Below are 118,314 nucleotides of genomic sequence, written 5' to 3'. Positions count from 1 at the left end.
ATCTTTATCAATTTGTCAAAGATTTGAACCAAAATCCGCGCATGCAAGAATTTCCAACTCTTCTCTCTTATTCTTCAAAAAAATTTGCAATGGTGCTTATAAATTCATGAGTTTCTGAAACAATATACACGATATGAATTCACATGCATGCAAAGACTTCAAAACTCATACTCAAAATGATGAAATCAAAGATTAACTACTAAGAATGTACATGCAACTCATCTTCATGCTCAAAAATCCATTTTTTACAACTCTCATCAAAGTAGCTCAATAACTTGATGAAATCATGACGCATAGAGGATTTACTACAGGAATTGTGTTCAAGATTCTTACCTAGAGCTTTGATTTCAGAAAATATGAGATGATCCTCCCTAGTTTCTTTTCTCTCTAAAGCAAGTCTTCAACTCTCACTCTCTTTCTAACTTGAGCTCTCAACACAAGGAGCCAAGGATGAACTCAATAAAACCAAAGGAATAATATAACATTCCCTCAACTCAGCAGAATACACATACACACACTCTCACATCTTGACTCTCCTACACAAGATACGTGCACACACAACTCTTCCAAAACTTCCAGCACAACACACACTAACGGATTTTAATCCTCTACACCAACGTTACAAAATTCCCATCTCATACTACACTTAATCTGATGTTGAATCATAAATAGGATTAAATTAGATACTAATCATGTATTATCTTATATCATCTTAATTAAACACAAGTAGCCTTAATTAATCAAGGTTAGTATACAACTCAATTAATCAAAAATAGTTCCAATTAAGGCTCAATTTAATCACATGCGATTTTACTAAACTAAATCAATTTCTAATAAAACTTCTCAGATGGTTCCAAAAATTCCAATTAGTCTATCCATGTGCTCAGTTTCAGTTTCTGAAAACATTTTGGCTATCAATTTCAGATTTAGAGCAAAAATCATGATAGATAATTTCCAAATCAGACAGATATGTACAAATTAATCACAAGGCACATATCACAATTAATAAATAAAACATAAGTAAATGAATATAATCATGATATGTATGTTGAGGTTATTACATCAGACTTGTAGAGGAAAATATTGGTTGCCTCAATTCACCGCTCAAGCGGTAACTCCACCGTTCAAGCGGTGCTTTATTTCTCTAAAACTATTATAATGTTTTTGGATTCTTCAACACAGATTATATGTCAATTCAACTCAACTCAAGGAAATGTTTGTGGTTTCTTTGACACATATTGAAGAACCCTCTTCAGTAATGGTATCTAATTGAGCTTATTAGTTGTAGAGGCTCACTAGTTGCTATGTATGTCATCATTATAGAACAAAAACAAAGAAAGAAAGAGAGAGCAATAAATGATAGGCATACTCCAAAATTCATCTTAAGCATTTGTCAAAAAGGCAATGCTACTATATGTAAGTTATAATATTTGTGGGGTTGATTACTACAAATGTCATAACTTAATTTGTTGGGAGCCAAAATTTAAAAATATTCATAAGGTATAACTAAAAAACTTTTGAATCATAACCAAATAATGTCCTAATCAACATTATAATGAGTTATGACTAACACTCCAATAAATTACAACTAAAAATTACAAAAATAATAACTAGAGATGCATATGTATATACTGATAGAAAACTTTGCAGAACATAAACTAAAAATCATTAAGGATTCAATTCTATACATGAAAACTATATGAATTTCTACTATACAAAATAAGTGAATACATACATTGATCCATGATAGTATGAAATACTCTTTTAAGAAAGAGAAACTTTGGATGGAAAACCTTGATCTTCAAGTTCTTTACTTGTCTAAGATCTTCAAACCACTTGTCTCTCTCTAGGCGATGAGAGCCTTCTTGTGGTGACAACTTGAGTTTTTTTGTGATGGAGAGTGTGGTTTGGGACCTTACACTATTTATATTCTTCCCAACAAAGAATCCATTCATTCAATGAATTTCACTAAATAGATTAATGTATCTTATATATTCATGATACATAATGCATCTTCTATATTAATGAATTCATTAGCTAGATTAATGTATCTTATATATTCATAATAGATACATAATGCATCTTTAAGATTCATTCATAATGAATCTATTACATTCAATGCATTGACATTATCTCCATTAGTCTTCTATACATTATGTATATATAGGTGCATTCATCAATGATTAGTCACCATCTAATTGATGTACATGTATCTTACTTAATGAGATGAATCTAGTATAATCATGCATAAGCCACATTAAGCCATATTTAGGAAAAATTCTTACAATCTCCCACTTGGCTTGCATGATTATATTACGTAACTAGATTATCATAATATGGCCAACGTTCTCCCACTAGAAGATTGCACCATCACCATTAGATTCTGTTCAATGAAATTATTAGCACCAAATCATTGTAGTCAGTGATTTACACATTGATCAAAACTGTACAATGGTTATAGTGTTAATATTTTCCATCAACATGAATAAGTGAATCTTAAATCACAGAGATGACATTAGCAACATAATGGTGATTAATGCTAATTCATCTATAATGGTCCCGTTATTTATATCTTCTTCTAAATTGTGCACAAGTATGGAGAATGAAAACAACAAACATAATCATTACTAACAGAAGATGATTATAACGTAACATTTATCACGAACATAATACACTCATTTCAAGTCTAAACATGATAAACTTTTTACTAAGCCCATGTGTGCAACATGTTCTTGAAAGAGCTTAAGTGTGAGACCTTTAGTTAAAAGATCTGCTACATGAGTGTAGTACTCTAGACACCCCATTTTTGACCGTCCTCAAGACTTGGACGCCATCGTTTGAACACTCGATGATCATCCATGCTCGTGTTCGTTTTGAGTTCTCAGAGGTCTCGGCTACGCACCTTGCCTCAAGATCTCTCAACTTATCTGTTTTGTGTTTGGTCATGGACCAAACACTTGTGTTTTTGCTTCTAAGGGCAGGGAATGTCTTGTTGGCCATCCCCACACCTCACCGGCCATGGCTTGAAGCCACCGGCCCTGTTTTTTTGCTACCGGCCAAAGGTGTTGGCCGGTCGGCAATGTTTTTGGTCGGCCGACCATTGTTTTGGTCGATTGGCCACTTTTTCTGGCCGAGACCTTTTCTTTGCCTTTTTCAAGCATTATGCATACCAGTTGTGCCAGCTGGTAAGCACAGACCCTGCTCTCCATACACGTGTATGAAGGATTTGAACCTTTGTTTTAGCTTCTTGAGAAAACTTGAACCTTTTGAACCCTTGTTTTAACTTCTTGAGGAAGCTTGAACTTTTGTTTTAGCTTCTTGAGAAAGCTTGAACCTTTTGAACCCTTGTTTTAGCTTCTTAAAGAAGCTTAAACCTTTTGTTCTAGCTTCTCCAAGAAGCTTGAACCTTTGCTCTAGCTTCTCCAAGAAGCTTGGACCTTTTGCTCTAGCTTCTCCAAGAAACTTGAACCCTTTTGTTTCTCTATAAGAGAGGCCCTCCCTCTCCTTTAGAGGGGTTCTAGAATTGCTCTAAGGCAAAAAACACATATATCTCTCTATATCTCTACATTTTAGGCTTAGAAAGTGTTGATTCTTGGCCTATTGCACCATAACTGTCACACCCCAAACCCGCCCCTAGAAGTTTGGGCATGACCACTTCAGAAACGGACACTTAACCTATTATATATATATATATATGGGGCCTGAACGGAAGCACTAAATATTAAAATTTGACACTAGAAACAAACTCCATCGAGCTACTACTATCATGCCAGGACCACAAACTTTTAACAAACAAATAAAATCTAAAACATACACCTGAACATCGATTATATACATACATATATACAGACCCAGCCCTATTATTGGGCGTATACAAAAACATGAGAGCTATATACATCACTCTTAGATAGACATTCAAAAAGCAAACCAACATCTTATCAGCTTAACAAAATCAATGACTGTGTATAGTGCCTGGATACACGAAGGTTGACAAAAGAAAGCAGCGCCATGGCTAGTACTGACCATCTGATTGGTGACCTACAGAAACAGGCATAACAGAGAGTGAGCCGGACTCAGTGAATAGTAATACATAAATAAAACGATGCTTAACTTGAAACATAACACAGAGCAATGCATATAAAGATGTAGAGTTCACATAGTTAGTCTGATTCTGTGCTAAGTACATAATGGCCTTAGGTTCAATCTTGCAACATAAACATGGTGGCTATAAGCCCTTGAAACATGGTGGCTATAAGCCCTTGAAACATGTGGCATAAAGCCCTTGTAACATATGGCACTAAGGCCCTTGAAAAGTTGGCATGAAGCCCTTGAAACAAAGAACTTGTAACATCCTTGAACTTGTAACATATGGAAACATGCCTGAAACATACTTGAACATCATTTATTAATTCGAACGGAACATATCATAACTAGAGCATTTCTTGTTGTATCATGTCATTATCGTACGCTTAACAATAAGAGACTAATTCACATTCTTATGAGGGTCACACAATGATTCTAAACTTTACACTTATAACGTAGATTCTGAATAACTTCCAATTTATAAGCATCATAGCAAAATAACTTCAATTCATATGGATGCACATAGCTACTCTTATATTTACTCAGAATCCATCATCCAAGAATGAACATAAATTCTTTTGGGTAAATGACTTACTTTACGTGCTCTATTAATCAATAGCATACACCTTTGTTTAATCATTCTTATATGTTAACATAGTTGCCTTGCCTTGTAATTAACAGAGTCCTAATGGTAACCGTTACATTATTCCCATGAGTTGACATAATTAACGTAAAGTTAACAGGACATTCCTGATAATTAGTAACGAAAAGTAAGCACATTTTCATTAGATTACAGATGACTTTATCGGTTTCACAATTTCACAGTTTGGCCCTTGGCCTGAGAGGTTCTCATATTCACAATAGCCTTTGGGTTTCATAGATTCACAACTTATCACATCGGCCTTCGGCCCTTTGGATTCACAAGTTCACAAGTTTGGCCCTTGGCCTCATAGCTTCATAAGTCACAAGTCGGCCCTTGGCTACATAGGTTTGATCTTCACAAATGGCCCTTGGTCACATAACTTCATATTTCACAAATGGCCTTTGGCCACATAGATTCATAATTCACAAATGGCCCTTGGTCACATAACTTCATATTTCACAAATGGCCTTTGGCCACATAGATTCATAATTCACAAATGGCCCTTGGCCACATAACTTCATATTTCACAAATATTCATAATTTCACAAATCTTTTGATGTTCCCATAATTTCACAATGTTTCTCACATAGCATACATAACTTCACAACTTCTTTGATGTTTCCATGAGTTCACAATGTTTCTCACATAGCATACATAGCATACATATCAACATAATTCTTACGACGAAGATCATAACATCAATAATAATAATTATTAACGGTTAAAGGTACATCAAAGTACTACTACTCACAGCGTTCAGGTGCTTGGCCCGCCCCTGTAGCTGACCCTACACAATTCACGTAATTCAAACATCATTTATCATAGTACATCACCATTCAAGTCAGCATTATTCAACACAACATAACTTCAACAAAAGTCAACATTTAGTTCATCAACACCATTTGTAACTTAACATAATTCGAAATAAATCTTTGAATCCCATTTCAACATTGCAAAACCAAGTTCATATCATTCATACCATTAATAGATTATTTCTCCAATTTTCCCTTCACATGCTAGCATGAATTCCAATATTCATAACAAAGTTCATTCGCAAATTTTAAACATAATTTTCAAACATTTCCAAATTCTAATTAAACTTGAACACATATAATTCAATACCTCAATTTCACTATTCTACTTTCAATTTGGGCCAAATCATTGGGTATCATCATTAATCAACCTAGGGTTTCAAGAGAAATGAGGATTTTTAACAAAAATTCACACTTCTTAAATCACCACTTTTAATTCCAATTTTCCCAATGATTCTACACCTAGGATTCACAATTAATCATTTTAACCCACCAATTTAACTTCCAACATCTCAAACTCTAAATCCCCAAATCTCATAATATACCCTAGATGATAAAAATGAAGATTTTTGCATTAATATAATGAAGTTACCATAAATCTATCCATAGATGTAAGTATTGAGGAGATCTAGAACCCCTACCTCGAAGAACAAACAAAGGAGCGAGCTTGGATGAGATTCCACCTCAATTTCAAAATTCAATCGGTTAGAAATGTTGACCCTTTCTTGTTCTCCATCCTTGATACAAGATCCATGGAGGATTTGTTGATAAAAGTGGAGGAAATCAAGGTTTTGGAAGCTAGGGTTTCGGACATGGAAGAGGGGAGAAGAAAAGAGGAAAAGAAATTGCAAGAAATGGTCCAAAAATCCCATTTTTAGAGCTGCTGTCCCGCACAGACCGCACGTGCGGCGCTATTCCCCGCACGTGCGGCTCTGCTTCCAGCACAGATGTGAAAACTTCAAACGGGTATAACTCTTTCATCGGGACTCCGTTCTAGGTCGTTCTTGTGTCCAAATCGAAGCCCCGGAAATAAGCTTTCCAATGGTTCTAACCTCACATTTAAATTCAAAGTGTGGAAAAAGAAAAGGACAAATGAATGATGGCTGATCGTAGGTTAACTATTCGAATTAAATTCGTTGGTCCAATCTTACTTTACCATCATACCACCATCTCAAACAATACCCCAAAATAAGGTAAGAACATTCCAAATACACTATTAAGAATGTCAAAAATGAGCCCATGCTCGAGCGGAGGGTAAAAAAAATTTCAAGCCGATACAATAAAGGTCGCCATAACTCAGCAGATAATTCTTTAATTCCGATAGATATAGTTGAATTAAAACACATTAACCCCTAATTAAATAAGGATGACTTTCTATACGCATTTTGGGGTCATTACAATAACTCTTAAGCACACACCTCCACCATTGATCTAAGGTTCTTGGAGGGTCTTGAGAGGTCTCAAAGAGCTGGTTTTTGGTCCAAGAAGCTGCTGGTTTTGCTGAAGCTACAAGGGTAACACACTATTCCCTCTTTTAAGCTTTATTTTGCTCCATCTTTTAGCCATACTTGCAAGCATATTTGAGCTTTGGTGTAAACTGAAAAAAAAAAGGTCTTATTTTGAGGCCCTTAACATGTTTGTTTAAGATCATTTTTCCGTTGGGAGTCATCTACCCCCTTGCATTCTTCATTTTACCTTATTTTGAGCCATGCCTTAGAGCATTTGTATTGACCTTTGTTTGGCCTTTTAGCCACTGAAATCCAGCGGATTTTTAGTGGCTAGCATGTTGTTTTGAGTGCCAAAATCAGAGAGGAGTGACCCTCTCTCTCCTTGTTTTGTTTTCTAGCATTTTTGGCCTTACAAAAGAGCCATTATTTGCATGCTTCCAAGCCATGTTTCAGGCCTTTTTGATGAGTTTTAGGACCTGCATAGGCTCTGTCTATAGCTTGTTTTGCCACATTGGATGTCCATCTTGCATGTGTAGAATAACCCTCTTCATAGCATATCAAAGGAGCATCTCATTCTTGCATGCATTAACCGTGTTTCAGTGGATTTTTGGGCTTTATTTAGCATGTCATACCTCTGAATTTTGCTGGTTTAGTGGCCTCTTGAATGCTTCACATGCTTGTAGTGTAAATCCTCTTCACTAGCTTGTAATGCATGTTGTTTTGGCTTTTGATTCTAGCATATTTTGGCCATATTGTAAACTGATTTTGTGCATGTTTTGGACTGCCTTAGCTCTGTTTTTAGGCCTCATGGTTGAATGATGTTTGCTATGCATGGTTGTAGTGCAATACCCTTGCCTAGCTTTGAGTTTTGAAGTCTATTGCATGCTTATATTGAGGTGTTTGCATGTTTTGGGGTCATTGTGTATGATATTTCAGAGCTTATTCATTCGCCATCTTCCCATGTTTATCACTCTATAAGCACATTTGAGAGTTGTGCTTGTATGCCCCATTTATGAGCCATTGCATGAGTTTCATTTTTTGTGCATTGCAAGCCATCATTTTAGTCCATTTTGGCCACTGATTTGGGCCTATTTAAGAGCTGCCCATATTGGTTTAAGTCCATCATTTGGGTTTAAGTCCATCATTTGCATGTTGTTGCATGCTTGCCTTGCATGTTGTTACATACTCGGCTTATTAACATGTTGTTGTATGTTTAAGTGGTATTGCATATGGCATGCACCTCTTGTTAAGTTGCCTAACATGTTGTTACATGTTTGCCTCACATGTTGTTACATGCTTGAATGGTGTCACATGCCTTGCATGTTTGCATGCTTGTTTAGGTTGCATTGTATTTGGCATGCTTGTTACTATTAGCCTTGCATGGCATTGCCATTAACATGCTCACGTTGCATTAGTTTTGCTTGCATGTTTACATCCCTTGTCTCTTGATCAACCATGATAGAGATTGGGGGCCCCTTTTGTGTTGTGTGCATTTCATTTGATATTAAATGCACATTCGACACCTTTGGCCATCATGCGTCAAAAATGCGTGATTGGTGGCCCGAGAGTTGAGGACCATACTCCTTTGAGTCTTAAACATGATGAGGAGGGTGGTCGTGCATACATTTGGCTTGCAAATTCCATGCCATGCACTGTCTGTCCTCTATTGCAGCAAAACCAGTGTTCTGCAGAAAGAAATGGCCGGTCGGCAACTTTCAGTGCCAGCCGACTACCAATATCCAGCCGATGGCCCCATCTTTGGTCGATGACCTTCCTTCCATGGCCGGTAGTCTTGTCTCTTCACCGGTGACCTCCCACAATGTTCAGGGAGTGGTTCAGAAGCAGCCTTGGGACCTGTGCAGCTTTCAGAGGCATGAAACAGTGCAAACAGAGGAAATAGTTGGCATGGCAACAGGTTTCCGAGCGAGGCTAATCGAGCATACATCATCCAATCATCTCAAGGCAGAGCTGCGGCGACCTCTTTTACTTCATACTTGGATTTTTTTGTAATTAGTTTGTTAATTAATTAAGGGTTTTGTAATATTTAATTATAGCTAGAGTAGTTGATTAATTATTCGGACTGTATTATTTATTCGGACCCTTCGCAAGAGGGCGAGCTTTGTAATAAGTGTGCGTGTGTGTGATGCATGTATTCTAACCCCACGTCTTTCTCCCTTTTATTTACCAGCTTATGATGGTTAGTTTTAGGATATGTTTCAATTAGCATCTATATGTTTGCATGTTTGCATTCATCCGTATTGCACGCACCGGGCTCGACGCATCATACTAATTGCATAGCATTTCAATTCCAACTTGAATACGTGTATCGAGTTGCCGCATTTCACATGCCATTTTTAGAATAGCCGAGCCTATTTTAGTTGCATTTTGCATGTGTTACATTAGTCATCTTAACACGAATTAGGATCATGCATGATTCCTAACTACTTTCTTGTTTTGGCTCGGAGTACTAGGTAAGCTTTTATGCTTTAGCATCTCGCATGAGTGTGAGTGTTGCCATGAGGCTATCTGCTTATGTGATATAACTGCCTGAATGCCTGTGGGTGAAGGTTGGGTTGCTTGAATTGGAATAATTCGTCGAAACCCGTGTTTTAGCCTACTTGGGAGTAGTAAACCTCAAAACCATTTTCCAAAACAAATGGGTATGCAATTGTAATAACCCTCCCCACTGCTTACCGATAAACATTGATTACCACTAAACTGAACTGATTAGGACTGCTAATTGAACTGATTAAACTACTGAACTGACTGACTGAAAATTGGAACTGAATTGACTGCGTACGTATGTTAATTTGTATTCTATCTGTTTGATTATTTATTTGATCTGTTCACGTTTTATGTTTCAACTGCTAATTGAAGGCCTTATCGGCGGCCGAACCGAGAATTGATTGATGTTTTATGATCCTCATAATTAATGTGACTTTATGGTAAATTTATCTGAAAACTGATTAGGTATGATTAAATTAGATTAAATATTGATGGATTGCAAGTTGACTTAATTACCAAACTAACCCTAGTGGTCCACTATCTCACGCACATTTGAGCCTTACACTTGATCATAACATAACTCCTTCAGCCTTTCTTCTTGAGCCTTAGCCGACCAAGAGAGGGAGAGAGTGAGAGAATTGGATTCCATCTTGAGTTTTGCTTGCTAATTGAAGAAATTGAAGGTTGATCGTTAATTTGAGCTCCTAAATCTTGAATACAAGACTAAGGTAGGAAACTCATCTTCTTATTTTTGCCATTGAGCTAGTTCTTGCATGATTCATGCTTCATTGTAGAACTAAGTCATGTTTTGGTTCATTGTTGTTGAATTGAAGCTCAATCCTTGCATGCATGGTTGTATTGTAGATGTTGAGTTATTTTCATGGCAAAATGTTACATGCATGTCCACAATTATGTTTAAGTCCATGATTTCATCATGTTTTGGAAACAATTGGCTCCTTAGAGCATCAAATTGAAGCTTTGAATTGATTTGAATTCATGCATGGTTGCATTTTCTTCATGTTCATGAAAATGGTTTGAAATTGAATTTGAATTAAACACCCTTGGGCTTTAATTTCTCAAAATTGAGCTTTGAACCATGTTATTCTATGCGTTTACAAATATTTTTTGGAAATTCAGCCCAAGAGGTCGAGTTTTGAGTTGTTAAAACTTGGTTTGAGCTTGGAGGTGCAATTTGGGTTTTCCAGATTCTGCACTTCCGCTCGAGCGGGGGCTAGTGGCGCTCGAGCGGGGAATCCGAGCATCCAGTATCTCTGCACTGTTTTACAGTCCGCTCGAGCGGAGGATTGGACGCTCGAGCGGAGTCATGTGTCTCAAGCTCGAGCAGGCGTCGAGCGTCCGTTGAGCGGAGATTTCACCCATCCAGTACTTTTACAGTACGCTCGAGCGGGATATTTGACGCTCGAGCGTGTACCTTTGTTGCATGACCGCTCGAGCGGGGAAACCTGAGCTCGAGCGGGACTCTGTTTTTCTGAAAACTCCTGAAACTATTTTCTGATCACATCTTTGCATCCTCATCTCATCCTAGGCATTCTTAGGCCTAGTTTAAGACATCTTATTGAGGATATAGATGTAGAACACACTGAGGCAAATTAGGGATTAAGTTATTATCTTTCCCAGCTGTGTAGCTTAGTGTGTTCAATCTGTTAACTGTATAGGGTTGGCGACTGGGGAGACACGCTCTAGTATACTGCAGCCCAAACTCTGTGAGTAACGATTGTGTAAAGATATGTTCAAAAATGATTATTTTCTGAACAACTGAACTGTACTGTTTCTGAATTGAATACTGTTAATTGAATGAATGTATGTCCTATATTCTGAACTGTATTGTGGCATCCTTAGCACCTACTGTTTATTGTTTACTGTTTACTATTACTGTTACAGAGATCTCTGTCGGTTCCCTTGTTGGAACCACTACTGTTACTGACTGATGGCCATCATTTACTGCTCGGTCTTTTAAGACCTACTGTTTACTGTACTGTTATGCTAATGGATGTACCACATATGACTGTACTGACTAAACGATTGAAATACTGATTTAATGAACTGTTTTCATTACTGTAAGGACATTCATTCTTAACCTCTTTACGCATTATGTTATTCACTGGGATTTAGCTCACTGCTCATATATATATGTAGGTGTACAGGCACCAGACCACGGCTAGGAGCGTCATGGTCACTCCAGTTTTGTCCAGCCAACTACCGTGCCTCACTGCGAGGTTCCAAGCCTATCATGCTAAGGCTTAGGGGTGTTTTAGGACTCCCCCTTCTGTACTGTCTTGCTGTTTTGTAATAACCGAGTGGATTGTATAGACTGAATGTTTACTGTACTGTTATATAGGGATTAAGTCCCTATTCTGAATGATTGTATATATTGTGCATACTGTTCTGTACTATTTGTGAATATACGTATGAAAAGTCTTTTTACATACAGACTGTCACAGCTCATTGGACATTGTTTCTTTACTGTTTTGGCTTCCGCCAGGCCCTGTACTCTGTTTTACTGTGCTACTGTTAAGCAGGCCTTTGGTAATCTCGGATTACTGGCCGGTTACGGTGCTAAACCCATAGGGCCAGGTTTGGGTCGTGACAGCAATGCTTTGTTCCAAATTAGGCGATCTAGTCTATACTTGTTTGTTGTGTGCATCACATAGTAATTCTAGGCTAATAACCGGAATAAGAGCACATAATGTTTTCAAAACTCGATATCATGGTTAGTAGAGGCCGATCTTTGATTGGGCGAGCGGGGGTGCTCACAAGGTGACCTTCCCCAATCGTATCCAAGTTCCCGAGCCGAGGCAACTTTGGTGATGATGGACGCGTGGCCTTAGGCACGAGTCAGGGTTTCCTAAATTCTCCCAAAATAAAATATTTAGATGGCGACTCTGTATCTGGCAAAGCAGTCCATGTTTGGCACTTCTTTCTAAAAATCAGTTTTTCAAAACGATTTGTCGGATTTGGACTTTTTGATGATTCATCGGTCTTGCATTGCACTCCGTGAGATTAGATACAGGACCGTGACATTGAGTCCAAACTGTAGTAAGCCCTAATGAACAAAACGAGATCTTTCCCGGGACGTTCGGGGACGTCTACAATTACTAAAATGAGAGATGGAAATAGTCTGATTCAGAACCCTTTCTTTAACAACTAGATACTTGATATCAATATGCTTTGATCCTCCTGAAGTTTTGTTATTATTGGAGAACCGCACAGCAGCATCATTATCACAGTAAATCTGTAAGGGCTTCAAAATTGAATCGACAAGTTGTAATCCAGATATGAAATTCTTTAGCCATACTGCATGACATGTGGCTTCATAACATGCTATGAACTCTGCCTCCATAGTGGAAGAGGCTGTCAGAGACTGCTTATGAATCTTCCACGAAATGAGTCCATTAGCAAGCATAAAAATGTATCCTGAAGTGGACTTTCGAGTGTCTTTACATCTAGCATAATCAGCATCTGAATAACCAACCACTTCAAGACTGTCTATTCTTTGATAAGTGAGCATGTAATCCTTAGTGCCTTGTAAATATCGCAACACTTTCTTAACTGCTTTCCAATGATCAAGTCCGGGATTGCTTTGGTATCGACCAAGCATACCAACTACAAATGCTATGTCAGGATGCATACAAACTTGAGCATACATAATGCTCCAAACTACAGAGGCATAAGGAATTTCTTTCATTTGTTCCCTTTCTAAATTATTTTTGGGACACTGAAATTCACTAAATTTATCACCTTTAACTATAGGGGCAACACTACTTGAACAGTTCTGCATGTTGAACATTTTAAGAACCTTTTCAATATAGGCTCTTTGGGACAATCTTAAAATACGACGAGACCTATCTCGGTGAATTTCTATCCCAATGACAAAAGAGGCTTCACCAAGATCTTTCATTTCAAAATTTCTCGTAAGAAATTTCTTTGTCTCATGTATCATTCCCAAATTATTGCTAACAAGCAATATATCATCAACATACAAAACTATAATGCAGATATTGCTCCCACTGATTTTAAGGTAGACACATTGATCAACCACATTATCCTTAAAATCAAATTTGATGAGAACTTCATGAAATTTAAGATACCATTGTCGAGATGCCTGCTTTAGACCATATATGGACTTCTTAAGCCTACAAACCATATTTTCCTTGCTTTTATCCTGAAAACCTTCAGGTTGGTCCATGTAGACCACTTTATGCAAGTCACCATTCAAAAAAACTGTTTTAATGTCCATTTGATGTAACACTAAATCATAATGAGCTACTAAGGCCATGACTATTCTCAAGGAATCTTTATTAGAAACAGGAGAATAAGTTTCCTTATAGTCTATCCCTTCTTTTTGAGTGTATCCTTTAGCAACTAATCTGGCCTTGTATCTTTCGACATTGCCTTTAGGATCACGCTTGGTTTTAAAAACCCATTTGCATCCAACAGTTTTGGCTCCCTTAGGCAATTCTACAAGCTCCCAGACATTGTTGTCTTTCATGGATTTTAACTCATCTTTCATGGCATTTAACCATTGAGTTGCATTTCCATTTTTCATGGCTTGGGCATAAGAAACAAGATCGTTCTCCAAGGCTATATCACACTCATTTAGATAAACCTCATAGTCATCTGATATGGCTGGTTTCTTTTCTCTTTGTGATTTGCGTAAAGGTTGTTCTGCAATTGGGACAACTTCTTTTCCAGTGTGAGAAATCTCTTGTGTACCAATAGGTTCAGGTACTACATTTTCTTAGATAATTGTGAAAGGCGTAAAATCACGATTTTTCTCTTGTGTACCAATAGGTTCAGGTACTACATTTTCTTAGATAATTGTGAAAGGCGTAAAATCACGATTTTTCTCCAAAGAAATATTTTTGAGATTCATACTCCCACTAATGTTTTCATCCTATAAGAACACATCATTTCTAGTTTCAACAATTCTTGTGCTATGAGTGAGACAATAGAATCTAAAACCCTTGGATCTCTCAGGATATCCAATGAAATAACAACTTATAATTCTAGGGTCTAATTTCTTTATTTGTGGGTTGAAAATTTTTGCTTCAGCAGGATAACCCCATACATGTAAATAATTCAAATTAGGTTTCCTACCAACCTACAACTCATAAGGGGTTATAGGAACAACCTTACTAGGAACCCTATTAAGAACATGTACAGCAGTTTTTAAAGCTTAACCTCACAAATAATCTGGCAAAGAAATCATGCTTCTCATAATGTCCAAAAGAGTACGATTTCGTCGCTCAGCTACACCATTTTTCTCAGGTGTACCAGGCATTGTGTAGTTAACAACAATACCATTCTCAGCCAAAAATAAAGCAAAAGTACTTGGATTTTGACCCGACTCAGTGAATCTACCATAATATTCACCACCTCTATCAGATCTTACACTTTTAATTCGTCTGTCAAGTTGATTTTCAACTTCAGCTTTATAGAGTTTGAACATATCCAGTGCTTCTGATTTTTCATGAATAAGATACACATAAGTATACCTAGAAAAGTCATCAATAAAAATAATAAAATATTTATGTCCAGAAATAGTTGGAACAGTAAAGGGACTACATATATCAGTATAAATTGTGTCTAATAATTCAGTAGTCCTAGTAGCACCATTTTTCTTTGTCTTTGTGTATTTTCCTTTAATGCAATTCACACAAGTACTAAAATCAAAAAAATCAAGTGAACTTAAAATTTCGTCTTTAATAAGACGTTCCATCATTTCTCTTGATATGTGGCCCAAGCGCTTATGCCATAACATGGCTGAATTTTCATTTACTCGCTTTCTCTTTTTATTTACCAAGTTGTTTACATTAAAGGATAAAAGAGATTGTGCATAAGTGGAATCTAAATTCAATGAATAAAGATTACCATATAAAGTACCAAAACCAATCATATGAGAATTGTGGAATAAAGAGACTCTATTATTTCCAAACTTAAATTCATAACCACAGGAATCAAGTTGTGAAACAGAAATTAGGTTTCTAGTAAAAACAGGAACATAAACTGTGTTTACAAAATCTAAAATGAAACCAGAGTCTAAAATTAGACGGAGGGTGCCAATAGCCTTAGCGTCCACTTCTATTCCATTCCCAACCGCAATGGTTCGTTCTCCTTTATTTAGTTTCTGACTTGTAAGGTATCCCTGTATGGAATTTGTTATGTAAATACTTGCACCAATGTCAATCCACTAAGAATTTGGTGGAACATCTACCAAAAGGGATTCATAAGACACGAAGCTTTGAGTGGAACTAATTTTAAGAAATGGAAGGAACAAATTGGAATTGTTTTGGGAATTATGGATTTAGACTATGCATTAAGAGAGCCAGCTCCTCTAAAGCCTAATGATACAAGTTCTAAGGAACATATGGCTTTATATGAAAAATGGGAATGCTTTAATCACTCAAGTTTAATAATTATGAAAGGCTCAATTACGCCTGCAATTCAAGGAGCAATCCCTGTTTCTGAAAGTGCAGTGAGCTATATGAAATCTACTGAAGAACAATTCATTGGAACTTCCAAATCCCTTGCTAGTACTTTCATGATTAAAATGATGACAATGAAATATGATGGTTCGAGTGGTGTTCGTGAACATATCTTAAAGATGAATGACATGGCCTCTCAATTAAAGGGAATGGACATGGAAATTTCTGAAGGTTTTCTTGTTCATTTCATTATGACTTCTCTTCTTGCGCAATTTGGTCCTTTTAAGATCAATTATAATACGCAAAAAGATAAGTGGAAGATGAGCGAGTTAATTGCCATGTGTGTTCAAGAAGAAGAGAGGCTTAAAGTTGAAAAGCCTGATATAGCTCACCTTACCACCTTGGGTCCAACCAAAAAGATTTTCAAGAAAGGCAAAAGTAAGAAGAAGAAGAATGCAAATGATGAAACTCACAAGACTAATGAAGAAAATAAGATTCGATGCCATTTCTGTCGAAAGAAAGGTCACATAAGAAAGGACTGTCCAGGTTTTAAAAGTTGGTTGGACAAGAAAGGTAACACTCAATGTTTTGTGTCTTATGAATCCTTTTTTGTAGATGTTCCACCAAATTCTTGGTGGATGGACATTGGTACAAGTATTCACATAACAAATTTCATGCAGGGATACCTTACAAGTCAGAAACTAAATAAAGGAGAATGAACCATTACGGTTGGGAATGGAATAGAAGTGGACGCTGAGGCTATTGGCACCCTCCGTCTAATTTTAGACTCTGGTTTCATTTTAGATTTAGTAAACACAGTTTATGTTCCTGTTTTTACTAGAAACCTAATTTCTGTTTCACAACTTGATTCCTGTGGTTATGAATTTAAGTTTGGAAATAATAGAGTCTCTTTATTCCACAATTCTCATATGATTGGTTTTGGTACTTTATATGGTAATCTTTATTCATTGAATTTAGATTCCACTTATGCACAATCTCTTTTATCCTTTAATGTAAACGACTTGGTAAATAAAAAGAGAAAGCGAGTGAATGAAAATTCATCCATGTTGTGGCATAAGCGCTTGGGCCACATATCAAGAGAAATGATGGAACGTCTTATTAAAGACGGAATTTTAAGTTCACTTGATTTTTCTGATTTTAGTACCTGTGTGAATTACATTAAAGGAAAATACACAAAGACAAAGAAAAAGTATAAATAGTGTAAGGTCCCAAACCACACTCTCCATCACAAAAAAAACTCAAGTTGTCACCACAAGAAGGCTCCCATCGCCTAGAGAGAGAGAAGTGGTTTGAAGATCTTAGACAAGTAAAGAACTTGAAGATCAAGGTTTTCCATTCAATATTTCTCTTTCTTAAAAGAGGATTTCATACTATCATGGATCAATGTATGTATTCACTTATTTTGTATAGTAGAAATTCATATAGTTTTCATGTATAGAATTGAATTCTTAATGGTTTTTAGTTTATGTTCCGCAAAGTTTTCTATCAATTGGTATCAGAGCCATGGTTCTCAATTCTGATGCATGAAACGTATAAGTATGAATTTCATTTTATGATGATGTTTGGTGTAACAAGTGCAAAACCTTGATTTACACTTGTCCAAATTTATTTTTATTTTTGGCCAATCTTTTATTCTATTGATATTAAAATAAAAATTGAAAATGATTGAACAAGTGGTAATTAAGATAGTGTTTTATGCACTTATAATGTTTTGTTACACACCTTATGAGTTGAAACATTGTTGATCAGCCCAACGGAGGTTCAACACTATATACGTTTGAACAACCGAGATGATTAGTATAATAAATGTAGCAATAAGTTTTTATGCCCAACGGTGATAAACTTCTCACGTGCTTTAGTTAATAAAATAAAATAAGAGACATTGAGTGTTTCTGCCCAACGGTGATAAACTCGTTACGGTCTTAATGATTATTTTATTTTGTATTGTTTATTTTTATTAGTCATCTCATTTATTTTTATGAATTGTTAAAATATATTGTTATTCAGCCCAACGGAAGGATAACTTGATTTCGTATCTAACTAATTATGTTTTATAATTAGATATATTTAACTTGTGGTGTTATTTTTATGAGATGTGAAAAGTAGTTTTCTTGATTATATTATGCAATGGATATTATGTGTTTACAACATTGAATCCTACTGCAATTAATAGTTACTTGTCTGGTATTGAAGCTTTTTTGAATGGAAAACCTTGATCTTCAAGTTCTTTACTTGTCTAAGATCTTCAAACCACTTCTCTTTCTTTAGGCGATGAGAGCCTTCTTGTGGTGACAACTTGAGTTTTTTTGTGATGGAGAGTGTAGTTTGGGACCTTACACTATTTATACTAATATTCTTCCCATCAAAGAATCCATTCATTCAATGAATTCATTAACTAGATTAATGTATCTTATACATTCATAATACATAATGCATCTTCTATATTAATAAAATCATTAGATAGATTAATGTATCTTATATATTCATAATAGATACATAATGCATCTTTAAGATTCATTTATAATGAATCTATTACATTCAATGCATTGACATTATCTCCATTAGTCTTCTATACATTATGTATATATAGGTGCATTCATCAATGATTAGTCACCATCTAATTGACGTAAATGTTTTTTACTTAATGAGATGAATCTAGTATAATCATGTATAAGCCACATTAAGTCATATTTAAGAAAAATTCTTATATATACTATAAACTTTCCCTTGTGAAAAATCTTTACCCTCTTTAACGAAGTACATGACCAACAATCAGTAGTAGTTTGGATGCAATTCTTTAGTAATTTTTAAAATTTTCAATTTTATTTTATTTTATTTTTGTTAATTTTAGTTTGGATTTTGATAAAAAGGTCACAAGGCCACTAAAAACTTGTAGAAAGTATTTATTGTTCATTGAAAGTGTGAATATTCGCACTTTAAAAAAAAAATCACATTATTTTTATTTAAAACAAGGGTAAAGCTTATTTATTTATTTTTTATTTGTTGCATTTCAAATATGTGAAATTTCACATTATTAGAAATTTAAATTTAAAAATTTTCAATTTAGAAACTATATGAAATTTTAAAAATGTGAAATTTTGAAAGTTATACATTTTCATTCAAAAAGTGTATTTTTTTTTAAAAAAAATAATTTTATATTCAATTGAGATATTTTTTTTGATAGATCTTATCAAATAGTTTTCAAAAATGTAAATTTTATAAAAAACAAAGGTAACGGCCCAAACACTACTCTAAGTAACAAGGTTTAGGCAATATTTGGTCAATAATCAAGTAAGGAAAAATTGGTCTATAACCAATTATATATATGTTTTGTGCTATTAATTGTAAGATTAAAAAATTCATCAATTTTGTTAGATAGTTATTGGAATCTAAACTGAATAATAAAATTTGTAACAAAATAATAAAATGTGAGTTTCATGAATCAATAATTCAAATATTATATTATAATTCATCTAATCAAATAAGGCAACTATAAGAATTAAATTGATTAAATTAAAATAATAGATATTAAAATAAAATTTAAATCAAATTAGAAGGATAAAAAGTGTAATTAACAATTGTATTTATTTGATATATATATATATATAAACATTATCATCAGCAGTTTTGTCTAAAACCCTTCTAAAGCCCCCCCGCAGCTCATGCTCTTTATTGGTCTAGGGTTTAGGGTTTAAACGATCACTTGTCTCAAAACCCTAGAACGTGTTTGGTTGCTTAGAAAAAATTTCAGGTAAAAATGGCACGACCTTCCAAGAAACTTTCAAACAAGAAATCTGAGCAGAAATTCCAGAAGCCATCTAAGAAATCATTCAAGCCCACAAGTAAAACAGACGAAACACAAGTATTGGCTATGCAACTCCAAGACGATGTCCCTGACTTCCCCAGAGCCACTGCCAGAGGTGGTTCGTGTATATATATATATATATATTGCATGTATGTATGTATGTATGTATGTATGTATGGTTTTAAATTTGTTTGTTGTTTTGTATGTGTTGTTATTATTAGGTGGAAGAAGTTCACTTGGGAAAGAAGTCGATGAAGTTGATTGCGATGATGTTGATATGGAGTTTGAATCAGGAGAGAGGGAGTTGAATAATAATTATTATAAGAATAAGAATAAAAGGCTACAAAAGCGAAATCATTCAGCAGAAGAGGATGATTTGGGTTCTCTTTTTGGTGATGGCATTTCTGGAAAACTACCTAGGTTTGCCAATAAGATCACCTTGAAGGTAAATATTTGTTAGATAATTGATTGTTTGTGTTTTAAGTCATTATATGTACGGAGATAGATTATTCTATCATTAGTGTGCACTATGGTTGGTTCTCTCGGATGCTATGCTATTGTTGACCCATCCTTGAATCATTATTATAATAGGGTTTTGATGTATAATTCATTCAAGTTTTCTTTTGTATTGTTGCTGCGACATCTGTTCTAAATGTCTGATTTTCCTAGTTTAGGAACTGGATACTCGAGTTATATGCTGAAACAACAATGTGGTTTCGCAAGAAAACAAACAAACGAAAAAATGGAGAGTAAGTGGGGGAATAAAAGAGGAAATGCATGAAAAGAAACAAGATTGTTGAGTAATGACTCAAACAATTTACAAGTTTGATTAGAGTTAGCTGATAAAATTGCATAACTACAAAGCTGAATAGGGAATTCACTGGGTGATGGAAGTAATAAGATGGTTGGTAACAGCCGTACCTAGGTGCTAATAGTGCTATTTCATTAAACTAAATTAAGTTACTGTATTTCCAGACTTGGTGAATTTTTGTTTAGTTGTTTGACAGGCCGAAAAACTGAAATCTGAGGTCCTATACATCTGCAATCTTGCCTTCACAATACTGAACTGACAATGTTTCAGCTTCATTCTCAGTTTGATCTATGAATTTAAGGTGCTTACATTCCTTGAAAAAGGTACAAATAACAAGGGTGGGTTAACTTAGTTGGTTACCCTGGTACATTCCTATTTGGGAGGTTAGGGGGTCAATCCTTGCATTGAGCAAGGACTGATAATTTCTTCCCGCTCTTTCGTAATATTGTTCTCTTCTTCCCCAATATGGGGTATGTTTGTAGGTTGGTTGGTTAGGCTACTTGTTTCTTTCCTATTATAGGGGCTCTTCACTAGATTAGTTGTGGGGCTTCTATTCTATAGTTGTTGGACTATGTTTGCCCCTGATGTAATTCACTTCATATTGAAAAATTCTCTCTATCAATTGACCCAAAAAAAGAAAAAAAGAAGAAGAGGGGAATGCTATATACATAGACATGTACATCCGTATGACTTGATCAAACTCAATCCATGTAAAATTTTAATTAATATATATTAAAGGGTGAATGAACCATGACCATAAAATACTGAATACAAGGAGAGCTTAATTTCTAAAATTAAAGTTCTACTTGAGCTAAAATGGGAAAATAAAATTTACAAATCTGAGCCAGGTGGTTAGATTTTGTATTTCTTCCTTTAACTTGCCCCTGATTTCATGTGAAGTTAATGGACTACCTTGATGGAAGTTGTTGGATCAACTTGAGTGTCTAAGGTCTGCTAAACGTGTCAGCTGTGAGTCTTGTGACTACTTTTGCTATGCCCACTTGTTTTCTTCCTAATCATACTTTCTCCAACCCTACTTGTTTTCTTCCTGATCATACTTTCTCCAACCCTGATCATAATGTTATGATTGACTGTATAGACCTTGTCCTGTCATACTATTTCATTTTCCCTTCTCTCGTTCCATACGTGAATGTTATCTATTATACTTCTTATTATTTTTTTTTTTGTGTGTATTTTTTTTCTTTATTTGTCTCTATTGAGACTGGGCAACCTGAGAATAGTACAATGTGTGTAGACTTTATTTTGAAGATTTTAATAAAAATTGCATGAAATTTCAATAAAAGCCTAATATTGTTTTAAAAAATTCTTGTAATTATTGGTACTGCTACTTTTGTATTTCTAGCTTATCTACACTTTGAAGTTAACTTCATAGATGCCATCTGTTAATAATTTAGCATCTTAATATTGGATATATTTTTTTTCCACATTAATTTGCTGTCTAATTTAAAGTTATGCTTTCTTTGTGCATTCCTAGAATATTTCTCCTGGAATGAAGCTTTGGGGAGTCATTGCTGAAGTAAATGAGAAAGATATCGTAATTAGTCTTCCAGGGGGCTTGCGTGGATTAGTTCGTGCAAGTGAAGCATTTGATCCTATTTCAGATAATAAAGTGAAGGTGGTGACTTGCTTCTTCTATAAAGAATATCCAAATAGTTCTTCCCTTGACATTTATTTTTTGTCTTTGTGCCATTATTATTCTACTGCTTTTGAACTAATTTTTCTCATTTAGATTTTCCCCCTCCTTCCTTACATTTATGTGTGCTTAAAATTGTTTGTTTTCATAATTTCAGTCTAAGAAGGTTTTATTTTCTATTATATCAGGATGTGGAGACTAATTTTCTTTCTAGCATTTATCATGTTGGGCAACTGGTTTCTTGCATTGTACTGCAATTGGGTGACGATAAGAAAGAGAAGGGGAAACGAAAGATCTGGCTTTCTTTGCGTCTTGCTTTGTTGCATAAGACCTTAACCTTGGATGTTATTCGAGAAGGAATGGTATGCATTTTTCAAATGTTTCATTGATGATTTAATTTTTCTTTTAGCAAGAAAATGACTCTGATACTAATATGATACTTTCTTCTTATTTTTGGTTCCTTCCTGTTTTCATTCAACTTTTTTTGACCACAATCCTATAACAAATGAATATTAATTTTAATAATGATAAATGTTACTAGTGAAAGGAAAAGGTTTAATAAAATATTTTGTGATGAGAAATTGAAATTTGATATTTTGTGAGTCGAGACATGTCACTTAAGACTAACGATGTCTTAACCTTAAGCCTAGGGCTTACAGACAATTAGTAAGGTACTTCTAATATGCTTATGTAAACGTGCTCAATATGCTCCTCTCTTGCGCGTCGCCTCTCTTGCTCTCGATGCCATGCTTGATGCCTTTTGTTTGGTGGTGGAGTGATTCTTTACTATAGTGTGTTTCACCTATGCTGTGTCCCCCCTTTTCCCCCAATGGCATCCAATGCTCTTACACTAGCCTAGGGACCTCTCTGGTAGAGTTTGTTCCACGATTACAGGGCAGTTGAGTGTGACCCTATGACCCTATGCAATACCTCTCAGGTCATGTGACTTGGTGGCTAGAATTAAAGGTTGATTAAGATGCTCGCTCCACTCTCCCTCGAGGGACTTGCGCTTTTGCTTGACTTAGAAAGCGAAAGAGATAGATCTTCAAAAGGAGATGACTCTATACCAAGACAAAGGCATGTGATGTGCTTTGTAAACATCTGAAATCTGTGTATTGGTGATTTGGTGGTCCTAGTAGTTGAGGTCCCACTATTAATGGGGTGTTAGGATAGACAAAGGCAAACCACCTATATCTTGTACCCACTTAGGCATATGTCCTTGCTTTTTTGTGATGTAGAATCAGTGCAAATTGCACTCTACTAAGAGGAGTGACTCTTGTTCTCAAATGTATAGCAACAAAAAAAGTGCATGTGACTCTTTCAGTTAGTTTTAAAAGGCTAGATGAGTGAAAAGATACGAGGATTTTAGGGTTTTAAAAGTGAAACAAAGGGTTGGGTTTTGAGATTGAAAAATACGAGTTTTGGGGATTGGTTTGGGCTTGTTCCTACCTTGTGAACAATATCCAAAAAATAGGAATACATGTTTATTTTGCAGTTCTTTATAGGGTTGCACTTGTGATGTGAGATGTTTGAGGGTTAAAGTGCTTTAAATAAATCTGGTTATTGGAATCACTTTTACAAGCCTTTGACATCGCACCTAGAGTTTGATTGCCACCACACCCTCTAGCTTGGCTGCCCTCTCCTCTAATTTCTTGCTTATCTCCACAGCTTCTAGCTTTGCCTTCTCATCTGACGCAATAGAAGTCTTAGGCCAAGATGCCTCTTGCTCAGCCACCTTGGGGGTCCTCTTGGAATCCTCTAAAGTAGTCAAATCATCAATGATATGCATCCTTTGTACACATTGAAGAAGACAGTCAATTAGTTGTTAACAAGGGAGAGGAAAGACTTAAATATGTACAAAAACACATTTCCACGGTTAGCATTTGGGCTATTCCCTTCATTATGTGGTTTCTTGAAGGAATGTTGTGGTTGGCCATGTCAAGTGGAAGAAGAAGATCTTCGACAGATCGAAAGCCATCTCGCGCGAATTTACAACGGAGTTAGTGGTATTGATCAGTTGGCCAGTATGCATCAAAGGCTGTTCCCACAGCTCGGGCAACTCTTTCGTTCCTTGCTCTTCAATATGGCATCAACTAGTTCTTTGCTAGTCTCCTTATGCCTCTTCCAGGACCTCTCGGTTTGGGGAGGGGGGGGACTTGTTCAGTTCAACCTCAGATAAAATAAATGTTCTTCTCCCACAGACAAATTTCTAAACAAGCCTCTCATACTCCCTAGTCTAAGGAAAGGCAAGAGAGCTGTTCCTTGTGTAGATGTGGAGTTGAGCACTTTGGTCTCCAAGTCAAGCATCACTCTTTGCTTCGGTATGGTTATCTCCCTAGACAGTGCTATTGGGAGTTTGGCTCGAAGAACGGGTTGGAACAAAAGAAGAGGCACTTGTAGTCTAATCGAGTTGATGCTTGTCTTTATGCTCAGGAGACTCTTGAAGATAATCAGTACTTTAACTTTCTTTGTGATAGTAAACCTGTAGATTTGTATGTAACCGAGCAACTCTGGAGCTGAACGTTTTTTGTATTGAAATGTGGCCTTGATTGCTTCTACGTTCTCCGTGGTCGGCTGCCTCTTGTGTCAACTAGGACCTGAAAGGGGAACCAAACGAGTGACTTAGGCAAAATAATCAAGAATTTGAGATTAAAGGAGAGGTCAGTCCAAGACTTGGATGGCTATCGACTTGTGGTAGCCTCTCTGTTTGGTCCTTAGTATCGGCTGAAAACTCCCTATTTCTCCTAACTTGAAGGAAGTCATCATTGTGCTTGTCTTTTATCAAAGAGCTTGGTAACTAGGTGCAACTCGGCCAACTAGACACACAAGCAATATGTAACTCGGCCGACCAAGCACACAAGTAATATGTGCTATAATCCTTGCTGTGGAATAAACCATTGCAATGAAAGATGTCCCAGATTTCAAGGTTAAGTCTGAGCTTGTGATTAAGGGTTGAGATTCCACAGACTATCCTAATGACATTAATAGACACTTGCATCGAGGTAAGCATGACTTGATGGAAAAGCTGATGCAACGAAGAGTCTAACAAGAATCTAAGGCCGCCTTCAACAATGGATGCTATGGGGAAGACGACTATTGATTTGGTCCCCATCTGTTTAGCATCCATCTTTGCCAACGATAATGTGATGTCATTGGCAACACTGTACTCGTGATGGAATCGCACCATAGCAGCGGGAGTATCCACCTTAGTCCGAAACTTGTCCATGGCGTTGAAACCTCACAAAGCATGGAAATAATAAATGGCGGGGAAATCATGGCAATAGTCACTAGAATCAATGGCGGACATCGGGAGAAACCAGAACAGTATTGGAAATCAAAGGAACTAAGTGGGACTAGGAATCAAAGCTAGTGAGGAAGGACGACTTACAACAGATGGGCTCAAAGTTGGGGCTGGAACAGGCTCGTTGGAGGGGAATGACGGAATTGGAGTGAATAGAATCTGCGAGAGAGCACTCTAGATCATTAGGAAGGGGAAGACCTTCTTGGAAGGAAGATGTAGTACTCATAGCTTTTGAACTAGAAGGGACATCCAAGTGTATTGGGAAACCAAAGGGTGTTGTTTATTACTATCATTACTTGTTGGGGAAGATGAAAAAATACAACGGATCGTGTCACATTGAGCAAATCAAGCGGTTAAGGATAGGTTGGCTTCGCCAATTGAAAAGCGCCACGTGTGCACAAGCAGTACACAAACGGATATTTGTGTCTGACCAGGGGGATGATTGAGCTAAGGAGGTAGACACTTAATATCACAAGGAGATTGCCCCTGAAGTTAGCTTCTACTTCACTAAGTACCGGTGTTTTAAAAGGCGCGCGAGTTGCAATGAGGAGCAACCTTGCGCTTCTAACAGGTCAAGGCGAGGCGCAATATGCAAGGTGCAACTTAGGTGCTGAGGTAAGGGCTTTTTTTTTGAGGCGCGAGGTTTGGGCTTTTTTTTGAGGCGCAAGACGTGAGCTCATACCCGATTTTTCTACTCCAATTGTTGATTAAGTGCTTTTTTTGTGGGAATACCCACAGGGATTCAAAACTCTTCAATATAAAATGACAAAACGTGGTCAAAAGAGCGAAAACTGATAAAAGATTGAATGTTATGCTTTATATCTTTCATTGGATATTATATTTCTAGTTTTTAGATTATTGAATGTTATGTTTAAAGATTATTGGAAGTGATTATGATTTTTGAAATTCTGTATATATTAGTTATGTTGAAAAGTTTGTCTATTTTATAATTTTGCTTTTCTTCTACTACTTGCGCTTCGCTTTGGTGAGGCGCGCGCCTTGCCTCGTGCCTTATGCTTAGGCAATAGGAGATCTTGTCGCCTCGGTGCGCCTAGAGCCTTTTAAAACACTGCTAAGTACAAGTGAAAGCTAAGGGGCAAATGAAGGTGGTTAATATGACCAAGGCAAGGCCTAGATTGGGCCGAACTCGTCACATGGGTCAAGCCCAACTAGCTTGCATATGTGGTTAGATAAGGGCATAGGCCAAGTACACGAGATGGGCCAAACCTAGTCTAGCACCCTTGGATCGAGCCGAGCTTTGGGCTAGGGCTAGGGCTAGGGCTAGATACCGTATATTGGAATTAGGGTTGTGCGTCGAGAATGTTAGAGTTGGTCCAGCCACTATTTGGGCCAAGATAGGCAATGGTCGAGCATCTGTAACTGGATCAGACCACTAAGATTATCATATTGGCCAAGCACAGAGTGGTTAGTGTGGAAGAGCTTGACTGTACAACTAAGGGAGCACTCCCAGAGGGGGCTACCTTTTGGACTAAGTAACAAGGCCTTGTCCTTGGACTCAACTTAAGGTTGTAACAGAGGAATACATGTCGTCAAAATCCCCAGGTGCTGGATTAAACAATTAGGGAAGAATCTTGCATCACATAATAGGTGAGCTCACATGAAGGATGTGCCTAACAGCATTGTGGTTCCCCCACTTAGGAATGATGATGACTAGTGAGAATTGTGGTAACCCTAGTCCTAGTGTTGTGAAAGGCGCACTTAGACGTAGGGCGCAACTAGTGTCTTGAAGGAATCCAAGGCGAGGCACGTTGAATGAGTTGCGCGCTTTGGCCAGGCGCTGAAAGGCACAAGGTGCGAGCCTAAGAGGGCTTTTTTTGTTTTTGTTTTTGTTTTTGTTTCTGATGCTGATCTAACGGCTCTGATCTGTGTTCAAAAGGCTCCAACCCATAGGATTACAACTCATACAATATAACTCAACTCAAATCAGTCAACAGCTTAAATCCCTAATCTATTGAAGAAATCTGTGTCGTCTCTTCCTCTGGGCTCGTTTCTTTTGACTTCGACTTTGACTTCAATTGAGGACTTCGAAATCTTGAGGTTAGTTCTTCTTCTTCTTCTTCGTTAGTTGTTGTTAGGTGATTCGATTCAATTCGATTCGACTTTTTTTTTTTTTCTTTCCCTTGTTCTTTTTCTTCGCTGGTTGCTAGGTGACTTATTTTTTCTCCTCCTCCTCCTTCCCCTTCTACTTTGTTGCTCTCTGTTTTTTTCTTTTTCAACTTCGACTTTCTCTCTCCCTCTTTCTCTCTCTTCTTCTTCTTCTTCTTCTTCTTTTTCTTCTTCCTCTTCCTCTTCTTTGCTCTATGTTTTTTTCTTTTTCTAGCTTCTTCGACTCTCTTTTAGACCCTGCTTCTTTGCTGGGCAGGGTTCTTTCTCTTCTTTTCTGTCTATTGCTGGGTTGGGTTTTTTTTCCTGTCTTTTTTTTTTTTGCTTCTCTGTTACATGGAATAATGCAAAAACGAGAATAACAACTGTTTGTATAAGCAAGCACATGTCTTCTTTTTTTATTCTATGGTTTGAGAATTATTCGATAATTTGCCTTGGTTACTTTCTTCTTCTTTTTCTTCTTTTATTTATTTTTTATTTTTTTATTTTCTTAATAATTTGTCTTAGTACAAGTATGAGTCATTAGTCTATGTTAATTTATTTATTTTTTACTAAGACTGCGTGCCTTGCTTCAAGAAAGCCCGCACCTCACCTTGCTCCTTGCTCCAATAAAGCCCGCACCTCACCTTGCGCCTTGCGCCTTGCTCCTTGCGTCTTAAGCCTAGGTCCTAAGAGACCTTTAGCGACTTGGTGCGCCTTGAGCCTTTAAAAACACTGCCTAGACCTCTATAGCAGAGGTATGCCAATACTCAAATTAAATCCTCCCGTTTCAATTACCCATGAAAAAATAAGACTCAATTATTATTGCTACATTATTAATTATTATGTGCTCTTTTAGCTCTTTATTATCTAGCTTTGAAGTTGTAAAATAAAAATTTTATTCCCTTATTTGCCTATATGACAAAAGAGGCTAGGTAAGGCGCTCTTTTTGGTTTGATGTGGAGTCTGTTTCTTGCGAAATTGTGTTTGAGTTGAACACTCTACTCTTAACCATATCTTTTGTTTATCTCTCATGCTTATGTTCTGGTATGATTTTTTCTTTTCTTTTTCTAATTGTGTATGATTTACAGGTTATCACTGCATATGTGAAGAGCATTGAAGACCACGGCTATATACTTCATTTTGGATTGCCTTCATTTACTGGGTTTATGTCGAAAAACAGTCAAGCTGGTAATCACTAGTCATCCTAGCATATCCATTCTAGTCACTTTTTGTCTTTTAATTAATCTTTGTTACATCTTTTTTGATAAGTAAATATGTATTAGAAAAAAACAAAAGGGCAAAGGGTACGCAACCTGTATTCAAGAGTATCAAAGAAGGCTTGATGCCAAGTTGAGCTCCTGACGAAATCTACAGTAGACGAGGATTGACAAAAAATCTTTTACACCAAGAAGGAAAACTATGCAAAAGACAAATCTTGAACATAAAAGTTGCTAACACTGTTATCATAAAAAATGCACCCATTTCTTTCTTTTCATAAAACCACAAAATGCAGGGAGAAGCTTTCAATCAAGCTCTCTTTGTTTTCCTCCATTTGCAGCATTCCCAACTTTCCAACAACTCTCTTAATCAAGCAGGGATAACTCAGAACCCCAAAAATGTTCTAACAACAAATCCCAAAGCTCCCTAACTACCTCGTAATTGAGAAGCCAATGATCCAGAACTTTGCTATCAGGATCTTACGATTCACGATTCGATTTACAATTTTTACAAAATCGATACGAATCTATGGGTGAATCTATTTTGGAAGTGAGTCTCTAGTGAATCGCGCAATTCACAATCGATTTACGATTCGATTCACTTTTTACAATTCATGCAATTCTTGAAGCTATCATGTTTGACATATTTCAATTTTTTTCTTCATTTTTTTAGTTAAAATGACATAATACAACTTCTAATAGGATTTGGTGCGAAATAACCACTATATATACATGATTTTTTTTTTTTTTCTTTTAGATGAGGGAGTTTTTAATAGGATCAAATCAGATTCAGTCAGGCCCAACATGTTTTAAACATTTTTTTCTCTCTGTTTTTTTTTTTCCCTTAAAAAAAAACAACAGAATGTATATTCTAAAAATGTTTAAGGTTAAAGTAATTTCCAATATGAATTCATCTATTGCTATTTTATTGAAATAAATATATTTTAATATTACATGGATGAGGTTAGTTAAACCTAATGGTTCTACAAGTTCGTTATTATTGGGTCACTGTTACTTGTAAAGGTATATATGATTATGAAATATCAACATCATTGTTAAGTTATTGTTTCTTGAAAATTAAGAGTTGATTTTAATTGAATAGATGGCTGAAATTGCAATAAAAGTATAGGGGACAAGTAGGGCTTGTTTAGGATAATATATGTTTAAGAGTTTATGCATGAAAAGATGAGATTTGGCACTGTTTAGGGGCTGTTAAAGTGCAGAAAATACAAGAGGGAAAGAAGGAGAAGAAGAAGATAGGTTGTGGAATCACTCTTAGAATCTTTTAGGCATTACACCTAGCATTTGATTGCATCACACAATCCGTGAAGAAGCTTCAAAAGTTTTGAAAATTTTCTTAAATATCAAATCTATTGAATTAGAAGAATTACATGACTTCATATAGACTTTAAAGACTTCCTATTCCAACTATAACAAGAGAAGTGAACTACTAAAAATTCTTTTACTTCCGAAACCAATTTAAAATCAAATAAGAAAATAAGAATAAAATTCAATTCAGTAACTTGACCCACAGGCCAACCCCTACAACCCATGTTAGCAAATATGAAAATTACCAAAATACCGCTACCTTAAAATCCTAGTAAATTAAAACTAGTCATAAAATAAGACTAATAATACTAGAGACATGATTATATATCGATTTTTTTTTGAAATCATTCTAATTTTCAAATATCATCGCTTCTTTAAATTTACTCTTCCTTGAGCATTTTATACTCTGCATCAAGCTAGCTGGATGGAAAAGGCAATATCTATATAAGAGATTATAATCACTCTTATTCAGGGTTCCCTAGCTTGCTTGCCTACTTTGTGTATAGGGGGCTTTCATCATTTTTGCCTTTTTAATCTAGCCTTGTTGGGTAAATGACTTTGGATATTCGGAGAATAGAAAGACAATCTGTGGAGAAGGGTGACGATAGAGGATGGTCTGACTTTGTCAAGCACGTGAGCTTTGTGGTGATGGTCATAGTTACCTTTGGATTGTCATAGTGTTGTTGTGAACTAGGAAACTTTGATAGCAAATTACATGAGACTCAGGAATGGTTTGGGAATATCTCTCATTAGATTGCTTTAGGACTAGTAATCGGAGGCTATAAGTTATTTCTTTGAGCTTCTATACAGAATTACTGTTCATAGGAGTAAGATTGGTGGAATCATGGGAATGGGATTTTCATGGTAAAGTCCTAATATTCTCGAACATTTGGTAGGGTGAGGATCTTATTTCCTTTTGAAGTGATTTGGGAGTTGGGAGCGCCAACAAAGGTGGCATTCTTTGTATGGATGATTGCGTTACTCTTTTCTTACTATTGATAAACTAAAGAAGAAAGGATATAGGCTCACTAATCACTTTATTAGTGTTGTGCTGCTTACGTTAGAAAGAGGAAACAATAGATGACTATTCCTTCTATTGATAACCTAAAGAAGACAGGGTATATACATACCAATCATTGTCATTGCTTATATGAGAAAGAAGAGGAAACAATAAATTAGGAGTGTTAGCAGAGTGTCAGTGTCTGACACGACACTTCTTTCATAGAAGTGTTCCTACTTCTTGTGGATATATGGGAGCTTCTATTTGCATCCCAAAAAGTAGATTAGGCACCCCAATTTAATGATATATTTTTTTATTTCTATTAAGTCCCTATTTAAAATGACCAAAAAGTACTTGACTTTGGAAAAAGTGTAAATAAAAGTGTTTTGAAAACCCCATTCATCATCAGCCCCAATATTCATTTTCTCTATTCTTTTCCTACTTTCATCACTTTGCATCTTCATACCCAACCCTATTTACTTTAATCCATCATTCTTGTATTCTATTTCATATTGAAATCAATAATAGACAATAAATAAGACGTTTCCAAGCAATTTTCTATAGAGAAATTAAATTTTTAATTGTTGTTCATCATTTTTTGTAGGTTAGTTTTCCGAATTGATTTGACGCTGAGCATCCGAACAAACTTCACATGTTTGGAATTAAGTATTCGGACAAAATATTTTGTTCGGCACTGAGTATCCATATGAAACAACTGGCCGGAATAAACTTCACGTGTTTGGAATTAAGTATCCGGATAAATATATTTTGTTCGGCACTGTGTATCCATATGAAACAATCGGAATCAATTTTCTGTGGTTTGGGCTTGAGTATCCGAATAAACTTCATATGTTTGGAATTAAGTATGTGGACAAATATATTTTGTTCCGCACTGAGTATCCATTTGAAACAACTGGGACCAGGTAGCCGCTGGTTAGGGGTGTGTGCGTTGCGGTTCGGGCAGCTTGAGAGTAAAATTATAAACCGAATGGCGGATTGGCAGATTGATAGATTGGTAAATTGCGGTTTGAGTGGTTTTGGATGGATTGGCAGATTGAAGAATATTTTAGCCAATTATCAAGTTTTTGCATAATATATAATACTAATTTGCATAATATTTTTCATATATATGACACAAACTAATTTTACATAATATTTTTCATATATATAACTACTAATTTGTAATAAATTTCACATATTAAATATCTTTTACACTCATTTTTACCTTGATATTTTATTATAGGTTAAAAAATATATATGTATCAACTATAGCGGAGCAGAGCGGTTTCGAAGGCGGATTATAAATTTTAAAGTTTAAACCGCGGTTAGCGGATAATGTGGATCGATGCAGATCGGTGCGATTTTAACGGATTGGGCGATATTTTGCACAGTCCTACTGTTGGTAGATGTAGGAGTGGTAGTTTGCTTTGATAGACGGATTGCATAGAGGAGCAGAGAGAGACCCTCTTCGTCTCGGTTGAACTCAGAATCCCTTTTCGTCGCTTGGAATTCCAGAGACTCCAAATGTGGTTTTTGTTCCTCTGTTTATTGGTAATAGGGTGTACAAAGTAGATTTGTATAGGGTTTAAGAGCTTTTGAGATTAGGATAGGTATTATTTAGAGTGTCCAAACAAATAAATAAAATTTCAAATTTATTATTGGGGTGCTCAAAGTAATGTGGTCCTCGACCTACATTTTAGGGTGCAAATAGAAGCTCCCGTAGATATATATTAAAATATAGGGTAAATTACAAATACACCCCTTGAGGTTAATTTAAAATATGAATTCTGAAAATTACATTCCACCTCTTGAAGTTTTTAATTTCATAACAAATAGGCTTTTTTGTTAATAAATCATCAAATGAATTAACAGTTTTTAATGATGTTAGAAATTTATTTCAATTAATAATTCATGTAATTTTATTATTCTATAGAAGAGTAGTCAAAATTTTTATTTTTTTAGTTAATTCTGTTAAATAAAAAATTCTGACAAGAAGGTATTTGTAATTTTTCAAACTACAAGGGATAATCCATATTTTAAGCAAATTTTAAGAGGTGTATTTGTAATTTGCTCTAAAATATAAATATATTTATGAGAATTTATATGCTTGAGTTGAAGTTGCCCTTTTCCCACCCACCCCCTCCTGAACCTAATCAGATTCTACCTACCCATCCCCAAACTCATCCCATTAAGGTTGGGATATTTTACCAAAAAAAGCATGGATGATTGTATCATGTGGTGGTTGTGGAGAGAAAGAGATGGATGCACTTTTGAGGATACAGAGTTGGTGGTTGTAGACGTCCCAGAACGCCCCGGGAGGATGATCCCGATTTGTTCGTTCTGGGGCTTACTACAGTTCGGACTCAAATTGTCACGGTTCTTAATCTGAACCAAAGAGTCCAAATTTGGCAAATCGTTTTGGAAAATAGATTTTTGTAAAGAAGTGCCAAACATGGATTACTTTGCCAGATACAGCGTCGCCATCTAAATATTTTATTTTGGGAGAATTTAGGAAACCCTGACTCGTTTGCCTAAGGCCACGTGTCCGTCATCACCAAAGTTGTTTCGGCTTTGGAACTTAGGTACGATTGGGGAAGGTCAGCTATGAGCACCCCCTCTCGCCCTATCCGAAGATCGGCTTCTACTAACCATAATATCTAGTTTTGAAAACGTTATGTGTTCTTATACCGGTTATTAGCCTAGATTTACTATGGGGGTGTTTGGGAAGAAAAAAATAGCCAAATTTAGGCTAAAAATCACAAAAAGACAAAATAGGCTAAAATAGCTAATAAGACTATCACATCAAACCCATAATCATTTCACTTTTTCTCTCACAAACATCACATCCAACCACAAAAAAATTCAATCATCTTCCCAAACACAAATTTTAGCCTACTTAAAATAGCCAAAAATTAAAATAGCCTACTAAAATAGCCACTTCCCAAACGAGGCCTATGTGATGCGCACAGCATACAAGTGTAGACTAGGTCGCCTGAGTTAGAACAAAGCATTGCATATTCATTTTGAAAAACGGTTTGTTACTTGCAAGTAGGCTAAAATGCGGATTTTTGCCACCCTCAAGTGGGCTTAGAAAAATAAGGTGATTTGCCACTCTCAAGTGGGCTTAAAACTTGTATTCAACGCATTGCTCCAGTTTAGATAACCCAACCTTTACCCACAGGCATTCAGGCAGTTATATTACATAAGCAAATAGTCTCATGGTAAGCATGCTATCATGGCAGTCACTCACACACATGCAAGGATGCTAAAACATAAAAGCTTACCTAGTGCTCTGAGCCAAAACAAAAGCTAGTTAGTAATCAAATGTATGATCCTAGCTCATGTTAAGATGGCTAATGCAACGCATGCAAAATGCTATTAGAAATAAGCTCGGCTATTCTATGATGACATATGAAATGCAACAGATAGCATGTATTCAACTTTGGAATGGAAAATACAATGCAGTTAGTATGATGCGCCGAGCCCAGTGCATGCAATACAGATGAATGATGCAAACATGCGAGCATAACGATGCTAATTGAAATATGCCCTAGTTGGCAGTATTTTTGCTTGCAGTGGAAGTTCTGTTGCACCTCAAAGAAAAGGTTGAAAGGACAAAATTCTGATTAGAGATGAGTGAGAGAGTGAGGTTGAGTGTTTTTGTAGGGGGAGCTTCTGAGCTGCGAATCGAACAGAAGCTTATCACCATTCAGGTGGATTCTGAATCCAGAGGAGGCTTAGTGGAGATCATTGAGAGGAATCGATTTCGAAGTTACAATTTGAAGATAGATCTGGGGGGTGTTTCTTGGGCCATTAAAGCCTTGCGACAGGTATGGAGCCAGCATAATGACCGACCTTTCTTCTCCAAATACACAAGTAGTTCAGCAGTTTTTTGGGTTCAGAAATTTAGTAACAAGGGAGGTATCTTTGTTGAGATGTCAAAATGGGAGGCTGGGGTGAAACGCAACAACATCATCATCCCAGCAGGGGTTGATGGTCAGGGATGGCAGGCAATGGCCAAGATGCTGGAACGAATCATCCATGGAGGTATCAGGGTTTCGGATGTTGAAAGGAATGTAAGGTCTACAGATAAAAGAGGCCATAATATAAATGATCAATTTGTATTCAGAAGCCGTAAGGGAAATTCAGAAGGAAATTGGTTTACTCTCCAAAAAACAGGGGCAAACAGAGTAGCCTCATACGCTGATGTGCTTAAGTCCCGATCAAATGTTTCGGATGGCAATGATTTCTTTTTGGAGATGCGCGAGGTGGTGGTCTGTACCAGAACTGACTTCTTCGATGACTGGGCTCAGATTGAAAAGGAATTAAATCGATTGTTTAAAACCTCAATTGTTTTGAGACCTTTTCAATTAAATAAGGCTTTATTTTTTGCAAAGAGTTTTGAGGAAGCTGATTACTATGGTGAACAAGGAGTGTGCTTTTTTCATAAAAGTATTGCTGTGAGACTGGATAGGTGGTCGGAGGAGGTATTCAGTAAGGATGCTGTCATCGCTTCAAATGGAGGTTGGATATCTGTCTGTGATCTGCCTTTTAATTTCTGGAAGGACTGAGTTTTTGAGTGGATTGGGTCAAAATGTGGTGGGCTGATTGAGGTAGATTGCAGAACCAGGAATTTTGGAAATCTCTTCGAGGCTCGATTGAAGGTTAGAGGGTATGGAAATGGGTAAAACTCCATGTTCAGTTCGATGGGATCTTGGTGGTTGTGCGTTTGAAGGCTCTGTCAAAGCCCGTCGGAAGAATGGAGGTACATCGGCGATGGAGTTTTTCAGGTGAACCCAGAGCCGGAGAAGGGGAAGACGAGGAGCCTCAGGGGACAAGCTCGACACGTGGCACGAAGAAGATGAGAAGGCAGTTGGGTGACACGCTCGAGGAGGGTGAAGATAATGGAGGAATTGCAAAGGTTGATCGGGGAAGTCGACTTGGGAAGAATAATGTGAATGGGCTTGTCTTCAATTTTAATGGGCCTGGTAATGAAGTGGGCTCAACCCACGAAGTGTTAGTATCAGATAATAGCTACGCTGATGGGCCACAGTTTTCAGTTCCATATGCTTGCCATATTCATAAGGAAAAGGGCCCAATTAATTTTGAAATTTCAACATCTGGGCTGCCTCTTGAAAGGGGCCCAAGTGTTTTTAAAGGCCCTAAGGTCTCTTTTGCCAACCCGATTGAGGTTTCGGGGTTGGGTTTCAAGCGGGTTACAGGGTTCGATGAAGAAGAGGGTCTTCGACGTAGCTCTGCGATGAAGGAGGCCAGTAAAGTTACACCATGCGAAGGCTCAGATCAAGTCGATCATGCTATACAAATCTTGTCACCCATTCGCAGAGATATGAGCATAGAGGAGATCCATTTTGGGCTGGCAGATGTTGTCGATAGATCAGTGGGGGATTTACAGGGACTCAATGGGAGGACAGAGACTGGAATTCAGGAATTGATGGAGGTGATAAGGAGCTCGGAAAAGCAGATTAATGAGGTGGATGAGGGTCATTTTGAGATACACGAGGTATTGCAAAATTTGGAGGATTATGGATCATCTGCAAGCTCGGAATCGAAGTCTGAAGGGGAAATTAGTGAGGGTGAGCAAGTAGATAGTGACTGGGATCCCAACCGATTCTTTAATGTTGACTGTACCACTTTGGATGAGGATTTCGGTAAGGTTCCTGAAGCTTTGAATCAGGTCAATTCTTCTGATACCCAAGGTTTACAAGTTTCACCTTTCCAAGAGGGATTACATGCTATTCCAGATTCTTCCTCTTCTGGGGATGGGGTTCGGGATGGGTGGTCTTTGCCTCTTCAGTCCAATTCTTTCTGCCCTGTTCATGATGTTTCTTTAGTTGACACTGTTGTACAAGGGGTTACAATTGATATCCCGAGGGCCACGGTGATGCAATCTACCTTAGTGTCTGAGTCCTTATGTGCAACTATATCTCAAGGTCAGGTGAACGATAATCAGTGTAGGATTTCCAGAAATCATTTTGACAAGGGGGATCAGGGTTTTAGTGGAGAGAAGGATGAAACAGAAAGATGGTTGAACGAGTTGAGCAAGTATGCAACTTGCCCAATTGAGGAGAGTGAGATTCCTCATTTTTTGCAACTATTGCAGGTCATGGGGTTGTCATTAGTTAGAATTAAGGATATGTTTGGGTCGGGTAGGGTGAGTAATAGGCCCACGAGGGGGTCAGCTGTTAGAAAGGAAGGTGATAGTAGTAAAAAGGGGGCTAGGGAATTAAAGAATCTAGCAAGTTCAGTGAATTATGTGAGGAGAAGTGGGGCGGGTAGGGGAGATAAGGTTTCCTTATGAAGATTTTTAGCTGGAATGTTAGGGGTCTGGGCTCTCGGAAAAAGAGGGGTGTTATCAAGGATTTTCTTGGACATCATCAACCGGACATTGTTGTTTTACAGGAAACCAAAGTAGAAGTATGTGAGAGAAGGTTCATGCAAAGCCTTTGGGGGGTTAGACATAGGAGATGGGTGTGTTTGCTTGCAAGTGGTAGATCAGGGGGTGTTTTGATTTTGTGGGATGAGAGAGTTGTTTCTGAGTGTGAAACAATAGTGGGGGAGTTTTCGTTATCAATTAGGTTTAGGAACTTAGATAATTCGGAGTGGTGGTTGACAGGTGTTTATGGCCCTAACAGGCCTTCTAGGAGAAAGGATTTTTGGGAGGAGATAGTTGGATCATTTGGGTTGTGTTCACCAAATTGGTGTGTTGGGGGGGATTTTAATGTGGTTAGAACGGTTTCAGAAAAACTTAATGGGATTAGAACGACTAGGGGGATGAGAAATTTTGACTCGTTCATACGAGAGTGTGAGTTGGTGGATCCTCCTTTGTGTAATACCAGATTTACTTGGTCTAATCTCCAAGAGAATTTGGTGTGCTGTAGACTGGATAGATTTTTATATTCTTTGGGGTGGGATGGGGTTTTTCCCAATTCAAAACAAGAATCGTTGCCTAGAATAGTTTCAGATCATTGTCCTATTGTGCTCGAAAGTTGTCCATTAAAATGGGATCCGACGCCTTTTAGATTTGAGAATATGTGGTTGGAGCATGCATGTTTTAAGCGAAATTTTGAGGAATGGTGGTCCAATGCTAGTTGTCATGGCTGGGAAGGTTTTAAATTTATGAGAAAGTTGAAAATGGTCAAGGAGAAGGTAAAGTGTTGGAATAGGGAGGTGTTTGGGATTTTGGAATCTTCAAAAAAGGAGGTGATGGGTAGAATAGTAGAGTTAAATGATTTGGAGACACGTGGGGTTTTAGTTGAGTCATTGAGAAAGGAAAGATCCGAGTGTAGATTGAAACTGGAGGAGTTGACTTTTAGGGAGCAAATTTATTGGGCTCAAAAAGCAAAAGATCAAATGGTTGAAGGAAAGGCGACGTTAGTTCGAAATTTTTTCACAAGGTTGCAGATAGGAAAAGAAAAAAGAAGTTCATCAAGAGATTAGAATTAAATCCAGGGGTTGTGGAGGACAGGGAGAATCAGATTGTCAGTGGCATTTATGAGTTTTATTCCCAACTTTATTCAAAGGAAGAGATGAGTAGACCGGGGATTGAAGGACTAGAATGGGGAACCATTGATCCAGAAATTGCAATATGGCTTGAAAGGCCTTTTGATGAAACAGAAATTCGAGAGGCGGTTTTTGATTGTGAGAGAGATAAAGCTCCAGGTCCGGATGGTTTTTCTATAGTTGTCTTTCAAGATTGTTGGGAGGTGGTGAAAGGGGATTTGTTGAGAGAGTTTTTGGAATTTTATGAGTCCGGAATTGTTAATTTGAGCTCAAATGCCACATTCATCTGTTTAATTCCTAAGAAAGTCAATGCTGTTAGAATTGGAGATTTTAGGCCTATTAGTTTGGTAACGTCATTGTATAAGATCTTGGGAAAGGTTTTATCAAAAAGACTTAGGATGTCTTTAGGGGATACGGTGTCTAGGGTGCAAGGGGCTTTTGTGAAAGGTAGACAAATTTTAGATGTTGCCTTAGTGGCAAATGAAGTAGTGGAGGAATATAGGAGTTTAGGGAGGGAAGGGCTTATTTTTAAGGTTGATTTTGAGAAGGCATATGACAATGTGGATTGGCAATTTTTAGATTTTGTTATGGATAAGAAAGGATACGGTGGGAGGTGGAGATCTTGGATTAGGGGTTGTTTGTCGACCTGCAATATGTCAGTTATAGTTAATGGGAAACCAGGGGAGTGTTTTAGGGCTTCGAGAGGACTTCGACAAGGGGACCCTCTTTCTCCCTTTTTATTTTGGTGGCGGATATTTTGGATAGGATGGTTGATAGAGCTAAAGAAACAGGTCTTGTAGAGGGGTTGGAGGTGGGGCGGGATAGAGTTAGTGTGACCCATTTACAATATGCGGATGATACTATCTTTTTTTCTACGGGGGATGAAAATCAGATATTCAACTTGTATTCGATCTTGAGAATCTTTGGGCTTATTTCGGGACTCAAGGTTAATTTGGGAAAAAGTAGTGTGGTGGGAATTAATATGTAGCAAGATCAACTTCAAAGTAGGGCATCTTTTTTAGGTTGTGGTATAGAGTCCCTTCCGATTAAGTATTTGGGTCTTCCTTTGGGGGGTAATCCTAGGAGTGAAGCTTTTTGGACTTCAGTGATGGAAAAGATTGGCAAAAGATTGGACGGCTGGAGCAAGGCTTTATTATCTCGAGGGGGAAGGTACACTTTGGTTAAGACTGTTTTGAGCGGAATTCCTATCTATTATTTATCTTTGTTCAAGATTCCGGTTAAGGTGGCAAGGTCAATAGAAAAGTTGATGCAGGATTTTCTTTGGGAAGGTAAGGATGAGGGGAAAAAGGATCATTTGGTGAATTGGGAGGTGGTGTCGCTATCTAAGGAGAAAGGGGGTTTGGCTATCGGTAACATTGTTGCTAGGAACTTGCCCCTTCTTGGCAAGTGGTTATGGAGATTTCCACTGGAGATTGATTCATTATGGCATTTGGTTATTAGAAGCAAATATGGGATTCAGGACAATGGTAGGGATTCACGAGTGGTTTTAAGGGGTAGTTGCCGTGCTCCTTGGAAGTCAATTTCTCTAATTTTCACATGTTGGTCTTGACATCTTTCTGTAAGGGTGGGTAATGGGGAAGTTGTTCGGTTTTGGGAGGATGTTTGGATGGGTCAATCTTCTTTTGCCGCGGATTTTTCGCATCTTTATCAAGTGGCTCGTTCTCATAATTCTTCAATTGCTTCCATGGCTTGCTCTCTCTTAGCTCCAATTGCTTGGAACTTTGATTTTTCTCGAAATCTTAATGATAGGGAGGCTTCACAGTTGGTTTCTTTATTATATAGAGTTGATCACTTTTCTTTATCTCATCTTTTGGAGGATAAGAGGGTTTGGGCACTTCATTCGTCCGGCATATTTTCTTGCAAGTCTTTTTTTGACTACATCATCGATAATCCTCAAATCCCTCAATTCCCTTTTTGTAAAAAAGTTTGGAAGGCTTGTGTTCCCTTAAAGGTAAAGGTGTTCATGTGGGCCTTGATTCATGGGGGAATTTTGACCAATGATACATTGCAGAAAAGGAGACCAAATCGTCTTTTAAATCCTCAGTGGTGTATTCTGTGTTGTAAGAGCGGGGAATTCGTGGATCACTTATTCTTGCATTGTCCAATAGTTTTGAATCTATGGCATAGATTGTTTCGTGTTGGAAACGGTATGTGGATGGCCCCAAAAAGGAGCGTGCATATGCTCGTAATTGATTTTCATACATTTGGAGGATCGAAGAGAGCCAAAATTTTATGGACTTGTGTGGTCTTTGCAACTTTTTGGGCGCTATGGTGGGAGCGTAATCAGAGGTTGTTTGAAGATAAATTTCGGGAGATGGATTGTTTTATGGGATCATGTTTGTCACTTATCTTCTTTTTGGGCGACGGGGAACTCTTTATTTAAAGGAGTTCCACTCTTTTTGTTAGCTAGAGATTGGTTAGCGGTGTGTGCTTTGTAAGCTTTTGATTGTTTTTAGTCGGTTAGGAGCTTTTTCTTGTTGTCTTCTCACTGTTTTGTATTCAGAGGATGCCTCATCCTCTTCTCTCCTTTTTCAGTTTTATTAATAAAGCTTCTGTTGTTGTTGATAAAAAAAAAAAAAAAAAAAAAAAAAACAGGTTAGTAAAAGGGAGAAAGAAGTGGAGGGTGGAAGACACACACACTCACACACACTTATTACACAATTGCCCTCGCTCAGAGGGTCCGAAAGAATAATACAGGCCGAATAACAAATCAACTATCCTAGTCCATTAATTATTACAAACCCTCTAATTAATAAATTATTTACAAAAACAGCCTAAATATGAAACTAAAGAGACTGCCGCAGTTCTGTCTCGGAATGCGTGGATGATGCATGCTCGATTTGCTTTGTTCGGAAACCCGATACCATGCCACTGTTGCCTCTGTTTACATTGCCCTGCTCCTCTAAAAATTATGAAAATCCTGAGGTTGCCTCTGAACTGCTCCTTGAGCATTGTGGAATGCCACCGGCCAAGGAATAAGATAACCGGCCATGGGAATATGCTCATCGGCTAAATATTGGGCCATCGGCTGGACAATGATGGTCAGTCGGCACTACAAATGGCCGGCCGGCTATTTCTTCCTGCAGAATCCTGTAGTTGACAGCAGCAGAGGGCAAGCAGTGTATGGCATGGAATTTTCAAGCAAATGTGAGCATGGCCACACTCCCTATCATGCAATGGACTCAAGGGAGCGTGGCTCTCGACCCTTAGGCCATCAATTATGCATTTTGATGCATGATGGTCTAAGAGGCCAAGTTTGCCATTCAATGTAAATGCATGCACAAAAGAAATGAATGCCTCATGCCCTATCATATTGAGGCCAAGGACATTGGCGACTGAGGAGTGAGACGTGTTTCGTCACTCTAAGTACGAACACCCTCAAGTTTGGTTTGACACCCCAAACCAAACAAGATGCAATGCATGTATGCCATATACAATGCAAAGTGATGCAACTCATGCAAGGCAATATGAGCATGCTAAGCTAATGCAACATGACACTACTTACTCATGCAAGCTAAACTAATGCAATATGAACATGTCAAGCATACAACAAGACTATGTGATGCACTTAGCTAAACAATATGCAAACATGCAAACAAGATATAATGCAAGCATGCAACTAATGTAATGCAACATGCATCATGCTAAGCATGCAACTATATACAAGGGTGGTCTTAAACTGAAATGGGAGGCCTCAGCCATGCCCCAAAACAGTGGCCAAAAGTGGTGGAAATGGTGGACAAATGCTCATGCAAACAAGCATACCAAGGGGCCTAAGACTAAGGCATAAAAAGGAACATTCTACTACAACTATCATGACCACTCATGGCATGGACTAAGCAACCAAAAACAGAGTTTTTATGCATCAAAATATGCCCCAAAACCCACTGATATGGCAGCCCAAAGCCTCAAACACATAGGCATACACCAAGGCCCTAACATGGAGCATAAGATCACATCTCTTCAAGGCATTGAAAGGGTAGCAAATGCAAGCATGTAAGCACAAAACATGGACTGAAATGACCTAATAAGTGATTCCAAATCACTGAAATAGCCAAGATAATGCATGCTAATGACTCGCACACCCGATGCCAACATGCTAGAATGCAAAGAGACTATAGAAAGCATGAAAGGCATGACCAAATCAACACCCAACAGACCTCAAACATGATGAAACATGACCAAAAGCTTCACAAAGCTAGGCAAAAACATGCAAGCATGATGGTCTAATGGCAAGATGCACTTTTAGGCAAAATGGGGGAATACAAGGCAAGTAAGTGTATAATGCATGAAATGGGCCATCAATCTGACCAAAAACAGAGGCATATTATGACCTAACAACATCCAAAAACCTTTGAAATGGAGCCAAAGTCGACTATTCACGCATGTTACCATTATGAGCCAAAAACATGGACAAAAGAGACACAAAGGGAGAAGGGTGTCCCTCCCCTATGCAAGACCTCAAAACCTTTTCTTGACCACTGAAAATCCTCTGGATTTCAGTGGTGAGAAGACCAACACACGAAGGTATTCAAAGCTCAACCAAAGAAGGCACAAAAGGGCCAAACAAGGCCTAAGAGGGGGAGGTCGACCCCCAACACCAAAATGACCTTAATGAAACATCTTAAGCATGCAAATACAAGACTTTTTTCAGTTATACACAAAGTTCAAAACAACATGCAAAGAGGGGTAAAAGCTAATGCAAGATTGGGGAATATAAAGCAATAGTGTTACCCTTGAAGAACACTTCAAGAACAGCAAGTCCAGCCCCCTTCTTCTGATCAAAACTAGGTCAAAACTTCAAGAACAAACCCTCAACACCTCCAAAGTCGAAGTATGGTGTAATGCTATGTGTCTTAGTGCAAAACTAAGAACAAAACACACTTTTTGGCCTTTAAACACACACAAATGAAGAGAGAGAGGGAGATATAGAGAGAGAGTGGAGTATATATCAAATATATATGTATTATCTCTGGTTTTGCTGAACCTCCTCAAAAGAGGAGGGAGGCCTCCTTATATAGACAAGGCAGAAGGCCTAAGCTTCCAAGAGAAGCTATCAAAAGGGGTCAAGGCTTCCTAAAGAAGCTAAGGCAAAGGGGCCAAGGCTTCCTTAGGAAGCTGAGACAGGTGTCCAAGCTTCTTGAGGAAGCTAAGACAAAGGTCCAAGCTTCCCCAAGAAGCTAGACCAAAAGGGTGCAAAGGGTGCAAATTCCTCCATACACGTGTATGGAGGGCATGTCCGTGCACTCCAACTGGCACAGCTGGCATGCATAATGCCTGAAAAAGGCAAAATGGTGGTACCGGCCAGAAAAGGAGACCACCGGCCAAATGCATGGTCGGCCGACCACACAAAATGCCGATACACCTCAGATAAGTGCCGACCGACCAAACATTTGGTCGGTAGGAAAAAGGAAAGGCCGGTGGCTTTATGCCACGGCCGGTGGGTTTCAGGGGTGGCTAACAAGCCTCTTCCCACGCTCAGAAGCACAAAACACAAGTCCCTGGTGTAAAACCAAGCACAGAATAGGCAAGTTAAGAGATTTTGAGGCAAGGTGCGCGGCCGAGGCCTCCGGGAACTCAAAACGAACACGAACATGGATGATCACCGAGCGTTCGAACGGTGATGTCCAAGTCTTGAGGACGGTCAAAAATGGGGTGTCTATAGTGGTGCAAAAATTAAAGATTTGTTTATTTCATAGTTCTCATTTTGGTATGATGGATTTTTTTTTTGTTTTTTTTTTCGAATCCTCTTTTGCTCTAGTTACTTGATAATATAGGAGAGCTCAATTTTTGTGCTGAGCCAATATAATACATTTTGAATTTTTTGAAAATTTTGAACCTCATACCTTATATACAAAGGTCGTTTCTTAGAAAAAAAACAAAAGAAAAAAAGAAAAGAAAAATATTGAGATTGAAAGGTGAATACCTTACTCCGCTCCTAGAACTTTTTTCTTCTTCATGATCAAGCATAAAACTCTGGACCCCTCTTTCTCGTGTTCCTAGTAGTACTTGAACCACATTTCCCATTTGATACTTCGTGGCATGTCTTTAGCTTTTGATATTGTTGTTTCTTAGTTATGGGCAAAGTTTCAAAAAGCGGTGCAATGTAATGGTTGCGGTCTCAGGCGCCACCCGTTATGCCCACTTTTGCGGTGTGACAGAAAATTGCACGTGTAACTGCTGTAACGGTAGAGTAACAGTCTTAATGTCCCATTAAGGTGCAGGTAAGCCTCTAAATAGGCTTGGTTTGGAAAAAAAACAAAGTTTTCAGGGCCCTTCAAACATCCTTGGTTTGGAAAAACAAAGTTTTTAGAGCCCTTCAACCAAAAATTATTGACATACCTCAGAATCCTCAGATGTATTATCTATAGCCTTATTTTTATCTTTGAAAGGTTTGAACAACTTTAGAATCTCGGATCAAGAGAGGGAGAGGGTTCCAAACCTGTAGATGACCTTAGAGGCCCTAGTGGGCTTTGACTTGCATGGTCAGTGGGAGATAGAGTGAGATTGACAAAGCCTGAAAGGAAAGGAGAGAAGACGAGAGACAACAGGATGCCATCGCCATTGATGGGGTCACCTCATCAGGGAGCTTTAGCTTCTAGATATTTCTTTTAACCTTCTCTTTTATTGACTACCTTTTGATATGATCTGGAAGAGTGCTGTCTTTTGATATGCTTTAGAGTGATGTTCTCTAGATAGATGATAGAGATGTTATACACTATCTATAACAGTCATTAATATCTATTGTGTGGGTAATTTTCTGATCACACTGCCTGCCTAGTAATCAGTTGGGAAAGCATTGGCAGAATAGATGGCTCCAGTTAACCTGCAACAGAAAGAAAAGGCTCCGGCGGTGCCTCTTCCACCCGGGGGCACTCCGACGATCAAGTCAGTATATCTCTCAAAGATAATCAAGTGCTAAACTTACTACTCAAAGCATAAACTTGCGTACCTTAGACCCACGGGGGTGTCTCTCTTTTATAGTTACCTTAATCCTAGTCCCACTAGAAGCCTGACTTCTATGAACTCCAACTCAGTACTTACTTTGGACTCCTCAAGAGATAAAGATAAACTCTCTAAGAGATTTATCCTCATCTTGACTAAGTCTTCTCTTCATTTTAGGACTCTGATCCCTTATCCGTTTATCTCGGATTCCGATATCTTCGGAGATAACCTCGGCCTTGCCGAGATCACCTCGGCGTCACGACCAGGACACGTGGCACCTCGGCTGACACGTCGGCGTCACCTTGCCACGTGTTGGTACTCAGAAAATATATCCCCACATCTACAATTCTGTTTCTACTTTTATTTATTATTTACATAAATTGTCATTTATCAGCCAATTTTTTTCCTATACAATTTATTTAATGTGATTACATTAAATATGAAATTATAAATATAAAAACACTGCTAGTATTTTTGTTTATTGTATGATTATGAACATTGCCTTTATTTTTTAATTTTTTTTTTAAATTTTAGATTAGATCGTTGTTTTTATTTATTTAGTGAATTGAGTTTAGTTTATGAACATTAAGTGGGATGTTTGCATAATTTTATGGATGTCTTCAAATCATTCTCTTTTTAATCCAAGATTCAACATATAATTTTGTACACATTTAAATGTGAAATTGATTTTTTTTTTAACCAAATGTAATTTTGTGATATATAAAATCATTGATTATTGAAAAAATGTATTTATAGTAATTGGAAGATATTATTACAATATGGCATATATTGTATAATACTTTAAAAAAAACAAAATTTGTCAAAATCTATTTTAAATCTCAATAAATGTGATTCTGAAATAAAACAAGTGTATTGGTCAATTTTCTTTCAATTGCATGAAGAAAAAAAATAAATTCATGGTTCTAGTTGCTGCAACCATTACACTACGGCCGTAACACTCTGCCACGTCACTGCCATCACAGCCGTTACGGTAGCTGCAACCATTATTTGAAACCTTGGTTTCCATAGATGGGATCATTTGACTCTACAATTCATTGTATATATAAATTTGTTGTGCATCTCTTTTTTTTTTGAATGAGGTCTTCATTTCTTATGAAAAAATATCCCCTGAAATTATTAAGTATAAGCTTCACAATGACGATCAGGCCATTCTTTGTTTCGCAAAAATCAAACACTATTCCCTTTTATTTTTATATTTTCTCTCTCAGAATTCTCTCTTATGTTGCAATCTACTTGTAATATGTTTATGAGGACTCTGTTATGGTTGCATTAGTGGCTTGTGATTTGCAGCTCATCTAGTAACATGTTTTATTTTTTCATTTTATTTACCCTTCTCTGGCAGAAAGCAGGGAAATTAGGGTCAATATTGGACAACTTTTACAAGGGGTTGTCAAAAGCGTCGACAAAACTCGTAAAGTAGTTTATCTGAGTTCTGACCCTGATGTGGTGTCTAAATGTGTGGTATGCCTTGTCATTGATTAGTATTCTTTTATTGTTAATTGTCCTGTTCTCAAGCAATTTATTTTGTTGTTTAACACTTCAATTTGTACTTCTATACAGACCAAGGAGCTTAAAGGCATTTCAATTGATCTTCTCATTCCGGGCATGATGGTTAATGCACGTGTACAATCAACCCTTGAAAACGGAATCATGTTATCATTCCTTACGTACTTTACGGGAACTGTGAGTTTGTAGTGTCTGTCATATTTTTGCAGCAATAAGATCATGATTTAACAGGTTATAAATTTGTTCAATTTAACTGCCTGCCACCGTGATCTTTCATTTCATATCTTTACAGGTTGACATATTTCACTTGCAAAAAGCATTCCCTACTTCAAATTGGAAAGATGATTACAATCAAAATAAGAAGGTTTGGGCACTTTCTCACCCATTTTTTTGGTATCTCTGGTGTAGAAATCTATAATAGGATTCTTTGCCCCCCTTTATCTAAGCCATTTATTGCTGTTGTCATTTGGTGTATCTGAGCTTAAGGCCTAAGGTGTTCATGGGTGTGTACTTTTTGTCATAAGTTTAGGTCTTGAGATTTATTTTGGATTCGAAGTTTCCCCTTTTAGAAGTTTGGGACAAGTTTGCAAAGTGTTCAAGAACAATAATGAGACTTTAGACATCTGGTAAACATTGATATCATCTTTTTGGAGTGACAAGGTCAGCACAAAGACTACTGTAATTCCTAGTACAAGCGGTTGACAACAATTTCTTTTTCCAGTAAAGCATGTTAGGCTGGAATGTAATTATGTTTTGATAGTTTTGTTAATGTGAATTATGTGACATGTCCTTGCAACTCAAAACTTAGGTTAAAATCAATACTTCAATTGCATCATATGAATCTTGAACTTACTGCAATAAAATGTTTTAATTTCATGTGTAGGAAAAGATAAGATTTGTGGACACAGGTGAAATCAGAGAATGCTATAGTGAATGATATAATATGTAGTTTATTTGAAGTGACAGTATTTTGTGCTTTGCACCACATAGATACTTATATTGGAAGGCTTCAAGAGATAATTAATTACACACTTATTGATTGTAAATTATATGATTGTACATCGACAATCCATTTTTTTATGGTGAAGCTAAATGTTCACACATTAAATACAAGAGCCATTGTAAATATTAGAGTCTTAGACTCCAACCTAAGAAGCACAATAACGGACACAAACACTGGCAAGGGATATGGTGATTTAAAAAAAATGAGGACATGGGCATTGCAGGGATATGACAATAAAAACATATTATTTTTTATACATTTTTATTTGCTATGAAGATTAATATTAATCTCCACAAACAATCAAAATTAACAAAAACTAACCGTAATTCAATATATATTATATATAACTAGATTTAAATAATGAATAGATAATCCATAAAAATATCCATCAAAAGCAGTAAAGAAGAGGGGGAAAAAACTACTTGGCATGTCCCCGAAGTGTCCTCAGCCTGGCCTTGAAAAACAAATTAATTAAATAAGGTGACACATCAGCTGGTGTGTCCCGTACGTGTCCACCATGTCCCTGGCGTGTTCGACATTGCTACGGCACTTGTGTTGGAGTGTTTGTGCTTCATATCATAACTGGTGCTTTATAAATATAGAAGTTTCGATGGATCAAAGCATCATAAGAGGGAATTGGCCTTATTGGAGTGATTTGTTCTCTTGCTGATTTACCTTCACTGAGATTTGTTTAAATTGCTCTTTGCAGGGATTCTATAATTTTATTTGCTTTTGTTTCTTGTGCTAGAAATATAAAATTTAATCCATTGATAGTTTTCCAGCCATGGTCTCTAAAGCCATTAATTCTTTCTCAAATTTTGATGAGTCTTCATTTTTGTTTTTTTACTAATATCTTTTACCTGGGATTAGGTCAATGCTCGGATATTATTCATTGATCCCTTCACTAGAGCTGTTGGTTTGACTCTGAATCCTCACCTTGTCCATAACAAGGCTCCACCTTTTGTAAGTTTAGTACTTCTGATAATTCTGAGCTTTCTCCTTGAATATACCAAGTTGCAAGAACATTGATTGCAATCAGAGATCATTTATTTTGTGCTGTTATTTATTAAATGTTGCTTGGAGTGAATGTGATCTAGTACTTCTTAGTTCTTATATGTTCAGATTCTAAATATGATTTGGGTTGTTTCGAATTAACAGTTGAACCCTGTGCATAGGAAAAAGGTACAATTAACATGCGTGAGGCCAAGCTTCAGCTTGTGCATTCTTTTGGGCTCAAGCTTGGTACTTTTGGTTTTGAGACTTGGTTTATTACGCTTTTCCATTGTGCATTAAAAGAATTTTTTTCACTGGACAAGTTGAACAGTTTTATTAAAATCCATTTGTACATGGGGTCACCAGAATGAAGCAAAATAGTAAAAGCGTGCTTTGTACACAAAAGACTTGAAAATCTCTAGGACAGGTTTACGATTGTAGCATGCATATGCTAGTTAACTTACCTAAGCATACTTTAGCTTCGCTTATTGGCTCTTGTGCCTAAAGGGATTTGGTGCTGCTCAGGCTTCACTGACAATTCTCTTTGTTTCTGCCGATATCTTTTGTTTTCCTTCTTCTTTTGCATTCTATCTGATATATATATATATATATTATGTACCAGTTGAATGTGTTTTGGAATAGCAAAATTGATATACAATTTGCTCAGTTATGGAGTTCATTTTTTGGGTCCATTATGCAGCTTGTTAAAACTGGAGATATCTTTGACCATTCAAAAGTAATCAGGGTGGATAGAGGATTCGGTCTTCTACTTGAGGTCCCTACTTCTCCAATCCCAACTCCAGCATATGTCAGTGTAAGTTCATCCTGGCATCTTAAGTTGTAGTGGTGATCTTGATTTTATTCAGCTGGGCTACTGATTTTGTAATGGTAATATTTAATTTATGAGATTCATAGGTATCTGATGTCGCTGACAAGGATGTTAGGAAATTGGAAAAAAACTTCAAGCAAGGGAGCCATGTTCGTGCTCGGATTCTTGGATTTAGGCACTTGGAAGGGCTCGCTATGGGTGTTTTAAAGGTCACTTTTATATCTTCCATTGAATTCTATTTGAGGTTGAATATTCTAGGTTGAACTATATTTTAGTTTAGGTTGTTATTGTGGTGCTTTTGATGGTTGGACTCTTTTGTGTGTGCTTTTGATGGTTGGACTCTTTTGTGTGTGCTTTTGTACTGGTTACATTATATGTACGTACACAAGTAAATTTCCTCCGGGACTTCATTACCATTTATGATGTTTTTATTTGTTTTACAAGAAAAGTTACATTTTTAAGACAAGAAGCTGTAATTTTTGGCCTCAGTTTGATGAACTAATTTTTAAAAGAACTTCAACATATATTTTGTTGTGGCGTTGGTTTGAGTCACGAGAATTAGCCTCTCTGCTAAAAAACCACTATAGAAAAAGAGTGGAGGGATGGCTGCCTGCCTACCTAGTACCTCTCCAAGACTCCGCTGTAATGCACTGGATACAACCTTTGTTTTCAGTTAGCATTGTGCGTTGGGTTCTTATTGGATAGCACGTCCCCATTTCTTCCACATGGTGAAGGAACATTGTTGGGAAAAAAACAGAAGATTTGTAGGTTTTTTTTTTTTTTTTTTTTTAAATTTTTTATTAACATATACCCTCTTTGAAGGTCTTTTGGGCTTTCAAAAATTTCTTGTTAACAGTTTGTTTATTGCCTTTGTTTTAGGTAACCCAGCAAGGCATGTGTACTAATGTTTTGTGTGCATTACATGTGCACCAGGGTCTCTATAAAACTTTATTTGTACTTATAGAAAGATAGTCTACTTAGAAGTAGTGTTACTAGAAAATGCCAACACCTTAGCGACGTTTTGGAATGCACGTTCTGAAACATGGTACACTTTCGTTCCAAAATGGTGAATTTAGTGATCCCATAATTTGTTTCTATGTTTTTTATTAAAAGGTCTACTTAATAGGGAAAACTTAAATATAATGAACTAAAATTGAGATGGAATGGAGTTTTGGATTATGAAAATGTAAAACAATGGGCTTTAATATTCATACAAGTGTGTTGTTGAATCATTAATTTGAAGAAAAATAAACTATAATATATTGGATATTAAATTAAGAAGTCCACCTCTATCGTACCAGATTTTAGAGCATGTGGTGTATTACGTTCCCGTTCCCATTCCTCGTACTAGAATGATCCAGATTCTTGGTAACATAACTTAGAAGGTTAAATTCCATTTCTCTAGTGTTGAATGGATTCATAGGATATTTTGTTTGTATAAAGAGTGCCACTTGATTGGGATCTTGGAAGTATTAATGTATTTTATTTAGTGATTTCATACCCTATCATGATTATATCTCTAAGTACATTTTTCTCATTGATGCTCAATTTTGTATCCACATAAAGCTTTGGTTCATCTGTTGATTTAATCCCATCCCTTTCAATATACACCTTTCTTAGTCCACCAAATCATATTGCACACTGTCTACAGCATCATTCTTTAATATATAGTTTTCCTGTTGATTGGGTGCTGTTATTGATTGATTAGCAAAAATGTTTTAGCAAGATATGTTCTGATTTAAGGCTTTTTGATGTGCTTCTTCTAGTAATGAATTTTCTCTAATGCAAAAGAAATGATTGTTTTGGCTTACAAATTGCCATGTTATTGCTGAAATGTTAATATAAATAGCGGACTGGTTGGAATATATTAAGGGGATTTATATGGTTAAGTGTGAAAAAATGGTGTTTTTGCTTCCTCAATGTTACTAATGAATATGTGGCTTATCTGGTTGCATACATTCTTGTCCTTGCGTTTTTCTTTTAAGCAGAGTAGTGCCTTTGAAGGTTCAGTTTTCACTCACTCCGATGTGAAGCCTGGCATGGTGGTAAGAGCTAAAGTAACTGTTGTGGACAATTTTGGGGCCATTGTTCAATTTCCCAGTGGTGTCAAGGCACTTTGTCCCCTTCGACATATGTCAGAGTTTGAAATAGCAAAGCCTAGAAAAAAGTTTCAGGTTATTTTTAAGCAACATGTCCTCTTAAAGATGCTTTTATTACTGCATTTTTTCTGTGGGTAGTTTGCACCAGTTCATGATGTATATTGAGAGCAGAAATACTTTTTGTTTGTTTGTTTGTTTGTTTGTTTTTTTCCATCCTGTTAAAAGAGATGATTCTTTTTCTTGTCAGTTACTTTGTTTAATGTTATCTTTGGTAATTTCTGTGCAGGTTGGAGCTGAACTACAGTTCCGTGTGCTTGGATGCAAGTCCAAGAGAATCACTGTTACTCACAAGAAAACACTAGTATGCTTTTCCAGACTTACCATGAACAATCTTATAAACTTTAAAGAACTCCTTTAAAACTTAAATTAGATGTTCAAACCCTTTTATTGGATTGGTCCTGTTTTAAAATCTATGAATGGAATGATTGAAATTGATCAAATTTGTAATTCCAAGCTTGCCTTGTTGCACTAGAGAAGTGTCTAGCCGGTAGAAAATAATTCCTCTGCTAAACCCAAATAAGTTGTATGAGGTCTTAATCATTATTGATTTGTGAATGATGCTACTCGTGTTTTTTCTGAGGTAATAAGACATTCACTGTTATTTGGTGTTTAAAATCACATTTTGATGTATCTATGTCCCTATCAATGAACTAGTGCACTGGGATTGTGAAACTTGTTAAAATTATGCTTTTGGTTTACGGAGTTTTTATGAAAGAAACCTTATATGCCTTTGAGGAATAACTCTATTGTTGTAAATTTGACTTGGTTGGTTTGTGTTCCTCTCTGCTGCATCTTAGCAATTCTTTTGTTCTCTTTGTCAACCATTACCAAATGGGTACATACAGGTTCACGTTGTATTAGAGAATGTGTTGAGGGGCCACACATAAGTAACATCCCTTGTATAATCAAATAAAATACAAAGAAAGAAAACAAGAAAAAGTATAGAAAATAGATCTAATACCCCCAACATCTAAAAAAAAAATTCTCTTAGTCCCTGAATTGCCTCAATAACACGCCATTTCCACAAATGGTGTTTTTTTTCTCTTTTGTGATTTCCATCCGGTTTTCGAATAACCCCATAAAATTTAATTTCCAGATATACTTTTTCTTAAATTGTCTCATGAATTCATCCAGGAAAACAGAAAGGCAGTAATATGCTTCTTTGGAAAACCTGTCCTCCAACATGGGACTGCTCGTACCCTTTAGAAGACTTCACCTCTTAGCTGAAATCAACCGGACCCCACCCGAACTTTATTCTTTCCCGTCCCTGTTTATCTCACAAGTCACAGCTTACCAAGTATAAATTTTAGTAGCATCTCATGAGTTGAGGGTGGAAAATTCCTCCGTATTGTAGGTGCTACCGTGCTGGAAGTAGAGTTGATAATGTCATCTTATTCTTGAGCATAGCAAGCTTTCTTTGAGACCTTAGGATTTATTTTTGCAACATTTGTTTTTCATGAGCATGAATTTTGTGAATTTTTCAATTATCATAATTTGGGCTGACTGGATTGCTATGAAGTATATGATGTGTGTAGGAGGGGTCACCTTCTCAATTCACCTGTTAGTTATGCAGACTCATATTACATGCTTGTATATCCCTCTTTATTTTAAAGAGTTGCATTTCATTTCAGTCCTCATTTATAAAAGTGAATATTTCAATTTTGAACTCAATTTTTTATTCTTTTCTATGAGTTGGTTTTTGTTGAGATCCTTTGAGTAACTCAATGAGACTTTCCCAACTACCAAGGATCAGCTCGTTGGATTGTTCTTCTTTACTCAGTGTGGCATCAGTTATGTCATTGATTGTTCATTTTCAATTTTTGTTCTTGTTCCCTCAGCAAAAAAAGAAAAATAAATAATAATCACTTGCTGCTACCTGTGCACCTGTATTGGCAGTATTGCACATGGCAAATCATCTGAGGCTGGATTCTATTATCCTGTTTCAATTGGTGTGGTCTGTAATGTGTCCTAAATATTATCATGTCGTATTTGATCTTGTATTGCTAGTTGCTACTAATTTATCCTTATATTGTTCAACGCCTGAATCTAGTCCCCCCATTTAATGAATCTAAATGAGAGAAATTTTGGTTACAGTGTAAGCTATTATTGTAGGTTGCATATTTCAAGAAACATGCTATCAAAATGTAGGAATAAATCTTAGAGTAACAAATTTTACTCCATTTGATACAAAATGCAAAAAATTTTTTTGGGTGCTAACAACCCTCTTCATTTCTGTTAATTTCTGTTATTCAAAATGAAAAATTAAAATAAAATTGCAATACACTCATGTATGATGTTTTGTACATTTTTTTTCTGTATCTTTTCAGTTGAAATCAAAGCTTGGAATTGTTAGTTCGTATGCTGATGCTACTGAAGGATTAATAACACATGGATGGATAACCAAGATCGAAAACCATGGATGCTTTGTGCGATTTTACAATGGAGTACAGGGATTTGCCTCAAGGTTAGTATCAGCACCTTTAATTTCAGTTCCAATCACTTTCTTTTGCCTTGAGTGTGAATTGTGGTAATAATGTGATTGTAATTTAATGAATATTGTCTTGCTTATCAAGAAAAAAAAGTAGTGTAATTACATAATGATGGTCTTTAGGCCTCTTCTCTTCTTTGAAATTAGCTATGCTAAACAATATAAAATAGCTGGTTTCTTTTGTTTCCTTTGGCTCCCAACTCCAAAGGTTTTTAGCTCTTATGCTTTTGTTTAACATCAATTTTTTTTTGCATGAATATGATTTTAGTAGTTGTCAAATAAAGCTATGGTTTTTGTCTAAGAGATGTGGAATCTAAATAATTAGTGGGTTCTATTTAGACTTTAGTTATGGCATAAGCCCGATTAACTTATTGACTTTGGGGGTTTGGATGATTTGACAACTTCTTGAGTCTCTAAATAGATATGATGTATTTATTTGGACTCTGCATTTTCTTCATTAAAATTCTTCAATTTTTTGAATGAGCAAACTATACCACGCTTGGCAAAAGTTACATTACATATATTTGGAAAACCAGATTGGTTCCATAGCGCAAAACAAAACATGCTATGACTCTTTACTTTTTTATAATCTGTTGCGAATATCCTTGTCCTGTTAGAGGCCATGGAGGGTGATGTGTCAATTTTAATTACTTGCAAGTGTATGGACCGTACAATAGTATAGTTTAATGAATGCGAGGTTGAACCCACAAACACTAATGATTTTTGCAACAACTAATCAATTTCAAATTAAATAGATCCTAATGTAGTGAACAAATTTTGGTGTGATTGAAATTAATTCTAAATATGCAATGAAAAAATAATTAAATAAATATAGAAATAATGGAATTGAAGAATAAATTAATCTGATGAATAGAACTAAGGTTTCAAAATCCACACTCAAGCATGCATAATAATTAATAACATAATCTGAATGGTTTTTTTTTTGTTTTTTTAATTCTCTTCACAATAATATGGAAATCAATCTCAATTTTTATGGAAAATAGGATCGTTAAATTCTTTTGAAAATAATTATCTTATGTACGTTCTTCCTCGCCTAAAAGTTAAAAATCTAATCATCTAATGTATCCGTTTGCACAAATCACAGTAGATATCCAATATACGAATTGAACAAGATAATAATCAAGGCAAACTATTAATCAGTAGATTTCAAATCATGAAAGAAACATGATTAAATTCATGTCCAAAATTTACTGAATTAATTACGAAGAGACAAGAACGATTAATTAATTAAATCACAATTCAAGAAAATACAATTAGGTTAATATTTAATTACTATGAAGCATGTGGTTTCATCTTTAACCTTAATTAATAGTTTAGTTACACATTGTTGAAGAAATAATCAAAGTCATAAAAACCCCAAGGGGTTGGTCCGGTGGCAAGGCTTGGGTCTTGGGGTGTGCTTCTTCGAAGGTTCAGGATCGAAACCACTTAGGTACTAACAATTCCTTGGGGCAATTGGACTAGGGGTTAACCCTTGAATTAACTGTGGTGCACTTATGGGAAACTCCTTGCCAATGGCCTGTGCACTCTTGGGGAGTAGTTGGGTTTTGATCTAGACACCCCAGTGCCAATAAAATATATATATATATATCAAAGTTATAAAACTTACTATTATTGAAGAAGATAATAGCAAAACCCTAGCAATCTTTTTCCTTTTCTCTCTCTCTAAAAAGTCGTCCCCAAATAACAAGGGTTACATGTGTTTACATAAAAGAGAAAACCTAAACCTAATCTAATAATAATAAACTATTATTAAATAAAAATACAATTTGTAATAAAAAAAATTATTCTCCTTGCTGAGGGCCTGGGCACCACTGGGAATTAGTTGGGTTTTGATCCGGACACCCCGGTGCCAATAAAAAAAAATTGTTCTCCTGTGAGTAGTATGGCAAAAGTGGTGCAGTTTGGTTTCTGAAGATATCCACTTGATTCGAGAAATAATTTGGTGCTTTTTGGGTCTTGGTACAATTGGACAATGCCAAATTTGCTAAAAATATAGAATTGGTGTTGCTAGAATGGCTTGAACTAGGAACCTCAAGAATAGAAGCATGAGGGACTTTGACTCTTTAATGAGACTTCAACAAATAGGAGCACGAGGGACTTTGACTCTTTAATAAGAGATTGTGATTTGATTGACCCCTCTTTGTGTAATGCTATATTTACTTGGGTCTAATCTTCAAAAAAATTTGATATGTAGTAGGTTGGATAGGTTCTTAGTTGCTTTGGGATGGGAGGAATTATTTCCTAGTTCAAGGTAGGAGGGTCTTCCAAGAATCGTTTTAGATCATTGTCTGGCGATCATGGAGAGTTGTCCATTAATATGGGGTCCATCACCTTTTAGGTTTGAAAATATGTGCTGGGAACACCATTCTTTTAAGAAAGATTTTGGGGTGTGATGAAATAGTTGTGGATGTCATTCATGGGAGCAAGGTTTGAAAAAGCGGTCGCAACCGTTACGTAACGCCGTTACGTAACAGTTTTGGCGGTTACCGCCACCCGTTATGGCCGCTTTTGCAGTGTGATTGAGATTCACAGGTGTGTCGGCCGTAGCGGTTGCCACGGCGGTCGTAACAGCGCCGTAACAGCCGTAACGGCCTGTTACGCACCGTTATGTAACGGTTCCAAACTGTTTTTTTCAAAAAAACACACAAAAAAAAGCTGAAAATGGGGGAAGAGGGATAGAGAGAAGAGGGAAGATAAAGAGAGAATGGAAGAGCAAGAGATAGAGAGAGAGAAGAGGGAAGATGAAGAATATGTTATTGATTTGTTGAAGCTGTAAGACCTATGCTAGTCTATTCAGCTGCTATCACTCAACCATTTTGTTTGTATGTGTCTATCTATATATTATTTGAAAATAATAATAATAATAATAATTGTCGTCATTATTTATTTGGCTTGGTGAAAATATGTATATTTATATATATATATATATATATTTAGGCATTTATTTATTCCCTTACTTTTGTCATTGTTTATCTTATATATAATAGTTAGTGATTGATTTTTTGTATAATATAAAGTCATTAATTATTAAAATAAAATGTAAAAAACTCAGTTTATAGTGATTTAAAAATATCAAATATATTGGATCATACATAAAAATTTACAAAAATTGATCAATATTTATTTTTAACGCAATAAATATGATCATGGAAAAAAATATGCGTATCGATAAGTTTTTTTCAAATTGTGCGAAAAATAAAAAAATTCACGGTTCCGATTACCGCAACTGTTACACTACGGCCTTTACACCCCGCAACAGCAACCGCGCTACCGCCACTGTTACGGCGACCGTAACCGCTTTTTAGAACCTTGCATGGGAGGGTTTTAGGTTTGTGAAAAAACTAATGAAGATCAAGGAAAACTTGAAGATATGGAATAGAGGCTTTTGGAGATTTGAAAGGAACAAAGAATTAGATTATTAGGAATATTGAGGAGTTGGATACCCATTGAGGCTAGGGAGGATTTGGTGGGGAATTTGAGATCCAAATGGGCTGATTTAAAAGTGAATTTGGAAGATTTAATTTTATGGAGCATATTTTTTTGGCCCCAAAAGGCAAAATTAAAATGGGTTAGGGAGGGTGATGTTAACTCAAGGCTCTTCCATAGAATGGCTAATGGAAAGATGAAAAAGACATTCATCAAAATATTGGAGGCTGATCAAGGAGTGTATGTGGATAGGGAGGATCGACTTGTTAGTGAGATTTTAAATTTTTACTGAAGGTTTTACCCTGATGGGGGAGTCGAGAAGCTAGGAATTGATGGAATTGATTGGATGTCGATCGATGAATATAGAGCAAGTTGGTTGCCGAGACCATTTGGTGAAATTGAGATTAGAGAGGTAGTCTTTGATTGTGATATAGCTCCATGCCCAGATGGGTTCTCTATGGCGATCTTCCTAGATTGTTGGGCGATAGTGAAAAAGGATCTAGTGAGTGATTTTGATGAATTCTATGAGAAGGGAATAGTTAACTTGCGCACAAATGCTTCTTTTATCTGTCTGATCCTAAAAAAGGAAAACCCAGCGAAGGTAATTCTAGACCCATCAATTTGGTTACACCCCTTTATAATTTTGGGGAAATTTCTATCAAAAAGATTGGGAACCATTTTGGGGAGACTGTATCTCTAGTGTAGGGTGTTTTTGTTAAGGGCCGACATATTTTGGATATTGTTTTGGTGTCAAATGAAGCGTGGAAGAATATAGAGCTTTGAAAAAGGAGGCCCTTATTTTTGAAAAAGCATATATGGTTGGTCATATTGCTTGGAGGTTTTTGGATTTTGTGATGCAAATAAAGGGTTTGGGGGTAAGATGGAGGAAATGGATTATGGGTTGCTTGTCGGTCATTGTTAATCGAGAAGCAGGGAACACTTTTAAGGCATCTAGAGGATTAAGGTAGGGAGACCCACTTTCTCCTTTCCTTTTTATTTTGGTGGCGGTTGTGTTGGAGAGGATAGTAGATAGAGCTAGGGGCTTTGTTTAGTTGATGGTTTTGTTATTGGGAGGATGAAATTTGTGTCTCACCTTACATTATGTGGATGACATTTTTTTTTTTTTTTTCAAGGGAGGAAAGTATGGTAGCTAATTTTTTAGGGATTGTGAGAAGTTTTGAAATTATGCTCGGTCGTAGGTTAATGTAAAATAAATTGATGTATATTATTGATTGATGTTTTACAAGATTGTTGTGTATATATTTTGTACAAGAATTCCTATTATATAGGAGATGATTCTGGAGTAGGTGAGGAGTGAGTGGTGGAGGTAGGTTTGGTGGAGTGTAGTAGGTGATAGGAGTAGTAGGTGGAGGTAGGTTTGGTGGTAGGTGTAGTAGTAATTTACATTTACATTAACAGCCCCCCTCAAACTCAAGGAGGATAGGTACTAGCCAACTTGAGTTTGGAGAGAGTACCAAAATAGAAAAATAGGCTGACAATTAAAAATGGGATAGGAGACACTGTATGGTCGTGTCGGACCGTTGTAGCAGACAGTTTACGGGGTCATGTCGGACCGTTGTAGCAGACACTGTGTGGTCGTGTCAGACCGATGTAGAAGACAGTTTATGGGGTCATGTCGGACCGTTGTAGCAGGACAGTTTACGGGGTCATGTCGGACCGTTGGAGAAGACAGTTTATGGGGTCATGTCGGACCGATGTAGAAGCTGACCGGAATCAATGTCGGGACAGTTTATGGGGTCATGTCGGACCGTTGTAGCAGACACTGTGTGGTCGTGTCAGACCGATGTAGCAGGACAGTTTACGGGGTCATGTCGGACCGTTGTAGCAGACAGTTTACGGGGTCATGTCGAACCGTTGTAGCAGACACTGTGTGGTCGTGTCAGACCGTTGTAGAAGACAGTTTATGGGGTCATGTCGGACCGGTGTAGCAGACAGTTTACGGGGTCATGTCGGACCGTTGTAGCAGAAGTTGTGGTGGTGCACAGTGCGCCATGAGCGACTTATACATGATACTGTGTATAACCCCCCCTCAAACTCAAATAGGTGTGAAGGTAGAAACCTATTTGAGGTTGAAAAGGGATTGATAAAGCTGACCGGTGTACAAGACACTGTATGAGTGTGTATATAGGCTGCCCAAAAAATATACATGTAGATATATATCGAGCCCTCAAAAGTCGTGCCCTCAAAAGGCGTGCCCACTTTATCAAAAGATGTGCCATGAAAAGGCGTGCCAGTTTGTCGGGCGTCAAGAGGCGCGCGATGCGCGTGGCTGCCTCGGCTATTTAACCAAGACAGAGCCTGAGGCCGAGGCCGAGGCAGAAGCAAAAAACCTGCGAAATCCTCTGTAAAACTCTTCGTTGCGAGAGAAAATGGCTTCGTCGTCCCGTGGTCTGCTGACTCTCTTTCCCGACCTCAACGAGTCAACAAGAGAGATAACGGGTGCGGTGTCCCGTGAACCTCGACCAAACACCATTGGGTTTGCTCCGTTGAACTTTCCGATGCAGTCGGTGGAGCAAAAAATGGCAGTGCAAACGGATGTGGAGGCGAATCAGTATACTTTGAAGGCATGTGTGGAGTCCATGACGGCGGTTACAAACTTGTCGCACTGGCTGCAGAGTAGGACAAATGAGGTGCAGCAGTTAAACGCCCAACTGGCTCTGTTCCAACGCATGTATAAGGATGCGCGAGCAGAGATAAGTGTGCTAAAGGCGGAAAACAAGGAGCTGAAGCGGAAGGCCACCGTGATGTTCCGATTTGAAGGTCTGCCATATGCTGCAGTGGAGGAGTATGGGGGAGGGAACGTGCTCGGCGGCGCGGGAAACACAGAGGCAGCACTGTCAAGGGCCGCCCAGGACGGAGGCAAGAAGAAAAGACCGGCGGCAGAGTAGAGAAGAAAAAAATCCCACTGTGGGTGGGTGTTTGTGTGGGTTGTGTTTGGTTTTTTTTTTTTTTTTTTTTTTTTTTTTTTTTTTTTTTGTAATTGTGATCGGGGTTGATCCCTTGATATGAATAAAACAAATGGGTTGTTGTGCAAATTTGTAAATTGTGTTGGGGTTTGTTTTTGTTTTTTTTTGAAAGGGAAATATCTTGGGGCATGTGAAAGGGAAAGAAAAATAAAAAACAAAAGAAAGAAAGAATATTAAGATGTTAGTGCGTAGAGAGTGGTTTTAAAAAAAAGGAGACGATGATGTTTGTTTTAAAAAAGAAGAGGAAAATTAAAAAAAAAAAAAAAAATCAATCACTGCTCAAAGCACGGGGTGAAAGAGTGGGTTGAAATATTAAAAAAAAAAATGGTTGGTTGGAAAGTAGAAATAGGAGAGAGAGAATGAGTGGGGGAATTGGGAGAGTGGGGTACACAAAAGAAACTTTCACTGTGGATGTTCAGAGAGCTGAGGGGAGGCCACTGAATGTGCCTTTAATTGCGCCTTTTACGATTGCGTCTTCGAGGGTTGAGAAGGTAGAGAATGTGGCGATTCGGATTGAGTTGAGTAATGGGTGTGTTGGGTGGGGTGAGGCTCCGATTCTGCCATCGGTGACAGCGGAGGATCAGCCGACGGCGTTGGCGAAGGCGGCGGAGGCTTGTGGGTTTTGATGAAAGAGATGAGGGTTATCCATTGTAGGAGACTGAGAAGTGTCCATGTGAAATAGATTTTCACTGCTATTATCAGAGATCTGGTTATTCTTTTTCTTGACGAGTTCACTAATTCTGAGCTGGGAAAGGCTAGCTGCTGAGCGGGCAGCAGTTGCCGCACGTTCAGCTGATTCAGCAGCAGTCTGAGCTGCAGCCAACACATCCTGCAAATCTACATTGGCTTCACTTTTGGTCCTCGACAAGGGCATAGGTGGCTCACTCTGTCTCACAGGAAATGTTGCTGGAAATGTTGCAGAAGACTGTGATGGTGGAGATATGAATGGCAAAAACTGTTTATCTCCCATCGAACAAACTGGAATTTTGGCCGATTCAGTAGTATTAGGTACTGATTTCTCTGGCAACACCTCGTCATGCTCCAGGTTCAGTTCATGTAATAGACTTTCATTTACATCAGAATTTTTGGCTGATTGAAGATTGACTTCTGGGGAAGGAAGCATTTCTGGTGCTGAAGCAGTGTCATGCCCCAGGTTCAGTTCATGTAATAATTGACTGAGTGATGATCATGGTAGGGTGTTTCAGTGAGGTGCCGAGAGGGAGAGGGAGGTTTGAAGTGGTTGAGATCCGGCGGGCGGTCAAGGCAAGGTTGCCGCCCGCCGGAAGGCGAAGAACACCAAGATCTTTAACCTATAGCTCTGATACCATGTAAAATAAATTGATGTATATTATTGATTGATGTTTTACAAGATTGTTGTGTATATATTTTGTACAAGAATTCCTATTATATAGGAGATGATTCTGGAGTAGGTGAGGAGTGAGTGGTGGAGGTAGGTTTGGTGGAGTGTAGTAGGTGATAGGAGTAGTAGGTGGAGGTAGGTTTGGTGGTAGGTGTAGTAGTAATTTACATTTACATTAACAGTTAATTTGAACAAGAGCATTGTGGTTGGTATTAATTTGCAACAGGTCAAAGTGCAGAGGTTGTGGGAGGATGTTTGGTTGGGTGAATCTTCCTTTAACAAGGTTGTTTTACACTTGTATATTGTGGTTCGTTCTCAATAAATTTTCCATTGCATCTTTCGCATGCTCCAATTTAGCTCCAATTATTTGGAATTTCAATTTCATCAGGAATCTTAATGATCAGGAGGCTCTTGAGTTGGCATCTTTGTTGCCTTTGCTTGATAATTTTTCGTTGTCTCCAAATGTTTGTGATAGGTAAGTTTGGCTTAAATACTCTTCCGATATCTTTTCATGCAAGTCTTTTTTTTGATTCAGTCATTGAGAAACCCAGGCTTTGTTTGGTAGAGCTTTTGAAGTTTAATTCTACCTCTTAGTTTGTGTGTGTTGTTTGGTTACAACTTTAGAAAATTAATTTCACACCCACTTTTCAAAACACCCACTTTCAATATCATATGTCACATCACTCTTTTCAAAACTCATAACCAAACAAATTTTCTTCACTCAAATCATAATTCCTAAACTCACAAACTCAAAATACAACTCTATTCTCAAATTATATTTCTAAAATTCTACCAAACGCAACCCCAATGTTTCTACTTTTTTGTTGCACAAGAGGATTTGGAAAATGGTGTTGTCTCCTGAAGTGAAGATTTTTATGTGGTCGTTGGCTCATGGAAGCATTATGACCAACGATATGTTTCAAAGGAGGAGACCGAATCATTTCCTTTATCCTCAATGGTGCATCATGTGTAGGGGATTTGGTGGATCATTTATTCTTGCATTGCCTCCTGGGTTTGAATTTATGGCATCAACTATTTTGTTTGATTGAAAACACATTGGGTGGCTGTTGGTGCATGTGCAAATTTGTTCTTAATTGATTTATGTGGTTTTGGTGGCAATTAGAAATCAAAAATATAGTGGCATTGTGTTGTCTTTGTGATCTTTTGGGTAGTTTGGTTGAAAAGGAATGCAAAGATCTTTGAGGATAGGATTGAATATTTGGATATACGCCTCTCCTCCGTTTAAACGGGTTCGGCATTTTTTTTTTTTTTTTCGATTTCCAAAGATTGGAAAGCTGTTTGTGAATCTTGATTTCTTTTCTTTGTGGTGTTTCAGTGTGGTTTTTCATGTTGTGTTTGAGGACATCTTGTCCTCTCTTTTTTTTTTTTTTTTTGAACACCATCTTGTCCTCTCCTTGTACCCTTTTTTTCATTATTAATGAATTTTGTATTTTATTTATTTAATTAATTAATTTATATTTTGTAGCTGATAAAAAAAAAGTGTAATTATTTAATTATTGATAATGTATTAACATTTATATAGGTTTTAGTTTTTGATATTAAACATTTTCAAATTCTTTTATCATTTCCCTTATGGTTTCGAAATATTTTGAGAGATTTTTGAAACGTTTCCATAATATTTCTGAAATGTTTCTAAAACATTTTCATTTCCAAGCTACACGAAACAACATACCGGAATGAAATTTTTGATCCTTGTTATGTTTAGGCTTTGGCAGGGGCAGTTGGATTGAGTTGGGTTATTGGTTCATTATATTCTTGGATTGGAAATCTTTATTTGTAAGACAAAATGGCTGGATCAATATAATAAAGGTAGGACTTGGGTCAGTGTGGGTATTTATTGTCGTCTGGACTGTTCGGTTGGGCTAGGCTTGTTTTGCGTTAAATATTCTTGGCTCTGGGTTAGACTTGTGTCTAATCAAGGGTTTTTATACTCTTTCTTTGCACAATGTTTTCCTCATGTAGTAAATAGCAGCACATAAAGGCACTATATAGCTATAATGAAACCTCGAGTGAATACAGAACACAACACTGACAATGTTGAGCAGTAACACGGCCACGGACAAGGGATCTGGCTTTTGATGGTGGCATCGGCATGAGGGAACCATCGCCTACAGTGATGTAATAGATGATGTGGCTTTGATGGAAGAAATAATGACTCAACAAGGGATGTTGACGATCATTGCTATTTCCAGCAACGAGTCATGGAATTATCTGTCGCAAACAGATCGAAGTTAATGTTGTGGATTGCATCAGTTCAGGCTACCCTGCAATTCTAAATTGAAAGACAGTGGCAGTGAGGCACGAAGGTGTTGGTTGTGATTGACAATGGATGATCTGGTGATTTGAGGCAGTGAAGTGACAAGGACAATGACGAAAAGTAGTGTCGATGCGATCCAAAATAGTAATTGGTCCCCAAACTTCAATATATGCGATGGGTAATGTCAGTGTGATGATGTTGATGCTGCTGATGGTTCATCAAGACTTGAAACATTGGTGGTTTCCATCTGTTCGATGAACTTCTTGAATGAATGAGGTTGGTCAATGCCAGGATCTGACACCTAAATTGATGCAGGATCAATAAGAAAGAATGAAAAGAAAAGACGAGAAACATTAGGATTGAACATTGAAGGAGTTTAGTTTCAGACATAGCAGCAATCACCCTAGGCTTTCAAATCAATCATAAGTCAAAACGATAATTATTAAGGTGTCGTTTGGTAACGCTTACGTTTTCAGTTTTCTATTTATATTTGTAAAAATTTTAAAAACTCAAATAAAAATTTGTTTGGTAAAATTTTTGATTTAGAAATCAGTCGTCTCAGTTTATAAATTTGGCCAAAAAATGAAAACACAAAAAATGTGTTTCCGTTTTGAGTTTTGAGTTTTTTTTTTTTTTACCACCCAACACTAGCCACCACCTCGCCACCATTTTCCACCACCGTCTTTCGCCGCCACCACCCATCACCCACCCCCGACCACCACCTGCCACCACCACCCACCACCGGCCACCACCACCCACAAGCCACCCAGCTGCCACCCACTCGCCACCACCACCCACCCCTCGCTACCACCACCACGCACCACCCACCACCCACCGGCCACCACCCACCACCCGCCACCCGCTACCTACTTGCCACCACCACTCACCACCCACCTGCCACCTACCACCCACCCGCCACACACCACCCACCACCCACCACCACCACCACCACCACCCACCCGCCACCCACCTGCCACCACCACCCACCACCCATCACCACCATCACCACCACTACCACCCACTCGCTACCACCCACCACTCGCCACCGTCACCCACCCATCCACCATCACCACCCACCACCCACTACTACGCGCCATCCGCCACCCATCTGCCACCACCACCACCCACTACCACCACCACCACCCACTCGCTACCACCCACCACCCACCACCCACCCGCCACCGTCACCCACCCACCCACCACCATCCAGCCGTCACCTACCGCCACCACCACCCACTTGCCACCACCCACCACCACCCGCCATCCGCCACCCACCTGCCACCACCACCCGCAACCACCACCACCACCACCACCGCCGCCACCCACTCGCTACCACCCGTCACCGCCACCCGCCTACCTACCACCACCACCAAGGTTTTAAAAAGCGGCCGCAACCGTTACGTAACGCCGTTACGTAACGGTTGTGGTAGTTATTGCCACCCGTTACGGCCGCTTTTGCAGTGTGATTGAGATTCACAGATGTATCGACCGTAGCGGCTGATATAGCGGTCGTAACGGTGCCGTAACGGCCTGTTACGCACTGTTACGTAACGGTTCCGAATTGCTTCTTTCGAAAAAACACAAAAAAAAAAAAAGTTGAAAAATGGGGAAGAGAGATACAAAGAGAAGAGGGAAGATGGAGGAACAAGAGATAGAGAGAGAATAGGGAAGATGAAGAGCATGTTATTGATTTGTTGAAATTGTAAAACCAATACTATTCTATTCAGCTGCTATCACTCAACCATTTTGTTTGTGTGTGTCTATCTATATACTGTTTGAAAATAATAATAATAATAATAATAATAATAATAAGTGTGGTCATTATCTATTTGGCTTGATTAATATATATATATATATATATATTTAGGCTTTTATTTATTCTCTTACTTTTGTCATTGTTTATCTTATATATAATAGTTAGTGATTGATTTTTTGTATAATATAAATTTATTAATTATTAAAATATAATGTAAAAAACTCAGTTTATAGTTATTTAAAAATATGAAATACAAGGTTTTAAAAAGTAGCCGCAACCGTTACGTAACGTCGTTACGTAACGGTTGTGGTAGTTACCACCACCTGTTACGGTCGCTTTTGCAGTGTGATTGAGATTCACAGATGTATAGACCGTAGCGGCTGATATAGCGGTCGTAACGGTGCCGTAACGGCCGTAACGGCCTGTTACGCACCGTTACGTAACGGTTCCGAATTGCTTCTTTCGAAAAAACACAAAAAAAAAAAGTTGAAAAATGGGGAAGAGAGATACAAAGAGAAGAGGGAAGATGGAGGAACAAGAGATAGAGAGAGAGAATAGGGAAGATGAAGAGTATGTTATTGATTTGTTGAAATTGTAAAACCTATACTATTCTATTCAGCTGCTATCACTCAACCATTTTGTTTGTGTGTGTCTATCTATATACTGTTTGAAAATAATAATAATAATAATAATAATAATAATAATAATAATAATAATAATAAGTGTGGTCATTATCTATTTGGCTTGATTAATATATATATATATATATATTTAGGCTTTTATTTATTCTCTTACTTTTGTCATTGTTTATCTTATATATAATAGTTAGTGATTGATTTTTTGTATAATATAAATTTATTAATTATTAAAATATAATGTAAAAAACTCAGTTTATAGTTATTTAAAAATATGAAATATATTGGATCAAATTTAAAAATTTATAAAAATTGATCAATATTTATTTTAAAACCCAATAAATATGATCATGGAAAAAAAATGTGCATATCGGTAAGGTTTTTTTAAATTGTGCAAAAAATAAAAAAATTCACGGTTCCGGTTACCGCAACCGTTACGCTACGGCCTTTACACCCCGCAACCGCAACCGCGCCACCGCCACCGTTACGGCGACCGCAACCGCTTTTCAGAACCTTGATGAAATATATTAGATCAAATTTAAAAATTTATAAAAATTGATCAATATTTATTTTAAAACCCAATAAATATGATCATGGAAAAAAAATGTGCGTATCGGTAAGGTTTTTTTAAATTGTGCGAAAAATAAAAAAATTCACGGTTCCGGTTACCGCAACCGTTACGCTACGGCCTTTACACCCCGCAACTGCTCCACCGCCACCGTTACGGCGACCGTAACCACTTTTCAGAACCTTGATGAAATATATTGGATCAAATTTAAAAATTTATAAAAATTGATCAATATTTATTTTAAAACCCAATAAATATGATCATGGAAAAAAAATGTGCGTATCGGTAAGGTTTTTTTAAATTTTGCGAAAAATAAAAAAATTCACGGTTCCGGTTACCGCAACCGTTACGCTACGGCCTTTACACCCCGCAACCGCAACCGTGCCACCGCCACCGTTACGGCGACCGCAACCGCTTTTCAGAATCTTGACCACCACCCACCCGCCACCACCAGCTATCCACCACCCACCGTCACCACTTTCCACCACCGTCTTCCGCCGCCACTTGCTCTCACTCTTTTTTATATTTTTAAATTTTTTAAAACATTTTGTCAATTACCAAACGCATTTGTAGTTTATGTTTTTTTAAAAATAAACAAAAATCAGTTTATAAAATTTTTGTAAATATAAACTGAAAACGAAAACGTTGCCAAACACACTATAATTGTTTTCCAAGTCAGCTAAACCATTACATAAAAGATTAATTTATAAGCATGCCTAACTAATCCTAAACAAACTCGACTTCCTAAATTGATAAAATTCTTAGATAAATAGCTTTTTGATAAATAAAATTCATAGATAAATAGAACTTTTATTCTTATCCTTATCCGATGCATTCTCCATCACATGAGTTGGACAATAAAGAGGCAATAGAACTTTTTTTTCTTAAATTTTATGGACATGGCTATAGAAGTCACCCATGGGTCAGTATATCGGTCATTTGATGGTTTTGAGTCTCTGAATTTGTTTGAATTTGGTTAGATAGGTTTTTTAGAACTCGATGCCTCAAGCTTTAAATTTTGGAATATTAATCTTTTGTTTGAATTGGGAGTTCTTTTAAGTCTGTATATAAGAGGTTGTGTCCTGGTGTGATGCATGTGATATCCACCTTCAGCCTTGTGGCTCGGGTTCTAGTCATGGGAAAAATATGGGGGGAAGGTGTGCATTGGCCTCTTTGTGTTTATGGGTAGGTGTGTTAGCTTGTGCATGTTTTAATCATATTTTGTGCAGTTTGTTTAATTGATTGGAGTTTCTTCTATAAGTGTTACTGTTTCTTTCTCCTTATCCCTTTGCCCCCCATGCACTGGGAAAAAAATAAAAAAGAGAGAGGAAGAAGAAAGTATTGTACCTGAAACAAAAAAAAAAAAAAGAATTATTATTTGTAGCAAATTTCTGTTTGACTATCATCTTATTTGATGTTGTGTGTCCTTATCTGATCATTGAAAGAAACTAACTGATTGTATCTGACCCAGATCTGAGCTTGGTTTAGAACCTGGTGATGACCCAACTTCGCTGTATCATGTTGAACAAGTTGTCAAATGCAGAGTTACAAGTTCTGTTCCTGCTTCACGGCGCATCAACCTTAGTTTTGTTATTACACCTGCAAGGTAATCTTTGACATCATTAGTTGAAGTGTTTATTATTATAATTGGGGGCAAATTTTTGGCAAAATACCTAGCTTTATAATAAAACCATAACATAGTTGAGCAGTCAGAATATTTTTTCATAATTTGATTCAATAGTTAATGCATGTTTGACACATAATGACACACAACTCACAAAGGATCAGGATCTTTTAACCTAATCTGTGAAACCTTGAAAAGTAACTGAAAAAAAAAGGAAAAAGAAAGAAGATATGATTTGTTTAGAATGATGAAACATATTTTTCATAGGAAAAGTGGTTGAAATTTATGTCAGAAACAGTGCCTAGGTGCTGTAACTTGTGTGAAGGTTGTTTAAATAAGAAAAAAAAGAAAGAGATAAAGAGCATGGAGAGTGAACAAGAAGGGTATGGGAGACCAACGCCATGGCTTTTGCACAACTCATTCATATTTTTCAGTCCTACCCTAGAATGGAAGGACATGATTTGCATTTTTGTAACTGGATACCTACGTGTGTAGTTAGTTGGCAGCAGAAACTGTATTTACTTGGTCAATAATTCAATGGCTACTATCTTTTGGTAAGGTAACTTGGTTGCATGAGTGTGAACTAATATTTATATTACTTACCAATTACTCCCCTTTTTTTTTCCTCGTGGAAAACTTGTTAGAGTAGGAAATGTGCCTACTATTCATACATGTAATATGCATCCAATTGTATAGGAACCTGTACATTGTAAAAGAATTATGGACTGAAAATAACATTGCTTCATACGTGGACAATTGTCTTCTCAAACATTGTTTAGTGAGCCGCCTTCCTTAGAAAGCTCTTTTATGCTTTGAACAGTAACACTCCGTTTGGATTGTGAGGTGAGGTGAGGTGAGAAAAGAAATGATTATGGTTTCTCACCATCTACATTTCATGGACTCGTGTACGAGTGTCGGGTGTGGGTATGTATTTAGAGGTCGGACTCAACAAACCTCTAAATGAGGGATACACGGGTACTGCTAAAAAGTACCCAAAAATTAGACACGGGTATGTGGATACGATTAAACATGGATTTGCAAAAAAATATTTTGTATTTTTCTGATAAAATTTTATGTATTTTTTTGATAACATGGCAGTTCTATTATAATTTCTTCCCAAACCAAAAGTACCACACCTAATAATTTCTCTTAATAATATTTTTAATTTATCTATATATGTTATCTTTAATTGACATCAATGTCTTCATCCGTTTGAAGTTGATGACCAGGTTGTCTCATTTCTCTCTCTTCTTTCTCTTTTGCAATTAGGGCTCTGTCGTATCTGTTTGTAAACAGCCGTGTCCCGGTCGTATTTGTTAGAATAATATATGATTATTTGGGTTATTATTTTGTAATTATTTTATGCCTTAGGACTTCCTTGTAATTATTAATCTACATTAATATAAATAGGGAATGGTATTGTAATCATTCCCTAATCTGGTATTCTCTAAAATTGACATGGTATCAGAGCTAACCCTAAAACCTAAATTCCTCTAAGCATACAGTACCCACTGGAGCCACCAACCCACTTCCGGAGCCAACCAAGCCGAATCACATTCGGATCATCATCATTATTGGCTTCATTGGCTTCGTTCGTGTCAAGCCTGAGGGGTTTCGGTTCACCTAGGGTTCGGAACTCACCTGGTGTGATGAACGTGGACCACTGAATCACCCTCGGCTCATCATCGTCGTTTGTGCTAGCTTTGTTGACCACTGGATGACTTAGCCGACAGCTCCTCAGTCTTCGTTGGCTTCAGCTGACTGCCTTGCCCCTTCCGCTACCCTACCTCGCTTCTCTCGACTGCTCGACTCTCCCTCTGCTTCGCTTCTCTTGTCGTCTTCCTCTCTCTGTCTGTCTTGTTTCTCTGTCTCTCACTCTTGAGTTGTTTGTTTGCTCTGTGTTTATATGACCTAGGTATATAACCCAACACTGTTTGTTTTATTTTTCTTAAAAAAAAAAAGAAAAAAAGAAGAAGAAAATAGTATGAGTTGTTAATTCTTTACTGTCATAGTGGTTGTTTGTTTTTCCTTCTACCACCACCACCTTCCAGGTTTGTGATTGACACTAGTTTTGTTGTGGGTTCGGTAGTACAGTATCTATGGTAGATTCCACCGATGTGTCCACTACTTCTTAGACACGCAAGAGTGAGTCTCCCTATACCTATTACTATGACTGATAACCCCAACGTTAGTCTTAAAATCACCACCTCTCTATTTAATGGTTAGAACTATCTCGCTTGGTCGCAGAGTTTGATTATGTTTTTGAAGAGCAGGGGGAGGATGGGATATGTGGATGGCAGGATACAGGCACCCAGCACAACTGACCCGGGTTATGACCAATGGGAGATTACTAACTCTTTGATTATGGGTTGGCTTATTCATTCGATGGTACCAGACATTGGCAAGGGCTACTTGTCTATGGAGACTGCCCAAGATGTTTGGAATGCTGTGGCTACCACCTATTCCCGCAAAGGGAATTTCTCCCAGGCATTTGAGTTACGTCGCTCTATTGAGAGCTCTATTCAGGGGGAGTAGACGGTTTTTCAGTACTTCACCTTCCTCACCAACGGCTGGAAACGCCTTGATCACTTGCAGGACTATAAGCCTGTTTGCACTGCTGATTCTGTCGGGTACAGGAAGTTCATTGGACAGGAAAAGGGTCTTCAAGTTTTTGGCCGGTCTCAATGTGGAGTATGATCCGGTTCGGAGTCGGGTTTTCAGTATGGATACTCTTCCTTCACTTCAGGAGGCATTTGCCTATGTCCAGAATGAGGAGTTGCTAGTCTGCTATGATGTCCCCTGTCTCTACTGACCGCTCAGCATTACTGTCTACCTCTCGAGATGGCCTCAGCTTGACTCCCATTCCTCCGTTTGTCGCCAAGGAGTCTGTATTCTGTGATTACTGTAAGAACCCACGGCATACTCGTGAGATGTGTTGGAAGCTTCATGAGACTCCATCCGGGGGTCGAGGTGATCGGTCTAGTTCTAGAGGAGGTCGGTCAGGCCAGTCTAGAGGACGTGGCTCCTATTCCCGGGCTCATCAGTCTAGTGCCGTTGATACACTTGATTCTAATTCTGCTTCCGTTGGCCAGGCTTCTAATGATCTCTCTGGCATGACTACTCATGAGCTTGAGGGTGTTCTGCGTCAATTGCTGGACCGCCGATCTTCTATTGCTCTCAGTACATCTTCCTCGTCATTTGCCCGCTCAGGTTACTTAGCCTCTTCTCCTTGTGTTTTCCTGTCTCATAAGTCTTTGCCTTGGATTATTGATTCTAGTGCCTCAGATCATATGTCTGGCTCCTCTGATCTCTTCTTTGCCTATAAGCCCTTTTCAGGTCAGGACAAAATTAGGATTGCAGATGGTACTGTTTCTTCTATTTCTGAGAAATGTTTAGTCCATATCACTCCTACTTTATCTCTCTCTTCTGTTCTCCATGTTCCCAATTTTTCTGTTAACCTGCTATCCTTGAATCGTATTACAAAGGATTTGAATTGTAGTGTGACATTTTTTCCTGATCATCGTCTTCTTCAGGACCTTGTCACGCGGAGGACGATTGGCAGTGGTAGTGCAGAAAATGGTCTCTACTTCCTGGATCAACAGGACAAGCTTGCTCATTCTTCCACCATGCGTCCTACTACCACGGATGATATATGGCTGCGGCATCGGCGTCTTGGGCATCCTTCTTTTTCTTTACTTAAGCATTTATTTCCATCTATTTTTTCAAACAATAATGTGTCTGAATTTCTTTGTGAGTCTTGTTAGTTTGGCAAACAACACAGAGCTTCTTTTGCTCCCAGTTTTAATAAAAGTTTAGTTCCTTTCTCATTAATACATTCTGATGTTTTGGGTCTATCTCGTGTTGTGTCTGTGAAAGGTCATCGCTGGTTTGTTACATTTATTGATAATTTTTCTCGTACTACTTGGGTGTATCTCATGAAAGACAAGAGTGAGGTTTTCTCTGTGTTCCACAATTTTCATAGGATGATTTGTACTTAGTTTGGGGTCACTATCAAAATATTCCGTTCTGATAATGGGGGTGAATACATAGATTCTGGGTTAGGGCAATATTTTTCTACTCATGGCATTATCCATCAGACCTCTTGCACCAATACCCTCAACAAAATGGGGTGGCGGAACGTAAGAATCACAATCTTTTTGACATGGCTCGGTGCATGTGTTTTTCTATGAGTATGCCTCGGTCCTACTGGGGCGACGCTGTTCTCACCGCTGCCCATCTTATTAATCGTCTCCCTACTCAAGTCTTGCAAAAACAAGCTCATTTTCAAGTCCTCCTAGGTTCCCAGTCCTTGTTTTCTATTCCTCCTAAAATATTTGGTTGTGTTTGTTTTGTCCATAATCACTCTCCTACTCGTGGTAAGTTGGACCCTCGCTCCCTCAAATGTGTTTTCCTTGGGTACTCTCCTACTCAAAAAGGATATAAGTGTTACTACCCTCCTCGTAAGTGGTTTGTGTCCATGGATGTCACATTCTTTGAGTCCCAATCCTATTTCTTGTCCTCTCCGGTGTCACAGTCCTCCCTTCAGGGGGAGCTTTGGTGTGAAGTGATTCCTGTGATTCCTATGGTGGAACCAGTTGTTCTTGCACCACCATCTCATACTGGGACTGCAGAACCCAATGTCACCAAGGATAGGGAAGGGCAAGTTTTTGTCAGGGACAAAGACAGACAGAAAGTTAACTAGATACAAGAGACCACTTCTGCTTCTCCCCTGTCATCTCCTACTTCTGATGAGAGTCCAGGTAACTTTGAATCTCTTGAGTCCATTGATCTTGATGTTTCGATTGCCAAGAGAAAGGGTGTGAGGTCTTGTACTCAACATCCTATCTCAAATTTTGTGTCCTACTCTCATTTGTCGTCCTCATATAAAGCGTTTGTGTCCAATATTTCCTCTGTTAGCATTCCTAACCATTTTAAGGATGCTCTTGTTACCTTTGAGTGGAAACTTGCCATGATTGAGGAAATGAAAGCACTTAGGAAGAATGGTACTTGGGAATTGACTGAGTTATCTAAGGGCAAACGGCCGGTGGGATGCAAATGGCTGTATACTGTGAAACACAAAATAGATGGTTCTATTGAGCGTTACAAGGCTAGACTTGTGGCAAAAGGGTTCACTCAGACGTATGACATTGACTATCAGGAGACCTTTGCATCCGTGGCTAAGATGAATTCAGTCAGAGTGCTTCTCTCTTTAGCAGCTAATCTAGATTGGCCACTTCGTCAGTTTGATGTAAAGAATGTCTTTCTCCATGGTGACCTCGAAGAAAAGGTATATATGGACATTCCTCCTGGTTTTGAGGATCATCAGCCAAAAGGCTAAGTATGTAGGCTTCGAAAGTCATTATATGGACTCAAGCAGTCTCCGAGAGCTTGGTTTGAGAGATTCACTCAAGCTATGCTTAATATGGCTTCAAATAGAGTCAGGTAGATCACACCTTGTTTGTGAAACATTCCTCACTTGGTAAGACTACAACCCTCATTGTTTATGTAGATGACAAAGTTCTTACCGGTGATGATAGTGAGGAAATTCCTCTGTTGAAGAAATATTTAGTTCGTGAGTTTGAGATCAAAGACTTGGGGAGCTTGAAGTATTTTTTGGGAATTGAAGTTGCTCGCTCCAAGGATGGGATATTTATCTCACAGAGGAAGTATGTGCTTGATTTGTTGAAGGAAACTGGGATACACTCCACTAGAACTCAATCAGAAATTGGGGGATGGTGAAGGAGGAGCAACTATTGACAGGGGGAGCTATTAGCGATTAGTGGCTAAACTCATTTACCTATCTCACTCTGGTCCTGATATTGCTGTTGCTATCAGTGTGGTTAGCCAGTTTATGCATGCTCCTCATTAGATTCACTTCGAGGCTGTCATGCAAATTTTGAGGTACTTGAAGTCTGCTCCTGGTATGGGTCTTTATTTTTCAAGGTATGATCATCTTCGTATAGAAGCCTATACAGATGCTGACTGGGCTGGATCAGTGACTGATAGGAGATCGACTTCAGGGTATTGCACCTTTGTTGGAGGCAACCTAGTTACTTGGAGGAGTAAGAAACAGAATGTGGTTGCCAGGTCGAGTGCAAAAGTTGAGTTTAGAGCTATGGCACAAGGGGTGTGTGAGCTCTTATGGATTAGGTTATTGTTGAGTGATCTAGGTATTGATCAGACGGACTCCATGCGGTTATGCTGTGATAACAAGGCCGCTATCAACATCGCTCACAATCCGGTTCAACATGACAGGACAAAACATGTTGAGATTGATCACCACTTCATTAAGGAAAAACTCACTGGTGGCGCAATATGTACTCCCTTTGTGTAGTCTGGTGAACAACTTGCTGACATCCTCACCAAGGGAGTTGGGAGTAAGTCATTTCATGACATTTTACGCAAGCTGGCCATGAGAGATATCTTCACACCAACTTGAGGGGGAGTGTTAGAATAATATATGATTGTTTGGGTTATTATTTTGTAATTATTTTATGCTTTAGGGCTTCCTTATAATTATTAATCTTCATTAATATCAATAGGGAATGATATCCTAATCATTCCCTAATCTGGTATTCTCTAAAATTAACAGTATTCAGCACCCGTACCCGTGTTGTGTCATGTCAACACGGGTACCTCTCAAAAAACAAAGAGTCCGTGTAACGTAGCTCCCCATTATATTTAGATGAATAAAAGAGAAGATAATGTGGTTTCTCACCTCTCTTGTTTGGATAGAGTAAAAAAGAAAAAAGAAAGGAAAGTGTTGTGTTTCATTTCACTAAAATAGCCGTCCATATTAATAAGCTATGTTTTTTCATAAGGGTAATTTTGGTATTTCAGAAAAGTTTCATTAAATCAATTCATTTCTCACCAAATCTCACCGCTTTTGGTGAGAAACAAAACATAGGTTTGGTGAGAATCCTTTTCTCACCATCTCTCATCATTTCTCACTTACTTAACCATCCACACAAGTGAAGGGGTTTCCTATTCTCACCATTTCTTTTCTTTTCTCACCAAATCCCTCCATCCAAACGAAGCGCAATAGTATGTAACTGTGTAATAATATTGGTTGTATATTTAAAATGGATCTACAAGATTTGTTAAAATCTTGTGTTTACTTTCTAACATGATAAGTGGCCAAAAAGCATGTGACTTGTTAAATATGGTTACTTTGTAACCATGGGTCAAATTTGTTTCAACGGGTCTCTTTGGAAATGGAAATGTTTGGGAAATTTGAGGGAAATCATAAACATCTTTGGAAAAGCACAATAATGTTTGATGGAAAAACTATAAGCTATCCAAATGCATATGTAGCCTAATGATTAAAAAGTAGTTGAGGTCTACTCATCCATTCTTATTAAAACTTGGTAGTAAATGTTAATATAAACAAAAAAAATTCAATTAAAGTCAAATAAATCCACAAGTCTTTAACGTTAGCATTCATAATTCTAAATGTACATTAAATCCCTTCCAAACAAGGTTTACATGTTAGTCTGATTTGGGAGTTCCAGCATTTTAAGGAGGCATGTCATTAATGCATTCAATTTAAAATCAAACAACATGGTTTCCCAAATAGCCATTATATTCCCACTCTTAAATCTATTCCTAGTCACTTATAAGAGATAATTTTGGAAAATTGTAAAATCTTATGCTTTGAGTTTTCGAAGAGGAGACATTGCGGGACATTCCAAATGGGAAATAAGGATGAACAATGTGGGATGGAGGGAGCAATAAATGAATGCCAAAGGGGTTCTAAGGTGTAAGGAGGCCTTTAGCGATAAGATTAGAAGTTTCTTTCTAACAAGTTAAAAAACGTTTCAACAATGATCAATAAATATTGATAGATGATCTATGAAGCATCGACAATTGAAAATAAGTGTTGTAGCCGTCTTAGACACGGGGACATGGCGGGGACACGCATTGGACACGTTACGTGGTGTGCCCCTTTTTTTAATTGATTTGCTTTTAGGGGACACACTGGGGACACAACATGGACACACTGGGGTAGTGTTTTAAAATACATGCCTAAGCGCGCACTTAGGTGCAAAGTGCATTGAAATGCACTTGAGGTGCCTTAGACAACTTGAGACGAGGTGCTATAGGAATGGCGGATTTGAGGTCCGTGACTTAGGATTTGGCGTGAGGTGCTTGCCTCATTCGTTTTTTTGCTCCATCCTTATTCTTTGTGTGTGCGCCATAGGGAATCATAACCCCTTTAATTTATTTTATTTTATTTTATTTTATTTATGATAAATAAACTAAATTTATCGAGCGAGCATCAAGATGATGCAAAAGAATACAAAAAGAGCCTTGGCATGGGGTGAAAAACTAACAACACCTAAGCAATAACATCATCCAAAAAATCAAAAAAGAACAAACAAATCCGAACCTGTCCTCCTTTCCAACCAACAAATAATAAACGAATCTAGCCAGGACACACAATAATGAACCTCTTGAAACGTTCGTCGATTCCGTTCCAATCAAACCAACCACATCAAACTTAGCGGCACCAACAGCCAAACCCGCCACCGTTGACGACAAACATAAACATGTGCTTTGAGCCCCAATTTTTATATTAAAAAACCCTTAGGGATTGAGAAAAAGCTCTTGGATTGCAATATGGATATATGACTTTGGCATTCCTTTCAATGTAGTGAATTAGGACAACTTTGGGCCAATGATTGAAGCTATCAAGCAATTTGGGCCCGGTTTAAAATCAAAACCACTAAGGTGTTATATGTTGCGAGTTTCTTATCTAAAAAAGAAGTGAATCACGTTAATAAATTAATGAAGGAAGATAGGTAGTATTGGATAAAGTAAGGTTGAATGTTATTTTTGAGAAATTTTCGGAATGTTGAATGTTATTTTTATGATTTTTAGAATATTGAAAGTTCTATGTTTTTTGAAATTTTAGAAATTGTTGCTTATGTTGAAAACTTTGCCTATATTAAAATTTTACTTATAGTCTACGACTTGTGCCTCACTTTGATGAGGCACGTGCCTTGCCTTGCACCTCACGCCTAGAGCTTTTTAAAACACTGCTATGGGGACATGCCGGGGACATGCGAAGTATTTTTTTTTCTCCCTTGCTTTAGTGCTTTTGATGTATGTTGGATGTTGGATGTTGAATGTTTATTTCTTTTTGCTTAGATTTAAATACTTCATATATCATCCATAAAAAAAGATACAAACGATAAGTGTTAATTTAAAGGTGATTTATTTATTTATTTTAATATTGAATTAGTATTAGCTTTTGTTAATTTTGATTGTTTCCGGATGTAATATTAATCTACATAGAAAATTAAAATATATGAAAAATATTTTATTGCCTTGTCTCCGCAGTATCCGTGTCCCCATTTTTTTTAAAATGAGCATGTCTTGTGTCCGCATCCTTATCTGTGTCTATGATTCTTTGCAAATGATAAATGAAATGGTTGGGTTGGGGAGTGGGGATTGTCTTTGTTCAGAGAAAAACTAAAAGTACTAGGGAAGAGGGGGAGAAGAAGATATCTGTGAATACAGTAGAAGAGAATAAATAGCTCAATCATGTCCTGTTTCTATTCTCTTTATCTCTCTATTTCTCTATTCTACTTTGTCATATTTCTTTTATCACATTTGACATGTTTTATTTGTTTCTAAACTTCTTGTTTCTTTTTCTTTACAAAATGGAAAAACACAAACAATTTTGGCTAGGGACTCCTAATGGGCTCTAACAAATTGTTCCTGTGTATTTCGTAGTGTTTTGGTGAGTTTCAATGTGTTTTGGTGGAAACACTAGAATTTTGGTTTTCAACCAGTGTTGTGTTGGTTTCTTGGAAAACTGAAATGTTTCGGTCATTTTCATTGAAACAAAATGAAATCTTGTTCCTTGTCTGTTACATAAAATGTTGATACTCGTAATCTACAGTCATGTATGGTAATGGAAATATATGTCAATTCCTGAATTGCATTTTTACATTGAACAGTGTACTAATCTCAACTGAGATTTTCTACTGGCAGGGTTACTGATGATGATGTGGCCAAGTTGGGCACTATTGTTTCTGGAGTGGTTGAGCGAGTAACCCCTCATGCAGCAATAGTACGTGTCAATGCAAAAGGTTACACCAAGGGTACAATTTCTGCAGAACATTTGTCAGATCACCAAGGTATATTTTCTGTCTTCAAGAAGAAAGGGTTGTTCAAGGCTGCCTTCTTTCATTGTTTACTGACTTTCAAGGCACTGCTGCACAGGGCTTGTGGGTTTGATGAAATCTGTCTTGAAGCCAGGATATGAGTTTGATCAACTATTGGTTCTTGGTACTCAGTTTCTTTCTTTTCAATACTTGTATCAAGGACACATCTTGTTTTCTCGTTAAATTGTTTTCCTTAGTTTTAATTTTTCTTTTGCTTTTGCTTTTATTATTATTATTATTATTATTATTTTTTATGTTTTATGTTTCAATATGTACACTCTTTCTTATATTTTCAGTTTGTTTTATGCTTGTTCAAATAAGCCTTTTTATTATGACATAATAATGATACTGGCTGGTCTAAACAACTGGAAAATTTTTGTTTATGTTTATATGAATTTCAGTGAATGTCTATATCCAATAGGCCTGCAGGATTATGAAAGCCAATTTTTGTGCTTAGGATCAATTTCGTGTTATTTTTATGATTATTATTATTTCTTAAACATGACAGTTAAATTTGGACGAACAATTTAGTGGCCAGTATGTCCTCTGGAAACATATTTATCAATTTGGTTTTTAGATCTGAGGGTTCGTTTGGCAAGATGGTTTGTGGCTAAAATAGCCACAAAAGACAAAATAGGCTATTTTAGCCACAACAAACAAAACATCACATCCAACCTATAATCATTACACTCTTCTCTCACAAAAAAAGTCAAAAAAGCCAAAAAGTCAAAAAGTCCTTCCCAAACCAAGCTTTTTAGCCCAGACTAAAATAGCCAAAGAAGCCAAAAAGCCAAAAAGCCAACCCACTTCCCAAACCAACCCTGAGTTCAATGAATGCTGTACATTGTAGCCTGGTAGGCCACAGGATTGATATTTGTATAATTATATATATATATATATCTATTTGTAAATGAGTTTTAAAGATTTTGAGATATGATAAACACACCATACAGGGGAAATAAATAAAAAAGGAAAACTGATGTGGCAGCAACAATGGTTGAGTTCTTTGTTGATTGTGGAATAGGTGTTGGTTTCAACAGGTTTTAATGGAAATCAACACTCAACTTAAAATGAAAAAAGACCTGCACAAATAATGATTTGGAGTTGCTTTCTTTTGTAAGTATTTGTATTTATGCCCACTTCCCCATGTCCCAACAGTCCAACATTGCTGGGAGAGAGTTGAACTTAATAAATTAATGCTATTATGGTTTTTGACTCTCTCTCTCTCTCTCTCTCTCTCTCACACACACACACACACACACACACACACAGAGTTTTCCTTGACGAAGGTCTGGGATGCTATGCTTTTTTCTTATTTGCCCATTGTCTAATAGTTCCGATGTAATCCATATGAGGGACTAGAAAGAGTAAAATAAGAAAATTAGAAAAAACTTGTTGAAATTGACTTGATTTTAGGGTAGGGCCTATTTGAGACATTGCAATAGTCACATTTTTAGTCTTACTGACATCTTGTTTTGTTGTTATCAGGTTGGTATGTTTGGATCAGTTTCTACATCTTTTGTTTGTTTTTTCGAATCAAAATATTTTCATATTTCTTAGTTTGCCTGACATCGGCTTTTTTTTATTGGTCCATGTGATGTATTGGATCTTTAGTTGATGACTTTATATTGGTTATATGGATTGCACTAGCAAGCATATAAAATTTTAAATTTGGATTCTAAATCCTACTGAAGTTAGGATTCTATGTTACATTGACTAAAAAGAAACCAAATACTTATGTTGGACACCCGACACTTGGGCAATGGTGTGGGATATATGTCCGATACTTCTCGTCGGACACTCCATACATATTTTTATTTCACACTGTTATTATATGTATATATTGTTGTATTATTGCTATAAAATAAATAAAATGCTTTTTTGACATTGTATGTTACATATAAGATAACATTGTTTTATTTCATATAATAGATTAAAAATATAAAATTTGACCTTTTATACCGAATTAGTGTACTCTTAAATTTGAGGTTTGCTGGGTCTGACCTCTAGATACCCTCCCGCACCCGATACCTGTACCTGAGTCCGCGTAACATAGGACTTAGAAAATATGAGGAAGAAGAACTCCGAAAATATGAGGAAGAAGGAATATATTTCTGTTATATTCAAAACTTCTTATCTTACAAGACCAAATGACACTCCTTATATAGGAGATATTACAAATATCATTATAACCCATTATATGCCACTTACATATTATATATTACCACTATCTACCACTATCATATTATATACATGCCACTATCTACCACCAACACCACTATCATATTCTATACATGCCACTATCCTTCACCAACACCACTATCATATTATATACATGCCACTATCTACCACCAACACCACTATCATATTCTATACATGCCACTATCCTTCACCAACACCACTATCATATTATATACATTATCACAAATTTCCAGCACTCCCCCTCAAGCTGGTTTGAAGATATCTTCCATAGCCAGCTTGCTAGTCAGCTTATCAAATTGCTTCTTGTGTAGTCCCTTTGTTAGCACATCAGCTAATTGTTCACCTGTTGGAAGGTAGGTCATACAGATTATGCCAGCATTGATTTTCTCCTTGATGAAATGTTTATCCACTTCTATATGTTTTGTGCGATCATGTAGAACTGGATTATGAGCTATAGATATAGCTGCTTTGTTGTCACAATAGACCTTCATAGGTGTCGGGTGAGAAAGCTTTAATTCTTCAAGAATTCTTTTAATCCACATTACTTCACAGATTCCATGGGCAACAGCTCTGAACTCTGCTTCTGCACTACTTCTAGCTACCACATTCTGTTTTTTACTCCGCCATGTAACTAGGTTCCCACCTACAAAGGAGCAGTATCCGGATGTTGATCTCCTGTCTGTAACACTTCCTGCCCAGTCTGCATCTGTGTATACTTCAATTTGAAGATGCCCATGTTTCTTGAACAGTAAGCCTCTCCCTGGAGTTCCTTTCAAATATCTTAAGATCTTATAAACGGCCTCAAAGTGCTCTGCCCCTGGTGAGTGCATGAACTGACTTACCATGCTGACTGCAAAGGCAATATCAGGCCGCGTATGAGACAAGTAAATCAATTTCCCTACAAGTCGCTGATATTGTTCCCTCTCTTTGACTTCTTCAGCCTTAGCAGCTTGTAACTTCAAGTTAGGCTCGATCGGAGTCTCCACCATCTTACAACCAAGCATACCTGTTTCTCCAAGGAGATCAAGAACATATTTTCTCTGATTAAGGAATATACCTTCCTTGGATCTTGCAAATTCCATTCCGAGGAAATACTTGAGGGCTCCCAGATCCTTAATGTGAAATTCTTTTGCGAGTTTCTCTTTGAGAGCTGCTAACTCTGCTTCATCATTACCAGTTAAAATGATGTCATCAACATAAACAATCAAAATTGCAATTTTACTGTTTTTTGAATGTTTATAAAATATTGTGTGATCTGCTTGACTCTGCGAGAAGCCACAACTGATAACTGCCTTCCCAAAGCGTTCAAACCACGCTCTTGGTGATTGTTTGAGTCCGTATAATGACTTGTTCAATCTGCATACTCTGTCGCTTCCAAGTCTCTGCTCAAATCCCGGCGGTAGGCTCATGAACACCTCCTCTTCAAGATCACCATTGAGAAATGCATTTTTAATGTCAAGTTGATGTAGAGGCCAATCTGAATTTACTGCAAGAGATAACAGTACTCTGATGGAATTTATTTTAGCAACAGGAGCAAACGTCTCCTGATAGTCGATCCCATAAGTTTGAGTGAAGCCTTTAGCCACCAGTCTCGCCTTGTATCTCTCAACGCTTCCATCTGCGTTACATTTTATCGTAAACACCCATTTACACCCAACTGTTTTCTTGTCTTTGGGTAGATCAACTATCTTCCAAGTACCACTTCTCCTTAAAGCATTCATCTCCTCCATGACTGCTAATTTCCAATTCGGATCATCCAATGCTTCCTGTATATTCCTTGGAACAAACAAGTGTGAAATCCTAGATGTGAAAGCTCTATGGTTTTTAGACAATCTTTTATAGGAGAGGTAATTTGCAATAGGATGTTTAATGCAATTTCGGACACCTTTCCTAATTGCGATAGGAACATCAAGGTCAGAAATAGAAGGAATAGGATGACCTAAAATTTCGATGCCAGAACTCGGGTGGACATTCGGGTCATTAGGATGGACATTCGGGTCATTATTCCTCAGATGAAATCGCTTCCTAGTATAAACCTGAAGCTCAGGATTTAGATCATTTTGTAGTACTTCTCCCCCTAAACAAGAATCTTCTTGACTAGGCACTATTGAACTTGGTTCTCCTAAGTGATCATTATCAGACAGATGTGGTTTTTGTGTAGGATAAATGACATTGGGGAGCGGGATAGAAATATCCCAAAAACGGTCTTCTACTCCACTTGTCTCCCCCTGAAGAGAAGTGTTGGGGAAATAGGATTTTGTTTCCACAAATGACACATCCATACTCACATGAAATTTCTTGGTTTGAGGATCGAAACACTTATACCCCTTTTTGTTTGAGGAATAACCCAAAAAAACACATTTGATAGCACGGGGGTCAAGTTTTGAACGAAATTGACTGGGAACATGAACATAGGCAGTACATCTAAAAACTTTGGCGGGTAAATCAGAAAACAACCTCGTGTCAGGAAAAAAAGTTTTGAGACAATCAAAAGGTGTTTTGTATGTTAACACCTTTGTAGGCATCCTGTTTATCAAATAAGAGGCTGTTAAAATTGCTTCACCCCATAAATATTTAGGAACATGCATGTAAAACATTATAGCACGTGCTACTTCAAGTAGATGTTTATTTTTTCGTTCTGCAATGCCATTTTGTTGAGGGGTATCCCGACATGTAGATTGATGAAAAATTCCCTTTTTTTCCAAAAACTCACCCAACTGCTCATTGAAATATTCTGTTCCATTATCAGAATGTAAAATACCAATTTTGGTTTGAAATTGGTTTTCAATCATATTGTAAAAATTTGTGAATAAATTTTTCACGTCAGATTTTTTATTCATCAAATAAATCCAACATAAGCGGGTATGGTCATCAATAAATGTAACAAACCATTTTTTACCAGAAAGAGTAGTGATTTTAGAAGGGCCCCAAACATCACTATGAATCAAATAAAAAGGTTTGGAAGCCTGGTAAGGTTTTGGCAAATAAGTAGAGCGATGAAATTTTGCAAAAATGCAACTTTCACAATGAAAAGAAGAACAATCAATCCCTTTAAATAATTCCGGAAATAAATGTTTCAGATAAAGAAAACTAGGATGTCCCAGCCTATAGTGCCATAGCATTATTTTTTCTTGAACAGAGATTGAACTAGTACTATTAAAGCTCTGAGCTTTTTTATTACTAGCTGGTACTTCATCAAAGTAGTAAAGACCTTCAAGCATCCTAGCACGCCCAATCATCATCCCCGAGTTCTGGTCCTGAAATTCACAATGGGATTCAAAAAATGTAACACGACAATTAGAATCCTTAGATAGTTTACTGACAGACAAAAGATTACAGGCTGAGTTGGGGACGTGAAGAACAGCATTGAGATTAATTTTCTCAGTTAGTTTAATAAATCCTTTTCCTGCAATAGGTGAAAAACTACCATCGGCTATTCTGATTTTGTCATGACCAGAACAAGGGAAATAGGTACTAAATAAATGGGAAAAACTAGTCATGTGATCGGAGGCACCGGAATCTATGATCCACGGAGAGAAGTTTAGGCAAGAGAAGGCTTTAGGATTTCTACCTGTTTGTGCCAACAAAACACTAGGAGTACCGGATGAGGAGTTGGATTTTATCAGCTTTAAGAGTTGATCAATCTGCTGTTTGTTGAAGGGACCTGAATCGGCTTCATTAGCGGTAGGAAAGCCACGATTTTTCTCTCCTTGTTTGCTGCTTTTCCAGTTGACAGGTTTGCCATGGATCTTCCAACACGTTTCACGTGTATGGCGAGGCTTGTTGCAAAAATCACACCAGACCCGTGGCTTATCATCAAACCTGCGCTGGTAATTTGCAGCCTTGTTGGCCGCAGCATCGCTAATTAAAGCAGAAATTTCAATTGATTCACCAGTACCTTTTTTCTTAAGCATGACGCTCCTTCGGCTCTCTTCCCTTCTGACTTCGGCAAATACTTCGCCAATGGATGGGAGAGGAGGTCTGCCAATAATTCTTCCTCGCACTTCATCGAACTCAATGTTGAGGCCGGCAAGAAACTTGTAAATACGGCTGTCTTCCACAGTTTTCTTGTGGTGGTTGCAGTCGTCAACCGATTTCCATTCGTATGTGTTGAAGATGTCAAGATCCTGCCACAACCTTTTCAACGAATTGAAATATTTGGTGACGGAATCATCTCCTTGACGAATCTCTCCCAACTTCAAAGTTAATTCGAAAACTTGAGATTGATTTCCTAGGTCAGAATACATCTGACTAACATTATCCCACAATTCTTGTGCAGTAGTATAGCACATGTAATTAGAGCTTATATCCTCCTCCATGGAATTGACCAACCATGTCATAACCATGGAGTTTTCAGCGTCCCAACTGTCGAACAGCGGATCATTAACAGCAGGAGCCTTCTTGTCACCAGTGATGTAACCGATCTTTCCTTGCCCACGGATATACATCCGGACAGATTGTGACCAGCGGAGAAAATTATCACCATTTAGGCGAATGGTGGTGATTTGGACAGAGTGAGAGTTGGACGTTTTCACCGGAATGGCAGCGGCAGGGGTTGAAGTGGTTTCAGACGTGACTTCCGACATGGCTATGACGGTTTTAGGGCTGCTGTGTTTTTTGTGGCTCTGATACCAACTTAGAAAATATGAGGAAGAAGAACTCCGAAAATATGAGGAAGAAGGAATATATTTCTGTTATATTCAAAACTTCTTATCTTACAAGACCAAATGACACTCCTTATATAGGAGATATTACAAACATCATTATAACCCATTATATGCCACTTACATATTATATATTACCACTATCTACCACTATCATATTATATACATGCCACTATCTACCACCAACACCACTATCATATTCTATACATGCCACTATCCTTCACCAACACCACTATCATATTATATACATGCCACTATCTACCACCAACACCACTATCATATTCTATACATGCCACTATCCTTCACCAACACCACTATCATATTATATACATTATCACAAATTTCCAGCAATAGGTTAGGATTATCTACTAGTCTACATATAATACCTACTAGATGCATTCAGTTCAATAGAGAGAAGTTCTCGAGGAATTTTCTAGCAATTTATTAGGGAATGTGTGGTGCAATTCCAAGCCTAGGTCTGACCTTTAAGGATTTTTAGAATTGCCTCCTATCATCTACTTCTACTGATATTGTTTTTTTGGTCTTAGTTTATGACCCGTAACTACTTTTAACCCTTGTAAAATCTTCTCTGTTGAGCTTATTTGCTTTCCTTTTGAAATAATTAGCCATAGCAATGACACCAACTGTAATTGTCTGGCACTGTTCACATCCTCAAAGTTTTGTATCTCTTTCCTGATTAAAGGCACCCAAACAAAATGTTTTTCTTTTGCTTTTTACCTCTTTTATTATTTTATGCTTCATTGAGGTTGTGTCCCCAAGTCAGTTGCTATTAGTTTGAACATTGAAGATTTATTAGTTTTAACATGGATAGTTCATTGGCCTTCAGAAATACATTCAAGATTTATTTTGCCCATTTGTTTTTGTATGTAAGAACAGAGGGAAGACAGTTGATCATCTCTTTACTGCTTGATTTAGTGAGCTATGGTCCCTTTATTTTTTTCCCCTCTTTACACTCCCCTCCAAGAAACCATGATGAATTGGGAGCAGCATTTGGGGAAGGGAATGGGTTCATTGAATTATCAGAGACTAGTATTAGGTGTTGGGAGGTTGTCAAGGGGTGTATACATTCATGGAGCAGATGTTTTGGAGTTGCACCCTTGCTGCTTGTGGGTGAATAACTGGAGAGGGGGAGAGAGCGAGTTTTTGGCAGTCATCATTTTTATTTCTTAGTCATTTTCTTCTTCTTGAAAGGATATTTCTTGTATGTATGCTTGTTTCCTGCTTAGATGCTATTAAATTTTCATTGCCAAAAAGTCTTTATGACAATTATGAATTGCTGATCCAAATTTTAAAATTTCCTCTTGAATGTTGTAGACGCTGAGAGCAACAATTTAATTCTCACTGCAAAGTATTCACTTATTAAATCTGCTAAACAGCTTCCTGCAGAAGTTTCTCAAATTTGTCCTCACTCAGTAATCCATGTAAGAATTTATTTACTAGTTTATTTCTGAGCCCTGTTTTTTTCTATTATATATATATATATATTTTTGTAGGAAAACTCATCACATATTAATGCAGCCCCTATTCTGCTGCATTTTTAAAAGTAATATCTTAAAAAATATATATATTGAGGGAGAAGCCAGAGAATATGCATTGTTGGTGTCATTGGTTTTCAAAACAGAACTGAAAATGGCCAAAAAAAGAATGAAATTATAAGATGATAGGATGAAAAAGTATGAAAAGTAAATCTTGTCAACCCCTTTTCACATTTTCTTTGTTTGTGTTTGCCTAAGCCCACCCCTTGTCTTCATTCTCTTCCAATCTTAAACCATTGCCGACCTTGCCCAATCTTCATTTATAAAATATTATACTCACACCTGCACTCTCCAACAAGAGAAAAAATTAAACTCCAGCTTGCCACTAGACTATTCAGCCACTTAACTCCTCCATACAGTTCGCACTCACTATGTTCCCTTTGATTAACCCACTTCCCTTGCCAAACAACTGGATCATCATCTCCAAAAACTTAGATTACCTACAGATGAAGCCCATGGAAAGTTGGAACTTAAAAGTATACGAAATATTATCAAAGTGTCCCATAGCTTTAAAAGATCAATTGCGGATATTTTGCAGTTGAATTTTATTGACTAATACTACTTTGGATGTTTGAACCAGGGGTATGTGTGTAACTTGATTGAATCTGGTTGTTTTGTTCGATATATTGAGCGTTTAACTGGTTTTGCTCCTAGAAGCAAGGTAGTAACCTTCTTTATTTCTGTCATTTCTTTTTTTCTTCCAGCTATTACTTTCTCTGGACAGGTTTGGTTGAGACTATTTTAACCTAAGTAAGAAAAATCAGCTTATTTTTGTCTTATTAGGACATTTTTCATATTTGATCAATTGTTTTCCTAGTTATTTTATTTTATTATTATTTTTTTTAAAAGCTAAAAATCAAAAAACATTTCGATTGAATTTTAAAATGTCCTTTTAAGACAAAAATTAGGCATCATTTGCCCAAAAATTGGCTTTATTTTACCTTAATTGAATTTTTTTTCTTTCAAATTTGATCATTTTTTATTTAAATTTTTTAGGTTCCAAAAAATAATAAATATGATCAAATTTTTAAAGAATCTTAATAAGACGAAAATAAGCTATCTTTTACCCAAAAAATTGGCTTAATTTTTGCTCATATGAATTTTTTCAAATTGGATCATTTTTTAAAATTTGTTTTTAGGTTCCCTCTACTCTTGAGGAACCTAAAATCAAAAAAATTCGATGAAATGTTTCTTAGGCTAAAATGGCCTGAACCAAACAAGGCCCAAGTGTCCTGTTTAATTTAGTAATATTCTCCCTCATTTTGGGTTTTCTTTTGTTTTTTGTTTTTTGAAGGCAACGGATGACCGAAGAACTAATCTTTCTGAAGCCTTCTACATTGGGCAATCTGTTCGCAGTTACATACTTGATGTAGGTTGACAATTTGAGAATGGAATCTCTTATGCTATTGAAGAATCTCAGTTACAAGCTTCTGTTTGTTTTCTTTCCAGGTTAGTAGCGAGACTGGCAGAGTAACATTATCTTTGAAGCAATCATTATGCTCTTCGACGGATGCATCCTTTATCCAAGAATACTTTCTCTTGGAAGAAAAGGTAAACACTGAAGTCACCATATTTTTAACATATCAAAAATGATTTTGTTTATAAATTTAACTCTTTAGTTAAATAATCCAAACTTAGAGAAAAGATAATTCTTCTTTAAATTCTATGTACTAAGAAGGAAACAAAATAGAAATGCAACAACATTGGATTCGTGAGTGTGAAATTTTTTATTTCTGTTTTTTGTGTCGTTATTCTAATTACAGAACAACTCGAAAGTTTCCCATGGAAGAAAGGGTTATTCAACTCTTTTTGTCAAGGACTTCCAAATCATTAGAAATGCACTTATCATATGTGCTAATTCCATATCTGGCTCAACTGTTTAGGAAATCATGGACATGTTTCTAATTGATGTACAAAATGCAATTCTTATTTGATAGGTTTCAAACAAAATTGATTTTCCTGTCTTGTTGAGGATGCTTTTGTCCATTGGTTTGGTATACTCATTTACTGTAGCCTGGATAAGATTCTTGAAATAGCTGATGGTTTCTGGTTCGCTGAACTCATAAAAACAGGAGGTAATGATTTCTTGAAATAGCTGATGATGTTCACTGTATGCACAAGGTTCTTGAAACAGCTGACGAAAGGTTTACTAGTGGACTAACTTATATCAGCTTCTGAATTGCTCTATGATGGGAAAAAGTTGCGCTTCAACTACAAGTTTGAGGGCTTACAATGGCCAGCAAAAGCAGTTTTATTTATTATCTATATTTTTTGTGAGTAAAAGATTTATTAGAGAAAGCATTAAAGGGGTACTGACCAATGTCAACAGTCAGACTTGTCACAAAAGCCAAAATGCCTATTATCACTCCTCAGTTATCTAGCGCTCTACAAAAACAGGAAGAATTGTGAATGTGATAGAAATTGAAGGACACCAAAAACGATTGTCATGCTGTAAGGCTAACTATGTCATTTTCTTGTAGTATTGCTCATGAGTTAGCACAGGAAATGTATCAATGTACACTATAGGAAAATTGTCTAAACTATTCCTAATTGCACATGCAGAATTGTCTTAACTATACTTCTTTTTATTTATTTATTTATTTTTATTATTATTAAAGTTGCCATCAAAGTTTTAGAGTTGGACAGTGGTTCAAGGTGGACAAGGAAAGGATGGCATTTCTTTTTGTTATGTTTGATCTGATCTGATGCCATTTGCGAATGAATTTTCCTTTGAAATCTTAGGTTGCGTTTGGTAGAGCTTTCTAACTATGATTTGAGAGTAGGAGTTGTATTTTGAGTTTGTGAGTTTTGGAATTATGATTTGAGTATAGAAAATTTGTTTGGTGAAAGAGTTTTGAATTGAGTGGGAAATTTTTGATGTGTCATTTGATATTTGATACAAAAACTTACAACTCATAACCAAACATACAACTCAAAATTCTATTAAAACACATAAATTTTTTTTTAAAAAATTCGGAAAGTATTTTTTTCGAATATATAAAAATTAAAATATGTCAATTACAAAAAAAAAAAAAAAAAAAATTGTACTGTTCCGGTCAACCGGCTGGACGACCAGTGGGACGACCGGTTAGGCCAAATTCAAAAAAAAAAAAAAAATGAAAATCGCGCCTCACACAGTTTTCTGTAGAGTTGTGGAAAATTAGTTCCAAATACCTATCCAAATATCATATTGGAACGTGGGGGTAGAATCAACGTTTGGAAATCGTTTCAAACACAGCCTTAATTTTCCAGCTGAAACCATATGGGCATTGGGTAGGGTGGGATCTTAATTGTGGGATAACTCACTTGTCTTGCTTGGTGAGGATAGCTTAGTGAATAAGCTAAGGGAAAAATGCCATCCCTTGGAAAAGAAAAGAAGCCCCTGTGGAAAATGTAGAACAACTTTGTGGAACTTACTTCAAAGAATGATGTCTTTGGAACCTTTCACTGGTTGGTTTAGTTGTTCAAGCATTTTGGTGGAAATTCTTTATATTCTTCCTAAAAATTTTAAAGTACCTTCTACATTCCTCCTTTTATGTTCCTTATTCTTCAGAATGCTTATATGATAAATGAGCAAAAAAAAAAAAAAAAAATATTACTGTTTTCTGTATCTTTTACCTTTTTTGCTTGAAACTGTACAGTGTGTTGTAAATTGAATTTATTCATTTAGCATTTGAGGTTCCTATGTAAGATGTTACTTCTGCTCTGTAACTATCATGCATATTTGTTTCGATGCTACTGTTGACTCTCTAGACCATGTTCTGGATATGTAATATTTTCATCTTTGAACTGATCTTACTTTATGATCCAGATTGCTAAGCTGCAGTTATCTGACTCAAAAAGTCTTGGGTTAAATTGGGTTGAAGATTTTAGCATTGGCAGTGTTGTTGAAGGAAAAGTTAGTGATGTGAAAGATTTTGGAGTTGTCGTCAGCTTTGAAAAGTATGATGATGTTTTTGGTTTTGTTACGCACTATCAGTGTAAGTCCTTTATTTGAAAATTTCATGAATCAGTTATTTATTATCTCTCAAGATGTAATACATCTGTTTGGTGCAACAAATCTTTTGCAGTAGGTGGAATTACTGTGGAAACTGGGTCCATCGTTCGAGCTGTGGTTCTTGATGTTGCCAAGATTGAACACCTTGTGGATTTGTCTTTAAGGGCAGCATTTGTTGATATATTGAGAGAAGAAACTTCTAAAGTTGATATTAACAAGAAGGTTTGCCTCAAGTTTGGTGTCTAAATGTTGATGTACTGTTGATGTACCAAATGTTGTCTGTTCCCTTGCTTCTTCCATCTCTTCCTCAGTCACATATTATCATTGGGGGTGTTTGGGAAGATGAGTTTGAGGCTAAAATAGCCTCAAACTAAAAAAAAGCCAAAAAGCTCCTAAATTAACACTTTATAAAAAAAATAGCTGCAACCGTGGACAATGTAGGCACAGCCTACACTGTCAAATTGACAAGTTGTCCCATCCCTTGGTAAATGACGATTTTGCCCCTTCACATTAATTTTGAAAAACGTGATGTTAGGGGTAAATTTGTCATTTTAACTTTAAACATCATTTCAACACATTTTTCAATATAACAACTCAAATAAAAATCCATCCCATCTTTCCAAACTCAAAAACTAAAATAGCCTACTAAAATAGCCAAAAAGCCAAAAAACCTCTAAAATAGTGTAAAAAAATGATGTATTATTGATTGATATTTGATATATATATTACAATGATTCATGATTCCTATATATAGAAGAGGGTGAGTGTGTAGTAGGTAAGGAGTAGGTGAAGTGGAGGTGGTAGTGGTGTAGTGGGTTAGGTTTAGTGGAGTAGGTGAGGTGGTAGTGGTGTAGTGGGTTAGGTTTAGTGGATGAAGTAGGTGATAGGTTTTAACAGCCCCCCGCAAACTCAAGGGGGATAGGAACTAGCCAACTTGAGTTTGGAGAGAGTAACAAAACAAGAAAATACATAAAAATAAAAGAGGATAAGAGACACTGTATGGTCGTGTCAGACCATTGGTGAAGACACTGGATGGTGGTGTCATAACGTTGTAGAGGACACTGCATGGGGGTGTCATAACGTTGTAGAGGACACTGTATGGTGGTGTCATAACGGTGTAGAGGACACTGGATGGTGGTGTCATAACGGTGTAGAGGACACTGGATGGCGGTGTCAGACCGATGTAGAAGACAGTTTATGGGGTCATGTCGGACCGTTGTAGCAGACACTGTGTGGTCGTGTCAGACCGATGTAGAAGACAGTTTATGGGGTCATGTCGGACCGATGTAGAAGACAGTTTACGGGGTCATGTCGGACCGTTGTAACAGACACTGTTGTGACAGTTGTTGTGACAGTTTACGGAGTCTTGCTGGACCCTTGTAGAAACTAACCGGAATCAATGTCGGGACAGTTTACAGAGTCTTGTCGGACCCATAAAGGAGCTAACCGGAATCAATGTCGGGACAGTTTACAGAGTCTTGTCGGACCCTTGTAGAAACTAACCGGAATCAATGTCGGGACAGTTTACAGAGTCTTGTCGGACCCTTGTAAAAACTAACCGGAATCTATGTCGGGACAGTTTACAGAGTCTTGTCGGACCCCTAAAAAGTCGCACCCTCAAAAGGTGTGCCCAATCTTTCAAAAGGCGTGCCATCAAAAGGCGTGCCCAATTCATCAAAAGGCGTGCCATTAAAAGGCGTGCCATCAAAAGGCGTGTCCACTTTGTCAAAAGATGTGCCATGAAAAGGCGTGCCAGTTTGTCGGGCGGCAAGAGGCGCGCGATACGCGTGGCTGCCTCGGCTATTTAACCAAGACGAAGGCTGAGGCTGAGGCATACCATTCTGAAACCTCTGAAACCAACCCTTCGCTGAAAAAACTCTGCCTCTGCGGAGAGAGAAACTGTGGAACACTTTGTTGCCATTCTGTCACCAACCCTTCCGAAGATTACTAGTCTGAAATTGCTATTTCGCTGAAACACTTAGCAACCCAAAAACATGGCCTCTTCTTCCCGTCCAGCTACCCAGAACCTGCTCACGCTCTTTCCAGAACTGAACGAGCCCACAAGAGAAATAACTAGTGCGGTGGCCAGTGAACCTCAACCAAACACCTCTGGTTTTGCTCCATTGAACTTTCCGATGCGGTCGGTGGAGCAAAAAATGGCGGTGCAAACTGATATTGAGGCTAATCAGTATACTCTGAAGTCATGCGTGGAAACCATGACGGCGGTCACAAATTTGTCGAACCGGCTGCAGAGTAGGACAAATGAGGTGCAGCATTTAAATTCCCAGCTGGCTCTGCTCCAACGCATGTATAAGGATGCGCGAGCAGAGATCAGTGTGCTAAAGGCAGAAAATAAGGAACTGAAGCGGAAGGCCACCGTGATGTTCCGATTTGGAGGGCCGCCATATGCTGCAGTGGAGGAGCAGGGAGTAGTGATCATGCCCAGTGGAGTGGGAAATATGGAGACAACACCGGCAAGGGCTGCCCAGGACGGAGGCAAGAAGAAAAGACCGGCGGCAGAGTAGAGGAGAAAAAATTCCGCCTGTGGATGAGGTTGTTGTTGTTGTTGTTTTTTTTTTTTTTTTTTTTTTTTTTTTTTGTGTAAAATGGTGATCGGAGTTGATCCTGATATGAATAAAATGAGTCTATTGTGCAAGTTCGTCGTCTGCCTGTTTGTTTTTTTTTTTTTTTTTTTTTTTTTTTGTTTAATAATAATAATAATAATAATAAGAGAGGACAAGCTCACATGGGTGGAACCAGCAGAGGGGTTTGATGTTATGAGTGATTATTTTAATATATATATATATATAATAAAATAAAATAAAAGATGGGTATAAAGAAAGTGGGGGATATGGGCGGTGGATGTGTGATAATGGTTTTGGATGGAGAATGGAAAAGAGGATAGAATAATAAGGAGAAAAGGGAATGGGAAGATTAAAATAAAAAGAAAGGAAAGAGAGTGATACTGTGAGAGAGAGAGAATTCATCCGATGCATAGTTCTCCCCACACGCCCCACACAAGGTCTCTCCATGCTCATCTTCATCTTCCTCATCCAAACCCTCCTCTTCATCTTTCGTCTGTGGCTTTGAAAACTTTGTTTGAGATTCGGATCCCCGCACTTTAGAGTTTGACTTGGATTTGTTGCTACTATGATTTGAGACTGAAGATTTCTCCTTCTGTTGTTTCTTTGCAGCACCAGTAACAACTTCAAATATTGTAGGAAGATCATTTATCATATTGAAAAGTCGCTTCCTGTCAGCTTTATCAAATCCGAATCTAGCACCAAAATAGAAGGCGACAGAAAGTAACCATGCATCACTGTGGACAGCAACAAGGGATAACCAATCCTTTTCCTGCATCCCATCTCGGGCAAAGTTAATACCCAATGCAGGCTCTGGGAGTTCTGGAGGCACTTCTTCAGCAGGTAAATTGACCTCCCATTGCTCACTTGGAAATCCATACAAGCACAGGTTTTCCTTCTCAGGATCACACTGCTGATAAAACTCTTCAACATCTGTGGTGAGAGCTTTGATCATGCCGGCTCGTCGACCTTTGAAATCCCTAAAAACCTCTTCGACAGTGCGAGGATTGTACTGAGCTCCTCCGTCCATTAGAAGCAGAGAGAAAGTGATAAAGAATAGGGTTTCTGGTGTTTGGTTTGGTGATGTTGTTGAAAAACTCCCGCGGGCAGCGAAGGCAAGGTTGCCGGCCGGCTGCCCGCCGGAAAGAAAGGAGTATATGCCTAAATCTTATCGCTCTGATACCATGTAAAAAAATGATGTATTATTGATTGATATTTGATATATATATTACAATGATTCATGATTCCTATATATAGAAGAGGGTGAGTGTGTAGTAGGTAAGGAGTAGGTGAAGTGGAGGTGGTAGTGGTGTAGTGGGTTAGGTTTAGTGGAGTAGGTGAGGTGGTAGTGGTGTAGTGGGTTAGGTTTAGTGGATGAAGTAGGTGATAGGTTTTAACAAATAGCCACTTCCCAAACACCCACATTGTGATTTGGGATGATCTTTCTCAGTTCTGATATTCTTCTTCTTCCAGCTCTGTTAATGCTTTTGGTCTCTGGTGAATACGTTTTGCTGCACATTGAGTGCAATTATATTGTTGCGCTTTCACGTCTTAGGGAATCTCCATACACCTATATTTCATTTGTTAAAGTTTATAGGATGAGGTGTGATGTTATATTTTAAATTTAGCTACTGTCTTAGAGATTTCACTTCTCATGGTTCACTAATGAAGATCATCTGTAGTTCCCTTCTCTTTCTCCTCCTTGACTTTTTAAACATGAATTATGCAATTGTTTATTCCAGAAACGCAAAAAGGAATCACACAAAGAACTGGAGGTACATCAAACTGTTGATGCCATGGTGGAGATTGTGAAAGATACTTACTTGGCAAGTGTTTGATGTTTTTGTTTAGTCTGACAAGAATTCACTGTTAGTGATCTATACTTATTTTGATCTCTCTCTTCCTATTGTGTTACTTGTGGAGCAGGTTCTGTCAATACCACAATATAACTTTGCTGTTGGATATGCCTCACTGACCGACTACAACACACAAAAGTTCCCTCCCAGACAATATGTTAATGGTCAAAGGTGAAACATGATTTCTGGTGTAATTTAATCAATACTTTGTGCATGCCGTTTCTTTGTTTCTTTCTTTTTTAATTTTATTTTAAAATTCAAATCAAATATTCTTTGACAGCACTTGAAAATTAGAATACTGCGGCCTATAGTTGAATATTTGGCGAGATTAGGTTTTGGTAAACTTGTGTTTTGAGGATTTTCGAAAAGGTAGGTTTTATGGATAAAAATGGATTGGATTTTTTGAATTTTCGAAGGATGGCTTGCTGAAATTTTTGTATGGCAACCTTTTTAGGGTTTTGTGGGAGAACATGTTAAGATGGTTTGATCATATACAACAAAGATAATGATAAAAAAAAAAAATTATATGATCACCACAAATGAATAACTTAGGGGGAGGGGAAGACTTAGACTGGTTTGGTTTCGTCAATGTATGAAAGAGGCTTGTGGGGTAGGAATAAGGCAAAGTAGCTGCTTAAATTATGACTAGTGAAACTTATCTTAACACACGTAAGGCCAAAACAAGGGACCCAATAACACATCTATTAACAAAATGTAAACCACATTTTAGCACTACAGCCCATTTCTGGAAAATGTGGATATGCTGAATAATTTTTTACTCCTAAAACATAACATAACTTAAGATACGCAAAACTGAAGCAGTAGTGCTTGAAGGAAATATAAAACAAAACTCGACGTTATTTAGAACTTAATTATGAAAAGCTTAAAGTGGATCCTGCCTTGAAATGGAACCATGGTTTCATAGTTTATGATTTTTTAAATTTATATTTTCTTAAGTATGATATGGATTATGTGATCCTCTATACTGAAGTAAGTATCTGACAGAATCTGACAATAGCTGTAGCCTGCATTCATGTGCTCGCCCTCTACTATTATTGCAGTATGATTGCTTTATTTTGGCATGAAAGTTCTGTAGTAGTATGATGTGGCTTAAGAAGTCCACAGTCGTCACGACTGCATTCCACCCGAAACTGAGATAGAGTAGTGACCAGCCAATAGTCAACGGCCTAACTAAACAAAAGCATTGTGCTTACGGAAAATTTGGCGAAAAACTGCTTTGAATAGCGGAAGCCACTAAATTGGAAGACCTGTTTATTCCACGACATCCATCCAGAGGAAGTGCATAAGTAAATGAAATGAAACATACATTATTATTTTTTATGCCTTTTACAGACTCAGTCACAAGGAGTACATAATTTTACAAGAGAACGTCATGTTCTTTCCAAAGATAAACGTGTACAAAGCTTTCAAACTTCAGGGCTTGTCTTTTATCCAACAACTATGCATACAAACTTTCTTGTCTATTCACATAAACACTTAGCTTCAAACATGAAATCTTCATGCTCTATCATCATCTCCTTCATATATAGGGAAGCTCGGTGAACTAAAGCCCAATGAATTGTGATGTATCAAAGCTATTTAGAGACAAGGATATCTTCATTTCCAATAATTATAAGTTGTTCAAAACTTAAAAGCTAAATTTGCATTTGAAATTTAACATATCTTATGCATTTCGATGGTGATAATGCCCATCCAGAAAATACAAAACAAAACATAACTAGGTTGACTTCGATGATGTCAAGACCGCATTCTAAGATAACTTTCACAATACCAATATGATTAGTAGATTAATGTATCCAAATAGCTTCCGGGACGAATATTATTAGTCGATTAATGTTCCCCAATATCAGCCCAGGACAAAAGCTGATATGTAGGATCCAAGAGGTGACTCGTAAAAATTCTAGCGGTGGCTTCCATTGTATTTTCACAATACAATGTAGCACTTAGTTTCATGTAGTACTTTGCTCCCAAAACAGTTAAAACCATAACCAAAACCATAGATAACATCTTTATACATTAAATATAATAAACATATGATATCCTTGATTAAACATTTTATATTCGAAGAATACAGGGTAGATTTAATTTTCAAAGAAGTTGTACTGCAAAATAAATTGTGATTTATCGCCACTCACCTCTTTTCCCCCTTAAAATGTAGGTTAGTCCAAAGATAATTCAACCTGCATCATATAAAACAATGCATGTTGGTGTACACAATCCATTTCAGCAAAATTAGAGCAATTTTAATTCGGTTTGAAATTCATTTTTTTAAAATTAACTTGTTTAAGGTATATCGAAGGTTCGACCATGTTGCTTAGGCCCTTGCTAATATCTCAAAACATGTTAGAGTTAAATTCTGTGTGATTTGGGGCTGAATTAGATGAAGAAAATAAGTTTGAAACCATTTTAATGCGATTTGAATTGTGCAGTAGGTGAAATCAGTCTGGTTCAGTCTGGTTTTGCATGTTTTTTTGACAGAATTGTTAAAATCAGTTTTCTACAACTATGGCACCAAACAGACTGACTAGAACAGGTAAACCGGACCGGACTGGTAAATTCGGTTTCGTTTGATTCGGTGCAGTTTACCGGTTTGTGCATTTGTTTGAAAAAAAATAATAATTGCCTTTATATATATATATATTTTATAGATCAATCTAATTAAAATATAAGGCTTGTTTTTACCCAACAAACAACAACATAATTGCACCAAGACTAATTCATCAAATATCAAATTCAACAACAGTAAGAGGTAATGCTTGTATATTATTTGAATGTTCGGTAAATTTGGCATAATCCTTTAAGTTCGGTTCTATCCGGGTGAAATCTCCAAAACCGAACACTGAACCGATTTCCAGGAAAAAAAAAAAAATCCCAACACAGTCCAACGGTGCAGAAAACAGACCAAAAACCGGGACCTGTTCAGTGTAGGCAGTTTTTCCTTCACCCCTAGGCAGCACCGACACCTTTTAGTAAAACAATCATATCTCTCACTACAAAACTTGAAATCGAGCTCCGTTTGATGTGTTAGAAACTAGACTCCTATATGTTTCCAATGGTATAGGCCATACCATTTATTTCTTTCCCAATTAATACAGATTTGCAATCAAAATTGACCCAAAACTTTTGCTGCCTGTGCACTGATTTTCAGCACACGTAAGTTACTTTCAAATGAGCATAACTCCTTCACACAAACTTGGGTTTGGGCAAAATTGACTCTACATTGAACTCCCATAAGTCTGGTTTCTAATAGTAGTAATTTCACATCAAAATTTCACATATTTTAGGAGATATAGTCAAAAGAGTGCAACCTGTTCAGATTCTACCTGTCAAGAACTCAGTTATTTTCCTACTCAAAAGCTTAAATTCAATTAGAGTAAGTGTCGAAGCATAAAGTCAACCAATTAAAGGTAACAATAAGGTGAACATGAATTTTACCTATCAAAAAATAATAATAATAATAATAATAATTTTTTTTTTTTACCTCAATTCAAACTAGGGGCAAGTCTAGGTTCTTCTTCTCTCTCTCTCTCTCTCTCTCTCTCTCTCTCTCTCTCTCTCTCTCTCTCTATTTTCCGTTGTTTTTTATTACTGGAGAGACACTTGTCTCTCCTATATATGTATCTATCTATTCAAGTATGAGCTATGAAGCATGAGTCCTTCGAAAAACATGCCGTACCCGTACCGGGTACTTACCGGCGTATGATACCTCGTATGGTACTTCTGCATACGTACCGGGTACACGAAACACGTATCTAATTTTTTTTCTTTTTAATTTTTGGCATACCCGGATGTATCTACTACCCAAGCTGTACCGTATCTCAGTTGAAACAATATTATCTTCTACTACAGAAATAAAACTCATTTCACTAAACTTTTTTTTTTTATTTTTAGTTTTATACTTAGCATATTTTTAAAATTAAACTGTGGTTTGTAAGTTATTTTAATATATTGAAATTTTATTTTGATTTATATCTTTACTTTTGGCATTAAATGTTAATTGTAGGTTGAATCTTAACAAATTAAACCATTTAATTAATTTTTGCATTACTCTAAATTAAAAATAAATATTTTCTTACAAGCGTATCAAGCCGTACCCGTACCCTACTTTTTTGAATTTTACCGTATCGACGTACCCGTATTGTACCAGTACCAGTACTCGTACCCGTATCCGTGCTTCATAGAGTATGAGGTTTCACACTCCTATGTGAGGTGTGTGCTTGGATGTCTCTACCAATACATGATTAATATTAATTAATCAAGTTTACACTAATTAAGCTAGGTTAGTACTGATTAATCAAGTTCAGGCAACTAATCACACTTGACTTAATTATTCCTGTTTAAGCTTAATTAATCTTGATTAAATTCACTAATCACACTTTAATTACCACTAATCCTGATTATGTTTTCCACACATTGCATATAAATGTTAAGAACATAAGACCATGCCACTTAATCATCTTGATGAGGGAAATATAATTATATATAGCTTACCGTATGCAAATATAATTCTTCCTTTCTTGTCTCTATGTTTTCTTTCATTTCATATCAAATGACAGAACTTCAAGGCTATAAACATTGGATAGCAAAACATGTGTATTTTATTCAAAGAACAAATCTTTCTAGTCATGCCAAAGGACCATCAAAGTATGTCTTTTAAGTGTATCATACACTGAAGAAGGAAATTTAATTCCAGGCATCTCAATCATTGAAATGAGAAATATGTACGTGTCAGTTAATAGAAATACCTAGGGTGTTACAACAGCAGTTGGTGGTTGATAGAATGTGTGGGTTCAGTGAACAAGGACTACATGGGAAGAGACAGTAGAAACAGTGAGGAAATCCTGAAGCAATCCCCCCTAGACTCTTTTGGCATCACATCTGCAAGAGGTTGCATCACATACCACTAGTAACTGTCTTCCAACAAATTCCTCATTCAGGGCTTCAAAGTAATTCCACTGCATCACTTTTATGGAGGATTCAATCTTGAAAATTTGAAGCCAAGTAGTCTTGAAAATTAAGTAAAGCTAAGGGTTGGACCTATACAGAATCATACTCATGATCTTGAAAGCTTACCTGAGTAATAAAGAACAAAAGACAACCAGAATATAACTGAAAAGTAAAATTAGCAAAATACCCTAATATGCAAATTAAAAAGTAAAAAGAAGCTGTAATCAAACTTAAAGAATAAACCAACTTTACTAATCCAATTGTGGGAGAGGTTCTTTCCAAATATTTTTGAAACTGTATAGGTTCAAAATTTTATATGCTTTTTTGTGGATTCTCAAGTTGAAATTGTTTATGTAATGTAGTGTCATTGCCACCGTCATGGCTTTGCCAAGCCCTGCAACAGCTGGGAGGTTGCTGTTGCTACTTAAATCTGTAAGTGAGGTTACAGAGACTTCTAGTTCAAAAAGAGCAAAAAAGAAGTCTGGCTATGATGTGGGAGCTGTTGTTCAGGCAGAGGTAGAAATATCTATTTTTGTTGGATTTCCATCTTGGTGTTAATATTTAAAGGCTTCATTTGACCACAAAAACCTGTTATCATGGTTTCTTTATTTTTTAAGATTATTTATATGCAATTATGTTTTATTGCTAGATTACTGAAATAAAGACTTTGGAACTGAAATTGAAATTTGGATCTGGTTTCCATGGGAGGGTACATATCACAGAGGTGAATATTTTTCAATTATTATTTGTTATTTTTTTGACACAATGGTACAGTACAGTCATCTATGATCATTGTTTCTGGATTTATATGGGTTTCCAATTACTTGGCTGTATATACTAGTTAAACTTGTGTCGTGGCAGGCAAATGATGATAATGCTGTCGAAAATCCCTTTAAAGACTTCAGAATTGGACAAACACTGACCGCAGTAATTGTTTCAAAGACCAATAAATCAGAAAATAATAGGAAAAACTATCAGTGGGAATTGTCTATCAGACCTTCACTCGTTACAGGTACGGTAATGTCTAAAGTTTCTTTATTTATAGTCTATATCGAAGCTTTTATTCACTTGGTTCCCTCAACAGCATACTTGTCCTTTCAATATGTTAACATATCACCCAAAGTTGGCTGACATTTGTTCCAAGTAGTTGAATTGGCAACACAACTTGTTTTTTTCATTCTTTCTTATTGTAAGAAATAATGTATAGAGAAAGAGAGAGAATAAATTGTATGTATTATTATTGATTGATGTAATGTTATATCTATTACAATGATTCATGATTCCTATATATAGAAGAGGGTGAGTGTGTAGTAGGTAAGGAGTAGGTGAAGTGGAGGTGGTAGTGGTGTAGTGGGTTAGGTTTAGTGGAGTAGGTGAGGTGATAGTGGTGTAGTGGGTTAGGTTTAGTGGAGTAGGTTTAAGTGGGTGAAGTAGGTGGAGAGTAGGTGGATTTTAATAGCCCCCCGCAAACTCAAGGGGGATAGGAACTAACCAACTTGAGTTTGGAGAGAGGAACAAAATAAGAAAATACATAAAAATAAAAGAGGATAGGTGACACTGTATGGTCGTGTCAGACCATTGGTGAAGACACTGGATGGTGGTGTCATAACGTTGTAGAGGACACTGTATGGGGGTGTCATAACGTTGTAGAGGACACTGTATGGTGGTGTCATAACGGTGTAGAGGACACTGGATGGCGGTGTCAGACCGATGTAGAAGACAGTTTATGGGGTCATGTCGGACCGTTGTAGCAGATAATGCTGTGACAGTTGGTGTGACAGTTTACGGAGTCTTGCTGGACCCTTGTAGAAACTAACCGGAATCAATGTCGGGACAGTTTACAGAGTCTTGTCGGACCCATAAAGGAGCTAACCGGAATCAATGTCGGGACAGTTTACAGAGTCTTGTCGGACCCATGAAGGAGCTAACCGGAATCAATGTCGGGACAGTTTACAGAGTCTTGTCGGACCCTTAAAGGAGCAGGGTGGAGTGATCGTGCCCAGTGGAGTGGGAAACACGGAGGCAACACCGTCAAGGGCCGCCCAGGACGGAGGCAAGAAGAAAAGACCGGCGGAATAGGCGAAAAAGTGAGATCGGTGGGTGGCCGTCTGCAGAAAAGAAAACAAATCTTGTGGTTTTTTTTTTTTTTTTTTTTTTTTGGTGTAAAATGGTGATCGGGGTGAGCCCCAACATGAATAAAATAAGGGAAGGTTTGGTGTGCAAATTTGTATTGTTTTTTTTTTTTTTTTTTTTTTTTTTTTTTTTTTTAAATATATATATATATATATTCTATATATTCTAGTGGGATGAATGATGAGTTGTATGAAACGATGGGAACAAGTCCATGTGGGTTAGGGAATGGCGATGATAATGTGTTGTGGGTGGTGGAAAAAGTAAAGTGAGAGAGAGACACACTGTAACATATTAACATAGTTTATCTTAGGTTTACCGACACATTCCTTTTCTGAAGATATGCATTCCAGCTCAAACCACTTCAAATAATTCACAAATCTCATCATCACCTCACGTGATAAGAAGACAAATTTGCAGCTGTAACACTGCCCAACGTGGGTGAACAGTTGGTTGATAAAAGTCCTTTGGTGAAGTGATGGCGAATCATCCTCACTCTTGAGCCCCTCCATTACACCAACTTTGGTACCGTTTACCTTGGAAGGGGCTTGTGCATTGGCCTTAACCTGCAAACCCCCAGTGGCAGCAGATTTTGATTTAATCCCTCGTGCATCCACATTTGCTGGAGGTCCTCCAAGCTTGCTGGATGTCTTGGCACCAGAATCGGGTGGAGGAGATGCAACTGGAAAAAATGCAGAAGTAGCGGCGGTAGCAACCATTATGAAAAATCTATCACCAAGCTGAGAAGAATCTGGAAGAGCACGGTAGAAAACGTCAGAAATTGGATGTTTTGGTGGCAGATTCGAAGCTGTCTGAGTGCGGAAAAGCAGTTGAGAATTGCGTGATTAGTGAAGGTCGTTTGGTGGAGAACGGTGAATCAGAGACGACGTCTGCGAAACAGTGTGCATCTCCGACTTCAAATGTGACAAACGAGCCTGAGGTGGCTCAGAAATGCCCTAAGTTAGGCATGACTTCTGTGCGTGGAAGGAGGAGAGATATGGAAGACGCTGTGGCCATTCACCTCTTGCTTTGCCGCCGGAGTAGTCAGAATTCGGCGGATTTGCACTTTTTCGGCGTTTACGACGGCCACGGTTGCTCACATGTGGCGATGAAGTGCAAAGATCGATTGCACGAGATAGTGAGAGACGAGCTCGAAAGCCACGAAGAAGATTCGTGGAAGAAAATGATGGAGCGAAGTTTCTCTTCTTGCAGAGTTACGGCTGTGGAGAGTGGAAGGTATGTGTAGAAAATTCCAGCGGGCAGCAAAGGCAAAGGTGTCGGCCGGCTGCCCGCCGGTGAGAAAGAAATACAGGCTTAAATCTTATCGCTCTGATACCATGTAAGAAATAATGTATAGAGAAAGAGAGAGAATAAATTGTATGTATTATTATTGATTGATGTAATGTTATATCTATTACAATGATTCATGATTCCTATATATAGAAGAGGGTGAGTGTGTAGTAGGTAAGGAGTAGGTGAAGTGGAGGTGGTAGTGGTGTAGTGGGTTAGGTTTAGTGGAGTAGGTGAGGTGATAGTGGTGTAGTGGGTTAGGTTTAGTGGAGTAGGTTTAAGTGGGTGAAGTAGGTGGAGAGTAGGTGGATTTTAATACTTATCTAGGTACACCATTCTTTTCTTGTAACCTTGAATCATTTTCTACACTTCTACTCCTCCCCTTTGTGCAAGCAGTGTCTTGAACTTGGACTATAACCCCAGCACTAGAGCCGTTAAACTTTATTTTCCATCACAAATTGTGTTCCATCATATCTACTTATCATAGTGTTCTTCCTTCTCAAAATAGTTCATCCCAGTAATGCTAGTTTGTATCCTTTGTTGTAGTATTTTTTTGATCAACAACAAAGAGATTTATTAATGAACAAAAAGAAACGAGGATAAGGCATCCTCTACAAAGAGGATAAAAAAGAAAGAAAGTACACAACCCAAACAAGACTACATCAAAATCCTTCTACATGTCACACATCGACAACCAATTTCTAAAAAGTGGAACCCCTCTAAAAAGAGCATTCACTGAAGCCCAAAAGGAGGTTACATGACAAATTTTATCCCACAAAAAATCCACATCCCGAAATTTATATTCGAAAACCCGTGCATTCCTTTCCAACCAAATGACCCAAAAAGTTGCGAAGATGGCACAATAACAATGCACGTTGGCCTTCTTCGATGCACCCAAAGCTCGAAAGTCAATTAGTAGCATATGCACACTGCCTTTTGGGGCCACCCACATAGCATTCTTCAAAAGAAACAATCTATGCCATAAATTTAAAGCAACTGGACAGTGCAAAAATAAATGATCCATGAACCAAGGACCACATGAACACCTTTACCTTAAGAGGAGCACAAGTCTTTCAAATTATTTTATTGAGGAACTTGAGGATTATCAATGATTTTGCCAAAAAAGACTTGCAAGAAAAAATACCAGATGAATGAAGAGCCCAAACCCTCTGTCTTCCGAAAGAGGAGTCAAAGAAATATGATTAACTTTTGACAACAAAGACATCAACTCTTCAGCTTCCCTATCATTGAGATTCCTAAAAAAATTGAAATTTCAAGAAATTGGAGCCAAAAAGAAACAAGCCATGGAAGCTATAGAACTATTATGAGACTGGGCCACTCTATATAAATGTGGAAAATTTGAAACAAAGGAAGAAGAGCCCACCTAAACATCCTCCCAGAATCAAACAAGTTCCCATTATCCACCATCATAGAAAGATAATGAGACCAAAGTGGATAGAGATGAGAAATTGATTTCCAAGGAGCACGACAACTACCCCTAAAGACCACCTGTGAATCCCTACCGTTACCCTGAATCCCGTACTTGCTTCTAATAACAAAATGCCATAGTGTGTCACATTCATTTGGAAATCTCTATAACCACTTGCCAAGTAGTCATGTTTCTAGCCACAATGTTACCAATGGCCAAATCCCCCTTCTCCTTTGGAAAGGAAACTATTTCCTAGTTCACTAGATGATCCTTCTTACCCTCATCCTTACCTTCTCAGAGGACCTTGTCAACTTTTCTAATGATCTTGCAACCTTAATTGGAATCCTAAACAAAGATAAAAAAGAAAAATGGAAATACCTCTTAAAACTGTCTTACTAGAGTATATCTACCCCCACGTGAGAGTAAAGCCTTGCTTCACCCTTTCAACCTCTTGCCAATCTTTTCCACAACTGGATTCCAAAAAGATTCACTCCTAGGAGTATCCCTCAGTGGAAGTCCCAGGTACTTGAACGGAAGTACCTCAATACCACATCTTAGAAGCGAAGCCATTCATTGAAGCTTATTACGTTGCAAATTGATGCCCACCACACTACTTTTTTCCAAATTAGCCCTGAGACCACCCCAAAAATTCTCAAAACCAAAAAAAGATCAACTATCTGGCTCTCATCCTTGGTGGAAAAAAAGACGGTATCCTTTATTGTAGCATGACTCACCTTATGCTATTAATTGTCTTCGTAGTTATCCCACTTGAAGATAAATTCGTTGAAATGCTTACATCTTGTTATATGTTTAACTCAGAAACAGAAAAGCTTACACATTATATGTGTCTGTTAATAGTTGTTGGGCATTGCTCTAGGGATCATCCTCATCCGTGTATGAGCACAGATGAAAAGGCATTCACACCTGTATTTAATGTGCATCTCTTTCGTGCCTAAGCGACTGTTTTAAACACAAACACAAAGACGTATTTTATATGTATCTTTTTGTTGCTATAGAAAGCAGTACTTAACTACCATGACCGCTCATTTCTACTCCATTTTCCCAAAATTTGGTCCCTGAGCATGCTGCTGACTACTTGCCGTTGGATGTTTCTTATGGCTAATATATTAAAAGAGTAGATATAATTTTATCTACTGGGTGTAGTTTTTATCCTTTTTCTCTGGTTGGGTCTATTCAAAGCAATGCTCGGTGAGATCCAAGGCCACTCCCTTAACCCATGTCCTCAGTTTTCCTCTTTGTTCTGTTTGAGACTGCAACATGTATCAAATCAGCCCTTGCTGGTGCATTAGTTGGTCTAAGTTGCACATGACCCAAACTTTGTTCTAGGGTCTGTTTTATCACTCAAGTTGATCCAAATGCAATTGCTTATCCAGGTTCTACAGAAATGGGAGGCAAGCTTGGCAATGAAGATTTCAGTTATTCAATTGGGCAACATGTAACTGGATTTGTCTATAAATTGGATAGTGAATGGATCTGGTTAACAATATCTCGACATGTGAAGGCTCAGCTCTACATTCTTGACAGTTCACATGAACCTACTGAACTTCAGGAATTCCAGAAGCGCTATACTGTGGGGAAAGCAATATCTGGTTATATTTTAAGTGCTAATAAGGAGAAAAAGCTGTTACGTTTCGTGCTGCGTCCAATTTATTCTGCTCCTGATAGAACACTTGGTTGTGAAACTATTAAGATAGATGACACAAGCAATCACTTGAATGGGAATGTATCATACCATATTCACGAAGGTGATGTTGTGGGCGGCAGGATTTCCAAAATTCTTCCTGGTGTGGGTGGAATGCTCATCAAAATAGATCCACACCATTATGGAAAGGTCCATTTTACTGAATTGATGAACTTATGGGTTTCTGACCCATTGTCTGGATATCATGAGGGACAATTTGTCAAATGCAAAGTCCTAGAAATCAGCCATTCAGTTAAGGGAACTTTCCAGGTTGATTTGTCATTACGCACAACTTCAGATGGCATTCATTCTCAGAAGTCTACTACTGTCAACAACAGTGAACTCAACAACACTGTGTAAGTATTTAGAATTACTGGTGCTTTCTTGCATCACCAAGTCAGTATATAATTAAAATTCTATTTCATTCTTTTGCACTTATCATTTTGCATTATTATTAACCCTTCAAGTGACCACCAAACAGCCCCCCCCCCTCCCCTCTTGTTTAGTGGGTGCTGCAAGCAGTCAGCAAACACCCAACAAAAAATAGGAACTGATATCACCAAATCATATTAGAAAATTGCAAAACAATGTTGAACTGACCCAAAAAAATTAACTGTCAAACAGCACACCAGGGACCTGAATACCAATGGGGCCCAGAGCTTAACATTACGCTCCAATAAACCTGGCTGGTGATCCCAATTGGCCAGTCAGCACCTTCAATATCCGATAGAACTGAAAATTGCTCCACACAAAGCTGGCAATTTAGATTTCCGAAAAACTGCCCCCTTTTCTGGAAAATCATATGAAATATAATAGTCGGCTCTCTATTATTGAATCGCGTGTCTTTTTTCAATGTAGTTATTTAAGATGTATGGTTAATAGGACTTGTAGTTTGTTTTCTTGGCTGAATATCAGCTTTTATTTTTATGCTTTGAATGCCATCATTTGTCAAATATTATTCTGAAGAGAGCCATTTAATGATTCACAGATATTTTGCAAGCCGTGTAGAAAGTATAGAGGATCTTCATCCTAAGATGAATGTGCAGGTATTACATACTATAAATTCCTCTCTCTCTAAATTATTATTATTATTATTATTTATATTTTGTTGTCTATACTCTATAGCCTATGACTTCTCAAAACCTCTGTCATGGTGAAATCTATCATGGTATTAACTCTTGCTTTTATGGATGCCTTTCAGTTCACCATGGTGTATCTCCTCCCAAAAGTATTATTATTATTATTATTTTTTATTTATTTTGAGATAGGACCGAGAATCTAATTACAATATTGGTGTGGAAGGGGGGCAGGATCGAAGCTCAAAACCCAGGACATATGCATGCGAAAGGCTTTCCCTTACCATCAGCCTAGGCCTTGGTTTCATTTATTCTCTCTCCCCACCTATTTGTCTTTTTTGATGATTTTTTGTGTGAATTCAATTAGGATGCATTGTTCTATTACCTCAAATTTACATTGATTTATTAGTTTAGAAACAACATAAATTCTTGTAGTGTTTGTCAGTATTTTTCCCTTCCCATTTTGCTAGTATCATATTTTGGTGAGAGTCTCAGTTTCATTGTGTTGAATATGTCGATACTAAATTTTAGTTTTTATTAATTTTGTGATCTGTTAAGTTATGGTGAGCTCATGGAGTTTCAACGTGCCATTGAAATTTTTAGTAGAAGAGAGTGGATTCTAGGGCTGCAAACCTACTAAGTCAAGCCAAGTGATAGGTTGTTGAAGTTTAGCTTGAAAACTTAACGAGCTTTAAAACATGTTTAGGCTTAGCTTGTTTACATAATGAGTCATAATGAGTCAATTTCAACGAGTTTTTAACGAGCTGAACACGAGTTGAGCGTGAGTGGTTTGGTTCATTTTGTAGCCCCAGTGGATATCGGAAATGACAAGGGTAAATGAACCACTTAACGATATTGTGACTGTTACAATTTGAAAAATCACATCACATCATTAGGGCACTTAAGGAATTTTGCAACTGATTCCAACTACCGGCAACAACTAGACTTTTGTTTTGGAATTATATTGTGAATGATGAATGGAGAAGGTCCAACTAGACATTGTGATGTAACATCTATTGCATGTTAAACAAGTACGATAGGCTTTGGAAGTTCGAAACAAAGTCTAAGGGTCCCATGATCGTCAAGAAGGCTTTTTGGTCTAAAGAAAAGTGTCCATGCATGATAGTATTTAGTAGTTGAAGGTATTATGGTAATTTCAATAATTGTTGGAGATGGGTTGTAGGGGGAGCTTCTATTTACACCACAAATTTTACTCCTTATATTCTTTTGTTTGTTTGTTTTATTTTATTTTATTTTATTTTATTTTATTTTTTTAGAGTAAATTACACTTAACCTTCCTAAAGTTTTGGAGAAAATATAGTATGTCCAACAATTTTGACATAATAACATTGACCTCCCTTTTAGTGAGGCTAAATGGACCAAGAACTAATGTAGATTGTGTAAAGGCATATAGATGAACAAGGAAAAATATGTTAACATCATTTTTCTATCCATTTGGCCAAGGGATGATTGATGAAAAAGGGACTAAGTGTTACATAAATTAAAACCTTCAGGGAACTCATTGTAATTATGCCAAGATTACTGTATTTTCTCCAAACCTCAAGGGTGGTCAGTGTAATTCACATCCCTTTTTTTTAAAAATATATTTTTTTTATTACAATTCTATCCTCATGTAAAATTACCAAAAAAAAAACTCCCCTACAAATTATAAATCCTAATTTTTCAAACACCCCCAAACTGCCATTGCTACTAGCAATTGCACCGACAACCAACGCCACAACCTTCCCAACTTGCTACCATTCCTTCCTATAACCACCACAACCTCTCTACTAACCCTGCGAACCAATACAACCTCTCCTCTCCATCCCGATGAACCAAGACAACCCCTCCTCTACACCAGCAAACCACTGCAATCTCTCTCCAAAACCACCGCAACCCCTTCCCATAGCCATTGGCCTACCGCGCGCACCCCCTCCCCCTTCCTCTTCCCTAGTGAACTTGTTCGATGACTCCCCAGTGAACTATACCATCCTGTTCGATGGCTGCTCTCCAAACAAACATGATTCATTCAACATCAAAAAATTGAACAAATGCTATTCGTTTGTCTCTGGTTATCTATATTCGAACATTGAGCATTGAACTGACGCCATGACGCTGCAAAGAGACGATTTGTTCAGCTTCGGTAGCTTGATGACAGTGACTTCCTTCTTTTCTTCTCTGAGAACTCTAGATCCTCTTCCCTTCCTTTATGAAAACCCTAGATTTGAGGTTGGGGAAGGGTGGGGGGAGTCTGCGAAGTGATGGCCACTTGGATAGGGAAGGTTGCATAGTGGGGTCGTTGGGTTGGGGATGGTTGCGATGTGGTGGTCCCCGAGCTTGGGAGGGCTGAGGGGGATGGGGGCTATGTGTAGGAGGTTGGGGAGGGCTGGTGGTTGCTGTGGTTAGAGATGGTAGCTACGGCAGTCAGAGATGGTGGTTACAGCTGTTAGAGGGTAGGCATGTGAGTTATATTTTTTAATTTTTGATGGGCTGCAAATAGAAAAAAGGTGCAAGGAGATACAGTTGTTGTGTAAGTAGAGGCTCATATTGTTTGGGTTGTCCATGGTTTGTATTTTGGATCCAATTATTAAATGGATTATGATATGGGGATAATTATTAGCAGGTCATATTGACTAGACTTATTTACTCACAAGTCCCAAGTGAATTTATTTATTTATTTTTTTAACATATTTGCCTCTTGTTTTGATAATGAGAACATTTTCAAACTTTTTAGATGTGTTTTGTGTTTGTGGAATGATAATTTGTGACTAGTAATGATATTGATAAATTTATCAAATTTGACTTTTGTTTGTGAATTTTGTTTTATTCTTAGTTTATTTGTGTTAGTTTGTATTGAAATATGATGTGGGAAATAGTTGAATTGCATTTTAAAAAAAACATTTTTTAAGTGATAAATTTATCACTGAAAGTTGGAGTGTACTTTTTGATAAATAAGTCCAGTCCACAGGACTGGCTTGTAACTACCCCTATTATATATATGTTTTGTCATGTGTAGAATAGTCTTAGTGGTAAAAAAGGTCAAAGTTTCCTATTTTGAACTCATGTCATAGTTGGAGTAGAATTAGAAGTCATAGTAATAGTTCGTCTAGAATTTTTGTAGTTTTAGTTTCTAAATTTGAGTCTTAATCCTTTGTTTGAGTAGGGAGTAGGGGAGTCTTTAGCCTATAAATATATGTGTACTCTCAATGATTCAATAGAGTTCAAATTATGAGAATTTAAGATTGTGTTTGTGTGTGATTGGCGTAACCCTTTTGAGGGTGAAGCACCTATTTCTTCTTCTATTTCTTTTTCTTCTTCTTTTTGTACATACCCAAGTTACTATTTTCTGGTTATATTGTTCACAGCCCTCAAAAAGTGCACTTTTCAGCCTGAAAATCATTTACAATCAAACCCAAATCAACGCTAATTTCTTCTCCTACTTATTAGCTTCCAATTTAATCATTAAAACCTAAATTACACTGTTTAGCTGTTAAATAGCCTCTGTTCTGAAAATCCAAAAAGCTGTCCTACATTACATTGTCTGGCAAATGACCACACTTTGACTTTGCTGATAATGTTGTATGAATTGGAAATTGGTATGTTTACTTTGTCAAGATCTTTTTCGACTGTATGATTAATTCATGATTATCAAAATAAATGAACTGATCCTCAGTTTCTTCTTCCATCAGAATCTACTTTTTGTTCTGACCATGTGATATTTAAGTTTCAAATGTACAGTAATCATCCATTCTAATTGATTTGTTGCTTGGACAGAATATGTTCAGTATGTTTTTTTTGGTCATATATGTAGAATATTGTTTTGCATCAGTTCAATTAATTTAGGCTGAGCAGTGTGTTTTGTTGTCTGTTGACATTTGTTGCTTTTTTTGTCATCAAATATTCATGCTTAGCACCTTAGTTTTTTATTTTTCTTTTTTGGGTTAAATAGGGCTATGTTAAGAACATCACACCAAAGGGATGCTTCATTATGCTTTCTCGGAAGCTCGATGCGAAAATCCTTCTCTCAAACTTGTCCGATGGCTATGTTGAAAATCTCGAAAAAGAATTCCCTATTGGGAAACTTGTTGTTGGCAAGTAAGTATTTCTGGTAGTACTACTTTCTGATAGATAGTTGTTAAGGCAATCTTTTGAGACACTTTGCATGCAGGGTGGCATCTGTGGAGCCTTTGTCTAAGCGAGTTGAAGTCACCCTTAGGACATCAAATGCAAGCAAAACACAAAAAAGTGACAGAAATGGTTTAAATAGTCTCCATGTTGGAGATATTGTTTCTGGCCAGATTAAGCGCATTGAATCATACGGTTTGTTTATCACAATTGATCATACAAACACAGTAAGTAATTTGGTATTTCTCTGCAAGTTCGTTCTTATGATACCCAGATTTGTAGTTTTGAACAAGAATAATTGGGTCTCAGTTTATTTATTGTGACATCTGGCCCATCAACTTCTGTCACTATAATAATAAGCCAGTTTGTACAATCATCACATCTGTTTGATTTTACCAAACTTTGAATATAGGATGTGTTTTATGGGTAGGTGTGCCCCAACTCTTTTTAGGTTATGTAACACATGGTATTCTGCTCTGGCAGCGGACTGTATATTAGTTTGGGTTTATAATTGCATTCTTCTTCTGCCTAGGTTGGATTATGCCATATTTCCGAGCTTTCTGATGATCATGTTGACAATATTGAAACTAAATACAGAGCAGGGGAGAGAGTTACATCAAAGGTTTTGAAGGTAAACAATTGCATGTCAAGCTTTGCAAGCAGTATCGTTGTTGTGTTATGATTGCTGAATGGTGATTATTGTAACCTCTTTCTAGACTCTGGAGAACATGTATATTGATTCAAATGAATAATTTCTCTAAATATTATCTAAAATAGGAACAGCTGCTATGGAACTTCTGCCAGTTTGAGTAACTCTCTGTGGCTACAGAAGTTGTATTTTTTATTTTCTTTTATTTTTCAAACTATTATCAGGTGGATGAGGATAGACAAAGAGTTTCTCTTGGGATGAAGAATTCATATTTTATGAGCAATTTTGACATTCAAGCTCCTTCAAAGCAGAAGTATGATGATGCCATTGAGGAAAAAGATCACATGGTGGGTACTCAGTTAACAATGTTGCCAGATAGAGGCTCATTGGGGATGCAGAATTTGGACTTTGAATGTGAAAATGGGCAGCATCCTCTTCCTGCTGAAGTGGAAGCGAGGGCTTCTATTCTTCCACTTGAGGTCCCTCTCGATGATATAGAGAAATCAGACATGGTTAATGCTGCTTTTCAAAATATAGAGCACGTTGATGATGCTGATGCTGTAGATCAAAAGAATAAAAGCCAGGCAAAGAAGAAAGCCAATGAAGAGAGGTAATTTTTTTATTCACTTATTTTCATGATTTTCTTATTAAAGGCTGTCTGTCTCAGTTTTCCTGTTAAGAATGGAAATTGTTCTGCTCAGGGAACGAGAAATTAGGGCTGCTGAAGAAAGGCTATTAGAGAAAGATATTCCAAGAAGTGCTGATGAATTTGAGAAAGTGGTTAGAATTTCCCCAAATAGCAGCTTTGTCTGGATAAAGTACATGGCATTTATGCTTTCTTTGGCTGATGTTGAGAAAGCCCGCTCAATTGCTGAGAGGTAATCATTTAGCTGTATTATTAGTTTCCAGTTTGCTCTGGCAAAAACATATGGAGTGTTTTTTTTTTCTGCATTTGTATTTTTATTTTATTTTTTAAATCTTATTTGAAATTTTTGCTTCAAGCAAAACATTTTGTCCCTAAATGTGTCTTTTTATTGTTATTATTCTCCTTATTATGATTTATTTTTTAACAGGAAATACTGAAAGTTATTAACAATGGGATCCGATCCACTGCCTGCTTTTATCAATGTTATAATAAGCATTTCTCCGGTGGTATTAAGAAAGAAAATATTCAAATTGAGCTGAGATAATTGAGACAAAGGCTTGTTTAATTTGAGTTGAAAAGTAAACGCTAAACCTTAAATTTTCAAAATAATGAGACTGATTTGTTGAGTGGATAGCCACATGGCACATATGAGTGCATGGTCTTGTGTGTAAGCTTTTGTTTGTCAAGAAAAAGCGAGAATATCTGAACAGGATGTGAAAGTGGATTAGTGATCTTGGACTTGAAGCGGAGAATTGACATTATTGTGGGTCCTGAATTGCATTTCTGCTTTCTGGTCACGTGATGTCTTATTGTATTGATTTGTTCTTTGTTTTTTTTTCTTTGTTTCTTTCTTCTTTGGTTTCATTTTTCTCTACATTCAAATTTTTTTGGTTTTACCTTATATTCCCTTCATCAAATATGCTGTGGTTGAACCAACATGCCATTTTTTGTGTCAGCAGTAGCTAGTTGCATCAAAAAAATAAAATAAATGCACATCCACAAATTGGCTTTAATGTTCATAATATGTGCTAGTTTGCTTCTCACTCTATGTTTGTGTTGTGTTCTTTAGGGCTTTGAAGACAATAAACATCCGAGAAGAATCTGAAAAGTTGAATGTATGGGTGGCTTATTTTAATTTAGAGAATGAATATGGATATCCTCCAGAGGTAAAATATATATACTATACATGTATATCCTTTTGCCTTGTTTCCAAAAAACTCTCTCACCATCAGTATCATTTCAATAGCTTCTAGGAGTTTTCTTACTTTAGTTTTTCTCTTCAGGACGCCGTTTCAAAAATATTTGGAAGAGCATTGCAGTATTGTGATCCCAAAAAGGTGCATCTGGCACTGTTGGGTATGTATGAAAGGACTGAGCAACACAAGTTGGCTGACGAGCTTCTCAACAAAATGAGCAAGAAATTCAAGCATTCATGCAAGGTATTTTTATGATATAATAAACTAGAGTATTGTTATTGTTTTTTCCTCGAGCAGCGGAGCTATCAAATTAATCTACTAGACTTCACTATACGTTTTTTTTTATTAATTTATATTTTTTATAGGTTTGGTTAAGGCGGATTCAGTGGATTTTGAATCAAAATCAGGATGAAGTTCAGTCTATTGTAAAACGAGCTGTTGTATGCCTTCCCCGGCATAAGCACATTAAGTTCCTCTCGCAAGCAGCTGTTCTAGAGTTCAAATGTGGGGTTCCTGATAGAGGGCGATCCATGTTTGAGGGAATGCTTCGCGAGTACCCAAAGAGAACAGATTTGTGGAGCATTTATCTTGATCAAGTAAAAATCCTTTTCTTCTATTTCTGTTGTTTATTTTCAACAATGCATGATAAAAAAATATAGTTTGCTTTATGCATTAAAATTTGTCTTAAAAAAAAATTAACAAACAGGAAATTCGACTTGGTGATGTGGATGTGATTCGTGCATTATTTGAGAGGGCAACAAGTTTGAGCCTTCCACCTAAAAGGATGAAGGTGTGTGTTAAGTTTGTTTTTGTTTTGTTTTGTTTTGTTTTGTTTTTTATTTTCGTGCTCATGCTGAAGATTTAGTTTTTAAGACTTTCCTTGTCACATGAGTGTGTGAGTAAGTGTGGTTTGTTGGAAATGCAGTTCTTATTCAAAAAGTATTTGGAGTATGAAAAGTCTGTAGGTGATGATGAAGAAAGGATTGAATCTGTTAAGAGGAAGGCGATGGAATATGTTGAGGGGTAGTCTTGCTTGATGAGGATGAGGATGAAGATGAAGATGAAGATGAAGATGAGGATGAGGTTGAGGTTGAGGTTGAGGTTGTTTCGCATAATACAGTCCAAAGTATTATGAGATCTGCTCGTTCGCTCACCCACTCAATATTTGCAATAGGAGGATGAGCAGCAGCAGCACGGACTGTTAGAAATAGATGGCATAAATAACTAATAACCATCCTCCTGTTTGTCTCATGATTGTGTATGCTTTTTGTTTAATTAATTATTCACTGAACGTCTTTGTTTTCTCTCTCTCTCTCTCTCTCTCTCTCTCTCTCTCTCTACATTAAGGTTTCTTTTATTTTTTATTTTTGTTTCGGTGTCCTGAACAACACTTCATATATATATATACACTAGTGGGTGAGTGTCACCCAATAAATGTCATATTAAATCTATAAAATATACATTTTGATTTTGAATTAAAAATATAGTGTCTATTGCTTTAGTGGTAGAAGTATTGTTTATTAGACCAATGATTTTAGGTTCAAGTCCCTTTTATCACCTTAATATTTAATTTTATATTTCTCTAAGAAATAAACATGGCATAAAAAGAAGGGGAAAATGTCTCGTAGCTCAAATTTTGTGGCTCAAAAGTGGCTCAAATGGCCAAAACGACATCGTTTTGGCCATTTTTATGTTGTTTTGTACTCAAAACGACGTCATTTTGGCCATTTGAGTCACTTTTGAGCCACAAAATTTGAGCTACGTAGCATTGTCGGAAAGAAGGTTTGGACATCAAATAACATGTTCACTTGAGGGGAGTGTTTGGCAAGTTGGATTTTAGCCTTTTTTTTTAGGTTAAAATTTACAAAAGGACAAAATATGCTAAAATAATTAATAAGATAAAATGTCAAAATTTATAATCATTTCATTTTTTTTCTTACAAACATCACATTCAATTACAAAAAAAATCTATCCTCTTAAACACAGATTTTTAGCTTACTAAAATAGATGAAAATTAAAATAACCTATTAAAATAGCAACTTTCCAAGCACCTACTATATATAGTTGAATAAAAATAACACGGGTAACCATATTACTTGATGTGAAAACGATTTGGATCGAACACTTGAATTACAAGCCTCATTTGGAAAACCCTTTGTCAATCAAGACCCAGCAATGATTCAGTGCTCTAAAATGGTAGTACTAATGCCAGCTCTAATGAGCTGGCAGTGCAAGAAGAAAAAAAAAAAAAAACAAAAAACAAAAAACAAAGGCCAAACTATCACACCAGTGATGGAGTCCACATGGTGTCATATCATTAGTGGTGTATTAGTGGGTATTAAATTAGTTGTCTGAAACATTTTTCATTAAGAAGTTATTAGAGTTTCTTAATATTATATCCACACTCCAAATCCTTAGATTTTACAATGGTGACATAGGAGGGAAGAACAAAGGAATATTTTGTAGAGATTTTTTGTTTAAACTCCCACACGAATAATACATATATTATTTTTCTCCCTATATCAGATGTATAGAGATTCACTACCGATAGAGGTGGAGTTGTAATCTCCCACAACTCAAACCTTTACCGAAAGATCTTATTTACAAATCATGTGAATTATTAATAATCCATATGGACATTCCATGGGTAATGGGTCAAGTCAAATCTGACTCAATTTCTAACATCTCCCACTTGTCCACATCATTAGTTATATTCGCAACTGTCATTTGTCAATCTCTCATTCAATCT

The 118,314-nt window shown here is 37.2% G+C and overlaps 1 protein-coding gene and 1 pseudogene across 14 annotated transcripts; one reads left to right on the top strand and one right to left on the bottom strand.

Moving 5' to 3' along the window:
• Positions 1-19,586: 19,586 nt before the first annotated feature.
• Positions 19,587-117,047, top strand: LOC114261578 (rRNA biogenesis protein RRP5). 13 transcript variants are annotated; one of them, XM_082898104.1, is made up of 40 exons: positions 19,587-19,878; positions 19,985-20,208; positions 22,070-22,210; positions 22,417-22,590; positions 28,724-28,823; positions 47,032-47,150; positions 47,250-47,372; positions 47,488-47,559; positions 49,069-49,161; positions 49,892-50,005; positions 50,107-50,229; positions 52,009-52,194; positions 52,406-52,480; positions 54,507-54,643; positions 69,173-69,307; positions 79,325-79,470; positions 79,556-79,621; positions 87,699-87,805; positions 88,500-88,580; positions 89,214-89,288; positions 89,369-89,470; positions 91,731-91,899; positions 91,990-92,138; positions 96,241-96,324; positions 96,425-96,525; positions 101,685-101,838; positions 101,972-102,046; positions 102,184-102,334; positions 107,566-108,229; positions 108,862-108,919; positions 112,899-113,044; positions 113,118-113,301; positions 113,607-113,705; positions 113,948-114,333; positions 114,425-114,601; positions 115,439-115,535; positions 115,653-115,808; positions 115,931-116,161; positions 116,272-116,355; positions 116,491-117,047. In XM_082898104.1, the coding sequence occupies exons 1-40, from the start codon at positions 19,716-19,718 to the stop codon at positions 116,590-116,592; spliced, it is 5,823 nt and encodes a 1,940-aa protein (XP_082754230.1). In that variant the 5' UTR covers positions 19,587-19,715; the 3' UTR covers positions 116,593-117,047. The 13 variants fall into 13 exon arrangements, with proteins under 13 accessions (XP_082754230.1, XP_082754232.1, XP_082754229.1 ...); XM_082898106.1 differs by having other exon boundaries at positions 19,587-19,881; positions 114,035-114,333; XM_082898103.1 differs by having other exon boundaries at positions 19,587-19,881.
• LOC145804391 (PHD finger protein ALFIN-LIKE 4 pseudogene) lies at positions 94,782-95,713 on the bottom strand (annotated as a pseudogene). The gene has a single exon (XR_014346018.1). The product of XR_014346018.1 is annotated as a PHD finger protein ALFIN-LIKE 4 pseudogene (transcript).
• Positions 117,048-118,314: the final 1,267 nt, after the last annotated feature.

This window comes from Camellia sinensis, chromosome 12, assembly GCF_055761805.1.
Source record: "Camellia sinensis isolate YWXY chromosome 12, ASM5576180v1, whole genome shotgun sequence".
Taxonomy (NCBI): Eukaryota; Viridiplantae; Streptophyta; class Magnoliopsida; order Ericales; family Theaceae; genus Camellia; species Camellia sinensis.
This window is presented reverse-complemented; position numbering and strand designations above follow the sequence as displayed.

Excerpts from the sequence above, each read along its gene's own strand:
- LOC114261578 (XM_082898103.1), top strand. The coding sequence starts at position 19,716 with ATGGCACGACCTTCCAAGAAACTTTCAAACAAGAAATCTGAGCAGAAA. Across the intron at positions 22,211-22,416 it reads TTTCAGATAATAAAGTGAAG|GATGTGGAGACTAATTTTCT; the intron begins GTGGTGACTTGC and ends CTATTATATCAG. Across the intron at positions 79,471-79,555 it reads ACATTTGTCAGATCACCAAG|GGCTTGTGGGTTTGATGAAA; the intron begins GTATATTTTCTG and ends ACTGCTGCACAG.